The sequence below is a fragment of the Gymnogyps californianus genome, chromosome 3 (assembly GCF_018139145.2).
Source record: "Gymnogyps californianus isolate 813 chromosome 3, ASM1813914v2, whole genome shotgun sequence".
Lineage (NCBI taxonomy): Eukaryota > Metazoa > Chordata > Aves > Accipitriformes > Cathartidae > Gymnogyps > Gymnogyps californianus.
In genome coordinates, this window is record NC_059473.1 from 62,833,538 (window position 1) to 62,941,396 (window position 107,859).

Consider the following 107,859-nt stretch of genomic DNA (forward strand, 5'->3'; position numbering starts at 1 on the left):
TAGCTGCCTCAGTAGCTTCATCCATCTCCACCCCTGCAAGCCCAAACTCTGGCTAGGAGTAGTGTAGGGCATTTCTTGAAGTGTTTAGATCTCAGCTCCCACCAAAAAAACCCCCGCAGTTCAAAGTGGCTAAATTCCCCAGGTCATCTGTGAAAACTGCAGTTCCTGCTGGTACGTACCAAGTATTTCAGGCCCTTTCTCAGTTCTGCTCCTTTGCTTCATCAGTAACTGTAAAATAACTTTCTTTAGACAAAACCAAAGCATAATTTATTTTGCATTTGCTTCTTTATTCTACAACACAAGCAACATAAATAGTTTATAATTCTTGTTTTAAAATATTTCCATTTCAGAATTCAGTCAGAATAAAATATACACAAAATACAATTTGCAAGCCAGCTGACAGTGACTGCCTGACCACTGGACACCCAAGGACCAAACAAAGCTAGCAGCACAACAGGACGCGGCGGACACGAGGAGGTGTTTTTCTAAAGAAGAGCAGAAAGGTAGAGGGAGGAAACATAGATGAGACTGGGGAATTGCAGCTGGGTATGAACTCAGTAGAAGGTAAATGCAATGTAAGCACTTGCTTGACAAGGTGATTTACAGTCTCTCTTAAAAAGTATTAGTGGCTCCTCCTGAATATACAGCTAGAGAGATGAAGTCCTGGGAATCATGTTTTGTGGTAAAATGCTTCCTATGGCAGCCATCATCATGGAAATAAAATTTGATTTTTTAAATTTTCAAACAGGAAAGGCTTAGATCTTTGGCAAAATGGAGTGTCCACTCCCTTTGGCTTGCTTTCAGTTTTCAGTTCTGGTTGAAGGGCCCATGGAAGTATGTTTGCAGTCTCACAAATAATGACAAAAAGTGGGGGGGAGAAGAGAAAGTGGGGGGAACTGAAAGAAGGTGCTCGCTGCTGTCATTGCATTCTTTTCAATCTCTTGCTCCCATCTGCTCCAGCAAACAGCGTGCAGCACAGGGCTCTGTCGCCACCATGCTCTGCCCTTCCTGGCTGTTCTCCCTTTGGTATCAAATCCTGCTTTCTTCTGCAGAGCAGGGGGCTCAGGAGCCACAGCCTGCTTGTGGAGCTGATATTTGTCCCTTGCTTGAACCTGTGTACCTGTGCCTCTCCACTAGCTCAGCTCTCTCGTTTCAGCTTGCTTCTTGTGGAAGCATGGCACTTCACTGCAGCCCGGATGAACCAAATGCATGGATAGGAAACAGGGCCCTGGTGCTCCACAGTATTTGGATGAAATTTATGGAAGTACATAACTACCTTTTGAAAAGTGGGACGTTGGGGTAAAAGGATTGAAATAGATCCTGTTGCCATGTTTCTTAACAAAAAAATGCCTTCCATAAACTCAGTTCCCTGATTCAATGTGGCAGTGGAGACTATGCAAGCCTCAACTTGCGAATTTGCCAAAAATAAAGAGTATTTGAGGGATCTGGTCCCACAGGCGAGCTCATTATTGCATTAATCCAGGATCACACAGTGTAGCTCCACTGATATCCACAGAATTAGGGCATTTCTTCTTCCCTCTGCTCTTAGTTTTTAGCTTGGAGACCTCTGAGCACTAAGTGAAAAGACTGATGCATACTTATGCCATGTGCTTCTTTACTTTTTCTTTTTAAATAGCCAGCACTCCATGTTTGGCCAAAGCTGTTTGTTTAGTATGATATCATACAGTTAGTGTCACATATAAAGTATACGTTCTGAGGGGGATTAGTGGAAACAACAGAAAGAGGATCTACGACTTCTTCCTTGCAGCTGTACAACTTCCTGGAGTCCCAGGCGCGCTGCTGGTGAGGGCTGCTAAGAGACCCTTAGGTCGTATCCCTATAGAAGCTCTATTCAAAATAGGGAGGTTCAGTGATGAGGGATCTCTAGCTGCCAGATGCTGTTATCTACATTGCATAAAATCCAATATTTGTGCTTCTGCGCTATGGTAACTTGGTCCTTTTATACTAAAAAAGAAGAGAAACTTTTTTTTTTTTTTAAATTGATGGTATTGCATTATTTCTTCAAACAATTGTGGAATGATCAGAAATTGGAAAAAACCCTAACTGTATTGTGTGTCATATGCCATGATTAGCACTGTACATAAATCTTCCCAGAAATGACTATAACTGGAGTAATGAGTAAATAGCTTGCTTAAGCATAATCTTAGCACACCTCCACAAAAGCAAGGGCAAGGAAAGAAAGCACTTCACTTTTTTTTTGTGAATTAAAAACAATTTATCACTGAGTAATGGCATTTCTAGAATGGATTGCTAAAGGTGAAAATAGCCAAATCACATGCTCAGTTTCTGAATAAGCTTCTACACAGATGAGCTAGGTAGAAACAAATTACTTTGGCTTGCTATGGTCAGCCTCCTACATGTTTGAACTGGATCTGTGCAAATGTGATGGTTCTAGTTTTGGGGCACTGGGATGCATGGGAATACGTGCTGGTTCTTGTGGATTTTTCAAGCAGGAGGTGTATAGAGGACAGCAGCACAGAGGGTGACATCAGGAACTGTACAGGACTTCGCCTTTCCTGAGAACTTGTGAATCTGTATGTAGGGACTGAAGGATTCAAGGACCGAGTCCTGAGTATTAAAGATATCCAGGTACGTAACTCGCATTGATTTCAACAGCTCAGGCACTTTGAGTGTGGGCCTAAGCTGTGAAGAGAGGTACAAAGTGCAGGCAGCACATGGAGCTGGACCTCTCTACTTGCTAACTCGTTTGCCACTCAGTTTCATACTGGTGCTGCACCGAGCTCTGCAGTGGAGGTACCAACACTGAGATGCTACTATATCAAGTGCAGATGGAGATTATATATGGTAACACAAGGTATTTAGAGGTGGGGGTTAGATCTTTGGCAGATGAGGATTTGTCAGTGAATTTTACAGTAAGGTTTAGGTTTTAAACAAAACTTGAAGCTCAAATTGAAAGGCAAAGTACCTTACAAGTCACAGGTGTAAACTCTGCTTGGCCTTGACATGAGCCAGCTATAGTTCAGAGGACATGAATTTTTTATCTGTGATGAGGCAAAAGCTGTGTTGCCTGTGCTTGGAGTTTTACAAGGAAAGTTTTGCCCACGTCTATGTAAGTCTTTGCCTAATAATTCTTTCTAGATGCTAAATCTAGTTATGCTCACATGAGTGTTTATCCCTAGGAGAGTATTAAATCTGTATCTTAACATCTTAAAGACATGAAAGCATGTTAACCAAGAGATAGTGGTGGTAATCCTATGGCTGCTGAACGCTCAGAAAAGACTACTGTGGGGAAGTTACCAGAACAACTGCATTAACCGTTCCTGATGTGACACAAAATATTCAGAGACCATGATAAACATACTACTAACGTGGATATCGCTCTGTAAATATGCAGAATGCTCAGAGTATGACAGTGACAGGAGCTACAGGAATCTATACATAAACACGTCAATCATCTCATATCTGCATATATTCACATTACAGAATAAAGTGCAAACATATGCAATAGCCTGAGACCATATCAACTGGGGTCAAACCCTGCTCCTGTTATACAAGAAAAGTAGCACTTTCCTGATGAGTATGCTGCTTTTTATAGCTTTAAATATTTGCACGGTGATGAACTATTCCATGTGCGTAAAGGTAGTTGACACTGGCTGACAGCAACTTGCTCTGTTAGTGGCTGCCTACAAGATTTTAAAATCTGTGATGTCATTGCCTCTGATTGCTGTGGTGGCCCTGAGGAGGGTGGTGTGAACTAGGCAAAGGCAGCAGAGGTGCAGCTCTGGTACCTGAGAAGGACGTCAAACCACCACACCTTTTTTTTTAAGCAGTTCAGTTAAATAAAAATTACGGGCCAGTCATTGTTAAAAATAACTGGCCAGTTCAATAAAAATCCAGCTCCTACAGAAATTTATATGACAAAAAAAGTAAATGCAAGAAAAGAGAAGAATATGGTCATTAACCAAAGCAAAGAGAAAGAGCAACCTCAGGCTATAATACACAGACTCTGGTTTTTCAAGGCTCAAAGGTTCTGATTCAACAGTAAAGCTGGTAATATGCTGCTGTTAGCTCATGCATTATGTTATGGGGCTATAAGTAAGGATTTGAATAGGTTATGCGAGAAAGACAGACACGTGTGGGTACAAGGGCTACTTTGTGCTACTGACTGAGGTGCTTCCCCACTCACAACTGGAAAGCAGAAAAGCCGATGAAGCATGGTACAGCTGGACATGACTGGGGTGTTCAGAGTTGGAGAGTCCCCTTCTGAAGCTTAGGACAGGCTGGTGCCAGTACGCTCTTCCTGGGACTGTTCTCCTCCTTTGGGCTAAAAGCTTGCTTTGTGAGGCCTGAAGGTAGCACGCTGGCAGCCTTAAGCCAACGTATGCATGAAACAGACTGCATAGGTCTATGAAATGGTGACTTCACATGTTTAGTGTTGTACTTCTTTGGGGCTTGCTGATGTCTATGGCTAAACTAGCAAAAAAATAGCTGAGAATCTGATGAACCAACTTCATTTTTTATTTATTTATATTTTGGAGGTGCATCAGAAAGCTTCTGCATCTCAGATTAATGGTTCCTGAAGTGGCCATAGGCTGCTCTCCTCACCTGCTTACCATTTTACATATAAGGAAAAGGAAGAGCAGCACATGCTAAACTTTGCTTATGTAAAGCCTGCTGCTTCAAAGATTCCTTCACCCCCACTCGCATCCTTTTAAATTACATTTCTGGAATTACTCAAGTTACTCATAACCTCATATGGAGGGGTGTTAATGAGCAGAGGCAGTGAGGGTGACAATGGGCACTTAGTGCATCATTTGGAGGGCAAAGTTTAAAATAGGGCAACAGCAATACAGCAAATTTGCTCCTACTCATTTCCAGTATGGTATTTGTAGTGTAAAAAGTTGAAATGAAATGGTATTTTGGGTCAAGATGGTGGCTAATCAAATAACACTAGGCTATGCTGTGTTCATGGGCTTGAGGGGGGTGGTGGTGGTGGTATTGTCACTGCTAGAGCTTTTCTCTCTTTTTTACAGAAGGATTTTGTATTGCAACCACAACACATAACCACAGCGTTTCCTAGATATTAGGCCCTCTTCTGGAGTCCTGAGTGATTCCATTGGTACTGCTATCAATTTTACTTCTCCAACATAATTTAGGGATTTGCTTTAGTTTTAGATTAGTACAGCAAGAATCTGCATCCATTCAATGCATGTATAATGAAAACCAGCAGAGTTGGGTGTTTTGCATACAGTTTATTATTCTGATTTCTGTTGTTGCCTAATTAATGTACTGCTTTAAAAGCAGTTCTGTATAGATGCCCAATAAAAACTTTAACAAAAAATATAACCACCCTTTTACTCTACCTAAAGATGTGTAAGAAAGACATGGCAACAGAAATCAAACCATGCCACTGCTCTCCCATATACCAAGAGCTAATCTCACCTCTCCCCAAGAAAGTATTAAAACTGTTGGGGGAAAATTGACGATTGATCAAATTGTTAAATTACTCATTTATAAAGTCAATGTAGGTGGTAAGAAAGAGTTGTTTTTATGGAATTTTTATGTCCTTGAAACAATTTAGCAAAGAGAAGTTTTGAAAGAAAGGGAAACAGCGTGACCAACACCACAGAAAGTTACGGGACAAGTATTCCCTGCACAAGTCTAGCAGGTAACAAATGGGAAGTGGGCAATGGAGGGAAAAGGCAGGAGGATAGTGGCAGACTCTTCATAAACACATCAGCTTGGGTGATGGCTGTTCAGTGGACCCTCTCGGCTCCCTCTGTTCTTCTAGGTTTAAGATGCTAAAAGCAGTTGTGCAAGATCCAGGCCTGATATAAAGAGATGCCATTTTGAGGATGCTTTGGAGCAGGGACTGAAGCTGTATATTTAGTTGGTGTGCACATTTTAAAAGCCTCGGGAGAAAATCATTAAGGGGTCACCCAAGATTAAAATCAACTTATTTCAACAAATTATTTCAACTTCTAATCAACAAATTATGTAGTATGGGAGTACGAGATCAAATGTCCCAGGGGCTGTGACATAACTTGTGCAGCAAGGTAACCCTTTGCTCTGTCTAGTGTGAAGAGCATCACATATGTATTTGACAACACAATTGTAAATCCTTCCCGTTCTCCTCCCCCTTAATAATATCAGCAAATTGTAGTAGTCCCTATAGGAGTGCTGCACAGAGGGGGATGTACCTCCACGAGGATCTGCCCCCCTTCTATTTACAGCAGCAGACAAGAAATGGGAGAGAAACAGGAAAGATATCTTCCTTTCAGACTATTTTCCATCTTGATTCAGCTCAATGTGGAGCGATGGGCTACCTTTAACAAAGGTGATAAGGGTGTTCCTGGCTACAGCAGCTCTGTATAAGCAAACATATACATTTCCAGTAGAAGCATAAGCTAACTTAGCTGCAGTGTTGCTTAAACTGGAACACTTTACCTCTACTCTGTTTAGTTGAATGCTGGATATTGGCACATGCTGGTATTTGCTCTGTGGTGTGTCTTCCCCCCAGCTTCACAGGAAGCAGCAAAACAAACTTCCCTGTTGCCTTAGGGGGAATTAGACACGTGGAAAAATGATCAGCTGTAGGCATAGCTGAAGAGGCAGCCAGGGTAGTGGTGTAGAGAGGGCAGCTTGACAGTGCCATTGCTCTTCAAGCAATACTCCACAAGAGCAATGAAAGGATGAATAGTCTGTGCTTGGTTCACCAGTTTTAGACCTAGGATAATTTAATAGTCACTTATTAGCTACCCCAGATGTGACCAGACTTCAAAGGCTCTTCTCAGAGCAAAATAAATTTCCACTTTCTCTAGTGAGGCATATAGTTACTACAATAATCTTTATCTGGCTTTCCTCTCTCATGCTAATTTCAGAAGGGAAAAAAGTTACTCTAAACAAATGTCACCTTTTTACTTGTCCTATAGCCCCACCTTTTTCCTGACTTTTATTTACTTTTTTTATTTACTGTTTTTTTTTTTTTTAAAGTTACATAGGCTTACTGGCCTGGTTTGACATCCAAATGACAGTTGTGTTCACAGCTAATTGCAAGTGTGGAAGTTCTGCTGCAGTTTATTGTGGCTCCCACTGTTGCAAATTTGAATTAAAATAAAGGCTACTGAAATGTATCACCCCTTTAGGTACCAGCCTGATTTACTTGCAGTTTCTGGGTTCTGGGGCCACTCCAGACCCCCCTGGACACACGCATGCTTTGCCTCCTTTGCTAGTGTGAGTGAGGGACACACAGTCTCAAGCGGATAGAGGATATACATCAACAAGCTCATTGTTTCTTAATTTATCACCAACAAATAGGCAATTAATGAACCCCAAATACTTCTTTGCTATATACCTTGGATGTCTTCTCCCCTTTGCAACAGAGCACAGCTAGGTTTAAATGATGATATCGTAAACTCGGCCCACTCTTCCCAGCCATTCCCGTACTGCCTGGCGGACACGAATGTCTGTCACGTGGCAAGTCAGCTGGCTGATACAGGGGAACACCGCTGGCTGCAGGGCTGTGAAAGTTAGGTCTGGCAGGGCCTGAATCTGGTTGAGAACTGTCAGCACCATGTTGGTCCATGCCTACAAACAAATTGGACACAAAAAAAAGACTCTTTAGAAGACCTTTCTAAACAGATGAGCCCATCGGTTGAGGCAGAAAATAAGATACCTGGTGGTTGCAGCCTCATGAAGAGGACTGAGTAATGCCAGCATATTCATTTAACGTTCACTGTGTCTTCCTAATTCACATTCAGTCCTGTAAGTCATTGTTTCACTTTGTATTGCAGGTATCATGCTTACCCTTCATCACCTTTTATTTCATCCCACAGTGAACAAAGACTTTCAAGTTTGATGCTTTCACTGATTTGTTCACTTGGACATGCAAGGAGCAAGTTTCTGTTTAGCAACAGAGCCCACTATTTCTGCTGTGGAATTAACAAAAAAACCTTCTTAAGTACAAAAGCATTGTGACAAGCAGCATGACGTTTTCAAAAACCTTATGTGGGCTAGAGCCCTTAGCAGTAAGCAATGAGTTCATTGTAGGTTGTTAGTTCTTAGGACTAAGTGCAGCTTTGGCCCCAGTCACAGAAGCAGTCTTGAAAGCTGTACTAGTATATGCCTGATAACACTTCCCTGAAGACTGATTTTCTTTTGAAAGGCCAGAATCAGGTTTTTATCAGTGCCAGCTGCTGAAATATTCAGTCCTCATCATGATGACTTCTTTATGTAACAAAGACATTTAATGAAGAGATTTTAATCATTATAATAAAGGCAATAGAAAAAAATACTTATAAGTATCTTTTTAATTATTGCTATTATTATTAGCATTCTAGAAGTATGTCCTACCTGTATCTGGGCCTCAGCATCCCTAACAGATATATTCAGGGAGCTGACTGTAGATCCTGAGCGTGGTCTCTTCTCTTGTCTCAGGATCTCTGGACCAGCACTGAATGAATGCCTCATTTGACCTTGATCTATAAGATGTTGTGGCCGCTGGAGTATGGGCGAGTCTGGTCCTCTTGAACCCAGGAGCTCCCCTTTCTTTTCCACTTTGACCTCTTTGGTGAAAGATGTCATGGCCTGTTGCTGCTTTCTTTTCTTGTATTCTGTCATGAGCTTGGAGATAGTTTTGTCAGTAGCTATGGTGTAGATCTTGTTGCCAGCACTCTCCCACCATTCTTTTTTCCTGGTTTGCTCTTTTTTCTCTGGTTTAGGACTTAGGGGTGGAGGTAGCAGCAACATTTCTCCACTCCCTCCTCGGGGTGTCAGGCTGTCTCCCAGTTGGTCCCTGATTTGACTCCGGTCATCTTCCGATGGTGTGTCCTTCCCAGATTGCCCTCCAGTCGATGGGGTGGAGGTTTCTGAGTGAAAGGATGGTAAAATGAAGAAAGGGTCACCTTTGAACGCTGGAGGCTCCTCTACATTATTCTCCAGGTCCAGGTGCATCTGGATATAGTTGTTGCACAGTTCCATACAGAGCTTATGAAGCCGCTTGATTAGCCATCCCCAGTCCGCATTGCTGACAGGCTGTACACTCAGAGATGGTATTCGAGCCCTCCACTGTCTCTTCTCCTTCCCTCGTGGGGGACTGACCTGGGCAGTTTCTTCAAAAATGTCTTCGTCTTCTGAAGAACACTGCTGTGATGAGTCTGTGCTTCTCTCATCATCTTCAAAGAGGATCTTTTTCACTTGCTCTGCAGTGATGTTCTCCTGGTTTGTCAGGATTGCACAAACCAAAGCATGGAAGTAGATGTTGAAGCTCATTGCTGACTGGCGATACAAGTTGGCAGCTCCACTAATGCCAGACACTTTTTTCAGCAAACACTTCAACCCAGGTCTGGTGTCAAACTCTCTGGCTGTTCTATAGGAGTCCAGCAGTAAGTCAAAGATGACAGCCAGGTTTTGCATGGAGATGTACCTGAGAAAACCAACCAACTTGTTTTCTGGTACTTGTATTGTCATTTTCTCCTCCAAGTTAGAAGGGCCTTTCACAAATTCTTCCAGTAAGATGTCATATAAATTTTGGAGCAGTACTTGGTGGGACAGCAAGCTCACTACTATCGTCCTGAAAGGAATACTTGGTAAACCAAGCACGGGAAGGAAAAAAATAAAATAAAATTAAAATGGTGCATTGTGCTTTTACTAGGAGTACAGGAATACTTTGTATTTTAGAATCTAACATGAAAGATGCAAATGAAAGGCCAAATTTTCACTGCCTTGTTACAAAAAAGTGGAGGAAGATAAAATTGTCTAGAATGGTCTTTCAGCTACTCTTTCAAATACTTTTCTAGAAGGGAAGACACTTACATTGGTTAAGAAAAATAACTGTCCACAGCAAGCACACTAATGGCACTTGTGCAGAGGTGGTATTAAAACAAAGCTCTATTATAATTTTTGTCCTTTTCTCCAGAGGTGTCTAACACTGAGGGATTAAATATCCGGTGTTTCAATTTCATGGCAGCTGCAAGTACTCTCAATATTTCAGCCTGCTATAACTGAGGAATTTGTTAACACACAAATTATGCAGCACTTCTGCCATCGGTCTCTGACTATATTTTCTATTGTTGTTGCTGAACTTTGGCTAAGTTGAAATATCCTTAAAATTCCTCCACTGGCATTTCAGCCAACCTTTACTTTGCCATGACAAATTCAGGCCAAAACTAGTTTACTACTCAGTTTCCATTTCCACTAATGCCAGGAGTACTTCTTAAAAATAAACCACAAAGAGCCAACCAACCAACCAATAAAAAAAACATCTCAGAAACATCAGCAGTGCAATGGAGCATGCAAAGAAGCTTAAGTCTTGCTGAAGGCACATTTCACTGTTTGCTCTTAAGACTTCAACTTGAACACTGAGAGCCTAGCATGGAAATACCTATTCCTAACCCTGTTTCTCACATGTAACACTGGGTGATTCTTAGCTGTGCTCCTGTTAGAGAGATGCTGTGAATTGTTCTACATATCACCGATTTTTGATTTGCACAGGGAACCCAGGAATGGCAAATTCCTCCAACCAAAGTTTTCAGGTCATTCACCAGTAAATAATATTGAGAGGCTTACAGGCAAGGGAAGCTAGGAAGAAAAGGTGGACAGGGTTGTTGTATGGTATCTCATGGATTTAAAATTATAAACTGTGAAACCTATCTTAAGGCATTTTAAAAAAAGTCTTTTCATAAGATGACAGCGGCGATGTTTTAAATGGAGCTGATGCGCTGGTACACACAGTAATACTTGTTTTGATTTAGGGAACTATGATGGGTCGCATTTTAATTACCACTGCTATCAAGTGAGGAAAAGATTTTTCAGTTTGCTTGCAATACTGAAATTTTAGGTCTAAGTCAAAGTAAATCTTCAGGTAACATGAGATGTTCAGTTGTAGACCTTTAATTTTCTTGTTGCAAAAATTATTCTACTTTAATTAAACAACTTTCAAAAGTGTTTTCAAAATACCAAAACAAAAAGTCTGATTTTTTTTTGAGAAATCATATCAAAACTCACTTTTGAGAATACAACATTGGGAAAAAAAAAGTCAGACAAAACTGTGCTTCTCGGGTTAATTTACCTATGTCAGTTCGCTTACCATGACACAGCTGTCAGTGCTGATATATCAGTAAAATTTAGTGGTCTTATTATCTGACAGTGCTAAAATCTTGATGATCAATACATACATTGGAGCTCTTTATGGGGAAGTAGTTTTCTGCTGTAAAAATCATTAGAGGCTCTGACTCAGAAAAGCTCTTAAGAGCATGTATAAAGTTAAATGAGTGCTTGCATTGATTTCAAGAGACTAATCCTGTTCCAAAAGCAGGATCAGAATGAAGGAGATCTGCTTTCCTTGTAATAGCCAAAAAGGCAATTTACAAGGACAATTTAAAGTACTGCTCAATTCCAAAAGAAACTAGTACAGAACTATAGGTGAAAACACACAGTGCCAAAGCTGGTTAAGGATAGTATTTTCTTATTCTGCCCAAAGTTTCAAACTGAAATATATTATTACTTTTAGAAAGAAGAAAAGCTCCCTTACCCCAGCTTCCTGTGAAACGATGCAGCATTAAGGAAACAAAAGCAAAAAGGGAGAAGAGAAACCCCACCAAGGTTAAAGTAAAATTTTTGAAAGGCCACAGTTACTAGCATGCAAGACCGGCATATTACTGCACTGCTGTAGCAAATAATATGAAAAACAGTGGCAGAGTCAACTTTTGAGCCCTGTTTTGGTGAAAAACGAGCACTGCTGGGTAACATTTGCCTATTGGCACACACACTTTTTGCAGTTGTTTAGACAAAGCGCAGTGTGAGAGCATTCAGAGTTTGTATTAATTGCAAGCTTTATTTATTTATTTGTTTAAAGATAAGACCAGCTAGACCAGCAAGACCCACGCTACCTTTACGAATGCAGCCTGTTAGATTGCATGGCCTTATGTGCCATGAGAGGGGAGTACTCCAGTCTTCTGCTTTGCATTCATTACAACAAGAAGAATGATCTGCAAACGTTTGGATAAAGCAGATTTTTCCCACCATGAAGGAAGGGTTTAGAGTGTGATCTCAACCTTTCTTCATCTCTGCGCAGGGCCCTGTTCTCTGAAGGGTAACAGAGCACCTGCTCTTGGGGAAAACTTCTGTACAGTTGTGTAAGAATAGAGACATCTTGCATGGTCTTTCTTCCTGTACATCCAAAGAAGGACCATCACATTCTGGCTCCTTATTGCAAGCAATAGTTTAGTTTTGAATGAGAACGCCTGACGTGGTACAGAAGCAGGTTTGGTATCTAGTAAAACACAATTTCATGCCATGTATTACATACCTTGCAATACGAACACAAACCCTGAATGCAGAATTCTAATTCTTGGCCCTGTTGATGTTCAGCAGTTGTTTAAACAACCGAGTGCAAGCAAAAAGAAATATTCTTTGACAGGATCACATTGTCATGCAAATGCATGAGTTTCTGAGGTGGTAACATATAGAAAGATTTCCACAAAAATAAAGTGCCAAGCAAAAACAACGTTCCCTAGATCAATATGTTGACAGTTTCACAGCTTTGGATGTGGTCTCTTCAATTTATACTTCTCCCGTTTATCCACTAACTTTTTCTACCTTCTTAATCCAGTAATACTGAACTTAAAAGACCATTAGTGAAGCAGACATTATTTCATTTTCTAGGAATCATTACAAAGGTAACAGTACTTCCGAAGCTTTCTTCAAACCGATATTTTTAACTCTACTTAAAGAAAAGAATCTCAATATTGGAAAGATTTTCCTAGTATTTCCTGTGAGAATCCTTTTCTTAATTTAATCTGCATTTCCTCGACTTGAAGGCTTTGTGTGACCTTATGTATCCTTCAGGTATTTGTAACCTACCAATTTTTCCTATCTATTAGAAGCGTTTTCCTTATTTAGCTTTCTAAGGGCCACATTAGAGATGCTGACACAGGTTTGTCTATAACTGTAACAGCTCTTGCACGTGCCTGCTCACCAGTGTATGATCATGGGAACATTTGGAGAGCAGATAGTAGCTACCTATTGTCTCCTGTGTCACAAAACCTAATTTTTATTTGATTGGTGTATTTCAGTTTTTTGATGAGGCCTATGGAGAGGCATGGTTTGCCAGGCTCGGTTCACATCTCTGCCAGCTTGACAATATTTTTATCTTGCTTTTAATGACTCGGTATTTTCCTGAGAAGATATTTTACCTTCTCTGGGTATGCCCATTTGGTTTCTTATCTGGTGGCAGGTCAATGATGAGCACGCACGACTGGGCATGTTCAAACCCTTCCTTGTTGCTAGGGGTCTTTGGGGAGCACTGAGTCTCCAGCATGAAGACCTAGAAAACAACAAGTTATACAAAACAAGCAGTTTAGCACTTGCACTGGGTCCCTGGGGGGCCTGAGAATAGGATTTCCTGCATTGTGAAAGATCTGTTATGATGACTTATTTTACAGTGATGGAGCAAATGCAAGGTATCCCCCCAGGCAGGCCTCCCCTGGAGCATGCTGCTTTGGTAAAACAGCCTCAGAGCCATGGGCTAACTCCAGACACCCAGCAGAGCACAGGGCAAAAGACAGACATCTTTTTCTTCGAACTTGTATAAGGGATAATACCAAACACCAAAACAAGCTTTCTGCTGTCTGTATACTACTATCAGGAAATATCATGTATAGTGGAGACAAGGACCTGTTTGCATAGTTAGCCTGTTGTACCTAGAAAGGTTGGTTGTTGGAAGGATTATTTTCAGTCATGAAGATACAACAGACACCCAACTTTCAATTCTTTGGGTGGGAAATCGGGAAACAACTCTCAGTTGCTGTAGCTTTGTTTTGTAGCTTAGTAGTTGTGTCAAATCCCCACTGAGGAGGACTCAGGGAGTGCCACTGATAGTGTCTCCAAGAAAAGTATAAATGCCACATTCCCTGCTTTCTTGAGTTCTGCGTCTTTAAAATTCAATTTAAAACATTTTTTCTATTCAAACAAAGTCTGCCACTGCCACGTTATTTGTGATCACAAATCCTGGTCTGTGTGTCTCAGATTTTCAAGCAGCATCAGGGTATGATTAATCAAGTCAGAAATTGACACCAAACATGTGTTGGCTCTTTTAATCCAGCTGCTTTCCCATGCTGAAACTGTCATACAGTATTTACAGTTTTATGGTACCCTGCAGGTCATTAAGTTCAGTCTGCTGTATTTCAAGGAACTTGTTTCATATCACCACTTTCATAAAATGAACAACCTCCATTGTAGTAAAACGGACCCCGAGAAGGTTGTCTCCAAGCTTGCTCTGCTGATTAGGAGTTAGTGGTCAGTTTTAAATCATTTGTTAAATATCAGCATTATACTCTAGCTCTCAGTAACTCTTTTTCTTCTCTGCAATCTACATCCAGGTATTTATAGAGAAAAAAATCTGCATTCCTCTTCAAACTCTGCTTTGATAGGTTGAACAAACCTTGTTTTTCTAGTTTCATATCACTGTCTCTGTTCTAGCGCATTTTTTGTCCTTTCAATTTATCATTCTTTAACAGAGGAATCAGAAGTGTATATGACATTCTAGATGAGGATTCATAGTGACACTACTATTTCCCTTTCTCTGTCAGAAACATTTCCACTGATGTATGCTACGGTTGCCGTTTTTAAAGCTACATTACACAATGGGCTCATCGTCAGTCCTCCTCAGGTACCTATGCATCTTTCCCCACCCTAGGTATTCCTAATTCCTACTTACAGGGGGACAGTTTTAAGGGTTTTTTTTCTAGTTTTTATTACTTTTTCTCAATACTACTGCTAGACAAATAAATGTTAGTCTGGTGATGAGGAAGTCTTTGCCCGTAGGTTTTGTCAGGAAGGTGGTGGTAAAGATGTACTTTCATAAAGAAAAGCCACAAATTTAAAAGGTTCTCTGACTTCCCCTGAAGTGTCAGTCAGTACCTGTTGTGCCATGGCTCTGATTCTCCAGTATTCAGCTTCAGCACTTGGCGAGAGGCAAGGGGCTGCAACCTTCACTTCACAGGCATCTCCACTAAAGCTTTCAGAACCACTGTGGAAATAGCCCAACAGGTTCTACAGAGAGACACAACATCAGACTTTCACTGTGTGTTAAATGAAGTCAGTGACTGTAGCATTGTCCAGCCTGTTTGTATGTAATACAAGATTCAGAGTGATCTGTCCCATTACCATCAGCCAGTCACCTGCTAGCCAGCATTTGTTGTATCTGATGCAAAGGCATTACAACTTCTTACGTACTCTGGCCTGTGATGACTTAACAGGATTTTTTGTTACAAGAAAGACAGTGAGTTGAGAAATAATCTATATGGAGCATGCAGCTAGAGGATCAAGTAAGCAACTTTGTCTTCCGTCTAGTTTTAGCCAATCCAGAGGAAGAAATGGATCAAAAGGTAAGTTTTCACCTACTTAACTTTTCTGATTTCATGCTGGCAGGGCAATTTAAAATAAGTCTGGACTGTTAGCAACTAGTGTTGTCTGTACATGTTTAGAAAAACTGATTTCAATCTCCATTGTTGATCCAACACTTTTCATTGTGAATTGACAACATAACAAAAGCTACCACATAATCCTTACGCTTCTTTTCCTGACTCTGTCCCCAAAAACTTTTCTGAAAAAGAAAAAGCAACCTGTCAAAAGTTAGTGAGTCTATAACTAGTGTCATTACATTTTGACTGTCAGCAAAAAGGCAGTTTACCTTTACTGGCTCCAGAGTGGCAGAGAATGCATCCTGCAAGGCACAACATGCAAGCCTCCACATCTCTTCAGTAAAAACAGGCCCTGCAGTCACTAAAACATACCTGGAAGGACACAGGAAAATGTTACCATGTTCAAGAAGGAACTACATAATTCTTACTTGTAATGGGAGAAGGTTGAAAACAGAACAAAAGGCCTACTCAGTAGCTAGCTAATGATATCCAATCTCCTCAGTTGTTACCCTGACCTATTTTTGTAATTACACTGTAGTTTTGACTTTTTTTTTTTCTCTTTGCTTTTCCACTTTAAGTAGTCATCTTGCCAGGACAAGAACCACATGTTGTGTAACTATATAATGCAGTGCTTATTTTGATTATGACTGTAATAACCTGAAGACTGTGAAAGGTATTAATTACCTCTAAAGACCTGTGAATTCCAACAGAAAGACCCTTGATTATTTTTCCTAAGGATTAATTATTGACTAACTGCATATAAGTAATGTACAAGTGCTTTTTATGGGAATCATACACATAGTAATGCCTAAAATCACAGGTTCTGAAGCAGACTGAAAACAGCAAGAAAAGGTTAGTAAGTCTAAAATTCATTATTCAAATAACAAGAGATAAATATATTGTAGACTTCTTTTGAGATGTTAGCCGACTTAATCAGTCCACAAGTTCTTCAAAGATATAAAGACATCTTTTTTTGAATATGCTAACAGAGTGAACGGACTGTGTTACCTGATACATGAGCAGCCAACTCTGGAAATAATTTCTGTTGGTTCTGCTACACAGGCTACGAGCAACTTGAAAAGATCTTTCAGCATAGTATTGATCATATTTTCATAACCAATATCTATAAGGAAAAGACATAGACTAGTTTTAACATCATTGCCTTTTCATTATAATTAGATATAAACAGTCTTGCTACACTTACTGCTATTCAGAGACTTTGCAAAACCAAATCCTTTTTAATCAGCTATCACTAGAGCTCAATTTTGAAACATGCATCACATCACACTGAAATAAGAACAATCCTTTTGATGTTAACAATATAAAATGTCTGGACTGAAGTGGTACTGGAGAAATTCTGTTAGATCCTGTTTCTGATATTCTAGTTCTTTATGATCAAAGTCTTAGTATCTTCTTTTGGAAAGTATAATATAGACTGTGCTGCTTTAATTTTGAAGATAGCCCTGCTCTGAGCAGGAGGCTGGACTAAATAACTTCCATAGGTCCCTTACAAGTTAATTTTTTCCATAATTCTAAACCCTATAAAGAAAGAAAAAAACCCCAAACAAACAGAAATTGTTAACCCTCCTCCTCTTATTTTATGCTTGAGCAACCAAAAAGCAATGACACCATCTCCCCAAGTAGCTATTCAGTAACATGCCACTGATGACTGTCAGTAGATGTGACAGTACAATGACATACCTGAGTGTATGAAATTTTGAATGTGCTCCACTACGAGTTCACAGGAAAGGCCAATGGCATGCTTGAAATTAGCAGATGCCACATCCCAGTAAGAATGGTCACCATGGCTGCGATGGAGCCAAAGAGACATCGTGGGAAGAAGAAGATGTACAACTGCATAAATGCCAAATCCTGGTCCTTAAAATAAACACAATGATGGTTGTATATTTTTGCTTACAAAGCCTACATGCACAGTAAATTTGCTAAGTTGCTCCAAGCTCGAGGCCAGGGGTGATGCTAAAGAAAGCAGGTTCTGAAACTTTTTTTGTGGGATGAGAGAGATAATCAGCTTTGGATCTAGTTGTGAGGTAGTATATGAACATTTAGCCAACTGTTTACCTGCTGTCTTTCCCAGCAGGTCTACAGGACTATACAATTTTCTTTTTCCATTTCCTGGACACCAGGCAAACAAATGTTTTGTGTGGCTAGGACATAGAGTACTGCACCTCTTTATTTGCGCAATAAATGTAAGAGTATGTTCAACATACTCTTACAAGATGCGTTTTGTCAACATAGAACAATGCACTAACTGGAACAACAGATCACGCTCTAAGAAAATCCCTTTCTACTTGAGAATATCTCTGTGCAGCTCTAGCATGAGTAACACACTTTACAGAAGTGGTTTAGGATTCTAAGAAGCTGGAGTCAGGGCTCTACTAGTTCACATTTTATCAAGCCCTTTCATTACCAGGTGTCTTGGCAACATCCCTCAGCAATTCAAAGAGCAGATCCAAAGTAGGAGGCTGGTGCTGACGGGGACAGTTGGATATGGCAGTTGTTAATTCTTCCAGCAGAATAATCCAGACATTGATAAGACCTACAAGTAAGGAAACAAAGATTAAAAACCATGAGTGAGATACTGCATTGACCACAGGTGGAACTTGCCCTCAGAAAGTGATGGAGGCTAAGAAATTAACTAACTTAAAGATCATGGGTTCTTGCATGTTCACTGTTGCTGTGTAATAGTTGTGGGCAATAGCAATTTTTTAAATGATGGTCTCCTTTTCCTTCCCTTTTCATTAAGTTTGTGTTTTGTCCCATCCTTCCTCCTCCACATACACCTTGTTCTGGTCTTCTTTCTTACTTTACTACTCCCACTAGTCCAGTCTCTTTAATCTTGGGGTGTTTTTTTATTTTTTAATGGGACATTTTACACATCTCACTACCATTGCAAATGCTGCCCAGAATGGATGTACTCATTTAGGTTATGCTTTTAGGTAAGGATCCTAAGGTGACTACCCATAATTTAACTGGCTCTATTTGGTACCCAGAACTGACCAGTAATAATGCCTCATGAAGTATCATCAGGCTGCCTCACGTGTCATCTTTAGATGTTAAGAGGTCACAGACAGAAGAGTATTAAATGTGGATATGGCAGAGCTGGACAACTACCAGAACAGCAGTTAGGATACAGGTAGTACTGTGAGTTCATATCTACATGAGCAAACATGTATCCCTAAAAGATTATGGGATACAACTAGTTTTCAATACAGTTTTGAAGATGGTTAGGAATTGCTACCCTTAAATTTTTCACAGATCACTTAAGTACTTGCTAGTTCCCCATGGTATTATGAATGACTAGAAGGATCTTGCATATTACACTCATAATGCTCCTGCAATGTATAGTGTTATTCTTGGGCTAAGCCTCCTTAAAAGGCTATGGGTTCATTAGGCTAAAATGGATTTTACTTTGGTTCACTAATAAGCCCATCTTCTCTGCCACTGGTAGCCATGCGGATGTAGTCTGTGTCTACATGATGCTTGCTGGCTAATTATGTTCCAAAAGCAATAAAAAAAGCTGCAAGGGAACTTTAAGATGCACTGAGTTTGCTGACTGCAACAGTCTTCCTGAGAATCAAGGAAAAAACAGTGAAATCATTACTTAGTAACTGGGTTGATCATTTATTTATTCACACCACTTCCACAGGGCAGTACGTACGGTGACATTGTTTGGAGTCACATAGACTTCAATGATGTTTCTAGATAAGGAAACAGCACAAATCACTCAGCACGAAATCTGGGCATCTTCAAATCTGGAAGAACTGACTATCTTTTAGAAACACCCTCTTGAAGAGTTTGGCATGGAATCAAACACACTATGAAAATACACTGCACCACCACATGGCAAAGTAGGCTAAAACACTTTGCCCCATCTTGGTACTGACTTTCAGCACTAGAGTGCCAAGTGAAGCACTGCCTTCTGTCTTTGTAAAGCCAGTTTGCCTAGCAATGTTCTAATACCATTACCAGCTAAATAAAAAGCGGCTGAAAGTTTCAGCGCTTAGCTCTGACAAGAACCAAATCAGAAGGTTTCTTTGCTGCAAGGTGGCATTTCTATTCACAGCAAGCAAGACATTGATAGGCAGAGCCACTTCAGAACAGTAGGCAAGTGGTGCTCACCTGAGGTGGGGAGACCCTAGGTCAAGTCCCAAGCCTGACTCAAAGCAGAGACTTCAGTGACTTGGGTCTCCCACATCCCAGGTGAACATCCTAAAATTTCCAGAGAGAAAAAAAAAGAAGCACAGAAAGAAGAAAGTAAAATTTTTTTGTTTTTTTTTTAAAAACCTAGGACTTGTGGTATGCTTTTTTCGGAGAGCAGCTTTTCTCTCCTTTATCCAGGGTAGCAGTGGAACAGGACAATCCATGTGACGGAAGAGCCTCGATAAAAGTAGGTACCAAGAGTCATTCTGGTGAGGCATGTGAATGAAATGCATTGGAGTCAGCCTGCTTTCTGCCTGGTTGGAGCTGGCTCTTCACAGAGGCAGCCAGGTCGGAACAGCTCAGTAGTTAAGATATTCAAAAGTGACTGCACTGCTTCAAAGGGCCATCATGCGTCCAGAAGCAGTAAGGCTGTATTCCTCTACCGCTTGGCTATACACAGATCTAGTTCATCAAACACCTGATTAATCCACAACCCATATAAGCCACACAAATAATCAGGAGACAAATGCTGCCTGTTTTTTCTGGAGGTCACAGCACTTTTTATGGACTTTAGAAATACACCACTTAGTTCAACAGACAACAGGACATAAGTTTGGAAACATATTTAAACAAGTATTCTTTACCTTTCTAAACTCTAACTCAACAATGGTATTTTTTCTGTTAAAGGCAGGCCTGCCAATACCAACCTTAAAAGGTTTTCACTCCTTTACTTCAGCTGTGGTCTAGAAAGTATTTTTGTGGTTTTTGTGTTAGCTCTCAGAAATACATACTGGTTGTATTATGAATATCAGGATAATTAAAATATTATTAATTAAAATATTGTTATCTCGTCCCAAGAGAGGGGTTGTATTTTCTCATATATGACCTGTATCTTTTAACATAAAGAAGGTGACGTGACCTGAAATTCCAAGCTCTGTGTGCGCACATGTGTGTGTGTAGACAACAGGGAGACAACTACGAAGTTTTTCCCCTCCTTTTTGCTTTCAGCAGCTGGCAAAATTTACAGTGACATGTGGAAGAAGCAACTGATTAATTCCGCATTTACTGCTTTCAATGCACTTACCAGTGTCGTCATCAAAGTCAGAAAGGATGCACTCGATACCATCCTCACTGCTGGCTGACTGTTCCTGCACTCTTCGGGGCAAGTTAACCAGCCGGCCACTGAGGAAGATGGGTTTCAAGGGCATTTTATAGATTTTGGCTAACAACTTGGGAGGGGGGGGTGGGAGAGAGACAGAAGAAAAGAGAAGACGAGATAAATATATATGGGAAAGTTTGTAAAAGCTATCACATACAACACAGGTATGTGAAATAAAATAAAAGCTATGAAAGCGTCATAATGTCAGCATCTGTTCTGTTCATCCAGCAATTGTGTAAATGAAAAACACAACTAGAGGCCAGAAGTCTTCTGTTCATTGACAAGTAAGGGGTCAGGGGGAGAAAGAGAAGGAGAAAAGCAATTTAAATAACACTTTTTTGGGAAGGGAGTGTGCTCCCTCCTCATTTGTGAAAGACAAAGGTTACTACTTACTGATTGCACCTATGAGCTAAGAAGCTCCATTAGCTGTACACAGAATATTTTGGAGCTCTGAAGACTAAGTAAATACTGATAAAAGCACCTGCACAGGTTTACTTCAGAGCTTCATTGCCTGGGTTGTCCATTACACAACAAATATAAACTCTGCAGACTTGTACTATAGCTGGGATGCTGCCAGTATTTTACCAGGCTTTTCTAAATAAACCATGTATTTGCAATATACAGACAGGATTTCTTTTTAGTCATTCCTGTTCTTCTTCTATTGGCAAGTTAAAAGGTATAACAAGATAAAAATGGCTGCGTCTTTTAAAGAGGAGAAAATATTTCTGCCTCACTGTGGACTGGGGTTTGTAAGGATGAGGAAGAATGATGTGATGCACATAGTGTATAGACAGAACATACATTAGATATACATGTAGATATTCACTACATTTTTTTAGGTGAACAAGATAGCAAGTACAGTTTGATATGTCTGCTGTTTATTATTCTGAGCTGCCTTATTCTTTCCTTCTCCTCTCAGTCTGTGTACTTAATCCACCCATTATCTCTGAATTTAGATATTAAGTCCTTTCAGCTATGGTAATATCCTTTGTTATGCATTTGTATTGTACCCAGAAAAAACATGGCCTGGGTCCAACAAAAAGACCTGCAGGTACTACAGAAATACAAACAACATTATAAAATCAGACAAAAAACGTCCTAATAACCCTGGATAATAATCTGTGCTGTGTGCAAGGAGATTACAGGAAATACGCCAGCATTCTAATTGTTAGAGATTTGCCCTGAGCTTCAGATATATTTTCATGGTACAGATAAGCTGCTGCTGCATTTTAGAGGGTGTAACCTGTTGCTCTTCTTAAGGTCTGAGAATTCTCAGGGTTGGGTTTTTTTTTTTCCGTACGTTCCCAACACTGTTTACAGTAACTGTTTAAATAAGAATGAATGTAGCTTTGAATATGTTACTACTAGGTTTTGAACATTCACATTTTCCCACATGCTCCTTGGGTCTGAGCGTTTCTATCTCCTCAGTTTTCCCACCGTTAGCTGGCCTAGAAGGTATGAGATTCCTTCAGATCGCCACTCTCCATCTGGCAGTGCAGGTTATTACCATTAGGCTTACCACAGATTCTCTTGTGTTCATGCAAACCATCTAACCATTGATGCAAAGCCTGGAGGTTAGAACTGTTTCCTAGGCCAGGTTAGTACCTGTATGAGATAGTTCATCATACCTGAGAACATCTCCTGAGGTAATCAAGCGCGGGAAGGCACAAGTCTGTAGATGCAGATCCTGATCCTGGCACACAGTCACCCATCTCCTTACAATCTATTTCCCCTGGGGATAGGAAAGGCAGGATTGGGAATGACAGAGGAAGAGAAACAAACATAGCATTAGTTTTCCTTTTTCATTCAGTTGTGCCCTAATGTCTGCATAGAATCCAGAAAACATCTGTATTGGGTTTGCGTGACAAGGTTTTGGTAGTGGGGGGTGGCTATAGAGGTTGCTTCTGTGAGAAGCTGTTAGAAGCTTTCCCTTTGTCTGATAAAGTTAATGCCAGCAGGTTCCAGGACGGACCCGCCGCTGGCCGAGGCTGAGCCCATCAGCAACAGTGGTAGCGCCTCTGTGATAACATATTTAAGAAAGGGAAAAGAAGTTACAGGGGAGTAGCAGTTGCAGCCAGAGAGAGGAGTGAGAAGATGTGAGAGGAACAACTCTGCAGACACCAAGGTCAGTGAAGAAGGAGGGGGAGGAGGTGCTCCAGGTGCCAGAGCAGAGATTCCCCTGCAGCCCATGGTGAAGACCATGGTGAGGCAGGCTGTCCCCCTGCAGCCCATGGAGGTTAATGGTGGAGCAGATATCCACCTGCAGCCCGTGGAGGACCCCACACCGGAGCAGGCGGATGCCCGAAGGATGCTGTGACCCCGTGGGAAGGCCGCGCTGGAGCAGGCTCCTGGCAGGACCAGCGGACCCGTGGCCCGTGGAGAGAGGAGCCCACGCTGGAGCAGGTTTGCTGGCAGGACTTGTGACCCCATGGGGGACCCACACTGGAGCAGTCTGTTCCTGAAGGACTGCACCCTGTGGAAGGGACCCACGCTGGAGCAGTTTGTGAAGAACTGCAGCCCGTGGGAAGGACTCACATTGGAGAAGTTTATGGAGGACTGTCTCCCGTGGGAGGGACCCCACGCTGGAGCCGGGGAGGAGTATGAGGAGTCCTCCCCCCGAGGAGGAAGGAGCGGCAGAGACAACATGTGATGAACTGACTGCAACCCCCATTCCCCGTCCCTCTGTGCCGCTCGGGGGAGAGAATTCGGGAGTAAAGTTAAGCCCAGGAAGAAGGGAGGGGTGGGGGGAAGGTGTTTTTAAGATTTGGTTTTATTTCTCATTACTCTATTCTGATTTGACTAGTAATAAATTAAATTAATTTTTTCCCCAAGTCAAGTCTGTTTTGCCCGTGACGGTAATTGGTGAGTGATCTCCCTGTCCTTATCTTGACCCATGAGCCTTTCGTTGTATTTTCTCTTCCCTGTCCAGTTGAGGAGGGGAGTGATAGAGCGGCTTTGGTGGGCACCTGGCATCCAGCCAGGGTCAACCCACCACAACATCCTTTGTTTGATCTTATTAGATGACAATCAGATGAGTCTCATACAAACAATACAGTAATATTGGTCACAGTTTATACATAGACTTTTATATGAATAAACGCTTTAATAAATACATGCCTATTTAATAACTCTTTAGTAGAGCCTTTGGGAGTTCTTATAATCATACCTTATAGTCATCTGTCATATTGACTCTACTCCACTTTTTTCCATGGGTGTATGAATTACTTGCTCATTCACCCTTTGCTCAATTAATATACTCTTTTTTTTCTATTCATTTGCACCCCAGTGCCCTGGAAAATTCTTCTACCACAAGTTCTTCCTTTTAGTTTATTTACTCCTTAAATACACCATTTTATATTTTGTGCTACAATATTTCCTTCTGCTGTTTAATTCAGATGTCAAGGTCTCACAGTTTCAACTGTATGATATCCTCAGGCTCTAGTGTCTCAATATCACAGGTATTACTAACTCTGTGGCATCAGCAGACTCCTACTTTTAGGTCAGCTTCACTAGGTGCATTAAATAAGCAGATCAGTTCCAAGGCATCCTGTTGCAGAGCTCCTCCCTGGATAACTCCATCCACTCCAGCATGTTCCCTGTCTGCCCAGTCTGTTTTCCCCCTCTCAGCCAATGTTCTGCCCACCCTAGAATACTTGGCTCATAACCATTTTTCCAGTTTAGCCAAATACTTCTCATTCAGTGCCAAACCTGAAGCTTTACTAAATGCCTATATACATTAACATTTTATTGCCTTAAAAGCTATTCCTCTCATAAAACCCACAAGATAAATATCAAATCCTTTTACTAAATCCTACTTTATTCTCCTTTCGCTACATTTATTTGCTTTTTCTATGCCCTTATCTATTCCCTCCATAATGTATTTTAAAGTCTTGTCTACTACTGAGATCAGCCAAGTCAGCCAGTAAAGTTTGAATCCTTTCATTTTCTGCTAAAAAGCACATAAATGGTAGTACATTTGCTATTGCTCAGTACTGAAGTATCCCATAGTCCTAATACTTTTAATGCAAAAAAAGATCTTGCTTTTTGACATGTAACCATAAAGGGGACAAACTTATCTCATGAAAGTAAGAAATCTAAAGAAGTATAAGACAGACTTCTAAGTTCTCCAGAAGGAACATGAGATCCCTCTACTAGTATTGGACATGCAAGTTTGTTTCTCTTTTGTAGTAATAATTACAATTCTGGTCTGTCATCACAAGCTGAATGCTGCCCCCATTGAAATCGATGGTGAAATAGCTTAATAAGACGAGAGTAACATTAAAGACTAGATCTGCTGCAGTTAGGTGCTTCACTGAAATCAAAGGGAGTTGCTTACAGACCTAGATACCTCTGCGAATTAATATACATATAAAAAAAAAAAGCCCATTTTACCACTCATTAGAAGTTTTGCAATTTACATAAGGAAAAAAAAAAAAATCATCTGCCACAGTTCAAGGAAAAGTGTCAAATTCTAATGATCAAGGCAAGCCAGGGACCACAAACACGGGGGCTGAATGACCCAACACCATTTGCCTTTGTTCTGAAGGTGAAGGACCACAATTACTCTGCAGGGTCACCTTGACTTGCCATGCCTGGTCTCCACCGCCCTCAGTAACACAACAAAAAATACTAATCATGGGGACAGAGCATTGTTCATTGCAATGCTCATGATCTCACTGAAGGTTCAGCAGGTTTTCAGCATTGCATATGCCAAAGTACTGCTGCTGAGGCGGGCAAGGGTAGAAAGGAGCCACGTGGCCTTGACTGATGAATGTAAAACATACCCTGTTCTGTTGCAGACAATCCATGCTGTCACTGCACAATGCCAGACCATTTCTGCAATATTCTGGTTTTTGGTTTGGGTTTTTTTAATTATTATTTAAATGAATATAAGCAAGTCCAGATGCAAATTAAGATCAAATGAAGCAGACATTTAATAGTGAGATGCATCTTTGCTGCTATAACAACTTGAAGAATTGATAGCATTAAAAATGTTTCTGAAATAATCCCTTGGTCTTGATTTTATTTCATTTTTTTAAAGCATTCTGGACTCAATTTCTTCACTGCCTCTCTCTTCCCTACCATACTATGCATTACATAACTGAATTCTCCTCTTCTGCAGGATCAAGTTTGACATATCATGACTTGATAGGATAAAAAGAAAATAAAAATATTTACCCAGTCCTTTGACAAACTTCATAAGGCACATAATATAACTGGTGGCAGCATTGGCAAAGACCTGGATGCTGTCTGTGTTTAGAAACGCTTCAAAGACATCAAACACCGGAGCCTGGCGTTTCCCTGTGGAAACAACAAGATAAGAACTCTTCCCCATCCCCCATAAAGGTGATTTTCCAACAGTTTTTCAACAATTTAACTGAATCTGTAGAATCTCTTCTGTTCTGGGCAGAGACAGAAATGATCTTAGAAGTAAAACCTTCTCTTGCTCCTGAGGCAACTCGTGTAGCCCTTCATAGGAAGTAATACAGACTCCATCCTTTGCCTTATCTATGAAAAATATCAGCTTATGCCTGCACAAATGGTAAGAGCAGGTTTGAGCTCTTGAACTCAGCTCAGTAGCTAACACTTCTGTTTGGTGAAGGTTTCTGATTTAGTTCTTGATAACTGCCAAGATGACAGCAGTCACACGGAAAACTATTCAGACTATACTGTAACAAAATAGCCTTGCTTTTCCTAAGTAGATTATCAGTCTTCAAAAGCTGTATACACTTCCATTTTGCCATTGATCATAACAGATCTGAAAGACAAAATTTAGGAGGAAAACCACATCCCTTACATGTGACTTGTAACATTTAAAAATACCTTCTAATGGGGCAAAAGAACAGATTAAAGTGATTTTCCCATATTACCCAGTTTCCATACAAGCAAAGATCTCTGGGGCGATGCAGAATCATTCTTACAGCAAACATGGTTTGTAATATGGCTAGCAATTTAAAGCCTTGTGATTAAGTGCCTGTACAAGCACTTGCCTAGATTATCGCACTAAGTTACCCTGATGTATGAGAGCAATAGGTTTCACATAGTAAGAAAGACAGTCCACATGAGACATGGTGGTTGTATACAGTATGCTTTCCTTTCTCCAGCAGGACAGTGACAAGGGCCCAGCCAAGCTCAGTACTCCTGCACTACTGTTTTGCTCAAAAATATTCAAGTAGGTTTGAAGCACTTCTTTCTCATTCTACTCATCTGCCAGAATCTAGAGGATAAAAGTCAGAACAATACCTCTGCTTTCCCTCCCACCCCAGCTAATAAACCAGATACTTCAGTACAGTCCTGGAGTATTGCAGTGCCACTGCTAAGTGCCACTGTTCAGGTAGGGCATTTAAATATATTGAGTTAGTTATTGTGTCCCCAAGGAATAAGACAGGGAAACAAAAGCACAAATGAAACAGTCAGTGCAGTAAGTCCTTACCCATAGAGTATTCTCCTACAAGGTACTCTTTAACCTCTGACTTGCTGCTGCTGTGCACTGTTTCCAGGGCACTGAACAGGGGTCTCCATCCTGACTGGATCTGGGTAGAACACATTTCCACCAACTCTCCTATAGAGGTGACCACCTGCAGACAGTGTAGGAGAGGTTAAAAGAATAAAACCAAAATCCAGAACTGATACATAGATGGACCTTCAGAAGGAATGAGGATGGCTTTAAACACATTCCTAGATTTCACTATGTCAGTCTAGTCTAATTTATTATTGGGGTTTTTTTTAGATAATAGAAAAGTTTATTTAATTGCTTTAAGCAGTGTACTGTCTCTGTGCTCTACCACAATGCTGGCTTAGGTAGGCAGAGCCCTCCTGATTCCTTGAAGATGATTAAGGGGCACCATTTGAAGGGAATTTGGGAAACTCTCAAGTGGACCAAGTGCACTCTGGAGACCATTCTTCTTACAGGCATAGTAGGCCAGATACAGACACCCTGATCAGGGCTGACTTGCCTGGTCTTGGACATCCTCATCACACAGCTCTAGCTGCATGATACGCTCAAAGGGGCGGAAAAGCGCCTCATTAAAATGAAAATGAGAAGGCTCATTCCAGTCCGTCAGCACTTCAGTGAGGATGTCATGGATGAAGGAGACAGCCTTCCGAGACACGTGTCTCTCCTTATGACAGGCAGCCTGCAGGGAAAGGAGGAGTATTAGAGTTTGTCCAAGAAAAAGATTTGCTTTCAGTGAGACACTTTTAAGGGAGGTAAGCACGTCATGTCGCTGAACCCTAAAAATGGCTTCACCACTAATGTGACTAGGGACCCCACTGCAATGAAAATGGGAGAGTACTGCCATGGAAACAGATGACTGAGACTCTGAGCTGCTTGGAGTCCCACAGATGCATGAAGGTTTGCTGACAATTCAAAAAGCACAGAGCTAGAAATAAATAAATTAAATAATAAAACCCACAGAACAGAACTTGTGTGAAATGTTGTCTTTTGTTTCTACCATGTGACCATTTTTCCCTTCAAAAAGGTAGTTTCTGCATCTGTTCACCATACCTATCTATGCATGACCAAATGTCACTTTTTATTTGGCTATTTATGGAACTTAAAGTAAGAAGGTTCTTATTACTTTTGGAAGAGCTATTAAAAAATTAAACACCAGTGAATCTGGATATAAAGTTACTGTTTTGATCAACTATGCAGGTTATGCTAAATTCTGTCCTTTCCCTGATGTTGCTCCTTCCCAGTAATGCCCTCATCTGCACTGAAGTCAACCAAAAAGACTGACCAGCCCTGCATTCTGAAAACATGGAAGGTACTTGAGTTTAAACTGGCTTGGGATCTTAAAAGACTTAAAAGTGTTCAAAACATGAAAAGTTTTTAAAGTGGTCTCAGGCTGGCATCCAAAGGCAAGTGAGACACTAGTTTTCAAGATAAAGGGCTGTTAAAGCATACAACAAAACTATTCTCTGCTATTTCTACTTCACTTAGAGGGATTCCACTGAGATTCCCCAATGTCTGAACTCTTGCTGTAAGACAGTCCACACATTTTCTTGAGTCAATGAAATTAAGCGCTATGGTAATTTACTGAACAGCTCATCTTAAAACTCCAGAAAGCGTGCTCCCAATAGACCTGGGCAGATGACACCACATACCCCATCAACAGAAAGAAAGGAAGTACTGCACCTTTATTCATACCAATGATACAAATCAAAAAGCTCTGAGAAGTCAAGACACCAGCATTTCACCAGGTAAGACTGAAAGTTTGGCTGAGGAAAGGTAATTTATTATGACTGAAATTCATTATGTGGCTGCTACTGACGTGCCACTGACCAGGGTTCACAAGGAAGAAGAAGGAAAGGGAAAAATGTCACCATCTTCCCAGCTGAGCTGGCTTTATGTGGGAAAAGAAAGCCTGCATCCTTTTATGGGAAGACTTGCAAGGATGCAGACCTTGACTGGTAAAACAGGTAGATGACAGAGTTACTTCTAACCTCTTAGGGTGGTTTCAGTTTTTTCACCACAGACACACAGGAAGTATCATACTGCAAAAATCCAACACACTGTCCCTGGATCTGTCCATTTCAGTTATTTAAAAGTGCGCTCCTCAGTGGCAGTATCACAATATATGACACAATATATACAATACTCCAACAGGAACGTAACCAGATTTGACAATATTGAGGGTTGATACACATTTTAAGAGCTATCAAGCCTTCTTCAGCTTTTTCAGCTTTGCCATCTCTTGCACACATTCCCATTTTCTCCCAAACTCCTACCTCTACAAGGTGAGGTGCCACCAGGCTCCAGCAGCGCATGAGGTGGAGCAACGGGCGAGATTTACTCCTTACAATTCTGAGCATGGCATCACCAAGTCGGAACAAGTGAAGTGCACTTCTCCTGTCCTGGGTAGATTTTACTTCACCTACAAGAAAGTATAAGAAAATAAATGGAAGCTAAGCAACAGCAGCTCCTCCATCTCTAGATGTCTACATTAGAATTTAAATCAGGTTAGAAATTACTAGTATTAAGTCAGGGAGTGTGGGGGAGTGGGGCAGGGAGGGTGGTGGAGAAAAAAAAAGAAAAAAAAGAAAAAAAAAATCAGTGTAAAACACAGCCTATGCCTGTGTAGGTAAAAGAACAGGAGATGGACCCAAGTTTTAAGAACAACTTATTAAACGCACTTTATTTTGATTTAAGTGATCATTTTTTTCGCAAACGTTTTAAAGACAAAGGCTTAGAACGGTAGTGCAGAAAAGTTAAGCAAGGAGTTAAATAGTTGATACGAAGACCCAAAATAGTAGTTGCAAAAACCTTTGGTGACATCTACAGGAAAGAATATAAACTGCAATTTATTTAGTTTTGGTTAGTCCTTTTGTATTTCTTATCAAGCAAAGGACATGAAGCAGAGAATGTGAGAAAATACTTTTCTGTTTCCCAGCCAGTAATATTCGTTATTTCCTATTGAAAGGGATTAATCTTCCGTTGGTCTTACAACATTTGGAAAGACACTTCATTCTCTCATTTAAAATATGCTGGTGCTTTTATCTCTAATGAAAGACCTAATCAGGGGGCACACCACTTTTAATATATTAAAAAAATGCAATTGCTCTATCCTAATTTTAATTTCATTATTACTAACTACTGTTGATTGACTACCACATACATGATAAGAGGATCACTATTCATTAAAAATAAAGTGATGTTGAGGCCTGGAGACAAGCAAGAGCAAAAAACTAACAACTTGAAGTGTCACATTGAGAAAATGACAACTAGTACTTCAGGGAGAGGGGAAACTGATTAAATTGGAGACATATACCAGATAAAATCCACGTCTGCCACAGGACAGAACAAACCCCATATGACTAATCTAACTTCTAAAGGCACAGTACAAATTTAAGTGAAGTATCTTCCTTTGGGTCCAATCTTTCTGTTCTATTTGAGAAAGTGACGGAAACGGCAATTTACAGGCTTTGTACTGTAAGGTATATGCTCCACTCTGCTGGGGAAGAGCAAGCAGGACAAATCCCATTGCTTTATTTAACATTCTTCAGTTGTGTGCTTTGTTTGCTATCACCCATTTTATGAACACTTCTGAGGTTATCCCACTGTCAAATGTCTAACCTAAATCCACTGTCCTAGGTCTGTGTTCAGCTGAGTTTCCTTGCTGGATCGGGCTCCAAAATGGAGCCGTGATTAACTATGTGTGGATAATTAACACCCCCAAAGTCCAAGAACCAAATGAATGTCCTCTAAAGTGTTTCATAGCAGGTGTGGATGTGGTCCCTGTCCAAAAAAAGCACTCAACTTTTTCTAAAGACTTTGAATTGCTCCTACAGAAAGATCTTATTAGATTAAATACTGTGTTTTATTTACACCTTGAAATTTCAATTGGAAAAATTAAAACTGTAAGAATACAAAGCAAGTCCTGTAAGCAGTCCAGTTGTATATGAAACACAGAACTCTGTGAGGCATCTTCAGGCAATTTACCTGGCATTGCTAGGGAGTAATCAACTGTATCTGTGACTGAATGGAAAAGCTGGGCCTGAGAAGCCTTCTTGAGCTGGTAAAGGAAGCCTGCCAATGCCATCAAGTTTAACTTGTCAGCAGCATCTTCAAAGAGCCTGTTAGTAAAAGAACAGAATCTAATTGAAAAATTCATGAGATGCAGACTTAAATGTGTATGTAAGAGGAAAACCCTTATCTGTACATGGCTGCTATGTGTTGCCTTTGGTGACACATTGGCTTATTGACGCCTTTTTCATTTATACAGTGCTACAGAAAGACTTTGATCCAGAAGCTTTATTAATTGGAGGGTGGAAAGTAGGGTGCTGCAGGACCAACCAGAACCCTTCCAAGATTCAACTGCGGTACTAAAACAAAAAGTCACTTTTTCAAGGAGTTGATGCTTCCCCATTACTCTATCTTAATGCTATAAGCAGTTCATGAACCAGTAATCAAAAAAACCAGCGAGAACATGCCCAGTCCTCACAACATAGATCATCATAGCTTCACTGACCTTAGAGTCACACCAGTTTGCTCCATCTGAAGTTACAGCCCCTTACATGAAAAACAAATTCAAGTCTTAGACCTAAAGTTGCTGTACTTGAATTGCTATTTTGGAGTATAGACAAGAGTTGCTATTTTCAGCTGCAATGAGCTCTTAAGATTTAAGAGTTAAAATCTGTACCCTTAAACCAGTTAACATGCTTACATAGGACGTGGGTTCCACAGAGATTACAGTGAAATTTCCCATGGTGCAGCCACAAGTTGACACAAATATGATTTTCTGACATTGCTTTTCATGAAAAACTTTCTATAGTCCTAGGAAACTGGAGATTGAGTCCTAATAACGTCCGCACTGAAGTAAAAGTGCAGAAATCAAATGTGCACTGTTAAAATTACAGTACTGCTATTCTCTAATCCTCAGAACCAAGATGTATTGTGAGCTTCCTAAATAAAAGGTACTTTCCATGCACAGAGTCAAACTCCTACAAGCAGTGTCAGCATGCATTACTTTTTCCTCTGAATTTACAACTAACACCCTCCTATGGGCAGAGATCAAGAATGTAAAAAGTCAGCTGGAGAAAAAAGGGTTATTAGAAGCATGCAAACCCAGGAAATTTCCAACTCTAGCCTGCGCTTCCAAAAGAATAGCAGAAATAGCAAAAAAGTCTGCGACATATCAGTCTGCAGACCGTATTGTAGGGACATTCTAGTCATTCTGTGACCATGCTTGGTGGCCTCCTCCAGACACGCTGGGGCAGGCTGACAAGCTGTCCACACAGTCCTGACAGAAGCAGCTGCTTTCTGACACTGGCCTTGTCACTCAGTCCCTTCCTGTCAGGACACCCACTTATTTTGTCTGCTTTAATGAACACAACAGATTAATTTACATGCAAGCAATAAATCCACCACTCTCAGGATGCATTTGATTTACTTGGCATATTCACTGTTGTGCACAGACATACTCAGCCCAGTACCTGCAGGGCAGGTACTGCAGAGATGCAGAAAACCAGGTCTTTTAGGAACTGCTGGTTGTGATGCACACGCAGCTCTCTTGTGAAACAGCTGAAGCAAGTGGCTGCAATGGACAAAGATCAGGCCCCACTGCACCATGTAAAGGTCCATTTTGGTCCTGTTTTGGGAACAAGGATTCTGGCTCCTGAAAGTGCTGCTTTTACCTGTCAGCTTGCGTGGAGAGCGTGAGAACAGCCTTGGCAGCGCTGGTCCCACACAGCAGGCTGCCTCCACGGAAGTCAAAAGCTCTGCCCTTACTGCTCTCCTTGATGAGTTCCTGGATAGAAACCGGCTGAATGACAGGATTGCTGCTGAGGGTGGTCTCCTGCTCAGGGGTCAGTGCCTGGGGAGAGTCCCCAGGCTCAGAGTCTGGGTGCAGCCCTCCAGGTGCCTGCTGTGACTGGGTGATGGTAAGGGAGGGCTGGGAAGCACCATCACTGAAGTGGGTGTGCTCCAGCGTGCTGATGTACTCACACACCCTGAAAACAAACAGGAGAAGCAAAAGATGAATAAAACCCCCAAAACAACAACTCCTCCCCCCACTAATCACCAGGCTCACTGAAGAAATGCTTGGGTCTGTACTCCAGAGGTGAGTCAGAAGGATAGTGCAAGTACAGCTCTTGGCTGCATCACAGCCCCATCACTGTGAGAAGCCACCTTACATTGAAACCCGTTGCCAATTCGCAGGCACTGATTTCTACATCTGAACCAGACATGATGCACAGGACATTTTCCTCAAACCATAAACAGACTATCTCTAACTCTCAGACTACACATAGATAACCTGTCTTCTTACAACCTGTGGCCTCCCGGGTACCTAGATAGCAAATAGTTTAGTGGAGGTGCCTGAAAAGCCCATTTAGGTTCCTGGGTCTGCCACAGTCTTCTGGTAACTTTGAAGTTTCTAAGCATTGATTTTGTCTCTGAATAGTGGTGGAAAACAGCACCGTCTTTTCTCTTACAGATACTGGCAGTTAATTCACTCTGACACTGTTTATACAGAACACTCCCAGAACATGTAAAGTCCTTTTTCTCAGTCCGTTAATTTCAGGCAACATGGTATAAACTCTGTTTCTTTTGGGAAAGCTGGTGAGTACCTGAACACATGAGGCCAACAGTCCTGATTGTGGCTTCCCATCTCCAGGCCCACATTAAGGACTGCATCCATACACAAAACATGAGCAGTGTGCAGGCAGACTCCCTGCACTTTCCCCATCTGCTCCAGTTTCTGCTCCACTTTCTGTTTCACTGCAGCATGATAAATAGAAAAAAAATTAGCTTCTCCAGCTTTTAAACAAACACTGGTTTGTATATAGGGTGACAGCAAAGGTATACAGTCTGAAAGCAATAAAAGAATGTGGATTTTAGACAAAAAACAAATCAGAGAAACTCATTTCTTCCTAAGAAACATAAGACAGTTTTAAAATTAAAATCCCTTTTGACTGATCTTATATGCATGAAAAAAATCAGTGCCAGATTGACACCCTCCACCCCCAAATTCACATCTTGTTGCCCACAGAACAGATGCAGATTGCCAGTGATATTACATGTTTGTCTTCGGAGCTGGCTGGCTGGATTTTTATTTATTTTTACCAAAATCTCCTTTGCTACAGAAAAAACGAAGAGTTTGTGGATTTCACATCTATTTCCATACAAAAGTTTCACTAAAGAGCTTTTGTTAATGGGTACCCATGTCAAAGCAAAACTAATCCTGATCTGAACTACAAGCATTTGGACCTCATTCTTTTTCCTGAGAATCTCTGAAAAGCTTAGTTTTCATGCTGCATTTGAATGGAAACAAATTTTGAAGCTTTGCAAGCTTTCAGAGCATAGATCTGTTGGCCTCTGACCACCGCTACTGCCTCCTCTTTGCTTCAGCGTGGCCTGGCCAACTCGCTTCAGTCATATCTAGCAGAGTGGTCAAAAGCTAGTTTGTGCTCAGGCCTATTCAGTTTTGTTTTCTCTACCGAGACACCAAATTTAAGTGCCAAGCATGGTCATTTGTGCAACACTGTGTTTTGTTACAGGCTTCTTGCCATTAGAAAGCAGATGTCATCAGACACGTTTTATGTGCTTCTCCAAACAGCCAATGGAGACAACAATTGACTTTACTGGCTTCCACTGGGTTTGAAGTAGTGGTATAGAGATGCAGAACTTTTTGCATGTTATAAATATATCATTTTTTAATTCCAGCTTCATTTAACATGATTCAGAAACAGTTTTAAATATCTGATGATGACAAAAGACAACCAAGGATGTATACACAAGACAGGGAGAGGGACGCAATCTCAGCTTACATTACCACTCAACACATTAAAAAACCCCTATTGTTTCTCTGAAGCCCTCTGGTTGTACTAGTATCACAAAGCTTAAAAAGTGCACTTTTCAAAAATGCTATTGGCTTATCTGTTGTTCCACTGATTTCAGTTCCATATAAAATATAATTAGTGTGACATAATGTTAAGAACCTAGGACAGCAGGACATGTACTGAAGCCTCTAGACGTACATCCCATATGCCTACAAGTGAGTGGTGCACAGTAGTGGCATTCCCCTCTGTCCTTCTATGTGTAGCAAAGTACTTTCCAGTTGCATCTTTGCAGGCAATATAAGGTAGGTAATTTAATCACATAGTTACCTTGAGCTATAGTATCACTGGGTTCTTGGATTTCTTTTTCCTCTTTCTCTTCTTGGACGCAGGAGGCAGCAGCCATTTGGGCAAGAGCAGATGCACAGTTAGCAGCAACTCCTGTAAAGCAACAACACAATTACTGTTTAACCAGCATTTCCTCACCGATCCCATGCAATCACAACAACAGGTTGTGTCAAGGAAAGTTGGCTGGATATGTCTATGCTGTAGGGCAGGTGTGCTCTATGGGGAGTTCTACAGTCCAGGTTTCTATCCAAGACTGGTATAGGGTGCTGCTTTTCTCTCTCCCAAATTCCTTCAAGGAAAGCTACCATCCTATTTTATGAGTCTGCCATGGCATCCCACATGCAGCAGTACCTAGAGCACAGCTCAGCCGGGCTGCCCTCCTCAGTCCATCCAGGCTCACGCAGATGGAGTCCTTCTCCTTTTGGTTCTGCTCCTTGGCTCCTTCTGCTCCCAAGATGAAGGCCAGCCCCTTGGAGCTGCCTGCCATGCGGCCAGTCAGTGGTGTGGACAAAGTGTCAATCAAGTTCTTCCAACAGCCAATTAAAAGGTATCGGGCAAAAGCAACTCCTGGAGTGAGAAATGCATTACTACTACTACTGGAAAATGACACAACAGCAGCTTTATCATCAGTGGTAAAAACCCAAGTCATATTTGTCCTCTGCAGGCTAGACTACCAATTCATGTGTAGGATGTACTGACATACTTCCCTCAACCCTTAAATTGTTGTTCTAAAACACAATTTATCTGAATATGTTTATGGTATATAACAACCCACTGCGGGTAGATACACTTGAGCTTATAATACAGTATTAATACCTGCAACAACAGAATCATCTGTCTTCCGGTTTTGGGAAAGAGGAGATTGAGCTGAAGCAGATGCCATCAATTGGCCACCAATTGCACTGCTTCCCAAGCCATCGATGTCTGCCAGAACATTAAAAACCAACAGATTACTATTCGACACACAGATGGTATAAGGAAAGCATCTCCTACTGGCTCTTTGTTCAAATAAGTACTAGCGCTCCTGACTTCTTAGGTATGCTTTTTAGTTGCTTTTTTCTGCAGCCTTCTGAGGCCTTGGCATAAACATGAGCTGCGGCATCATATCCTTTGCCCAGTATAACCAACGTTTTCTTGAAGAGGGGAAATATCCCACTCTCAAAAGCCACCCCCCCTGAAGTTACACAGTCAACAGAACTCTCAGCAAAGATTTCATGGTATTTCTTACAGTTCAGAACTTCCCACACCCTTAAATCTCCACATTTCTTAGTATAACCTTTCAAATCTCGCTAAATCCTGTATCTAGATATTCCCAGACCTCAGTCTGGGTCCTCAAGATGCACTGGGATCCTATGTCCTAAATGCGATTTTTAGTAGACCTATATAGGTTCAATCTCAACAAAATAAATACAACCCTTTCTCCAACACAACAAAAGACCAGCTTCTCACAGAGAGTTTAATGTTAGGGATGTCAGGTTGATTTCCTTTCTCGCAGCCCCTGTCCATCTGTCTCTTCTCCACATACTTCATGGCTATTGTTTTTCCAAAGTGTTTCTTTCAGCTTCCCAGCTCAACAGCTAAAAGCAACACTGAGCTCAATACAATCAGCAAAAAACTTTCAGAGCAGTGCCCTTTGATTACCAGTTAATGGCTCAGGTGAAGCCAGTGTTCTCCCTGCATACATTGTTTTAATTACCTCTTTCTAATAATACAGTATACACATTCAAGCAGACAGTGCATTTTATATCAATACAATATCATAGACATCCTGCTGCCTTTCAGCTGATACAAGTTGATTTTTTCCCTCAAATGAAGCTAAGGATTGTTTTTAAGCATTTGTTAGAGGTGCTCCAGGTTTTCAGCTTCTCTCTAGCGCCATTTGGCATATCCCTGGCATAGCACAAATCTGAACCACGGGGAGCCCAATCTGTGGAAGGCTTCCAGGATCAGACACCACTATTTATATTTGTACTGCACCACAGGCACACTGAAATGGCTTTGCTATGACATCAAGAAAACAGCAGCCTTACCGCTTATCATTAACAGGTACCAAGTCTACCAGAACTGAAGCTGACAGAATTAAGAGATGTTTTGGTTCAGTGAACAAACCTACTCTCCCTGTCTCCCAGGGACAGTCTGTTTTTAAATCCATGCTTCAAAAGCTTTCCATCTGATCCAAACCAAACACTTAAGTACCTTCCACAGTTAAGTCCGATTCCTTCTTTATTGGTAATTTCGTGAAACACCGCGTGTTGCATGATGACATGCTGTTCTGTATGTAATGTAACGAAGCAGCATGTTATTGTAGCTTGTTTTAGATGCATGTTTGGAAGTTAGCCTTGCCACCATAACATAGTACTGACCAGTCAGCATGGTGATAAGTGGAAGGCTGTGCTCTTCAGGGCTTCCCCAGTATCCAGCTTCCCCCAGCATATTCCTTTCTAGTACCTGGTGGTACAGTTCTTCAACCCAGGCTTGGGAATATACCATCAACACTCCACTGGACTGGACCTGCTTCATGAATTCCTTCTGTAGAGAACCATAAAAGCCAGATGTAAGACAACAATAAGCCCTACAGCATGAGCCTCAGCCCCTAGATCTACTCCTGAGCGTAAGGGAATGCAGGAGTAGAAATGGACATATGCAAAAATAAGAATTAACCAAGGATCGCAATGCGTCTTCATAGAGGAGAATGACATGAACAAGGAGCTTTCCCTTCTGTTATTGCAGTTCATGCAAGACACAAGTCATAATGACAGTTCTTGCACAGTGACAATGGGACATGCTGATCTCCCACTGTTTCTACAAGGTAGGGGTAGGATCTCAATTCCAATAAAAAGTTGTGGCACCTAATGCTGTCTGTCCAGCAATCAGGCCCTTCTGCATTGAACAGTCACCACAGATGAACTGGGGTCCAATTAAATATCTGAACTATTTTCAACAATACTTCGGTCATGCTCCGGCCTGTTGTGCACAGTGCTGCCCCTAGAGAAGGTTCTGAGTCACAGATTTGCTCTTGCAGCTGCTGAAGAACATACCAGAACTGATGACGCTGTTAAAACCCACTTGTTTTTGAGGTCTTCTAGAATATAAGTTCTCTTACATGGGAAGCTCAGCAATAATGGTACATTTTGACAGAATTTTCTTGCTTTCCATTTTTTTGTTCTATGTGTCACTGATTTTTTTATTTTTAGGAAAACTCTGTAATTACTTCTCTTGGGCAACTTAGTTGAAAAACACAGATTTGTGTTTTATAACTCCTGCAGCCTTCAAAACAACTTTTAAAAAGCCCAAGAAGCTAAGGAATCCCAGGTGCCACAAAAATAATCAGTTCATATTACTAAAACCTCATTATTTTTCACTCTAACTTCTCATGTCTTCATCTGCGTAAATGCAAATCAAGTATTAAGCAAGAAATTTGTCATTATGCTCAAAAGTAGTTGCAAGATGAAGGTATGTCCCTTGATAACGTGCACAAACAATACTTGCTGTATCACATGATGCTAATGAAGATCTGTTCTAAGATAGAGTATCATCAAAATGACTGCTACTCTAATGATAATCAGTAAGCAGCATTCATTCCCCCCCAAATTACAGAGAAGCTGTGTAATTCAGATGCATGACATTTATCATGCAAGATTCATAAGCAGCTTGGAGAACACTTCATTTGCAATTATTATTTCTCCACTTAGCAAGCAGCCTGGAGGCTTTAGGTGTGGGCTGCTTTATGTGAAAGGAAGCAAAACAAACTTTCTTTTTTTAACAGTTTTCCCATATTCCCCAACTCACCAGCAACACAGGGGCTTGGGCAGGCTTCTTCCTGTAGTAATCTGAGTTGGCCAATTTTAGGTTGAGCAGCAGAGTGTAATGTGAGACCATGTAGAGACTGTCTGCATTCATCAGAGTCTGGAAGCTGAAATGTAGGTTTCCCTCAAATCCTGGTGAGTGCATCATACCTAACAAAAACACCATGTGAGCTCTCACATTTTACACAGATTTTGCCTGAAAAAAAAAAAAATCAGAAACTAACCCTAGCATTTCAGCAGCAACAGATTGCTAGAATAGTTAATGAATCATCAGTAGAAATTACTCTACTAAATGTACTAGAATAGGGAATAGAAAAATAAGTAGTCCATCTAGAACACAGTGCTGCAAGGCAAACTGAACACTCCAGTCACAGTCCAGCAAAGCAACACGCTAAATTCAAAACACACAAGGAGCACCAGCATTCATTGGGATGACTGCCAGGTACAAAGCAAAGGGCAGGATACATCTGCAATGCTAACTGGAAAGGTGAGGTGGGAAGGTGCAGAGGGAAAGCCTGTGTACTTAACTGAGCATACATTGCACCAAATGGTGCTAATGAGGGTGACAGCCCTTTTAGCCCCTCAGTAAATCTGTCCTGGCTAAATGAGTTGTTGGATGGGGACTGGAGTGCTCGGCACCTTGAAGGATCAGGCTGTAATCATCATTCTCTCCATGGCCTAGAGGTATGTGGACAAATATTTGGGGCCAAGCCGGCTGGAACTCATTACAACTCCAAGCCCTGTTTAGTTCATCCAAGACCTGCTTTCTAGATAGCTGAGCACTTGTAGCTCTGTCAGACCCATAAGCCACCTGTAAGCGCTCAGTACTCCTGAAAACACTATTTGTATGAAACGACAGCCTACAACCATGCCCAGTGGCACAATCCCTTCTTCCCAGGTAGGATGGATGGCACATACGTTTCTCTCTGAGTTAGCTGACCTACTGGTAGAAAAACATAAATCAAGTATGAGCAATACCTAATTGAATCCCCATGATCTGTAGTTTGAGCCATGAAAAAAACCAGAAATATTAGACCCCCCCCACATGACCCACAATATTTCATGGTTTTCACATCAACTGTGAAATCCATTCATATAATCTCAATTAGGGAAGATTAAGGAGTAAGTTTTATCCTAGAGGAACGTTTGAAATGAAACAAAAAAACAGCTTTCAAGGTTAGTTACATGATGAAGCAAAGCTGTGTCATTTGTTAACTTCTGCAGTGGTTTACTGTGAATATACTCCTCCCACCATAAAGCTCATACCTCTTCTTAGACAAAATACAACAAACCATTAACATTTAAAAAAAAAAAAATCCACACACAGAAAAGAAGCAAATGTTTTTCTTGCCTCGTGAGGGTTTGAAAGCTCTGTGCTGCTGCCTTCTCGGACTTTCCACTGTCGTCACTTTGGGGGCGTGGATAAGGTGAGTAACTGTTTGAGGGCGGATTTAGAAAGAGAATAACTGTTCCAGGGTGGGTCTAAAAAATGAATAGCTGTTCAAGGGAGCAACCTTTGTGGAAGAGGGGTGATAGGGCTGGCCACAAACCATACCCACATGGGTTGGTGTGTGCTTGGGGTAGATTTCTCATGGTGAATATTAACAGAGAATCTTTACCTAGTACCAAAACTGCAACCACGTGCTTGAAAGTAGCCTGTGAGTAGCTCCAGTGACTCCTTCATCATTGAAGGCAAAGATGCATCTTAACACTTAGTTGGATGGAGGATCATGATATTGATGTAGCTAGAATATATTGATTTGATGCCTTACCTCTCTTGAACATGTACCTTGGGGACTAGAATCTGCTAGAGTAATAAAAACCTCAAGGCAGAGAGGGATGTAAAAGAAAAAAAACCCTCACTTTATTTTGCATTAAAATATTTTAAAAATTGTGCAACCTCCTATACAAGACTACAATTAAAAAGGAAGGTGTATAACTGCACATAAAAGCGGCTACTACATAGTGGGTACGTATTTGAGCACCCAAAAGTGTTTGGGAAAAATATGGTCCCTAATTTCCTCTAAAATATGGGAAAATAAACAACTGCATTTGAGAGATGCTGAGATCTCAAAAACAGATTAGCTGATGTGTAAATTTGCGATGATGCTTACCAACATAAAAACCTTGCCGCTAAAAGCTATGGAATCAAAACTGAAAAGAAGCGCTAAAAACGTTTGCAATGATTATTCACACAATGGCACACAATTTTTAGAATTAATACCTTGACACTGCAGTTCATGAGAATAGTTATGTCCGAATTAAGAGAATACTGATCATCAACTTTAATTATAAAAATCTGCCAGCTATAATAAACAACGAGGTTAGCACACTGTCTTAATAGAGCCAACAGTTCATTTAAATTGGCCAGGTAAAAGGAGGTCCTGAAAAAATGCAAACAATGTTTTGTGCAAGTCAAGATAATGTTGAGAATTTTTAGATAATTTGGTATTTTTTAAAATAGACATCACACTCCAGTGTCACTAAGGAATTTTTTGGCATTGGTTTTATCTAGCAACAAGGAGGAACTTTCTGAGGAAAGATGAAAACTGTAGATTAGGAAGGCTTTTAGCCAACTGACTTCCAAATATTAATTTCACTATAACTCTGCCTAGCTGACTTCACTTTTTCCATGCTTATACTCCCATGCCAGTGCCTCAAATTCCTACCTCCTTGCATTGCTTTTCAATCCTATGAAAACATAATAATATTACAATAGTATTTAAGGACCTACCGTGTAGGAAAGACTACTAAACTGTAGCTAATTTTTTCCCTCAAAGTGTAAGAAAAACTGAAAAATGAAACAAAGCAGTTAAATAAGGTCTCTCAGAAACACAAAAATACTGCTTCTGTACTGGCTGGTCTCAGAACTGCACCTGTCTCTTTTCTCAACTCAAATCTTAACCAATACTCAATTTTCCTAATGTATTCTTCAGAAATTATACATGAATAGATGTTGTACATACAATGAATAGGACCAGTTCCTCTAACTTCATCACCTAATTTGTGCCTTGAATTGTTGGTGCTAATGAAGGAGTCCTGAAGTAAGGACTCAAATGTTGCCTATAGAAGCAGATCAGACTGGTATCTCGGAAGCTCTCCAGGGGGAGTTCCTACTCCCAGATATATGTTTCAACTTCAGTAAGTCTCTCTCTCTCCAGGTCTTCAAACTCACACCTCTCACCTACACAAGTCCTCTCCTCAGGAGGACTGACAGACTTTTGCTTAAGACCTGAGGTACAAGTTAAGGGACTGTTTCAGCTGGACTGAGTCTCATTCCAGGTGTCCAACTGAAACATGAACGGCACAGATCTTGTGAGAGCATAATTACAACTCTGTAACAGCCACAGCTCTATGAAAACACCAGGCTACCTCTTCCAAGCTATTTTAAAACAGTATCTTGCTACTATATTTTTCCATGATTCCCTACTGAGTGGCATCTTCTAAGATTACTTCACCAAATCAGACTGGAAACATGGTGTACATTTTTAAGTGCAGATTTAGACATCAAGGTGGCTTTCTTACGAAAGTGAAAGGTCTTTCTCAACTGAACAGTCTAAGTCCTCGACTAGGTCCTCTTTTTAAGAGAGCTGTACAAACCAGAAATTATGGACTTAATGCAGAAATTGAGTGATATTGTTCCATCCTTCTCACTGTATTAGTCATGCTGAATGACAACAAAAGCTGCATTTAGCCTTAAAATCTAGAAGTCTGCTAGGTCTACCTCTTCCAAGACTTTAAAATGTTCTAAAGGGATCTGACAGACAAAAAGAGAAAAGAAGCAGTATGCTCATTCATGCACGAGGGAACAGGTGCACAAAAGTTTGAGCTAGAGTTCTAGTCCTGGTCTTTTGGCATAACCTCAAGAACACTCTTTTTCAGGAAAAAGAAATCCCTTGTGACAGAAAGGATGCTTTGGAGCACCTCAATTAGGAATGTAATTAATATTAATGTCCCCTTTAAGATATCTGCTTTCTGTGATATAACATGGCCAACATTTCTAAGAATGTCAGCTACCATCTTCCTGAGTTAGGGCTTATTTGGGCAGCATTTAAACAGGACATCACGAATATCAGCTTATTCACCCAGCTTCATATCTAAATTATGCTGTATGATGATGGGAGGCATCCCTTCTGACTCTGTGTGAGTTTAATGTGTGTGAGAGAGCACAAATGAATGAAGCAATGATTAGGAGAGGAGCAATAGGAAAGGCAATTGTGGTGAATTAAGTTAAAGAAACAGATAAATATATTTTAACAAATATTTCCACTTTGGCCACTGTCAGGAAAAAGAAACCTTTCTAAAAAATATACATATTTATACACATTTTAAATGTACTATCAACAGGACAAACTAGCCTTTGCATGGTGGTTTTTTGTTTGATTGACCAAGTCAAGAAGGTTCTAACCATGAAAGAATTGCAGGTATTTAATCTCTTAAAAGGTAAGATCTTTAACTACTTTTCACTTGGTCTGGGCTTTGAGCTGTGCATTTCCTGTCATGACAGACAGTAGTATTACGAAAAACAAAAGAGTGAAGAAGAAGAGAGTCGCTCCTCTTTTCTTATCCTTTCAAGAGCTTACTTCTGTGGAATTTTTATCACCTTCTTTGCAAGGCTGGCATTACTAATAGTAATGCAGTGATGTAGTAAGCTACTTAAATCTCTTCCAAAACAGGTGATGGTCCTCCCCACACCCCTTTCATGCTAAGGGGCAACCCCAGCCTCTCTTTAATGACAGCATGTGCAAATCTTCTCAACAGATCTTCACAAACCTGTGAAGAGGTATCTTACTACAGAAAATTTGATTTCTCTGTTGACTGAGGATGTAATCCAGAGCCTGTTAAGAGTCAATGGATTGACCTCCCTTTGAATCAGTGCCTGCATATTCAATTTGCTTTGCTCTAAACGAAGTGTGCTGCTGTGGAGGAATACGCTTTGTAAAGCACAAACCTCCTTATTCTGGATATGTTCTCTGAAGATGAAATCCTACAAGAGAATCTGTGTACAGTGCTATCACAGTGTACATGCTGGTTAGACAGTAAATATTTGCTTGCAAACCTGAGCAGAATGTTGAAGAGAAGCTCTGCAGTGCTCCATCCACCTCCTCTATGCTGGGAAGAGCTATAAGCCGAGGAAGAAGAGCTTCAAGGGACTGGATAAACAGCCGTGCACTGTGCTGGTCCGCTTCTTGGTTTTTCAGCAATTTCAGAGAGAGAGCAGCAGTACGTAAGGACTTGTGACCTGGACAATCCCGTGGTGTCTGCTCCTCGTCAGCCAGGGAGCAATTGTCAGAGCCTATGTCTGAGACATCTGATCTGCCCGAGTCCTTCTCTGCTGCCATGGAATACTGATCGCATGAATCAAACTCAGTCCTAGAAATGTCCTGGTCATCTACACTGAAGTTACTTTCACTGTATCTGGATCCATAGGACCGGGTCTTGCAATCAACTGATAAGAAGTTAGTTATATCTGGATAGACTATGGTGTGGCTTCTCTGAACAACATCTGGCTGGTCGATGGTTTCTGACTCTGGTTCTCTATAATGAATCTCTTTGCTTTCATGTGCAGCTGGAGATGGTAGTGAGTTTTTTTGACTTTCTGGATTATCCTCTGGAGTTGTCTGTCCCATATCCCCTTCCAAAGTGGTCTGACCAGTGTCTGTGGTAACACTAATGCTAATATCAGGACTCTTCTCATTTCCCGATTCCCAGGCAGGATTTTCTGAGGACAGGATGCGCCTCTGCCACCTAAAGTCGGCATCATTGATCTCCATGGAGTCCCTGCTCGTCTCGGTCCCATCCTTCAATTCTTCTAAGCGCCGAAGCAGCAGCTGGACCTGCTCTTCACTAAGACCCCTGCCTTGGCTCAGCTCATCTAGTGCTCCAAGCAGGGCAAAGACGCAGGACACTGAAGCGTAACATGCTTCAATACCACCTTTGATGCATGCTTCTGTCATCCCGTCCATGATACTACAATTAAAACAGAGTTTATTTAAGTGATACAACACATACAGTGAACACGTCACTATCATCCAACACCATCCCTCCACAACCAGGAAAAAAAGAAGTGCAATTATCCTGTAAGACTACTCCTGAGAAAGACAACTAGTATTAGAACAAATTATTAGGTCTCCCATGTGGCCATGGCCATTCTGTAAAGGGAGTACCAACCAGGGAAACGGTTACCGTGCATTTGTACCAGCGTGCATTTGTACCAGCATGCACAGCTTGTTTTCCCTTACAGACAAGCACTTACACTGAAAAAAAAACCTCAACACCCAACTGAAGCTAAGTTTAAAGCCATCTGTGTCCTGAAAATGATCTTATCTAGAAGATATGATCTTTATAAGAACTGAGAATCCTTCTTGCTCAATCTGACAATGTTTAGATTTTCAATTACCTCCTTTGACTTCATCTTGGAAATGTACCTCTAAATAAGCACACAGTTATTTCATTGCAAGGTTAGGGACCCAAACCCAAGAATTTCCAGCTGCAAACCAACATATCTGGGTATTTTGGCAAACTCCACAATGTAGTTATTTATGCCTTTACAAACAGGCCAGACTGACGACGAACCAGTAAGCGCTTTTACCCTTCTTCCATTTTCACAGCTTATTTAACCAGGGAGATACTCTGGTTCATAGTTGGGTATGCTTCTGAAGGTACAACTGTTTAAGTGTCCTGTGTGCACAGGTTTAAGAGAGAAGAGGCTAAAGGAGGAAACAAAACGTACAGCTTGAGAAGATCCAGGTGGGACTTCCTTTTAGAAATAGACCTCTTCCTGGATTCTGACTCAGTAGAGCAGGGCCCTGCCAAATCACAAAGCTGCCGAGGACTGCCAAGTATCTGAGAGGAAAGGAAACAGAAGTTACTAGAGGATTATCTAAGCATTATTTAAATACAATAAATGAGTCATAGTTCTATCAAGCCCTGGAACCCAAGGTAGCAGTATTGTAATTACTCACAGCAAAGGAAAACAGTACTGAAGTTATACTTACTAAAGCTACCTTTCCCCTTTTTAAAGGCAGAAAAGCAGATAGGGAAGAGCAGAATATTCAACAAGAATCACATATAGAATGTTCTCCAGTGCTTTACATTTTTGACTGAGGACGTTTCAACTGATACTGCACACAAGATAATCTTTATGCCTAAATATAGAGCAAGTATCTTGCATTACATTACATACCAAAGGGAGCCTTTCTCTTCAGTCACCCAGTTACAAAATGATAGAGTCATGCAAAGATAGGCAAAGTGATTCCTTCTGACTCAACCTGCTGGGTGGCGTCCTGTTAATGTCCACCAGGAAATACAAGGAGAAGGCTTTACAAACTGTCCCGGTTTTGGCTAGGAGAGAGTTAATTTTCTTCCTAGTAGCTGGTATAGTGCTGTGTTTTGGATTTAGTAGGAAAATAATGTTGATAACACACTGATGTTTTTAGTTGTTGCTAAGTAGTGTTTATACTAAGGCAAGGATTTTTCAGCTTCTCATGCCCAGCCAGCAAGAAGGCTGGAAGGGCACAAGAAGCTGGGAGGGGACACAGCCAGGACAGCTGACCCAAACTGGCCAAAGGGATATTCCATACCATATGACACCACGCCCAGTATATAAACCAGGGGGAGTTGGCTGGGAGGGGCGGATCGTTGCTCGGAAACTAACTGGGCATCGGTCGACAAGTGGTGAGCAATTGCATTGTGCATCACTTGTTTTGTATAGTCCAATTCTTTTAGTATTATTATTATCATTATTTTTTTTTTCTTCCTTTCTGTCCTAGTAAACTGTCTTCATCTCAACCCATGAGGGTTTTTTTTTTTTTCAGTTCTCTCCCCCATCCCACTGGGTGGGGGGAGTGAGCGAGTGGCTGTGTGATGCTTAGTTGCCGGCTGGGGTTAAACCACAACACAAACAAGCCCATATTAATAAGCAGAAAGAGGCAACAGATATGTCCTGCAGGAAACAATATTAGACTGAGCTTTTCCTAAAACTTCAATTGTCATCTTGCTATTGTTTAAAATTAGAGGAAGACAAGTGCCAGGGTGACCACCAGTTCAGACAACAACCCAGTGGGTGGCTGTGTGGTGTTAGGAGAGATCTTCAGACACAGAACAGCCTAGGTATGTACAAGCTAGAACAAAAATCCTCTAAGAGAGACCACTGTTCCTAAAAATTACTAAGTTGCCTTGTGTTTCACAACATGAGAAGCTGCACATGTGAAATGGAAGAGCCCATGCTCAAAGAAGTCTCACAATGCACCAGTTCTAGTGCTGTCAGAGGCACTAGGCAAGAGGCCAGAACGGACTGGTCTTGACATGGCCACTTAAGACATTGGCAGCTTCCTTGTGGCTATTCTAATAAAGCTCAAGGAAACTGTATTTCAAAAACCTGGCATGTAATCAAAGAATATATTCACCTTAATGCCTGGAATACTACACTGTGAGGACGAATGTCTCCTTCTAGCAAGAGCAGAGAGTGAGGAAAGATGCCAAAGAAGTTGAGAACTGGATCACTATAGTGTATCTCACCCAAAAGAGCAGTCATGACTCAGTGATTAAGATCTGCTCCATGCAGTACCACAGCACGAACACTGATGGAGATGCCATAGCAGCTTGCGTTATGGAGACAAATACAGCTATTACGACTTTGTAAAACTAAAAATATTTGTCAGAGTGGCTTTGATATAACAGCTGTGCTCAGAAAGGGCGATTTCAACATCCCTAGTGCTAAGGTATGGAATGGACTGGTATGCACGTATCAGCAACATTTACTGTTAAATAAACATTTTGCTTTACATGCCTGGATTTGCACATGTGATTATCCTACCTCTTTCATAATTTTGATGGCTTCTACTCGGTGCTGAGGTGGTGGGTAAAGCAATATCCGGTGATAGAGAGACTGCAGCACAGGCTTCATGGATTCCACTGACCCCACCAGTCGAACCAGTTCTGCTGCAATATAATATATGGTCCGTGCAACAGGCCCACTAAGGGCAGGTGCTGTGGAGGAACAACCTGAACCCCGGCCATGATCAGAGATGCCTGAGGAAGGTGAATCAGCCTCAAGGCAGATGTTACTGTGGGCAGAGGTGATAGTTTTGTCATGGATTGGATTTCCCAGGATTACTACTAGGGCTGGACACAGTTGCTTCCTGAGAAAGAGAAAAGCAGCAGATGGTAACTGGAAAAAAAATAATCTCACAGGAATGGATTGAAAATAGCCCATGGATAAATGAGATACACACTCTTGTTTTAATAATCAGTCAACAGCAGTGGTTAGATAGAATAAGAAATTACACCAGGCTTTTTTCATCTGCTAAGCATCAGCATGCTAGTACATATGGAAATACTTTTGGGTGCTTTATAAGCATGGTACTGATTTTGCAAGTTCATGTTGCTGCACAGTGCTGTCCTTTACAGGATAGCATGCCTGCCTCTTTCATTGGCTGCAACCTATCCCAAGGTAGAAATTCTAGGTTTCTACTGCTAAGTGTTTCTTCTTCAGTCCAACTTGGGAGCTTTAAAAAAACCTGACCAAACAAAAACCAATCTATGGTAACTAGAAGGCCTGATGTTCCACCACTGAACTGCACATGCATGTATTTTAGTAAGCACCCTTAGTTGTGAGCCCCTATTTTGCTGGCTTTTGAGAACATAATTAAAGCCCTCTACAGTAACTCAAAGTGTGCATTGTAACTTCTCATATGCCACTATACGCTAAAAACACCATCCTTCCTTCAACTGCCTTTCTGCATGCACACTCAAGTTGAGTGATGCCACACCAGCAGATCACTCTTCTGTGGAACCAGAGCCAAAACCAACTCAGCACTTTGCTCCATTAGCTGTTATTTCAGCTTTGCACTCACGCACTTGACGTTTCACTTCAGTCTGCAAGACCCTAATTTAAAAAGCCAAGTGCTGCATGAGAATGCAGTCCCAAACCTGATTTTCACCCACATGCCTCAGAGGTTCAATCTGGCACCTAGAGCAAGCACCCAATGACAAGTAATGATTCAGCATAAAAAGTAACACATCCTCATAGGCAAGTACATTTTATTTTTCTCAAGATTTTTATGCAGTCCAGAACTTTCATTGCTTCTCTTAACATGCTTGCTAAAACAGCTCGGCTTCCTGAAGTCACAGAAAGAAAAACAGCTTTTAATCAGACATCAGATAATGACTTTGAGTCTGCTTATTCTATTTCTTTCTTCAATCAGGTACACTTCAAAACATATCAATTCACTGCTTAAGAAACATGCCTGCCTTGAGGCAGGTGTAATCACAGGTTGCAACAGCAACATATTCCCCACACATCTTAGTCCCATCAAAGTGCTTCTGTATCAAACTATGGAGAACACTGGCAGAAGTACACAGAGCTAAATCTTCTCTGTCTGCTCCCTTCTTTATCTTCTGTTGAAAACTGACTACGAAGTGCCAGCCATAGAGAAAGTTGTGTGGATGTAGGCAACAGCTCCTTAAAGAACAAAGACAGCTATCAGTTTGGTTCACATCTTCACTAGACAGCTAATAGATTAGTGTGTACTTATACTGCTATATGTTCAAAATTATGTTTGCAGTTTAAACTGTTTCATGTCTTCCTAGTGTGGCGGGCTTTTTTTTCCCACTTCATCTTAAGCATGTAGCTGGAGGATGCATATTCCTTGGCAGCAATGCAGGTTAAGAAGTTCTGCCCCTGATGGCTTGCCCTCATAATTTACAGTTACAAACACCTGTAGATTTGCAGTGTAAACTGGATCATCAAAATGATGTAAATTTAAAATAAAACAGGAAGTGTTTTCTTTTAATCGAGATCATTTTAGTGACCTTGCTTATAGGATGGCCCCACAGTCAGTCACATAAACATAAACAAAGGGTTGGGTGAAATTCAAGGGCAGAAACTTCTGAAATGGGTTTGCCATGAAAGAGAGAATTCTGTTCTTACATTAGAGCTCCCAGAGGCCTCAGCATAGGGTCCCTGTGCAACACTGCCAAGTGTTATCAACCTGAAGACCTCACAGTCTAGCAGCCACTGATTTTCCTGGGACAGCAAGGGAAGTTATGGATGCCTCTACATGTTGCATCCTTAGAATTGGGCCCAAGTCAAACACTCCCATTTCAAAAATTACAGGCTAAAAGCACAAGAAACATATTTACCGTTAACAGTCACGTATATCTTTTCTTAACACTATCACCTGCCAACGTCACAGGATGGGCATGGACTGCAAGGAACTGCATATTAGTTACCTTCTTGCTTTATTACTATGACTCAATTATCCATATGCTATAAAAAAAGGTACTATCGCAAACAAAAAGAGGGAAAAGGATTATTTCAGGTGCTCCGAGGTGATGGTATCAAACAATTTAGAGGTAGATGTGAACACTAAAGCTGTCAAGCCTTTCTGGTGAAGTGTATTAAAAAGAGGATTTCTTGATAAAGTGGAAGCACCACGAAGACCATTTAGCCTCAGCCCTTATACAATGCAGGTCATAAGCATTTCTGGTCACCAGCAAACCATCTGACATTAATTTTGTGTATCTTCCTGTATTACTGCATCAGATCTCTACAGCACCCTCCTACGGTAAGTAGAGTATTTCTGTGTTTAATGCCACACACGAATCTGAACTATTGCAGAAAGCATAAGAGATTTTCTGTTCTGGCTAAATACATTAGACTTCATTACAGTGATAATTCACTACAGGGATTTAATGTGCTAGCTGAGCATGAGGTCCTAACCAATCTTCTATGAGGCACAGAAGGAACTGATAGTAGGTTAACAGCAAGCTCTGCTCGCATCTGGAGATTTATTACAGGTTTGTTTGCATGGCTGGGAGGAGAAGGTCCTTTTATACTTACAAACTGAGTATTTGCATTAGTCTTCAGATGTACTCACCATATTAGATCAGTGAATCCTTTGTGCTGGTGCATGCTGGGAGAGGAGCTGTTTAACATGGAAAGGATGCACTCCAAGTAAAGAAGCTGAAGTTGTCGATTGTCACTGGCAAAGAGAAAAGATGCCATTCATGTCACATCAAAACAAAGATTATTTAATTTTCTAAAATAACTACATTAGTTCACTTGAAAATTATGCTGCAATTTACAGCACTGATTTATTTTGCTTCTTCCTATGGATTTACAATGGTGTGATCACCTTTATCATCCCATTTATTTTGTAGTGATCACATGCAGTGATCTGCTACTTTAAAAAAAAAAAAAATCTATGTGAAAAAAAAGGAAGAAGAAAACAGAAATAATTATCCAAATTCAATCTAAAAACTTGAGGAGGGAGGAACCCTTAAGCGGAGGAAAAGGAGACAACTAGAAGATTTTGGACTACTGGATAGTTTCTTCAGGCAATCTGAAGGGCATCTAGGCTGCTCTCTTCTGGTTATTTTTTCTCTTTTCTTGCTGACAACCACAATGGTCAAAAGTCAATGTCTACAGGCAGAAAGTCGCATGATGACATCGCTACCTTTCAGGGCCTTGCCAGTTACTCTGTCAAAACCATAAACACAAAGTGAGCTTCATGAGAAAGAAGGTGAAAGATCCTGTCGACACCTGGAATTGATACGCTTGAAACATACAATGTGCTTGTACCTACTCCCAGAATTAGCTGCAGGATTCAGGAGACAAGCAAGGCTGAGGTCTACCTTACGAAAGGAGCTCTCCATGCCAATTGCACCCACATTCTGGTTTTCACTCCTAAGACGACTAGGATTTAATCATTCTTTTTTGGTCTGAGATGAGAGCTGGAGGAATGTATTTTCTGATGTATGATGGTAGGTAAAGGAAGCTGTAAAGAATGGATTTATCTTAACTGAAATTAAGGAATGAGAAACGTCTGCTCTTCTGTCACTGCCTGAATTCCTTTTGTTCACATAGATGAATTTTCACCCAAGTAGAACAGTACCTGTTTCACATGCCATGCAGAAAATAGTGAATCCCAAGGCTCAAAGCTCCATTTCTAACTCTATGCTATGGAGGGTTTAAAACTGCTGGCAGGTTATATATTTTAGAAGTGATAGCCTTTTCCTCACAACAGTCCAAACCTATCTGGAAAGATGCACACATTCCAGGTACAATTGCCTTCTTGCCCGACAGCTTTTCTTACAATGTGTCTTAATGCAGATCATCAACAACTTGCAGTTGACACTTGCATGGGCATGCACAGGGCATCCCTGCACTCTTGATTGCTCTGATGCCTCTTACTACGAAATTGTTTTCCTGCAGGTAAGAAATTAATATTGCATTCCTGCACACCTCAGCATAGCTGGTGTTCATATCACTGCTGCCACAAATTCCAGAGTCACCAAAGTCACCAGTGGTCCTGAGAAAAAAATTCACCTCCCTGAACTCTTCCTCATCATTCATAGCTGTGCCTCCCTCAAAACCAAATTCTAATAAGCTTGAAATCTAGACGGAGGAATTAAAATGATCTTCAGACTAAGAAATTAGAACAGGCAGTATGGCATACTAAAACCTCACTTCACTGACCTGGAGGTTAGAAAGTTAAGTTGCTACCAACAAAGTGTTGTGAAGGAGATACCAAAATTGGCCTTGAAAGAAATAAAGGTTTTTCATTCATGGAGTTAGTTCTTTAACAAGCCATCCGAATTGAATTTATGTTCCTCAGATTCAATCAGAATCCTTTACTATGCTTTGTTCATAAGTAGCGATCCTAACAGTGTAGGTACATAATTACAAGCATGAAGTAAATCATGGCTCAGTGAGTATTTTTAAGTCCTCTGAATTTCTTATTGTACTTTATCTACAGCATGCCTCAATCTGTTCTAATTCAGTGCAGTTTTATGGGGAGCTGGGATTGCAGTTAATTTTTTAAAAGACTTTCAGTGATTTCAAGAGATCCTGTCAGGTAGTTTAGTTTTGATATTTCATAACCAGTAATTCAAAGTGATTATCATTTGGTGGACAATACTTATCAGATGATAGCTGTTTATATAGCTTCACATGTGGGCAAAATTTGATACAAAGAATTAATCTTTCAGCTGGTTTTGCCACTTGCTATCGTTAGATATGCACTTTTAAAGATCTCTTCTTATTGTCTTGTAACTATGCACATAACCAAAAAAAAAAAGTTCCTTTAGAAGATTCAGAAACATGCTTTTGTTTTCCCAAATGCTGACACTCATTAAATAATGCTAAGTAAGGCACTCTTCCCTTTCAAATCTTGCTGTAATTAGAGAAACTCATGGGAGGAAAGTCTATAGAACTGCACACAAAGATGTCTGTGCTGTCTTCGGCTCTGGTAGTTCCTAAGCCATAGGTTTCCTGAAAATGGTAGAGCATATAAAAGGAAGTACCAATGCATGCTTGTTCTGTGTATCTCCCATTTCCCAGAGTTCATCACAGGTTACTTTCAGAGACATACAGGCCAACCAAAGAGACAATGTTATGCTACATTTAAAATAGTTTCAGATTGGCTCTTTCACTACCACTCAGGTGATTTGCAACTGGCAGTAGTAGCAAGTTAAATCTTATTTTACTGGTATAGAAACAATGTTGTCAAGTGAGCACTTGTTTTTCCCTTAAAACTTTCGAATTATTTCTAGCTTGCTACATTTCTATTTTTTAAATAACTGCTGTATAATGTTTGCATTGATTTTGGTTGGTTTGTCACCTCTTTAACACTTACGGCTTTTTTTGGCTCATTTCTTAATAGACCATTAGTCGAGCTATGCTAGAATGCCACAGAAAGTAATTTTTAACTCATGAGTACGTATTTATTCTTACAATACCGGACAACAAGAGACTCTAGTATTTTAATGCAGTGTAACATCCTATTACTGCCCATAATAACTGCATTTTAAAAGTTAGGCTCATGCATTTCCAAGTAGGTAGAGTGTATGATATTCCTAAATTTAAGGAATGCTTTGGTAATGCAAATTATTTCAATTGGATAAATGCTGCCTTTCTAAGAAGGACACATTAATTCCTTCTGCATTTGTTTCTGTTAGGTTTTTCCATGTCTCTCATAATTGTTGTTCCCTCTACAATGGTTGCTTTCAAGTCAGAAAATAAAACTTCTCCTTTGACAAGTATTTTGCTGCTGTACGGAAGTTGCTTACAGATTAGATTTACTGGAAGCTCTTTAAAGATGAACAGTGCACAAAGGCAGCAAATTAGCTTCTCATCTCAAGTGAGGATTAAATTAATGCATCATGAACAATATTTCCTCTAATAAACACTTCATTTAAGCACAGTTTTGCTCCATAATTCCAGAACTACAACAGTACAATCACATGTATCAGTGAAACTCTCAATCTCCAGGTAATAAATTCAAATTGCAAACTGAAATAACTCACTTTATGACAGCCTGGAGCTTCTCACAGAGCACGGTGAGGACTGATACAACATCATCGCAAAGAGACTCAGCTGAAGTACCTCCAAAAAGGACAAAGATCAGAGGCATTACATACGTGCAGCTGGATTACAACCTCAATTCACTGCATGGACTTTCAGAGCTGGTCAGAGCTTCTAAACAATGAGCAGGGCTGCCAAAATTCATCGAGAAGATGCAGTTGGAAAAGTCCTAGATTGGAAAGTGACCTCCACACAATGAAAATGCAGTAGTATTAAATCTGGAGTGAGCATTAATTGCTTACATGCATTTACAGAAGGTTAGCTGAAATCCAATTCACATAATAAAATAAGTACACAAATAAATAATAAAAAAGGACCGGCTCCAGTACTTCTACATGGCAGCTAAAATTTCTGTATCTCTCCTCGCAGTTTATCTCTGCTACACAGCTTCTGATGTCTGATCAGGTTTTGATCTTAAAAGAGGATGCCTGTGCACTTCAAAGATTTTAGCCTCCAACCACACAAGTTCTCCTACAGAAATCCAGTCAGAAGGTCAAAAGCAGGGATTATTTTTACCTATCAGGGAAGATGTTGGAAGTTAAGCCAGAAGGGAGCAGAAAAAAATTCTCTTGTAAAATAACCATTTGGCAAGTGCGAACAGACCTTCGCTAGTGATGCGCTTTCAAAAGCTGCCATTATATAAACCACGTCTCTGGCCTGAAATACAATAACTCAATCATTTCCAGATTCCATGTCCTACTCCATGAATCTGCTTCAATTTAGGAAGTAAAGCCACTTACTAAAACTTTCGCCGGAGCACTGAAACTCCTTAATGACAGAAGTTAGCACCTTGAAACAATCATTTATTACTATGTTGAGTGCAATGCTGTTACCATGGTCCAAATGAAGACATGACTGAAAATATCAGGAGCTAACAGGGCTGTCTCAGTTCTCACCACAGGTAACACAGAGAGCATCAAGCTATGGAGAAGGTAAGAAATCCTGAAGATGCAATTCCTGTGACATCAAACAGTACTGTACTGACGAAAGGAAAGTGAAGAATAAAAAAGCCGGATTGGAAGGAGTCACTAAAAAAGTGTTACAAATACCTTGACTCTTGAATTTCTGCAAGGCGTCATGGTTTTCAATTGTCTGTTGAGGAAAGACAAAGGTGGTGTAATTCGTGCAAGGGGCAGAAAACCACTGTAGAAGCAATACTTTAACAGTAGAGCTTTCCTAACAAATCCATGTTCTTTATCTGTTTTGGGTTTTTTGTTTGTTAGTTTTTTAAGTGAAGCCTTTGCAAAACATTTTCAAAAATTCCTTAAGATCTGTTTTAACAGTCATTTAGATTTAAGGAACTCATATCTCATTGAGCTGAACTAGGATTTGTAAATCCTTAAGGGATTTCCTACAACTAAAACAACTCAGTAATAACTAGGCATGTAAGTCGCATTGAAAATAACTGAGAGGAAAGCATAGTCTAGATTTCACAAAGTACTTAGAAACCAAAATCCGTTGAGTATTAGAGGGTTTATCACATTGTCATCGTTAATGTTACAGTGCAAACACAATCAATGGCAGTCAGGAAATGGAAACGACCTCTTACATCACTTGGTTCATCTGCAGTATAGGATTCTTCCTATCAGTGCACAAAGGGGTCAAGCCAAATTCTTCTCTCAAGCATCAACAACAAACTGCCAGGAACTAAATGCAACTCTCATACGCTTTCACCTACTCCTCAGCTAAGAACAGAACTAACAAAATTCAGCTTTCAGACCCAAACTGAAATTTCAAAATACTGGGGGTTTTGCGGGTTTTTTTTGGTTTGTTGTTTTGGTTTTGCTTTGTTTTTTGTTACTGTTTTGGCTAGTAAAATGAACCTACTTAGCACAGACAGAAGATAAGTTTAAGTAAACCGATTAATTCTGTTCTGCATTTGCTCATTAGGATAAAAGTAATCTAGTCTACTATTCCAAAATAGAAGTGACCATCTTAATCCAAAACAGATGTAAGGAAAATAATCTGTACAACTACAGTCCTTAAAATTTCCTAATAAATAGAAATTTACTTTTACAAATAGTACTTTTTTGATAAGATGATAATATACAAAGCAGCACAAACGAATGTAAGAAGCCAATGTAATTTCACATGTGCCCAGAACATTTACAGTTTTGCTGACAATGTGCTGGGATTTCATTCAAACAGCTCTCATGGATTTTAAGAATGCAATAAATAGAATTTATTTTTTTGCTAACAACCAAGCAAAGAATTTCATGAGATTAAATTATCTTCTATAAAAAAGTAAAACAAAAACTGCAATTACACTTCCCTTAGTTGAGAAATTTTTTTTGTTTATGTAAATATTTGTCATGCAAAAACTTTTGGCAAAAGGATTTCAATGAACCTTAGGAAAACAAGCAAACAAAATAAAGAATGGAAAAGGAAAAGGCCAAGGCAGCCTGACATCAGAACAAAGCCTCTTTTGTTTAATGGAAGGAGAAAAAAAAACCAAAACAGCCAAGTAGAGCTGACAATGTGAGAGCTGTGTTTCCGATAGACTGCTCTGAGGCAGGCGCAGAGTCAGAGCCCAAAAAAAGCTTTTAAACAGGATTAATTGTGGAAGTGTCAAATAAAAGCCATAAGGCACAACAAGCCAGTACAATACACTGCATTCAGAGAAACAAAAAGGTACGCAGCCATGGACATGGAACCATTTGTTGATGCCAGAAGGCTCACCATGTTTTCTTGCTTTTGTCGTAACTGTAAAGTCAAGTCACTCAACATTTGGCTGAGGGTTGCCCGCACAGCGGTGTTAATGCTCCGCTGGTGACAGCTAGATACATAAGTCTCAATGCAAACCTGATGAGGAAACAAGATAGCAGCACATAGATATGAACTGTAACTTACCAGTAACACATTTTAGGAGGATACCAAGGTCTCTCGCATGCAGATAGTCAGCCTTCATTACTATTTCATATTGCTCTATTAGTACATTAGAAGTTTTCAGCAATATGGAAAACTGAGTAAGTAGCATCTAGAAGCAGCATGCAATTAATCAGTCCCACAGCTGCAGGAATGGTAGGGCAAAATTGGCGAAGTCTCCTGTCAAACCCAAGTGATTTTGGCACTTGCCTTGCTCTGTAGATAATTCACTAAATGCTGCTTTGATTGTTCGTTTGTAGATACTTATTTGTAAGTATCACTCTGCAAGTCTGTATCTGCAATGTAAATACCCTCCAATTCTTTAAGGTTGTTGCTTCTGCTGCACAGGTATTTGCCATTTTTCTACAATTAATTATTACATACTGCAGCATATCTGAAAGCCTTTGAAGGCCTTTCCTAATACAGAAAATACAATAGCGCTTTACCATAAATAACACAAATGATTGCCTTTTAATAACTGGCAATCAAGCCAAGGGCTCCTCGGCTCAGAGATCCCACGGGAGCCAAGGCAGCAATGGAAGAACACTGATGGATCATCCAGTTCCCAGCTCCATGCCCAGCTGCTGGCAGTTTTTTCACACTGTGCTGTGACCAGAATTATGTGTGACTTTTGTCCCAGATGATGTCACACAAATAGTTGCCAAAGCATAACAAAGCTAGGATCCTGGGGACAGCACACTGCAAAATGCAGTTTGTATCCTTGATCAGATTTTCTGTGGGAGGTGTTGGTCTCTGTAAGAGCTCCTGTAACTGTAGTAACCACTGTAACTACTGCACAGTAACTACTAAGTGGATAACAGTCTTGATGGAGCTGAGTGGGTTTGCGACAGAACTGTACAATACAGCCTTCTCAGACTGTGATCCAAAGGAGCAGTTTTGGTCCTTTGGCCTACACTGAGCTTTATCATTAACAATGACCGTAAAAAAAAAAAAAAAAAAAAAAAAAGAAAAAAAAAGAAAAAAGGTAAATGACTGTTCACATACTTTTCAGTCTTTGTGTTTTTATACTGCCATCGTTCGGATATATAGCTAGTGAGAAGAACCATGAATATAGATTAAACTAGCTGTGAAAAAAAAAAATTAAAAATATAAAGATATAGTATAAATGGTATGCATGAGGAGTATACATAAATGCATCTGGTGTATGTTCTTGAATGAGGAGGATATTATATGACATAAAGCCATTTTTATAGTTCCCTAACGAGGATGAGTTTTTAAGAGGGAAAAATTAAAGTGATCTGATTCCATAGGCTAATCAGCATTGACATGGGCACACAGACAAGACTCTTGATTGTTTCTAACTCCTACTGAAATGAAACCAAGCTATTCCACTGACTAAGAAAGAAAGGCTGTGGGCTCGAGGCTATAAAGTTTAAGATGAACACGTTGCTGGCACACTTCTGCTTCTGTTAGAGTGGAGTGGAAAACAATATAGGTATCTTCCTAAAACCCTCTTGACGTCCTCACTTTGGGCTACCTCACATCTCAACATTTCAATAAAGCCACAAGCACAAGAAAACATGACTGACTTTCTTGGATACAAACTATATCTTAAGTAGGTGATCTAAGACATCACACATGGAAGCTATTTAATTATGGCTCTTGCTGTATTTTCCCTTATTTCCCAACTACATTGAAAGATAGCATTCCAGAGCTTTTCAAGTGTATGTCTATCGCTCATTGTCTCATGCTAGAAACACTATGCAAATGACAAACTGACTATCTCCTTTGACAATACACTAGAACAGGTGACAGTTGTATGAACTTGCAGGATATAAGGGACTGAATTGACAGCATATCGCATTCTTGTTGCCCTTTTTCAAGATTCCAAGATCCCCCCCAAATAAATAAGGGATTTTATTTAGCGTGAGATCAATCAGTCAGTGATGAAGATGGTCTTGTAAGTTAAAAGAAGGCTTGGACCAACTCTGCCCATCATTCAGCTATCACCTGAACTCCAGTGGACAAAAAACCCTAAAGCCTGTTAACCATGTACAGCCCTTTGCAGAGGCCAAACCATTCCAGTGCTGCTGAGATCATTCTCTTGAGCTGCAAGTCTTTTTCTAAAGTACCTGAATTAATTGATGAAATACCGTTTTCAGAGGTAGGCTGACTTTCTGGAAAGAGCACGGTTGATATCTCCTTCTTCTCTCCCCTCCCCATGCCAGCTAATGAGCAACAGTACTGTCCACTTGAGCTCCGATCTTACGGAAGGCCTGTGTTCTAAAATGACTGGGCAAGGTACCTTTTGAAAAGCCATTGATGAAGAAGCACCAGTAAAAATGCGAGAGCTCAGGGCCCCAAGGAGGTGTGCAATGGACATTTTGATCATTTCATGCATTCGGGGACTTCCAGCTCTATAGCATGCAAAACACAACTAAGAGCAAAACACAGAAGGGTTACCCAATGAAACACAACAGAGTCAAACAAAACAAACTTCCAAAAGGTAGACGGGAGTAACAAATACACACATAAAACCAAGCAACAACATGAACTAAATTTTCTTGCAGGGGTCTAGGCATGCATGGGAAGGTGCACAGAGCAAGATTTAGTCTGTTTTCAATACTGTTAATACTTAAGCCACAAAATATAGTACTCTTCATGTTGGATGCTTCCTTAATTTGAAGCTGACAAGATTTGGGGTGCCATTATTTTGTACACAAGAATTGAGAACAATCAGGCAGTGCAAAATGGCCAGACTGTAGCCTTGTTTGTCAGAGAGGGTCCTCAGAGAGTTCCACCAGTAATGCAGGCAGCACCTTTCCCATTCTGCAGTGGCTCCACTTTGCTACAGAGGGCAGGCTAGGAAAACTAAGGGACTGACTTGGAAAGAAATGTCAAATAGCAGGGGCACTGGAGCAGAAAGCTCTTCTCTGCCACCCTTCCCTTGCTAAGTCAGAACAATAAATGCTGAGGCTAAGCAAATGCTGAGCTCAGAAATAATTTTCCGTTTCCTACTGCTTATAAATTGCAGAATTCAGATACAAAGGTACATTGATTCCAGCTGTTAAAGCCTTTGCCTTACCTAAAACCTGGCCAGGAGGAACCTGAGGAAGCATGTATGTATCTGGTGGGACTTGCTAATTAGAAAGACATAGGAATTCCCTGAGGCAATATTTTGTCAAGGAGTGTGGGGAAAATAGCTGTACCTCCAAACACTCCAAATAGAAACATGCGTGCTCTGTATTACAGCTTGTTCCAATTCCCTGAAGGAAATGAAAGCTTTGTTTGCTTTGCTGGCACATCTCATCAGCCTGCATCAGAGCTCCTGTTCACTTTAACAGAAGAATGACAAACTATCATTGTGCTAATTTGTACCGCTATACTAGCAAAGGTTTTTAAGAGCCAGGCTAGTCTTTTGGGAATGAAAGTGAAGTGTAACTACCAAGAACAGTAGAGTTTAACTCCAATCTATGAAAGAAAATTGTCATTTTTCAGGATGCTTTAAATTAATAACAGCCCTGTTGTTATCCAAATTCACATAGAGAACAGAAAATATGATTTCTGATACAGCTTATAGCACACAGAGCATGACTGATTGACCATTTTCCCCCAGTCATAGGCAGTGCTCTTAAAGACTGAAATCTGAAGGGTTTAGAGCCATTAAATACTTTTCCCAGCAAGTATTTTGTCTAAGCTAGAGCTCTTTACCTACAGCAAAGAGATGCACTAAGCTGAATTCATCAGCTTTTGCCTTGCACATTAGAAAGTCTGCTGAGAAAAACTGCAGCAGGGGAAACTGTATTTTCTTCAGTTTGGGACACTGATGTAAAGACGGTTTAGTAAAACTTAAAAACTTGTGGCTTGCTCTAAACACCAATTCAGTTCATCCTTGCTGCAGCCTCTACAGGTGGGGCTTACAAAGACCTCAAAAAATAGCCATACCTTATGGTCTCACAAAGCACAAAAGAAACCAAAGTCTAAGCTGCACAGGACATCTGGAATGATTACTACTTTTTTTTAGCCTGTATGTGTTATATACACAAACTGTTTATGTTGTATCCCTCCCTTTTAAAGCCCATTTGCTACAAACTGGCAGCTGTTTTCTTTGGTTCCCTGTTATCCCTACAACCCCATTCTCAGCTTCCAATAGGACAAGGCAAGTTCAATTTTATTCCTAAACTTAGAAAATTCTGTAACTTCCAGGTAAAGGGAGCTATTTTCACATGGGATTATTCTTTTTTACAAAAATCCCACCCAAAATACCAAACCCTGAGAAGGAACACTTCTCTAAACGTCTACTTACACTTGGAGTGTAGGACATGTATATAACCTTTACATTGCTCCATGGACATTAGCTCTCCCCGTACCACATTAACAATATAATTTTATAATACATTCTGCACACAACAGCATGTGATGTGCAAGAGGATTAAGTGTTCCTGTGCATCTTCTCTAACCTGAACAAACAACCCCGTGGCTTGCTACACACTGTACTAAAAATATCACCGACCTACAAAGGCTCACTTAATAGACCTGCAGGTATGTTTTTCTACAGCCAAAGCTCCTTTACAATTTAATCCAGACTAAAATCTAATGGAATAAAGGGAGAAGAGTGACTATTAGCACCAGGATAAGACCATATATCTAGAGGTGTAATAAATCTTTTACTTGGATGTATTAGGAAAAAGATACACACAAGGCTAACAAGGCACATTGTGGCACTTGTGCCAACATGGCACATTGCAGCCTACACACCTCTCTTGAGGAAACTTCACTAGCTTTATAGACTTGCACCAGGTAAGAAACCAGCACAGTGCTGTTTTATAAAGAATTCAAGGAAATTTTTCTATTGCAAAAGGCAAAGTAAAGTAAATATGAGGAGTAGTAAATGTGCAACGCTGTAATATACAATTGTCAATTTCCAAAAGTGCCTTCCCATGCAAGCCCATCAACCCTGCCCAACTTGCAACTATTTCTTCACACTAGACATAAGGTAATACCAGTCCTTGAGATGGTAATTGTGATTTAGACTAGTTCAGTTTCAGGGTATGTATGGAAGACACACTCTAGGTAGCGGGGGAACGTTAAGTGACACAAGCAATGGTGCGACAGAGGCACTTACCTCAGCAATCTTCAACACTGAACTCCCATTCAGCTCAAACGTGGAGGTATATGTTATACAGAGCAAGACCTTGAACCAAAAGAGAGGGAGGAAGGAAAAAAATTAAGTTTCATTTGTTACTGTCTCCCTTCCCCACCCATGTGCTTTTAGCCACAGATCCTGCCATTTTTAGAGCAAACATCAGAAGCTTCTTAGCACCACGTGTTACTGGGATAAAGGAGGTGGCTCACTCAAGTTGCTTCCTCCTGAGAAGCTGTAACTGTAGGCCCCAGAGGTACAGCCCAATGGATTATTTATCACCGTCTCCTATGTCTGACCACAGAAGGGAAGACAACCCAGTGATCAACTCTGGCCTTGGACTCGATAGCCAGAATCCATTCACATTTTAACGACAAGCTTTGCATGATTTATAATGAGTCCTTCCATTCATTTCTATCAGTATAACAAAGAAGGAAGGAAAAAAATGCATACAATACAAGTTATTACTTAGGTGACACAGATACACATGTATTATGTGAAAGAAGTCATTAATTACTGCTTGACATGAGGATTTCCCAGCCTAGGATATTTCCAGTAAGTGTATTATAGTCATTTGATAATAAGCAGCTAAAAAACAATTCATAAGCCCCAATTCATGAGGGAAGGCTTGGCCTGTCTTGAACTCAGCAGGATGAATAAGAACTAAAAGCCCCATCCAACACCTTACTTTGAAGAGAAGGGGAGTGGGAATGTGATGTGATCTACTAGGGGTAGTGTGGTGGGTGAGCGGGGCAACGTGGTGGGAGGTCCTTTAGTGTCTGGAGATGTCCTCCCTCCCTCCCCGTCTTCATTTCCAATCCCTCCCACCCCACAGAAGACTGAGAGAGTCTGACCTACTGACCTCTCTCCTTCAAAGCATAAAATTCCCCCAGTGCCAGAATTTATGTTTTGCTTGGTCTGAAATAGCATGAATTTCTTGCGATAAGTGTACCAGCAAAAATCAATCACATTAACACTAATGTATTGGTCCCTACAACTTCTCAGCCCCTAAGAACTACTGTTCTCTGCTTCACAAGGAAATTCAGGGCATCAGATAAGTTAGCATTACTGGCTGTTAACCATTTCTCTTATTTATTACATGCTTTTCAGTAGTACTAGGGGTTTTTTTTATGGGTAGGTTCTGTGACAGCTACTAATGCATAACACCCTTGTGTAATCTCCTCAGCCTAGAATGCAAAACAAACAACTTTGCCACAGTGTGTCTGATCAGAGCTTGCAAGTTAAACAAAAAAAGGAGGCAAAGGGATGCATGTTTGGAAAGATTATTGCCCTTTGGTTCCTGTAAAGCATCTTTTTTCTGACCTTTTATTGTGTCACACAGTTTCCACATTATGGTGGAACAGCAAAAAATTATAGTGTAACAACTTGAAGCAGGAAACTAGATCACCTCTCAGGTGCAAGCTGTATCTTCTCTCTAGGTAGTGATGATCTCTAGCAACACCTCAGAGCCTTCATAAAGACCAAAAAAAAAATGCTGATCTGTGGGTTAAGAGAAGCAGACAACTCTAATAGAGCATCACTTAACATGCTGGAGCCACTGAACATCCATCATTACTACTGAATCTCTGCTTGGTAGAATACTCCTCTTTGCAGTTATTTTGCACCAGGGAGGGGGAAAAAATCCATTACTGGAAAGCAGGCATTTAATAACTGTAGAGGAATTTGAATTCTCTGTACAAGAGCAGCTTTCAGCATTAGCTACTTGCTCTTACAGGTACAGACAGAAGAGCCTGTCCACAGATGAGTGTGCCATTTTTCTGGAGAAGGACATAAATAACATTCTTTACATTTTGAGAGTCAGACTGAAGAGTTTCTATGCACTGAAATGCACTGCACCTTTACAAATATTTTTCTCAGCAGAAAAACTGTATTTCACTACAGGATGTCACACCTTACTCCAAGGTTGGGTTTTTTTTGTTTGCTTCTTTGTTTTCTAAATAAAATACCAGTCAGGAGCTCGATCCTATTCTTACAGAAGATGGTTTTACTATAAATAGTGTTCCAAGAAAACCATCATGTAATGGCAATTTTACATTTGTCTATATATGTTATCTTGCCTTGACTCTCATTCAGTCCTTCATAAATAGAACCTGAGTCATGTGGATAAATACTAGATGTAATGAGAACAGAAAAGGACATGCTACTCTTCTGAAGTACAACAGTCCTGGACTATAATCTCTTTTTCAGATATTTAGCATTTACCTTTAGAGCAAAGCAAAGTTTCTGAGCCAAGTTTCTTCTTCATAGTTTCCCTTTTCTGTGAAATGGGCAAAATGGATTTTCTCACCTTAAAAGTGTTACACAGCCTACCTCAGTATTACGAGGAGAGATACAAGCTATAGAGCACTTGAACTTGCTGGAGAAGGAAATCTAATTCTAATTACAAACAATTAAGACTGCTGTACTTTGTATTTCTTGATATGAACTCTGCAAATTTCTCCGCAATCTGCTGCATTTGCTGGCACATGGAGAAATGCCAGTGACAAGGAACAGTGATACTTTTTTTCCTGTCCACAGAGCAGAACCTACGGAATAGCTGAAAAGTAAATGGTCAATTACAAAACCCCTCAATAATCTCATTTGTTTCATAAGTACATAAGCTATAAGGGCTATTATTTCCATCTGCTGCTCAGTCCATACCTGCAAAATTTAAAACTTCAAAACTGAACAATTTTGTTTGGCACTATGTGAATTCTAAACTAGCAGCCAGCCTCGCAGCCAGCTGTTGGGCCTCACTTTCTCAGCTGTTAACTATGCTGAAATTTTATTGACATTTCTAATAGTTGTAAGAGCTCAGCAGCTGGCTAAAAAATATATGCAGTATTTAAGGAAAAATTGTGATTTGTACTCTCCATACACTGCTGTGTAAAACACAGGAGTAGCGCACAGTTCATAAACCCAGAGACAGACAACTGTCACCTCCCACTGACAAATCTCTTCTTATCATACTAACAGCCAAGATGGACAGCCAGGCCCATGACTGATCTTATTCAGCAGTTTGTGTGTTCTGATTTTCCCTACTTGTGAAACCTCATTTGCTTCATGTGATTTTCTGCTCTCTTGTACCATCTTGGCTTTGTACAGTTTGCTAATACCTAATGCTTTCCACAGATCAAAACCTGGAAGCCATATAGTGCAATACATGGAAGTACACACCAGTTTAGGCATTCTTATAAGCCCTTGCTCTTCAAAATCTCTTCTCTCCCTCCCTTCCTTTTTTTTTTTTTTTTAATTTCCTACCTTTATAGAGCTGAACTGTGAAAAGTTAGCTCATATATGCCTAATCCTTTCTGTCACAAGTGCCAATAACCTGCTTGTAACAGGTGAATGATAGAAAAGTCAGATACCAAGCGCAGTAAGGAAGTGATGATCAAAACCTTGCTACGAAGCAATAGGGAATTTCAGCAAAAAGACTGCTAAGTTTTGACTGTTACTCTTTGTAAAACAAGATCTGGGAACCTACTAGCTAGAGAAAGGGCATATGATCTGATGTGATCAGATGACAGAAGCATAACAAGTTATCAGCCAGATTATTCTTGGCTTACTCCACTTGCTACCGTCTTCCCTCACAAATCATTTGTGAGATCTGAAAGACGGTCTCTGATCAATGCACAAGACTGCTCTCAGCTATGATTTCCATCAGCGCCACTGCAGGGCTCATTTACAGTCTTGGCGATGCTCCAGACACTCAACTCACGTGTCTTCCCATTTATGTGGAACAAACAGGAAGACAGCAGGCTTCTCTTTTAGATTACTGGATGAAAAATGGGCTTAAAAACAAACAAACAAACAAAACCAAACTTAATCATTCAGATCCACTAAAAACACTGAGTCTCCAGACAGCATATCCCATAGGCTGCTTAACTACTCATGCAGTCCGTATTTAAAAAAATTAAAGAAAAGAAAGACAGGTTTTCTTGGGCAACAACATTGTGTTTTTGCAACCACTGGTAGTTGAAGCAGAAATAAAACTACAAAGCAATTCCCAGTAACATCTTCAGTACAAAACAAAATTGAAAATCAGCTTGTACTGTGTGTTACTGTGATGAGATCTTAATTGGTATGGACTCTAAAGCACACTTCCCCCCCCCCCCCTTTTTTTTTTTTTTTAAAGAAGGAACTTACACAACTGTAGAGAAAGTTTCAAAGTCCCACAACCTCCAGGATGTTTTAATTGGTTTGCATTATTTTGCAAATACCTGGATGAGATCACATTTCCATGAATGGCTTATCCATAATGAAAGTATTCATTTTAATTACTGTTGAAGCTCTGACTGTCATGGAACAAGAAATACAATTCGTACTCCTTGGAGTCCCAGGGTACCAACTATAGTATAAGAGTGCACGCACGAATAGTTTTCACAATAAGTAGAAACAATAACAACAAAAAAAGGTGCTTCTGATGATATAATGCAGGTCAATTGACACAAAATGTACAGGATTTGAACTGCAATGTAATTAAACTGACATTACAATGTCCATCCCATATTTTAAGAGAGGTCTCTTGAAGAGGGAAAAAGAGGGAACATTTTTAGATTGTAAGACTGCTAAGTGTTGCTAGCCAAGTTCCTCAAGTGCTTCGCACATATTTGCAGTAAAAGGCAATTCTGACATTGAAGAGCTTATGGTGCAGTCACATCAAATAAATAAGGTATGTAAGAAAGCAAGCAGTATCCCCAAGATGGAGAAAGAGGGAAAAGGTACAAAACTTTAAAGCAACTGTAAGCTGTCATCATCTGAGGATGCTTCAGTACTTCACTGCATTTAAGTGCCAAGTCCAATATCCATACACTACTGCTATCCTTTTTCTATTCCAGCACTCAAAGTCCCATTGGCAAAATCCTCTGAACATTCATGTTTCTCCTAGTTGGGATGCATGTAGACACTTTAGTCCTTAGAGTGCTGAATTTTGCACCCACCTCTAATCCCTTTGTGGGATTCATAAAGGAAGCCTTTCCTGACTTACTTTACTTGCAGGCTTGTAAACTTGGATGCAATGTACGCTCAGATGATTCTCAAATCTGCCCCCCAGGAGGAAAAATCCAGTCAGAAGACAAGGCAGGACAACATTTTATCTCATTCAGTAATTTGACATTTAAAGCAGTTATCCAGTATTTCTGCAAAATAGTTTGGACAGGAGGTGTCCTCCTATTTGGCAGGATAACTAGTAACCTGCTCATGTTGCATTCTTTGGCCTTGAAGGAAAACAAGGGCAAGAGAAAGAAAGTGCATTAATGAACTCACGTACATTGTGTCACCACGTATCACTGTACAAAACAGCACATTTTAATTATGGAGGGAAAGGAGACAGTGTCTCCCACGACTCAGTAAACCCATAAAACGCCTTGCTATCACAGCAGCAACTGGTGCTTAGCATTATGGATGCACCAGGGCTTCAAACAAAAGGACCGTATCCGGTACAGAAGAACCTCACATATTATCAGTGGTGACACGCTGAATGGTCCCAGAAGACGATGCCCATTAGTTCACTAGACTAAAATAGAACTACTGCTGAACACTATTTATGGTGGTATGAAACCAACTGAAACTTCTGCTTATGTAGCACAGTTGTAGAAGGGAAAGAAATCATTTAAAGCAATTGCTTAATAGATATTTAACAGGTTTTCTTAACGGCTCTGACAGGGGCTTTTATCTTTAGAATTATAACACTTAAAGGCAGGGAAGATCAAAAAAAAGGCTGACTAGCACTGCTGGGATGGCATTTCCACCTTCACAAGTTACAGCCTATTTAGGTATACTGCATTACTTTATGAATTAGAAGATATATATCTGAATAAAACAAAACTGAAAAAGGACAAAAACCAAACTGAAAAATACCAACAAAAAGTTTAAAGAGTTCTCAAATAAAAATGAAGTTACATGCATCCACTACCAGAATGATCAGAAACGATGTCAACACATGGGTGTAAGTAAACACAGAGCTGTCAAGGAAAAAAGAACCAGTATATCCCCTGGACAGAAAATTCTGACATTTATTCTTGACAATGAGGGAATTTTTTGGACAGGGGAGAGGGAACACAACTCCCTTACCCTCAGATACATGCAAGGTTCTACCGAAACTACATCAGGGGAACTTTCTGTGTGGCAATGTACTTTACAACAGCTAATTTAAAAATCACTGTTTCAAGTCATTAGATTAATTGGCAAGAAGATAGCCTGAAGACAACCTAAGAAGTGGCGTCACACAGGCTGTCTGGCCTGCCAGAGGATTTCACGCTATCCCAGACCATCTCCTGACCTGCATCCAGAAAAGAGATACTAAAAAGCCAGATAAGCTGGTTTGGTGGTTGCAACATCAACCACTATGCCATATGTAGCTTCCATATCTTCTTCTTCTCTCACAAGAGATACACATGAGGAGCTCTAGGGAAGAGGATCCCCAGGAGCTGGCTGGCAGTGTCAGAACAGCTTGTTGGGACACAAGTTCTCTCCTCCGCTGCCCCCAGGACTAAACAGTGTCAACACCTATGGTGGCAGCAGCCCTCATCATGGGAAGCTCGTAAGCAGAGAAGATCTAAGCTGGGTGCATATCATCTGTGGCACATCTGGAGTGTGTGCATAATTGCATGTAAAAGCTATAGCAAGTGACCCTTCCATGCCACTGTTACATGGCCAACTTGGCTGGCAGAACTTGGCACTGTCACCTCCAGTAAGCACTAATGTCTGCCAGCAGGGAAAAGATTAAATGGCAATATACAAAAGTTAAAGGGTTTCTATATTTGGTTTTGTAGTCATACAATGTCTTTCCAAATCACTTTCTTAATCGTTGAGCAATCTCCAGGTTCTTGGTATGTGTCTAAGACTAAAGAAAGTCTGTAAGAACTTGTACTTCCACACTGGACAGGTGTTAAATTACACTTTCTGGAGCTAGGGACTTGCTACTTGCCACATTGGCACTAGAAAACCTGCAGGTATGACGCAATGACTCATTGCTTGCATATGCTGCACAGCACAGAACAGCTCAGCGATAAAACTCCAGCACTGCTTACATTTCTTCATTTCTGCAAAATCTGCACTGTTGCAAAAAAGAATGCCAGTCACAGGCACTCCAAAATAACAAAACCCCGTACATAAACAGCAAAATCTGTGCACTATTAACTCTACTCCTGAGCATATATACTGTAATACAGTATTTGATCACAGGATTATCACAGGTAATTTTTTTTTTGTCCTCCTCACAGACCAGTCATTCATCAGGAAACCCAGAAAGAAACCCACTGCTGAGTTAACCTGGAGTAAGGAACCCTTCTGCCACTCATCCATGCATCCATGATTGCAGGAGGAATGACCAGAGGACAGAAGACAGGAATCCTGCCCCCTTACCCTTCCCATGATTGCCTCAGCCCCAGGGTAGAGCATTCCTTTAATTACTGCTTTTTGTGCCTGACCTCAATGATTTTGATTATGCCACACCAAGTGGGACAGTTCCAACATGACAGAATGAGCACGTTCTCTGTCCGAAAATACCTTCATAACCTCACAGCTGAGGGAGCACTGAGAAAGGTAACATTTTTGCATTAGAATTTCTCCAGGCAAGAAGCTAAGCCTACTTTTCTATCCTGCAGACCTGTTAAGAGACAGGACCAACCCCCTGCTCAGATTTTTAAAACCACACAGCTGCCCAGACCCACAGAGGTTGTTCAGGGCTATGAATTCAAGCACAGAAAGGTACTGAGGAACAGCCACAGATCCTGGAAAGAGGCTGGATTTTTGAGACAGTGCATTCACTACTGACTGGTTTAGGCGGCTCCCATCCAGTATCCATTTGGCCATATTCAGGCCATTACCATTCTCATTCTTTTGTATCCATTAAGGAGAAAGCTCAGGTGTTTAATTCAAGACTGATTTCTGCTACAACGGCCAGGCACCTAAGAACCAGGGGAGTTCTTTAATCACAATCTTAATTATGAGTGCTAGGCATTTACCATAGTTCTAATTAACTTGGGAAAGGATGAGCTTATCTTGAAACACGCAAGCTAGGTCACTCAATCCATTGGAATTAACCTGGTTACTTATAACTAAGCACATGAATAAAATGACTTAAAAAAGTAACCACCCAAAAAAAAAAAAAAAGTAAACCCAAGAGAGTCTGGATTTGTAGTTGGCCTACATTACAACAATTTAACTTATGAAAATGCTAAGCAGAGGAAGCACTAAGAACTCTAGCTAGCATTCCTGGGCAGGACTGATCTTAGAAAAGAATCTTATCTGCATGACATTGTGCAAGTCTTTACAGACTCCCCTCTTTAACAGTGCAGACTGCTAACACATCTCTGAACTATGAACTGGACAAAAATCAGTTATTGCTTATGAAAGCTCATATCAGGCACCAGTGTTACAAGAACTAATGAACACATTCATGTGAAACTTTCTTCTACAAATTTTCAGCATCTTATTATTTTTTTTCTTATTAATATAAATTTTGAACCAGTTCTGGATTAAAGCATGCAAATGAAGTTGAATAATGGTTTTTATTTTTTACTTTATTTGAAACATAGTCCTTCTCTGCTCAGAAAGAGACTGGACTGCAATTTATATTGCAAGTGATGTTAAAAAATGTTTGCAATAATGCAGTGCATAAAATATATTGAGGGGAAAAAAATGATCTTTTATTCCAAAATTATATATTAACTAAAATATGTAGATTAACAGCAAGTATCAGCAATTGAGTTGCTGATTCTCATTCTGATAATGACAGCCTCTCTTCTCCATCTCCATTTACCAGTTACATTTTTACTGCTGCAGCAATGAATTCTTATTTTTAATGGGCAGTGAAATCGCTCTTTTTACTCCTATATAAAACTATTATACACGCCTTGCCTCAAAGAGGCAGCACAGGGAATAACATAGTTTACATATACCTTGAAATCCAAGTTGTTTCAGTCCAGCTTCCTCCTCCATTTAATTTTACAGCTCAAGACAAAGCAGAACTGTTGCAAATGATATTCTATTACGCATAACCAAACTGTATGTGGAAAGATACATTTCATAAACATTAACCTTAAAACAATGAGAAGATACATATATTTGTGAGTTTATTACAGTGATCAGCTCATTTACCAGTATTGAAGAAAAAGATGCAGAATATAATCATCCACGGAGGCTGTGATTTTACAGTTGTGTTTTGTCAACATTTTGGATCAAACAGTTCAGAACTACTTTTCAAATACATAATATAATTTGTTCTCTGTCATAGAGGGCCAAAGAAAAAAATTAACTAGCCTCCCATCAAACCCTTCACATATTGGAAAAAGAAAAAAGTTAGGCTTCCTGTTCTATGGTGATGAAGATCCTGCCAAGTTTTCTGAAAAAGTTAACAATAAGTTTTGCTCGGTTGCTCAAGCACAATCCAGCTTAATCCAATATTTGTATTAGATCAGGACTATCTCCCTGAACCTGTAACAATGTGGTTGTGCAGAACCTAAAACAGGTCAACTATGATTGTTAAAAAACTAAGAACAAACAAAAAATTGTCCCCAAACTTTCTGCTAATCCTTGTAGATCTTCAATAGTGACCTTCTCAAGTGACTAATTTGACACTGTAACTGGGGCCCTACCAATTAAATTAGTTATTACAGAAAAAAATTAATAAAGACTAGGAGATGGCTCTTAGTACTCTAAGAATCACTTTGCATCTTTAAAGCATTACGGTAGCAATCTTGAAAAGAACAATTACAAATACCCAACCTAAAGACAGCGTTTCAGAGGCAGAGCTATTTGCTCCATTCTGCCTGTCCTTACACAAGCCAAGTTTTACCACAGAACTCTAACGCAGAGTTCGGTTCTGAATATATCCAAAATGAAAACTGAAATCACAAAGAGAGCTGTCTCGTATTATTACTGGAGAGTTCCCAAATGCTGTATTAATGGATCACCGAAGCGACAAAAGAGAAAAGATTGCCCTCGCATAGCAGATTTAGCAAGGGTTCATTAAACCTCATTCACAGATTAAAAAGACTTCTGGCTGACTCCTCACTGAAAGCCTACAGAAGAAAATCATAAAAATTTTGCCCATCAGCAATCAGTACACCTAATGCACTAACAAACGCAAGTTGGACTCACTGGGAATAAACTAACCTTTCCTAAATGAAGTAGCTGTTCACCATGGACAATAGGTAAATAACGGGAATTAGAACAGTCTTCTCTCTCTCAAGCCACTTTGGAAGAATATTTTTTGGTTCCAGAAAATCCTCAAGTCTATTTCAAAAAAACCCAGAGTAGAGTAGCCACAAATACTGTGTGAAGTCTTCTCAGAGGTAATAAGAAACAAAGCTTGGAAGCTCCACTGACAGAAACATAATATATATTCGTAACATCCAGCATATCATAACACCGTTAATTAGAATAGTGAAATAAAGACCAAATATTTTAAAAGACATCAAATCACAACACTGAGTTTCCTTTATAAAAGGTAATTATTCTTATTCTGGCTTGACAATTTCTGTCTTGCTAGCTGTAAATTTCTTGGGAAATCTGTGCACAGACTGAACTGACATGCACTGGATTACATGACACAGCTTCACCTGTGACTAAAGAAAACAAAAGGAGGCAGTAGAAAGGGAAATTTTAAATGATTAATCATGCCTTTCTTTTTAAAAACAACTTGTTTACTGTTAGTACCCATTACATTACAGTGTATCCGGTTTATCTGGAGAGCTTATTTCTGGGTGAGGACTCATCTACTAATTTGCAATTATTAATTAAATTCTTTTTTTTTGTTGTTATTTGAGAATAATGTTATCACAGTTAGATAGAGAGAGGGAGGTACTGCAATATTAAGAAGGTTGTCAACTTAGAAATGAAAGTCACCGTAACATTAGTGAAAAGAAGGGGGGGGGGGGGGGGGGGGGGGGGGGGGCGGGGGGAAGTCCTTGCTGGTTTGGATTCTTTCCACTCTACCCGCTTCCTTCATACTTGGTTTCATCTGCTTCAACGCCACAGTTAAGTTCAAAGCTGAATTCCAGTTCTTCCAGGAGCCTTTCCTGGAGGAACTGGATTTTAGGGTCAGGGTTACAGATGAAAAATTACCAAAAAATCAAAGAGAGAAAGTAAAAATCACAGAATCATTGAGGCTGGAAGGGACCTCAATCCAGAGGCTCAGCTATAGATTAGTTTCCTTTTCCACTGCTGATCTGACCATATCTGATAGTGCTTTTGTCAATACTATATGTGTTCCTGCAAGCAAAGGTCTAATTGCATGAAGCAGAAGTACTTCAGCCATTTTAAAAACATCTGAAGCCAGAATCTAAAAGCATCAAACCAGGAAAAATATCAGGATCCCCCTACTCCGCAACCAAACCCAAACCCATGATATTCATCTTCAATTCAGAACAAGCCCCCTTTCTGCTGCAGACTATCTATTTGCTTGTTAGTCTAGTGCTTAAGGTCAACAAAATGTCCCTACTCCTCAACATGAGATACACCCTTGCATTTCACTCAGTTATAACATGGACCCATGTCACACAACAAAATTCTTCCCACTTCTGGGCCAGCCATATTGCATAACTGTGTTCATCTAAGGTAAGTGCTGAATTACTGCCCCTCCTATTTTTTCTATACATCTGCAACTGTATAAATAGAGCAGTGAGTCACTTCGGTGCCTCACTGATAAAACACCAAATTTGATCAGTGATCAATATATCTCCTCCTTCCCAACTCACATGAATATTGTAAAGAAAATATACAAGTAAAAATATATAGATTATTCCATTTGAAATGGCAATTAAGCTATTGATGTATTTACAAGAAGATCGACAACAAGGCACTGTATGATTGTGTGGTTTTCCATTCCCTTGATACAGCCAGCTGAGCATAGTAAAAACACAAACTGATAATACATATATTAGAGGCCTTTTCAGTGTGATAGCAAAGTATCATGGCAACAGCAAAGGTGAATGCTAAAGTGGCCTTGTGTCAGATACACTGCTCCCTCTGGTCACACCTTCTGGATTACCTGGTTTCTCAGTATCTTTTAATATGATTTAAAGCACCTAAATAACCTCAGTTCAGTCCCCAGTGTGAAAACAGTAATAAATCTCTGTCATAAAATGTATCCGAGGTACAGAGAATACACAGACAGTGCAGTCATTGAGATATTCTGAAGAAATACTAAGCTCAGCAGCTAAATAACATGCAAGTCTGAATGCAAAATTTATACACCCCATATAGCTTGCTTTACTATATGGGAAATCAAATGCAGTTAGTACACCTGTGTTTGTTATAGGTGCCCATTCACGTCACAGAGAAACCATACTCTTTTCTCCTTCCTCACAGAAAAGACCACTGCCGCCTTCTGGGCACAAAACTGCTGTTGACATAAGAATTACCCAGTGCTTAGTAATAATAAGGGTGTCCTGCAAAAAGATAAACAAGGACTTCAGAGTATCACTTCTACTCTGGAAATTCAAGGGGGCAATTTCCTCACATAATCACTCTACGTGAAACATCTAAGAGAAATGCGCAGTCCACAACTGGTATTCAGAACTAGAGATACTGGCAGCAATCCCTAACCTGGAGTTCGGTTTAATATTTGCTTATTACAAAAAGTAAAATTCCACTTTAAATCAAAGTTTATAAAAAGGATAAGAGGTACCTCACCTAGCACAGAGGAGAGAGGTATTGTGAGAAAGGAAGGCTTTGAGTTCATCTTGACAGCTGCCTTTGGGCAGTATAAATCTTCCCTGGCTGCCCAGGATGCACTCCAGCACAGTCCCCAGTAAGTCTGAACACTGTCAGCATGCTGGTTTTGTGATCCTCCAATCTGGGAATCTGCAGAGCATGCCATGACACTCACCCTTAAAGATAAGGAGGATTTGGTACCTAGCCATAAATTAGTGAGTGCCATTCCACTTTTACAACAGTGGCCCCAACCGCTTGGTTTTTTCACTGCCAGAAGAGGTCCAGCTAGCACTCCTCTCCATTTATTTACAGCAACCATTACAGTTACTCTATTCCATTCCTGTCTAATGCTGCCCTTTTACAACAATATTTGACAGGTTCCAAAAGCGTATCAAGCAAGGCAACTAACTGCACTTATGCCTCTCTCCTGTGTTCTTCCTTTCACTGCCAGTTCCAACTTGCAGTCACCTGAATGTAAAAAGCTTACACAATGCTCTCCTCAGCTAATCAAATCCCTTCACACTTGCATCTGCAATACAGGTGGATGACAACACACCATTAAAATAAATATTTAAAACATTTGTTTTGGATAATATGTGAAGTGTGAATTTCTGGTGTACACTTATTGGGAACAACATAAGATATTTTGGACAGGATTTAAAAAAAAAACAAAACACATTTAAGTGATTTAGGAGCTTACATGCCAGCAACGTACAGTGGAGTCTGTACTCCTGCACCTCAATTTTCACACCTATTTTGCATGACTAAAAGTTTTTGTGTAATCTTTGATGGTTGCATTCTAATTACCTGCGAGACTGGTGCAACTGTGCAGCAAGTCACAAAGAACCAGGCCAGTATCACTGCTGACCCAGTTTCACGCAAACCTGCTCACACTCAGGAGCATCTAATATCTGCACTGGATAAAGATGTATTTAATCTCCTCCGGAATAACACAGTCTAATGTACAATCATATGCTGCCTTGAGGACACATTTTAGCAGATCCAGGGATATAAACACATTGCTGAGACCAGCTGCTTGAAAAACCTGTGAAGGCTTTAGCCATTCAGGCAGGCCTGGGTTAGCTGCAACATTTTCAAGTGTTGCAATGGCATCTGTAACCTTCAGGTTACAATGTAAAAAGTTCTCTACTTAATTTGACTTATAGGCAAGGCTCAGATTTAATGCCTCTTGAGTTTTAACTGCCCCGATTACAGTATGTTTTGGCCCTCTGGTCTCTTGAAATATTTAAATCAAAATACAAGTTTTGCTTTGTTCTCAGGATGTAAAGATGTAGCCTGATTTTTACCATACATGCATTCTGCTGTGCTTTTAGCCAGAAAAGGATTTGTACATCAAGATTTCACTCAGTGGAATGACAACGATGTTCCCCTTTGTCTTTTGTGCTTAAACTGGAACTGAACATGTTTTTGGTTTTATTTTGTTATTTTAAAAAAGAAGTGTACATAAATAAAATCTTAGGCTCTGGTTTAGGTTTTATGTGGTTTGGTGTTTTGGGGTTCCTTTTTGGCTTGCTTCTCACATATCAAGACAACTTGAGAAGATAGTCACACATAACTAGTAAAATACAGTGCTCACATTCGTCTCAGTGTGGGAGCAATGCGTCACAGATGCATGTCATGGCTTTCAAAGAAACAGTGCGCATGCAGATTCTGAATCTGCAACACTCAAGAAGGTAAAAAAGCAACTTGCAAAAAATTACTGCGTACCAAGAGAGTCCTGCTGGTTCAGTAGTGCTACTTCTTAACTCTTACCTTTACCCACTGTAGAGACAAAAGAGTCAGGAAAGAGACATGCTGGGTTAGGAATGCAGATCTGGGTGTCACCAGTTAAGCCTGTATGTGGGCAGAAGCCTGCTCCCATAAAACAGGTAACACTCCTGTCCTGGTGTCGGCTGGGACACTCTTCTTAGTAGCTGGTACAGTGCTGTGTTTTGGATTTAGTGTGAGAATAATGTTGATAACATGCTGATGGTTTAGTTATTACTAAGTAGCGCTTATCTTAAGCCAAGTTAAGCCAAGGACTTTTCAGTTTCCCATGCTCTGCCAGCAAGCAGGTGTGCAAGAAGCTGGGAGGGAGCACAGCCAGGGCAGCTGACCTGGACTAGCCAAAGGGGTATTCCATACCATGGAACGTCATGCCCAGTATATAAAAACAGGGGGGGTTGGCCGGGAGGGGGTGATTGCGGCTCGGGCATTGGTCAGCGGGTGGTGAGCAATTGCATTGTGCATCACTTGTCTTTTCTTGGGTGTTATTTCTTTTTTTTGTTGTATTCCTTTTCATTACAATTATTATTATTCTTAGTTAGTAGCGTATTTTATTTTTACTTTAGTTATTAAACTGTTCTTAACCCACGAGTTTTACTTTTTTTTTTTCCCTTTCCTCCTCCTCACCCCACTGGGAGGGGGAAGGGGGAAGTGCCTGCGTGGTGCTTAGCTGCTGGCTGGGATTAAACAACGACAACTCCACACAAATACTCCTCCCTTTCTTCTGCTGCTAGGCTCACCTTTCTGTATGTGCTGACACTGACTGCATATTGCACCCAGGTAGTCATCTTCAGTGGCAAAGAGTACAGCTAGTACAGAGCAGTTTCAGAGTGGATATATATTCATTAGAACAAGGATGTCACATGTAAGAAATAAAATACCTAATCTATGCACTTAGAAGTAAAGGACAGTCAAGTAGTAGACCCAAATATATCAATCAATACTAGGTATAGTGAACATGCAAAAAGGACCACCAGGTTTGTTCCAAAACTGTTTTGACCAATGATCAGCTATAGCACAACAAACCCTGTAGTACAAAGTTTACACCGAAACATCTGAGAACTATCCACCACCGTATTGCTTCACACAAATAATACAGGTATCGGAAGTCACTTTTTTATAGCAGTACTGGTAAGTCATACAACCAACCCAATGACAGGGCAAGGAAACTTGACAGCACTTCCCCTCCAAAACAGTACATCCTGGCAGCTGAGCTTCCTAACACACACAGGAGAACGCTAAAGCATTTCTAGAAATGGAAGTTTTCACTGAGTATACAAACCAATAATTTCCCTTATGCACTAGTCCAGGGACATTTGGTGCCTAAACAAATCATACTCCATCATTAGCATTTTACAAAGAGAATATATAGCTAACAAACTAGAAAGCACCTACGCACACACAATCCAAAATTACAAACCTGCACAGCCCACCTCATGAGCACTAAAGCTAAATACCAAACACAAACTTCCAAATCTACAAGTCATTTTTCTGTGAACTCCCATGGAGTGAATTCGTTGTCCTGTTTCAGTTTGCTAAAACTGAGACCACCAGCGTGCTGACTCTTAATATAAACTATCTCCTATTTAACCCAGGGAACCACAAACCAAGTAGAAATGAAAACAACCGACATCTGCCAGCAGGAAGGAGGGAATCAAATACTGTCTTAAGGTGAAGATTTCCAAGGCAACACCTAATTTCTTTGCTAATACCAGCATTCAGTCATGCAGCCTCTGTTGCAAGCACTGACGTCTGTGAAACACTAACCTTCATCACTTCAACCTGCAGGTCTTCGTTGAGTGAAGGAGTCACTTTGACGGCATTCAGCATCTGATTAAGCAACTGTTTCTCATCTGAGTCTGTTTCCACGGATACAAACCTCTCATCAGACAGCAGCTTCTGCAGAGAGAAAATGGCAATGTACAGGTTGAGACAAAACTGCCTCTGCCCAATTTTGCTGTAAACTACTAAACCTAAACCTATTAGTGTTTAGTACTACTGTGGCTAGGTTTTCTACGTACAAATTTCAAATTGCTCCAATAATATGAAAGTACACCAAAACTGGAAGATCTGTGCCACAATGAGGGGACAGTTAACATCTTTTTAATCAGCTGTCATTCTGGTATCATCTTTCCCCATCCCACTTCCCCAGTGTCCAGAAGAAGGCAGACATCAGTAATTGACACTAGAGACCATAAACCACTCCAAGTAATGCCCTCAGTGAAACCTCTCAACATTTTAGAAGCGGGGAAAGGGTGGAACCCTCGTTCCCTCCCAAACCCAAAAAACAACAACAAAAAACCCCCCACTCAGGCTAGTACCCTGGCCTCAAACTAGTGCTATAAGATACCCTGCCCAGCAGGAGACAAAGAGTCAGCTATCATCCCACTCACTCTGACAGGGCACAGAGCACAAGCACTGTGGAGGTGGCACTTCTCATCACTGACAAGATGCGTTTTGTGTCATTCAGAAGTTGACTAATAATGATTGCAATCAAGTCCTCAGGAGGAAGAGTACTGTTAGCAAGTGGCTGGCAAGAGGACCACAAACATACATAGGAGTGCGTTCAATACAGATTGACTGAATATTTTAGACTGAATATTTTAGACTGATCAGATTTCCTTTGCCTGGAAAAAGACAGTATCCAAGCCAGTATCTCCCAACACGGCCAGTGGCACTATTTCCTCAGAGTTCTACTAGAAATGCCTCTTCCATTTAGTCTATAACCACCTTCATGGGTGCCTCTTATTAGTGGCAGGCATCCTACAATAGATGTACCCACTCAAGTCTTTTCCCAGCTCCAATCTTCTCAGAACCTCCCACAACAGAGCAAAACTACCTTGTCTTAGTTCCTAGGAACACAACCTTGCTCTGTCCCAGTGCAGACTTTGAGCAGCCCACTTCACCCTGTATGTTCTGCATTACTTTTGTACTGATGCTCCTTCCCAGCTTCAGCTCTGTAGCACATTTCACTGGTTCATTCCTACTTATCTTCTACGCTTGTACTGGTTTTGGCTGGGGTAGAGTTAGTTTTCTTCATAGGAGCTCATACTGTGCTCTGTTGTGGATTTGTGTCCAAAAGAGCATTGATAACACACCCATGTTTTGGCTATTGCTGAGCAGAGCTTACACAGCGTCAAGGCCTTCTGTTTCTCACACCGGCCCCCCAGCAAGTAGGCTTTTATTCTTTTATATTCCTTTGCTTGCGCACGCAGCTTTGCTTTCCCTATTAAACTTTGCCTTACCCCATGAGTTTTCTCACTTTTAACTTTCTGATTCTCTCCCCCATCCCACTGAGAGGGAGGGAGTGAGTGGCTGGGTAGGGCTGAGCTGCCGGCCAGGGGTAATCCACAACAACGTTTTAAAGAATTTCCCACATAGCACTATACCAAGTGTTTTAGCACTGTACAGCCTGATCAGATTTAACTCAATTTACAAGGAAAATAATATGTTTTTCTATATAAAGGAGAAAGTTTAGTTTGGTACGAGAGATATGGAGCTACCGGAGAGAGTCCAGGGAAGGGCCACTAAGATGATGAAGGGAGTGGAGCATCTCTCTTATGAGGAAAGGCTGAGAGAGCTGGGACTGTTTAGCCTGGAGAAGTGAAGGCTCAGGGGGGATCTCATCAATGTATATAAATACCTGAAGGGAGGGTGCAAAGAGAACAGAGCCAGACTCTTTTCAGTGGTTCCCAGTGACAGGACAAGAAGCAATGGGCACAAGCTAAAACACAGGAGGTTCCCTCTGAACATCAGGAAACACTTTACTGTGAGGGTGACCGAGCGCTGGCACAGGTTGCCCAGGGAAGTTGTGGAGTCTTCATCCCTGGAGATATTCAAAAGCCATCTGGACATGGTCCTGTGCAACCTGCTCTAGGTGACCATACTTGAGCAGGGGCGTTGGACCAAATGACTTCCAGAGGTCCCTGCTAACCTCCACCATCATGTGATCCTGTGACCTACTTCTGGTAAAGTCAAGTTGTACCTCATCTCATTTTTGTGTTTTAGACTATTTTTTAACCTATCTCCATAGCATCAGTTGTGTGGTTTGCTTTTTTGTCCTTCATAAAACTTCACATATCATAAATGCAGATGAAAGACTGTATTGTTGCCCGGATTACCTTTTTAGGCTTCCAGATAGAAGTAACACTCTTTATTTAAGGTACCATGCTGCAAATCCACAACTTCGCAATTCCAGTTCTTACAGAACTCAAGTGTATGTGCAGCAAGTTAGAAGAGTAAAAAGATAAAATTTATCTTCACTGAGGGTTCCCAACGAAGTTATACTACAGTGGACAGTGGGTCACTCATAATTCCTCCACTATTCTTGGTTGATCATCACTCTACAATGTTCTTCTAACAGGCATACCTGCACCGGTACAAGAGCAGACATATGTTCAAGTCCCGCTAGTCTACTGTTGCTTTCACTTTAAAAGCAACCCCTGCACCCAGCTTCTCATATATCTGAAACACAGGGCACAGGATCTCAGAGTGGGACCAGAGTACTACGCTGCAAGGAGGTGATTCATGTCTTCTGGCAGAGCCCAATAGTTACAGGAACCCTTCAGAAAGTACCTTTTTTCCTTAGCCAGAGCCTCCTACAACCATGTTGTGCCCCAATATGGGGCACTCTCTAACCAAATGCCTGACATCTCGTATGCTGAATCAAGTGAATTTGAATGATCCACTTACATCCTTATACTCCTAAAACAACTTCATGCTTGCCCTTCGAGGGAGAAATTTCTTTTTGGAAAATGGTGGCATGTATTTACACCCCAGCAGTGTACCAGCCTTTTCCACAACTAGCATCCCCCTAGTGATAAGTATTTACTGATACGTACTCATTTGTCCAATTAAAGGAAAGGTAAACTGCTTTAGTTTTTATACTGTCAAACCCAAGAGAGTCTTTTTGTTGCTTGCGCTGCACTGCTGTCTTCTTTTGCAATTTCATAAACTTCCAAATCAGATGCTACGCCTACTGTTCTCAGTGTACAAAAAACCCTGGAAAGTGCCCACACTTAGAGAATGCAGCTCCCAGATCCTTTACTAACCTCTCTGTCTTTCAAGCACTGCAGTCATCTCTTCTAATCAAAGAAAACAGCAAGACTTGACTCACTTTAGTTTCTAAGACATTTAGTAGTGGCAAGGCTTACTGAGAGTAGCACAGGGCCACACAAGAAAGAGTACATCTCCATTTCAACATTGAAAGCCAGGAATTCCCACCTATCTGCAGAACATTTTTAGCTTCTACAGAATCACCAGCCTTTACCCGCATCCTAACTTCTGAACACCGTGACAGAAACACAAACATTATTGTTGGGTCCACCCAAGGACAGATGCTTTTTCTGTAGTATTTTTCAAAAGAAAAGCCTAGATTTCCTTGACACCCACTGCCTACTAACACAACCCCACTCTAAAGCCTTACCTGCATCCCTGCTAGAGCTTGTTGGGCCAGCTTCATGCTCTTCGATTCCAGAGCCAGTTGGAGAGGAAGGAGACACTTCTCCCTGAGGAAAATTTAAAAAATAAAAGTGAGAGGGAACAATGGAACTAAAATTGGTATTCAAAGGAGTAACGTTCCAGAAGGGCTGTAACACTTCCAGTAAGATAACACTTGCATACAGTAATCAAGGAGAATTTCACAACTCTGTGAAGCACTTTTACCCTCTAAAGAAAGCTGGCATATTGCTTCACATACTGTTAAGAATGGCTTTTTAATTGAAATTTCACAAAATACTTCCCAACTGTTAGCCCTCTGTGTGCATGCATGAATGTGCAAAGCATAAAGAAGGGATTCACAGATCACTAGTGGTCCTTCAACTCAGCATGATAAGCATTACACCTCAGTCACTTATCTTCTGTTTAATATTCAAGTTTCCAGAAAAGTGGTTTCATAATCCACTTTCTATTAGCCAAGTTTTGGTCTATGGCCTCCTCCACAGTACAATGTGCCCTGTCATGTTAGCTCCCTCCAGCCATAAATGGTGTAGACAAAAGCAAATGTACACTAACGAGTTTGGTTTACACCTGAATTAGCATGTGCTAGAACTATGACTAAGCTGTACTTTGATTACAGAATAACACTATTTTTTGAATATTAAAATAAATCACTAATTAGGACAGTATTTTAGATGCTTTTGGCTCAGTGCTTGGATACTGAAATTTTTTTATTTGGTGACCAAACCAAACAGTGCCTGGAGCTGTGACTTCTCTCTTTACTCCTTGCTCCTTATCAGAGAAGGGCTGCAGCATCTGATGAACACCTAGTAACCACAAGCCCTTTAAGCAAATCCTGCTAGTTGGCAGGAAACTCAGCCCATGTCCAGCTGCAGGCTCCCTGAAGGTTTGCAACACTTCATTAGGTCACATATCATAAGAGGCACTTATCTGTATGTACAGAGTCTATGTTTGCATTTGTATAGACATACTTGCTTATGGCAAACCATTCTGTGCCAGCCCTTAAGAGTCTTAGTTCTCCAACTGTCTGCACTGCACTTCAAGGAGCCCTTTTGGAATCACATTAAGTCCCTCCCCATGGAGACAAATGTGTGCAAGGTAAGAAGGAACACAAAACAACTAGTTGAGTCTTTTCTTACCCAATTGGAAACTAAAAAGCCCTGACTTGTTCCATTTGCAGTGGTGTTCTTTGTCAAGTCTCAATGCATTCAAACACATACCCAAAACCCCTGTCTTTTCAAAGCAGAGTCAAAGATGTTTAATTTCTAAAAATACCAAAATGAAGAGTTTTCCCTCTTTTGCTCCTGTGAGCTGCCTTTGACCTAAATTCACTTACTTTCAGTTGACCCAATGATAAATAGTTTATTTGCCCAAAAGTATACAAAAATAAAAGTATTGACTAACTCTCCTACCACTCTAAAGGTTCAAGTTCTGACACGAATGAAACACATGCAGTAGACTAGCATGCATATTCTGCTCCTCTCGCAAATCCTCCCTTCATAACTAGCTAAGGAGAAGCACTAGGTTAGAGCAATAGTGATTACTGGAGTTTCAGACATACTGTCAAAGCTACCTAAAGTGATGCTTTGCCACAGTCTGCCCATAACCTACCAACCTCCCTCCAAAACTGGCAGTCTACAACCTGAACTTGCTTTTTAAAAAACTTAAATGGAGATTACCGAACACTGGCCGTCTCAGCTTTGGGGAACCTAGCTTGTAACTCCTTCAGTGGATCCTGCTTGCAGAGGGGCCTGAATGTCCACTCTGAAAAGCCAACTCTATTTTGGATGTGTTCAGTTGGTATTCCTTTCTCTCCACCTTTCCCAAAAAAGCACAAATCACAAGCTACCCCAAGGGGCACAAATCTGCTATCTACTCTTTGAAATGCAACCCCTTCCTTTAATGATAAATTAAAGACTTGAGAGTCACAAGCATGGCTCACATAAGCAATCTAGCAAGCTTCTGTACTTGGTAAAGACCTCTTGAGAATCTGCAGGTCTTTTGATATTTGTACATTCTTCCCAGGTCATGGGAACTTGTAAAAGGTCATTTGGCATAAGACCACAAGAAGCTTTTTAAAAGAAACATGAATTACGCAGATTTCTAAAGAACTTGAAGCAGACTACATGTGTATCTTAAAATAGGTTTCTAACTAAAAGCTAACCATTTGGTTCATTTAGGATATTCTGAGAAACAGGCAGGCACAAAGCCCAATTTTCTCAGAAGCTCCTTTCTGAATGTTTCTGGAATCAATTTAACTAGAAGGACTCTCAAAACCTGTGAGTTTAGCACCCAAAACAGCTTGAACTACAGAATATCTAGGAAACATTTCCTGATAGAGTGTCATATCATCCAGATCTACAGAAACTGCCAAAACATCTACTCCAGGATTCAGACAGTAATCCTCTAGCCAGTACAGAGCTGGCTACCACCTATGTATCTACTGCCAGCTTTGCCTGGACCTGGGAACATATGTAGCATGCAGGTAAATTGTGATAGGACTTTCTAGTTTAGAGAGGTGCCATAGCAATACATCGTTAACCCACAAAAAACCTTTAAGTGCTAACTTTTACATTGTGACTTCAACATACTCTCTCTTTTGAAAGAAGTTGTCACTATCACCCTCTGGGGAAGAACTTACATTTGAAATTAGTAGATCAACAAGGTACCTGTGCATTAACTGGTACTCAATGAGCCAGACACACATAGGAAAAAAAAAAAGGGCGGGGGGGGGGGGGGAATCACAATAGTGTACAGTACTAGCTGCAGGGATGCTAAAAACCAATAATTATTTAGACCTGCACCTCTTCAGGGCAGAACACCACATTTCTTTTAGACTTTCTACAGTTCACTGCAACAGCATATAAACGTTTGGGGCATTATTAATACACAACAAACTTATTCTCACATTAAAGTGGATGGAGACTGGTAGGAGAGGGGAAAGGGAAGGCAGTCGTACATCACTTGAGTGGATCCAGTTCAGTTTCATTATAATGAAGACAGGTGGGAGCTCCTATGGCTTATGTGTAGCTACCCTGCACATCAGCATGTTGCCTACCATCTGTCATCACATACTGCAATGAGCAGAGAACAATGAGAGCAGTTTCTTGAGATATCTCCCAAAATGAAGAACAAAAAATGACAAACAGGAGGATGGAAATTAGAACAGATTCAATTAGCTGAACTTCCCATCCTTGCTAAAAATGTTTAACTGAAAATCTAATTAAGGTTGCTGCAGCCTGTGTTCCCACTGTATTCTCAGAGAAAATGAACTGCCATTGTGTCATTTCCTGTTCTTATTACACACTCAGTCAATTAAATCTTTAGCATTTCCATGCTACAGCTATAAAACACCTGCAGAGATACCTCACAATGTTTGATTAGCTTGAGCATCTTCCACACTTCAGTTCGACCTGCCATTTAAATGCATCATCTGCTAGTATGAGAACACAGAAGGACACGGCAGATAATCCTCAGGCAGAATGGGAGAGGATGATGTAAATTAACACAGTCGGTCCCTACTAAGGTCTACCACTTAAGAACTGGGTTCAATAAGGCTGCACAAGAGATAATGCAGACCAGAATTTGGTCTCAGAGTGCAATGAAGAAAGGGATTGATGTTTCTTCTTATACCTTACAGCCCTTTTATAATTCCACCCTGTTCTGAGTGGTCCCACACCACGGGATCTCATTGCTTACTCCACTGTCTATAGGTCTGTACTGTCAGGTTACAATTCATTCAGGTTTTGTAGTGCTACACATGTAAGACATTTTACATGTGTGAAGTTCTCAGAATAAGCTGGTGCACATTAATATACTTCAAAACACGTTTAAAAATGTTTTCCATTTATGTTACTGTACAGAAACTAGTTTAACACTGGAACTCCTAAGTTTCCATACTGATGCATGCAGGTGTGGACATATATACACATACAGTTTTAGGCACAAATACCAACCTAACCCTGAATGAGACGAGTCAAGTACAACACAGAGGGGGCGTGAAAGGAAGGGAGCACCTTTGACTTGGAGGAGGGGAAGCTACCAAAAGCTTCAGGATAAAGTATCCTGGGCATTGATAGATGAAACAAAGCAATGAAAACAGAAGCTAGAGGGAAGAAAGAAGTTGAGATGGTGTAAAGAAAGAACGATAGTGAAGAAAAAGGACATGCTCAGATATAAGTGTTGTACTATGCAGAAATCCACACTAATTGCATTGTTTGCATATGTCCACACAGCAGTGCTCTCAAAAGACAGCTCAGTTTAAAAAAAAAAACCAAACCAAAACAAATAAACACAAAGAAGTTCCCCCCAAAACAAAAAGAAGAAAGGGGGAAATTAAAAAAAAAAACCCAAACATAAGAGAGGCAGCAATAACAGATCCTGGCTGTAGTGTTCTTTCCCTGACAGCAGAAGAGAAGACAGGGATCACTCTTTACCTACTGCTGTTGTCTAAGGTCACCTGTGCAAAGGATATGGTGAGAGCCACTGCAGAACAAGGGTCTGGAAGAATGATTTTACAGCACAGAAAGTAATTGCAGAGACATGAAACAGCTTTCCTAATCACAGTGTTTCTATTCAAATCTGGTATAACACATAAATACTGAATAAATGAGTATAACATGATGGCAGCCCCCTCCCTTCAAAACAGAGTGCCAACCACCCTCCTGTCCTGACCCAGAAGACCAATTAAAAAAAAAAAGATATATATATATAAAATATATATTCTAAGGTCACTAGAAACAAGTAGTCATTTGCATTAATGGGCACTCCATTAGAGAAAACAGCATTTGTATGGACCTTGTTATGTGCAAAACAGAGGAAGCAGAGAGTGCCAAGGACAAAGAGTCAGTCCTGTTCCTACTGAGGCTACCTGGAGTTTTGTCACTAGACCTCCATGGTATCTGGACTGAATCCCAAGTGACCTGCCCAGGGTCAAGCAGAAAGGTCAGAGACAGAACCAAGTGCATAATCCAGGACCAGTATCTCCAGGGGCACAGGCTGTCCTTCCTGAGCTACCCCACTCCACGATTGTCAGCTCTGTAAACTGCAGAATGAGTCATGGGAAGGTAAACAGCCTTTATATTCAGCATGCTGGGTTACAACGACCTTTCTAGTCGTCTGAGTTTGCCGTGGCTCATCAACCTACCTCTTTCCCTGCAGGTCTGTCACAAGGGATGCTATGACAGGTCAGTCAAAACAGACTGCCAAGAAGGTCAGAGCAAGACAGATTACTATTGTAAGTAGAGAGATCATAAAAATCTTTCTGTCCTCATTGTAGTGGAAAAAGCCTTTAGTGAGAAGAGAATAACGACTCATTAATTCACTCTCATGATGAAAATCATAATGAAGATAGGAAATGGCCCAATCTTCACACCTTCTTGTTAGTGCCTGGAACACAGTCTCATGGCCACCTTCAGCTCCACCATACTGACTTAGGGAAGGGGGCACTATAAATGAAGTATTTGTCGCCACTGTTAAGAGTTATTTCCCTTCATGCAAATGGTGATAACCATATTAATTTTCAGAAACAGGATTAAAAATAAAGATTAAAAATAAGACATCTCTCTGCATTATATTCCCCCAGAAAATTACATAGGAGAAGAAAAATTCAGAACCTCAGGGCCTTATCAGCACGTAATTTGCATTCCATAGCATAATTCACAGCCCAGTCAAAGAACAGATAAGAATTTGATTCACGGCTGTTGCCATTTTCTGATACGCTGTTTGTTAGGCAAGATAACAGCCAGAGTCAGAGCCCGACATTTTTCAGAGTAACACTGACAGTTGAGAAGAGCTTCTCAGTCTTGGCTGCTTAAAATGAACAAAGTATCACAGCGTGTAACTCCATTAGCCTCACTTAAGCAGAAAAGTTGGCCCACCATGAGAAAATAAATGGTAAAGATGAATTCTCAAAATTCTGGAGATACTCCCAGCTTTACCCTTAAATAAACCAAACAGAAGCAAATACTGTCCCTACACAAAAGGGGATGATTTAATTTGTGTAAAACAAATTCCAGTGGTGTATATATGAACACATGTATATCTAAAAGTAGAAATATCCATAACTCTTCTTTTCCTGTGCTAGCTTAGAGAACGTTGATAAAAGACTCCACCAGCTTTATGGTTCATAATGGAAGTACTTAAAACCTGGAGGAGGAACAGGAAATAAATACATCCTTTTTCAAGCAACAGCTCTTCAACAAGAAAGATTTTAAGTCCTTGCTCACATTCTAGAGAAATTATTGATTTTATCTACAGCAGAAATATGACCGTCCCACTTACAAAGAGTATTACAGTCGAGCTCAGACAGAAGTTTGGAATTTGCAGTGTATAGGGCAAGTTCTCATGCCTCCACAATGCAGGAAGTCAGACCAGATGACTACAACAGACCTCTCCAGCACTAAAATTTGTATCTCTATGCAAATCTAAGTTTGTTGATAGTACTTAGAGACCTCTTAGAGTAATAGGATAAAAGACAAAATCTGAAGTCTTCCAGTTAGTACCCTCCTTTTCAAGAAAAAAGAAAACAACAATAAATTATCTTTATGATGCTGTACCACTACAAGATGATCATGCACTGTTAGACAACTTTGGTGTAACAGTGCTACAGAAGAACGAACAAGCAGTTGGTGTTGCAGTTTACAGGTCCTGAAAAAAAACAGTTGAGAGACTGCTGTCATACTATGTTGATACAAATTCTGCCTTGCTTCAGCAGGGCTAGGATTTTACTCCAGTTACTCACAAGTACAGAGACACTTGTGTGCATGTTTCCCATGTCAAGAGATTTGCCTCTCACATAACCAGGTGAGGTTCCACCTCTACTAATAACTTTGTAATTTCTGGCTGAAAGCATTTTCATTTATCTTCCTCACCACTTGCAGCTTCTTTTTTTAAAAAAATCTCATTCTTTTTCTCCCCACACAATACAAAACTCTTCACCTGTATCCAGTTACAGTGGAAACGCTTCTTTTCATCTGACTTGAGGTTTAACTCTCCTTTTCTTTCCGTATCCGATTCTCTCTCACCTCAGCTGCTGACATTAGCTCTCTCTTGGAGTTCCCTCTGGGTCTCTCCTCCAGCTCAGTATTTCATTTTTCCTTCCTTTTTGCTTCATGTATTCCCTCTTCCCTTCAATCCTTTTGCTTTTCAAACCAAGACACAAAGTAATCACTCCACCCAACACTTAAATGAATCTGCCTCTGGAGGGAAACATATGAGTTGCTTATCAGAGGACGCTTAATGACACAGGGAAAAGGAAGTGAGGAATAATGCCTAAATGTAACTTCATACAGTTTGTTAGCTAGAACTTTAACAATGTTTGAACCTGGAATGTTGAATGAGATTGCAGTTTAACACTGCTTGGTATTAAAAAAAGTGACACAGTAGCATTTCTAATTTTTGTTATTTACATACTTTCCAAGAGAAATGGATTTGCCATAACAGCAGAAGTACAGCTTTACTCATGGGAAAGGCAAATGTGAACAATTTAATCTTCCATCCAGCCTAATGCGGCCGAGACCACAGAATTCATACAATTATAATTAAATAGCTCAGCACAGTCACTCAGCTGGAGAGCGCTTCTAAGGTCATTTGCTTCCTTGCTGTACTCACTAATAACATCTTGATTTCAACACAAACACAAAGTTCCTAGATAGGAGCCTGACGCTGTTGTCAAGATGAAACCGAAACAGAACAAAAAACATAAGCACACTATGTACCTTTGCTTGAGAGGAGAGGAATAGAGACAACAAAAGATTCTACACAATATTAAAGTGGACAAGGCCAAAATAATAATCAGGATGCTTCCAGTCTCCAAAGCTGTAGTGTAATCTCTCTGTGATACGTTATCATCACTCTCCCTAGAACATCCACCCCAGTAGATTTTCACCCTTTGTGCACAAGGTACGACAGTCACTTACTAATTCTGCTCTTAAGGAATTTGATGACACACATAAACCTCACAAGGTCTTCATTATAAAGCAATTTGTATCCTTTAGGTGATTTTATTGATTATCATTTGAAGTACAGCATAAAGATGAGGTGAGGAGCAGAGTATCCATCCTTAGTGTACACTTCCTGGCCTTAGGTAGAGCACACACTGGACTTGCTCAGCCTACAATTTCGAAAGCTTATCAAGCTATTCCATGAAACCTCTCTTCTCTATAGTTGCTAAGCCTGGAAGGGAAGCTAAGGATTTTTCCAGTGAAAACATTTTTGTTTCAAAATTTCAGTACACTGAAAACAACAAATAAAGTACCTTATGAGAATTAAACTTCCATCAGGAGAAGTTTTACAATGCTGGGACTGGGTAGGACTGAGGGGACAGAAAAGAGACACATAGGTACTACAGCGTAGACATCTTGCAGATGACCTTATTTTCTCCATTACAGTTGGATGGCCTAGAGTTAGTTACAAAAGTTTGATGAAGAAATGGGAGGATGAGGTATATTTCTGGTCATTACTAGTTACATTTTGAAGGTTAATGCTGCAATCTGCAATTCCATTCAACTTTCACAGCAGTGCAATGCTAAATCTTGACAGACCTAAGGGATGGTTGTTAAAAATATCCCCACATTTGCAATGCATTATGTAATTTTATACTCACTGCACCTTAGTATATTCAGTTTCTTAAGCAAACAAACATTCAAGGAAACCAAAGGTAGTGTATTTCCTGCAGCTTTGTTACTTTTCACGGAATGTAAATAAAAGAACTGCAAGAAAAGACTTTTACTATTCCTTCATTTTCAAAACAAAGAAAAGTCATGACTTGCACAGCATCACACAAAGACCACAGCAGAGTCAAGCCTCATTTAGTAGGAAAACAGTCCTCTCAGTTTCAGTGCCACTTCTCTTCTTTCATCCCCTGGTTCTCCCCCTCCCTCTCAACCATATTTCATTCTTTAAGGCAATTATCAACAGCCTCTCAATGTTCTCACTTTCTTCTCCTTTGCAAGCACTAAAAGTGATCAGATGTTTAAAACACACACACTGCTATCCCATTATCATCCTTAGACCCTTAGGGCGATATTTCAGCTGCATTTGTTGTTAGAAGTTAGACAAACACTCAAAACTATGGCTGCTCTCATCTTTTATTGGTGCTATTCCTGTACTGAATGAATTATGTACACCCCACAGTAACTGAATGTTGGGGGTTAACCCCAATAGGCAGCTCAGCCCCACTCAGCTGCTCCGCACTCCCACCCTACCAGCTCCTATGAAGAAAATCAACTCTAGCCCAGCCAAAACCAGTACACTGTGAGCATTCACAAATCTAGAATGAACTTTCAGAAGAATCAATACAAGGAACAAAGACCCAAAGCAGTGGTGAATATTAAGGTTCACTACTACAGAGAACATCAGGAAGGGCAGAAAGTTAGTTTCAGAAACAGCAAGCACTGCCCTTTTTAAAAAAAATAACTAACACAAACGCACAAATAAGAGCCACAGAAATAATCTTTCAGAAACCATGCATCTTTTCCCATGACACTACCAAACCTTCTTTGATACCTTCAAGAGCCATAACCCCGGCTGACAGGTTTTTAGGGACTCCTAGATCTACAGGCCTTCCAACACTTTTGGAATCTTGCCTTCACAGCAAGAGTTCAGACTTACATGATGGAAACTGACCCTATACATCCCTTTCCTCTCCAACACTGCTGTCTTTTGGGGTCCCAGAACAGATGCGAAGTTCTGCTGAGATAAAAATACCTGCCCATCAGACAAGAAATAAGGCCAGTTACATATCCCAGATTAAACATGCAGATTGATCCAAATACTATATCAGACAGTGCCACACTGCCTTTCTAAACACTAATCTCCTCCCCTCACCCACCCCCCAACATTAAAACTAGGAATGCACCATTTTAAATCAAGACCAGAGCATATACACCATTCAAAACACCAAATGGGCTACATAAATGCCCCCAAAAGTCTGGATCCAGCCTGTAAACTGCCAACACAGGAGATGCAGCTCAGCAATCCACACTGCCACTAGAATCTCTTCTTGGCCAGATGCCTGCCAGGGAACTCATCATCCACTTGCTGAATGCCAGATAGCGACTGTGTAATGGTTGAGCAGCATGAGTCACATATCCAGCAGTCATGTTCAGGAGGAAAGCACAGGAGCACTTAATGCCAGGTGGCTGTGGCAGCAAGAGCAGGAAGCAAAGTGTTTTAAAAATGAGAAAGAGTAAAATAGAGAGGTATGCTAAAAACACCCCACTCAGAGACAGTCATTCCTCCCTCCCCACTCCTTTCCTCTGGTCAGGGGATCTGCTATATATATCAGCTTCCCTATCCACTCTCTCCCAGTAGAAAGAAACTAACAGAAATGATGAACAAAATAAAGTAGATGGGAGAAGAACGAAATGATGAAATCACAAATATTTCTTCACAATGGAGAAGCCAAAATGCATCCCAAGCCTCAAGATTCTTTAAATGGATGAATTATCTGCAAAGCTAAGTGGATTGCAGGTCTCTATGGCATTGGATGTTTGGTAATGATCACACCACATTTACTGCTTTTATTATTTGTTGAGCACATGTAAGCTAAAATGAGTGAGAATGTTGTTTTATTTAAGAGTTTGTAAACTGCAGCTACTTCTCAAGAAGTATGTCAGGTGCAAAGCTAGAGACGCAAAAATAAATGGCAGAGTAGAACTACCAAATTCATCCCCAAATTCCCATGACTATAGGAAAAAAAAATGCAAAGAGGATAAATATTTCAGAGTTCAGCTAAGTTTAAGGCTTACTTCTGTTCCTGACTGCGCTTCGTTGCACTGGCTTCCCGAAGTTCACAGATTGCCCTCGAAAACTAGCACCAAAATGAATAGGACTGGGACACAAACAGGAGAGACAGAACTGGACATAAGCTGGTTATTATAGAGGACCCTGCTCACCACTGACTTCTGACTTTCCAGCTGTAATCTCCAGAAATACTGGCTATTTTTGAAAGGCCAGTGTGAAATACCAGAGCTTTTGCAGTAATGAACATAGGAACTGCTACCAACACAAACAGGACTTGGAAACGCTCAGCACCTCTGAAATCCAGAACTCTTATCTCTCCGATTAGGCACCCAGAACTGGTGCCCTGAAGGCTTGAGCCTGTACCTCCATTCAATTTCAATTACTTTCTGCAACTTTTAGGTACAGAGACGCACAGTATACAGATACGCTGAAGAGATAAGTAAGCATTTGGAAAGCCTTTCTGTTTCTTCTTTGAAGGAATGCAAACTACATCGGTTACTATGCCAGAACGCCTCACTCATCAACATGTCTCATGGCCATTACTTTAAAGTCCACAGGGGAAACTTTAAACTACCATGAACAGCAATTTATACTATTGAGAGTCTTGCCTATGCATCTTCTTCTGCACTCAGCCACATTCCTCTGGGAGTAAAGAGAAAACAGCCACACAAGCTCCACAGAACAGCTCAAACTCAAGTCTGCAGTGATGCTTCTGCTACACTGACAAAAGGGCAAAAAAGTATATTTTGCCATTGTTCTGGTCAGAAGAAAAGTAATGACAGGGTAGCAGTAAGACCTGGAAATTATAGGAAATGTCTCAGAACTATGAGAAAAATCTCTTCAGGATAATAAAAAAAAATTCCTAATGAAGAATGGCAGGGATGTGGTAAGAAATTCTGTATATAAGACTCCAGCAACACCAAAACACAACAGCTAAACTACCCACCAAGCCACAGCCTCCCTCAGAACTCCCAACCAACCTCCTCTTTGCAGCACCAAGTCCATGCTGATAGAAAGCCACCCAGTTTTACAGAGCCTCTAAGGCATGACTTAATTACATAAAGCATTCCAAGAAACTCTGGTAAACCCAAGTTTTTTCAAAGTGGTATGTGACCAGCAAGCACTGTCTAGCCTCTTATTTTATTCTCTGGTAGGTAGATAATCCTTATGAGTATTAAACTGCTCTGATCAAACATTCTTTTTCAAGGCTTATTTTCTTGTGTCTGTTCAGTTGCCTTTTATGGATCATATTTCAGCCTCTAAAATCACAATGGAGAAACTGGCCAGGAATTAGCTAAGGAGAGAGACTTCTTCAGTGTAGGTTGTTGGCCTTAGGGCAGAATTTGTCATCTTGAAAATACTGAAGTGAATGTGGCCCAACTTAGTAGCAAACAATTGTTTGCCGGCAGACAACGTTAAGGTCTCTTAAGCTATTTTCCATGTGATCAATTCACCAATTAAAACACCAGCACATCAATTCCTTTTATCTAATTCATTATTTGTAAGTTATCCATCCAGCCTCGTTAAGCACTTAGTATATATCCAATCTTCACAACACCTGTTCAGAGACAAACATCATCGTACTAGACAGGCAACAACAGACCAGTTACCAATGGGTTATGTGACTCTCTCTTCTCAAGAATTCACAGGACATCTATGGCAAAGCCTTGAACTGACTTAAGGTCATTTCCATCCTGGTCCACTTTAATATTCTTTGCTATTTCATACCCTTGCTCAATACACTGATCACAAGTTAAAGTACTGAAAAAGCACACACATATTCCTATGTCAAGGCAGTGCTGACACGACTCTGTGGGAAATTCCATATATGTTCGAGATTTGTATTTCTTTAGGAAGTGAGACATTTAAATAATGCCCCTCACTAGAATTAATATGCCAGGTCATTAACTGCGATTTGGATTCATAAGTCCAATTAACATCAAAGGAAGCTGAACAGCAAAATAGTCTCATTTAGCTCCCTGAAGACATACCCAACAGATCTCTATCAAACTAATTTAAGAATGACATTCCAGGTTGAATGTCCAGTCACTGCACTCCCTTGGGGCAAAAGTACCCCAGGTGCTCCCAAACACAGCAGGCACATGCTATCTAAACTGCTACCAGACAAGTGCTGGAAACAGCTCCCATACAAATGCTACAGCTGAACCCCCTAACTAATTGCACAGACTTCAGGGAACTATAATGTGGCCTGCCCGGTGTTCAGTAACAGAGGCCCAACACAAGAGAGGAAGCTATGGATAGGTCAGGAGCAAGCCAGAACATAGAATTAATCTACCCCAACAGTTTTGTGGAGATAAGTATGTAGCTGATATAACACATGTAAAAAAACCTTGAGCTCAACTAGTCACAGTCTGAGGAAATGCAAAGAGATATCTTGTCCTCCCCATTCTCACGCTAGGATCATGGTCTTAACAGAAAACATTATGAAGAACCTCTACTCATCTAGAACTGTGGAGTCAAAAGCAGCAAATGGCCTTTTATAAGTAAAAAAAAAAAAAAAAAAAAAAAAAAAAAGAGTATACAATTTACACGTTCTCATTCTCATGAGCAGACTTCATTCTTCAGTTCCAGAAGGAAAAGAACTTAAGTGAGGGCATGGCAAACCTGTTAAATGGCAATAACACCAGTTGTGGACTAGGGTTACTTGGTGGAAAGATTATACGTATCTTCACTCTAACTCTAGTATCATGGAATATTCCAGAACATACCCCCAGGCGTTATATGGCAGATTCAAAGCGGATGAGCAGCCAGGGGCTGATCTGTGTTAAAGCAGGTGATACAATCTGCATCTGATAAAGATGAAATGGTCATGATGTCTCCATCCTGCACCTATCTTGGCTGTATTTCTGGTCATTGCCATTGCTCTATTTTCAAGGCTATTAGTTTACAGTGTTAGGAACAAGCCATCACGGTGCTGTTCTTTAACAAATACCAAGCAAAGATGAACTTTTATCTAATTTGCACATCTTGCAGGTGAACTCCAGCCCAAGATGTGGCCCAGTGTGCTGATCTGGAGTCTGGCAGTAGCTTGTTAGCAGAGAATGAAGAGTAAGCTCAGAGTACTGGTGACAGCAACATGTCCCACACTGTCTGAGGTTTCGTAGCAGAACCATACCAATGACTGCACAACCAAAGCTTTTATTCAAATTCTCAAGTGCACCCTTAATTTTGTAAAACATCCAGTAATATCGAGTGCATTGTTACTGACAAGTCTAACATTAAGAGCTTACTTCATTATAGCTACACCTGTGAAAGTATTAGCTTTATTTAAAAAGATTAGGATTTAGTGGAAAAAAAAACCCAACTAAACAAATACAACGTTAAGAACATTGGAGGAAGAAGAGAAAAAGGTAGGCTTATCTGTAAAGAGGCAGTAGGCAAGTGAAAAAGGAAGAAATGTGGTAACAGCTAACTAACTAATTCATAGGGAATGAGAATAGTACTTAAAAACAGAGAGACCATATACTGTATTAAAGATGAAGGGTGATAAATGGGAAGATAAAGAGCCAAGTTTTCTGCAACCACAGTGCCAAGTAAACATAATCTAATTCTAATGGAGCTACTGGGAATTACTCATCCAGCTGTTCTCAGCTGCCCAACCTGTGTTGGAAATGCATGTGTCTGGCGCTGGTCATGTCAGACCTGTGCTACATCCATTCCTCATTGACTTGAGGCCCCTTGTGGACTGCAGCTGACAGGATTTTAGAGCAGCAAAAGAACTGCTCTTATTCCTTTCCTATTTGGTGACTGCTATGGAATAACTAGCTCTTCAATCCCTAATTTTCCTTGCACAAAGCTGCACCAAGCATATCTGAAAGGAGCAGTAGGGAGTAATGAGGTGATAAAAATACTCCCAGGAGAGTAATATTGTGGTAAAAAAGTGTCACCTCTGTCAGCTGCTAATGGCAGATATCTAGGGGGACTACAGGACAGGCCAAATTTATAGCAACACTCCTACATACTCTTATAAACTCGGTCATCTCTGATTAAAGTACTTCTGAATACAAAGGGGTACCTTTGCATCTGATAGACTTCAATCAATTTCTTCCATGGATTTGTTGAGGTGCTTTTTGAACCCATGCAAAATTTTAGCATCCATTGCATTCTCTAATAAGGCAAGCCTAAGCGTTTCACATCTTAACTATAAGCTGTGTGAAACAGTGTCCTCCTGTTTTGAACAGTACAATTGCTAGTTTCTTTTGATGCTTCCTAATGGTTCTGTCAGAAGGGACAGTGAATAATTTTGCCTATTTATTTTCTCCATAGCAATCAGAATTTCCAAAATGAGATCTTAAATAGCTCTACAAACAAGGGCAGTGCCACCTCCCCCATTTTATAGGTGTACAAATGGAGGCAGGAAGAAGGGAGAAGGCTTACTCAAGATAATCTAGCAGGCTAAAGGAAGAAGTATTATAGAATAGAAGTTCCTACCCAGTGTCCTAGCTATATAATACAACGTTTCAGTTTCTAGAATATTTATTTTCAGTAAACAAAAACTGATCTAGATTTAAAAGAAAACAAACACACTGAGAAGACCGAGAAGCATCATCACTTATACTGAAGACTGTAATTTAGAAAGAAAACTCTTTAGACCCTAAGACAGCCCTCCTTTCTAACCAAGTGTCACCATTATAAATACTCATGCCCATTTTAACACGTTTCCTTACATTTCATTCATGGCTAGAGGCCAAGGGCTCATAAGCAAATTATCCACGACTACCAGCCTAGATATGTATATCTACAAACTAAAGAAATCACATAGATTCAGCCCCCTCCTCTGTCTACCTCACTTTGAATTCAAATTTTTACTTCAATTTTACAAATACCCACAGCTCCACAGGATTCGACATTAAATGTTCTTACCTTAGCTGATATGGAGGTATCTTGACAGCAGCATCAGGAGAATCCAAGGTTTCTGTATAACCAAAGGAAACAACAGGGCTTTTAAAAGAAACTTTTGAGTTCAACCATATTAAGACATCTGGCTACAATTTCTGAACTAACAATCCTAAAGTTTATACCTACTGCAGCTGACAGAACAACAATCACTGCTGCTCCAAGTTACCAAAGCTTTGCATGCATCTGTCAGGACACAGGGTGCCCAATGAGAAGGCATCAAGTACCATCTTTTCCTCAGTGAACTCCCTTTCACATATCAGCACTTTGGCAGCACATATACTAAAACTGGAACAGTACAGAGGACATTAGCATGGCTGCTGTGCAAGGATAACACATAACTAATGAAGCAACTCACGGAACATCAAGCTGAAAGGCCAGTAATAAGACAGCAACAGGTATGAACTACCACAGATTGCTGTAACTATGTACGGATGAAAAATAAAAATTGCTTTAAATTTTAAGTATCACATTTATGCTGATGTAAGTTAAGGGTCTTGCTGACTAGTGCTCCAGGTAGTTAGCGTTAAAAGCACTTGAAGTCACAGCTAGTCTCTGAAAATGGATGGATGCTGAAATGTACGTAAGCTCATATTCCCTTAAAAGAAGAACTCATTTTATTGAACATTATTTCCATTATACAGCAAGGATAAAAGAGCTCATGGAATCCAGTCAAAAAAAATCCAGCTTTTAAAAATAGGTGCCCGAACGTAAGCCAGCAGGGAAAACTGCACTGGAGATTTTTTTACGATGATTTAGGAAGGGAGGGGGAGCTTTTAGAGAAGAGACACACACACAGCCCCCAACACACACAGAAACTGATAGCTACTGATACCCGTATCTGCCTCGCAAGACCCACGAAGCAGACCCAGGAGGTGAGGGTGGCGAGAGACACGGATGCTCTCCGGGACCGCCAGCAGGTGCCACAGCCCCTTCCAGCAGCACGGAGCTCCCGGGCATTTTGAACCGCCTGAGGCACTCCGGTCCCTCCCCACCCGCCGGAGGCTCACTGGCCAGCGCGGAACAAGTTTGTTGAGGTCTCCCTGCCCCCGCCGTTACAAAACCTCTCCATCGGAAGCTCCTGCCCCGCACCGCTACGGGCAGGGCCGGGCCATGCCCCGCTCCGCTCCCCCGCGGGCAGCCCGGCCGCAGCGAGGTCAGCCCGGCGCCGCTGCCCGCGCCCCCCGCCCCTTACCGATGGCCCAGGTGCAGCTCTCCTTGATGGCCCTGTGCTTGCTCCCCGACGCCTCCTTCTGCAGCTTTCGCAGGATTTCTTCCATCTTGCCTCCCCCGGGATCCTCGCGTAGCCGCGGGGGCAGAGAGGCAGGCGGCGAGGAGGAGGAGGAGGAGGAGGAGGAGGAGGAGCAGGGCGGTCCGGGCGGCAGAGCGGTGCCGGGGCTGCCCCCGCCGCGGCCGTGCCTACGCGGGGACGGTGCGCGGCACCCCGCTGCCGACCCGCCGCCGCTGATGAATCACGCCGAGTTCCATGGCGGGGACACGTCAGTTGTTGCCGCTGCGGAGTCCCTCCTCCTCCTCCTCCTCCTCTCCCACCCCGGGCAGGCCCCGGTGGCGCAGCCGGGCTGGGGCCAGGCCTGGCCCTGCCTGCCGCGGGCACAGCCCGGCGGCTGCGGCCTCCCCCCGCCCCGGGAGGGCGGGGAGCCCCTTCCCGGCGCCGGGGGGAGAAGCGGCAGCGACTGCCGCCGGCCGTGGAAGGCCCGGGGAGCGGAGCCGGGGACGGCGCCGCCGGACCTGGACCCTGCGGCGGCAGCCGCCCCCGCGGGAGGAACACGGCGCGGGCAGGCGGCGGGCGGGCTGCGGCCTGGCCGGTTGCCATGGCGACCGGCGGCCCCGCCGGCGGGCGGGGGCCGCCGGCAGCCCCTGCCTGCCTGCCCCCAGAAAGCGGGAGGGGTGGGCTTGGCGTCTGCCTGCGGTTTAGGCTCAGCGGTTCCAGCCGGTGGACTCGCGGGGTCGGGCGGCATGCCCGCGTCCGGGGTTGGGAGACGCTTTCTGGGCTTTGCGGGGCTGAGGCGGGGGCCTGTTCTTGGGCCTGTCCGGCCGCCCCACCGCCCCGCTGCTGAGCGCGGCCTGGGCCTGCAGGGCTGGGGTCCTGTTCCCCAGCCCCGCCAGCCCGGCGCTCCTCTCCCTGCAGCCCTGCCACAGGGCTGCCCCTCTCTCCCGCAGCGTCCTGCGGAGCCACACGGGGAGGGACGCAGGCAGTCAGGGCTGCACACCAACGTGTGTGCAGGCACTGGTCATCCTCTGAAATCAGTGGGATCAAATGAATGGCTATGAGCCCTGCAGGATCTATGCCTCTCTCCCCAGCTGGCAGGTGCAGAAGATCATGACTCAACTGACTCGCCTGTGCCTTGAGAAGAACACACACCCCTGTGTCCCTGCAACAAGCCAGCCCTCCGGAGAGAGAAGAGCCATTCTGCTAGCTCAGACCTTCCTCCTCACGCCCCAGTTGCTTTCTGTCCAGCAAAACTTCTGCCTTCTTCAGTTTGTTGTTTCCTTGCCTTATCTCTAGGATATGCTACTTGCCCTTTTTGTGACTGCATCAGTTAGTGTTAATTGAGTGTTTTAATGCTGTTGTCTTGTTGCAGAATCTCTCTCAAAAGATACAAGAGCACCAGCAGGCTAGGAAGAGAAGACAACAACAGATAAGAAAGACAGTCCAGGTAGCAGCTGGCAGTATTAGCAGTTATGTCTCCTACTGCTAATTGGAAGAGTACCAATTGCGAATTACCAGACAGAATATTGGCACCTGGTGAATCAGTCATAGCATTTCCCATAGGATATTGGGCTTTCAAAGGCTGTCCCTTATCCAAATACTTACAAGGGCTGATCCTGCTTGTGTTCGGAAGTATAATGAATGCATAATCATAGTTGCATTTTAAGGCCAGAGTGTAAAACTTGTGTCTGAAGAAAAGGATTTAGAATGATACCAGAAAGGTCTGGAGATGGATAGGGAATGCCTAGAGCTACAATACTAGGATTAAAAAAAAAAATAACAAATTCTAACAGAAAGACCATTAAGCTTCAGATTCCAGGGTGTAAACCAGCCTCTAATAAACTGGAAGTAGTTTCCCAAAGTTTCTTGTCTCTGACCATGCTCCGCCACCTTCCTTGGAATGAAAAACTGGTAATAGCTAGTGGCCAGGGTTGTCAGTGAACCATGATGCTGTAAGTCAAGGCTCAAGTTGAAGTGATGATGAATTGTTCCCCACCTATGTGCTTCCTCTTTATTCTGTGAGGTGCTTAGTGGAAATGACCATGGGGGTCATTTTCTGTCTTTTCAAGTCTTTGATTTTTTTTTTTTTTTCTGGGGGGAAAACAACAAAAAGGAGTGTGATGGTGTTTGAGGTATTTTTAATGTAGAAACGATGTACCAGAGATCATTTGGACCTGTGAAACGCTAAAAGATAAATACGTATCTATTCATAGTAAATAATTAATTGCTTATTTTCAGGAAGCCACTGATGAAACTGAATTAATTTTTAATTTTAGATTATTTTCTAGCTATATGCATCATCAACTCACTAGTTAATTTCTCTGTGGTCTCTACAGGAAGCCCTTTGCAGCTGAAATCTTTACCAGAGCTACAGTGTTTTCATACGTGCTGATGTCACTGAATCAAGATGTGCATTTATTTGTGTTTCACTCACTGTCCAATGGCTTCAAGCAAAATGGATTCTGTGCTGCTAAACACTTTTTCCCAGTAGTTATGTCAACAGAGTGAGAGAAACAAAGGTCATGTTCAGGCTCTCTAGAGCATCTTAAGGTCTGCCTAAAAGATTATGCAGATGGAAAAACAAGTAAGCCATGATGAATCTTCCTGAGCAAATGTATGTCAGAGCACCATGAGTCAGCTTGCTGACACTTTTCATGTGAGGCCCTCCATCTCCAAATGAACAGGAGTCCATCAATCCTTGTCTCTGTTGTCTATAGTAAGCACATAAATACACAGTAACCATGTCCTGCTGGAAGTTGGTCTCTGCACTTTGTGCAGGGAGGAGGTCACATTTAATCATGCGCTTTGGGCTCCCCTTCAAGGCAAGTGGCCTAGAATGTTACAAGATCTGGAAGTCCGGGTACAGAGTAGGGATGATGGTGAAGAAACCTCCTATATTCTGCCATGAAGAGACAACTAAACTTGCTACAGTCATGCTTACAGCTCTTAAGTCCTCCTTGCCATGTCCTGGCTGTTGAAAGCCAGCAGCCTTCTGCAGTGGTAGAGGCTACCTAGGACTCAGCTCTGATGATCCCCTGCACAGCTCAAGCCGTGTCCAACTGGAAGTCAGAAGGATCCTATGCAGATCTGGTATCTGCAGGATGCAGGGGTTACGGATCACTAAGATGCAGTTGCAGATACGCAGAGTGCTTTTGTGACTCTCACCTGGCAGTGCTACTTATCTTTTGCATTATGTGAATGCAGATTATATCCCAGGATATATCCACAGCTCTGAACACAGCCAAGAAGTGTGTAAGCAAAGCCAAGGTACTCAAGATACCCAGAGTAATGGAGTTGTATTAGTACAATTCTCTGTCTAGGCTAGTAAGCAGAGTTAAGGAGCAGCATATGCTTGCCTTCAGAGATCTCCATGCTACTATGGCTCTGCTTCTTCCAGTAGCCAAGGAAGGCAATATGTGGTGCTAGTTTAAATCTCTTCCCATAGCGTATAGCCATATTGCCCATGCACACCCCTGTCCTGTCACTCTAGTGCTTTGAGATCCTAAAAAAGAACCAAATGTACAGTGGAAAAGTATGAGACAAAGGCATGTTAGACTGTGAGATAATCATATATATTTGCTATTAGTCATTATCACCCAAGTATTACCTGTGCTTTGGCCATTTTAACAATATGCTTGGTCAAGATCTCATTGTACACTGCAGATGCTGGACAGTGTGGACGAAAGAGATGGGCTGTGTCTCTGAGAAGAAGATCTGGAAGTTTAGTTATAAAATACTAAGAAATGCCCTCTAATGACAGGAAAAACACCTGGTTCCATGGTTCAAAAATGGTGCTTAGCCAGATTTTTCAGAATTACTCTTTTCCCAGAAGCACCCCCATGACTGGACTGACCAGACTTGCAAAAGAAGCTTGGGCTCGGTTTGCCTCAGGAAGCTCTGTACGTGTGACTCCCCTTATGTAGGACAAATTGCTCAAAAAACTTGAAGTGAAGGGGGCTGTAGCTGGAACATGGGCTCACCAGCACCTTCGTGACACCTGGTACCAGAGTAAGGGACCCTTCCTTCCCTCTCCCAGAGGGCAGCAAGACACGGACAAGCAAGACCCTTGTCGGGGTTTGTTTTCAGTTTTGGTTGTCTGGACTGTAACCACATCATTGATGATAGGGTGGCATCTGTCATTGTTTGCCTGATTACACAGTGAGTTACCGGAGGCTAGCAGAGTGCTCAGTGAAGTCGTTCCTGAGCAGGTGCTGCTTTCTGCACCCTCCACAGCATGACCTTGCTGAACAAAGGCAAAGCACTGCAAAGCACAATGACGACGGGTGCTGCTGAACGCAGGGATTACAGAGTTAGGGAGAAAAACCCTCTGGAGTGGGAGCTGTGAATGAAGCTAGCATATATTCAGCACTGTCTGTTCAACATAACCTTACATCATTTATTCTGTAAAGAACAGTTGAAGCAAAAGTAAAGTCTTGAGATCCATGCCAGGATAGAAATAAGAGACAAGACTCTCTGGCCTTGCTGAGACGTACTTTCTGCAAAGACAGATGAAAAGCAAAAATCCCCTTAACTGCCTTCAGTCTACCATAATCTTCTCATTTCCCTGCAGAATTGCAAAGGCAATTGAAGAGGGTATCAGGAACGCAGAACAGCTATTCTGGGTCAGATCAAGGTCCTTTTTACCCAGTAGCTTATTTCTGACAGAAGTTAGTTGGGGGTTCTTAAAGAAAGGGTAGAAAGAGTATAGTGCCCCTTCCTCTGGAATCTCTCACAGTTTCTATTAATTTGCAGACTAGGTATTTCCTGAGACGGTGGTTTTACCTTTATGTATTCAGTAACACCTGACAGATTTTTCTTCTGTGAATGTATTTCATTCCTTTTGAAGCTTTTTATGCTTTTGACCTTCACAACCATCCTGTGGCAGCAAGTTCCACAGCTGAGTTGCACACAAACAAAAGAAAATACTTCTTCATACAGTTTTAGCTTCTTTTTGCTTATGTTTTTGATGCTACCTACCTTTTGTACTGTGAGAAACACTGCATAAGCATTCCCTATTTTCTCCCCACAATTCATGATTCCTTATGCATTGAGCATGTCCTCTCTCAGCTGTTTTTATTTCAGTCTACAGTGGACTATTCTATTTAATCTTTCTCCCTATATGACCTTTGGTCATACTGATTGCCCTTCTCTGTACCAATTCCATTTCTGCTCTACCCTGAAATACAAGCGTTTGGGAAGAAGAGTGAATACATGGGAAAAGGCAGCATGAAGATTTGAACTAGAAAAGCTCTCTTTCTTCTATCAGACTCTACTGAAAAAGCTTCAAGGGGAAAGGAAATTACAAGTAACTGTGGAGTTAAGCTTAATATCACAAGAGTTCCAAGTTGGCCAGAAAGCTAAACTTCAGAGCACTCCTTGTGTCCCACTTTTCTCCCTGTAATCCAGGGGATTCCCATAGTCTTAATCTATGGAAAGAGAGCTTAAAAGTGTAACAGCAGTACATTCAAGGGCTGAATACAAAAGTCAGGATTGTACCATCTGACCATCATATATTTGGAATATGCAAAATGGGCAAAACCAAACTCTCTGAAGCTGTGTCTAGAAAGAGACTGAACTGATTACTTGTCATATAGCTGTATGAAACGTAGGTCACTCAAAGTTACAAATGCATTATACATATTTGGGTCCATAAACTGCTTTGAAATCTGTTGTGGCCTTTGACTGAGAAAAAGATGTCTCTCATTATGAGGAAACAAGGACATCATGGCATCTACAGCTGTCAGATGCTTGTGATGCAAAGTCAAGAAAGGTCGGCGAGACCTAACTAAATACATCTCTGCTGGCCAGGAAATGGATTGTGATTTGCATACCCTGTTTGGTGTTAAGCATATAAATAAATGGGTTGAAGTACTAGAAATACTCCTAGAAAAGCTGAAATTGTGTAAGTTTTCAACCTAATATGCTCTTTTAAAAATAGATAAATAAGTTTTCATGCCACTATTTCAAATTTTAATGTATGACTCCTCTGTGGCAGATCCCTGAATTTGTTAAGTATAGTGCAAAGTAAAGAGAAGCACAAACAGACAGGTTAAATAGAAGTTTATTTAATAGCGTTGATTTGCAGATTCTGTTCTGCCACAGATAGATCAATCTGAAGTGAATTCCCTGGTTTCAGGGGAATGTTGTCAGTTCTACAATGCAATAGTGGCAAAATTCAAGTCAGAGCCTTCTTTTTATGCATTCATATAATATTCACATATAAAGACTAAATATGAGAAAACTTCTCCCTTTTCTTCTCCATGCTGCCCCCAAGCTCTCTGAGATGTGGTTTGACTCTGTTAGTCAATGGTGCTTATTTTGCCAACTTTAAAGACCAACTTAGAAGATTTAAAAGATAAAATGTTCTGAATTAAGAGAGCAAGTTAGCTCCAGAACATAGTTTGGTTCTTACTCAGTATGCTTTTTTCTTCACAATAATAAGTGGGAACTTATTTCAAGGAAGGTAAGCCGTGGACTCCAAAAGCTCTTCCAAAGGGTGTGAGGATCTATTACTCCCCATATGCTCTTGTCCCTGCAGACACTACTTCTCATCGTCTCAAAGGTAGAACATGTTCAGTACTTCCAACATGAATTAGGGGACTATCAATTACTTATACATCTCTCTGCCATCTGACTAGGTACAGGACTGAGTTCCTGAATTTGACACTTAAATTGCAAATTAACAGTAAAGTCGACCTGTAAGGAGACCTGTGGTATAGTCACATGCTTGGAGGCTTTCTTGGAATGTTATTCAAGAGAGCAGTTTGCTATAAACTGACCAATGAACTTGCATATTGAGTGATGAGCTTTTATATTTCACTACTAGTATTAATCAATGTGAAATCAATGCTCAGATTGTTATTGGCATATACTTTCTGGAGATATAATCAGAGAGAATATAGCATTCAGCTCCCAACTTGCTAAGACCAGACAGTAATTGCCTCTAAGTCATGATCTGAAAATCCAGTGCTAAGTGGATATTGAACCACAAAAAAGCTCTTACTACAGCAATAGTCACACAAGCACATGGCCTTGTAGGCTTCAGGGAGAGCACCGTTATCCAAATGTATCTTTTTTAAGGCTTTTGGAAATTGCTCTTACATTAAATGGAAAATCTAGCAGAAAGACATAGTGTTTCCCAGCATGTATTTTGAAAAGGGATTTCAAAGAATGGCATTGCAGAGTTCTGTGTTTGGATTTCAGTAGCTTCCAGATCAAATATGCTCAGTGTATAAATGAAAAACCTTAGGGAAAAAGGGATCTAATAACCAAGGCTACAGATTCATCTGGTTTCTAGTAGTCAAACTGGATTCCTTGCTATCTACTGTATACTATAGGGTAAGCAGAAAGAAAAAAAGATGAAAATGTTTGGGAGATTATTAAAATGATGGTCCTTTAAAGAACAATAACTATTTATAGGGATAGAGTGTGAATATATTTTGTTGGCTTGATCTTAAACATACCTAGCAGCAGTCTTGCTTTCAGTACTACTGTAAGCCTCACTGATTTCAGCGGTACATGATTGGACCTATGCAACTGTTTTCCCTCATGTTTTATTGCCACAATTGCAAGCAGCAGAACTGTCTGATTTCAGGTCTCACTGATATGGAAAGAAAGGGGCTTTTCTACCATAGCCCTTTACTTTTGCAATGTGCTCTCTTTCTCCTTTGATCTATAAGAGCTTAGGTTGCTGCACAGTAGCTGCACTGGCTTGCCCACTTTTTTTTTTTTCTGGGCCTGTAAAGGATAGGGAGATAGGAATAGTAGGAAGCCAGACCACTGGACTGAAGAGGGTTGTTCTTCTATCAGAGGATAAGGTATCTTTTTGCCTTTTCAGGTACTTAATTTCTCAGAATAATTTTGTGTATGTGGCATATTTTACAAAAAGACATTAGATGTTAACACATAAGTTCTTCTGTGTAAAATTTAAACACCAATGAATGTTCAGATGTGTACAATAACATTTGATGTTTAGCTTGCATTAAAGATGCTCTGAATTAGTATTGCTATGATTTCCTGACAGCTAGTTTACAAGAGGTGATGACTCTGGCCTCTTTTCTTTTTCATCTGTCTTTGCTATCCTGTCTCATATATTCTCGTATTTAGTTAGAATGTACACACAAAAGCACAGATATTAAAAGACCATGGAGGTGCAGCCTGTGCATTGTGATGAAGTCTAGGTGCTCATCCAGCTTCATGCCTCCTCACAGTCCCAGCCTCCTTGTTCACGCTGCCCAGTTCTGCCCTAGCTCCTCTGTGCTTCATCACATCTCTCTTTTCTGCAGGTGCTTTCAGCTATTCTCACTGCCTTCCTGTCCCATACTTCTTGCCAGGCCAGTTCGCCTTGTACGAGCATCAGCCTGCCTTGCCTCTTGCCGATGTCTGACCTCAGTCAGCCCTTCTGTCTATGGTTTTTTTCTTTAAAAAAAAATGAAATCTAACCCTTCGTAGATCTTTAGAGTTAGATGACATACTCCTGTATGTTGGACAGTTCTAGTCTGAATTAAGTTAGAGTAACTTGGATTGAGCTATGTGTTACTGCAGTACTCTCTGTTTAGGACATGAGTAA

The 107,859-nt window shown here is 41.0% G+C and overlaps 1 protein-coding gene and 1 non-coding gene across 2 annotated transcripts; one reads left to right on the forward strand and one right to left on the reverse strand.

Annotated features, from left to right (window-relative positions):
- Nucleotides 1–269: 269 nt before the first annotated feature.
- Nucleotides 270–99,339, reverse strand: ARFGEF3 (ARFGEF family member 3). Its single transcript, XM_050893480.1, has 34 exons — nucleotides 99,255–99,339; nucleotides 98,027–98,078; nucleotides 82,365–82,446; nucleotides 78,707–78,838; nucleotides 62,477–62,545; nucleotides 57,205–57,327; nucleotides 55,575–55,617; nucleotides 54,468–54,546; nucleotides 51,038–51,142; nucleotides 47,974–48,298; nucleotides 45,889–46,001; nucleotides 44,215–45,125; nucleotides 39,139–39,305; nucleotides 37,713–37,878; nucleotides 36,166–36,273; nucleotides 35,701–35,916; nucleotides 35,332–35,442; nucleotides 33,793–33,943; nucleotides 32,860–33,174; nucleotides 31,166–31,299; nucleotides 29,455–29,600; nucleotides 27,681–27,860; nucleotides 27,158–27,302; nucleotides 25,903–26,025; nucleotides 22,353–22,456; nucleotides 20,650–20,794; nucleotides 17,833–17,961; nucleotides 17,106–17,282; nucleotides 16,413–16,527; nucleotides 15,674–15,776; nucleotides 14,902–15,033; nucleotides 13,176–13,306; nucleotides 8,335–9,565; nucleotides 270–7,569 (listed from the first exon to the last, which is right to left on the reverse strand). The coding sequence occupies exons 1-34, from the start codon at nucleotides 99,337–99,339 to the stop codon at nucleotides 7,378–7,380; spliced, it is 6,540 nt and encodes a 2,179-aa protein (XP_050749437.1). The 3' UTR covers nucleotides 270–7,377.
- LOC127015351 (U6 spliceosomal RNA) lies at nucleotides 98,322–98,424 on the forward strand. Its single transcript, XR_007766329.1, has one exon. It is a non-coding gene; the product is annotated as a U6 spliceosomal RNA (small nuclear RNA).
- Nucleotides 99,340–107,859: the final 8,520 nt, after the last annotated feature.

Bases quoted from the DNA above. Each gene is read 5' to 3' on its own strand.
- ARFGEF3 (XM_050893480.1), bottom strand. From the start codon at position 99,339: ATGGAAGAAATCCTGCGAAAGCTGCAGAAGGAGGCGTCGGGGAGCAAG. The intron at 45,126-45,888 runs GTACGTTTTGTT...TTTTAATTGTAG, and splicing joins CACCTGGATCTTCTCAAGCT to TATCATGGACGGGATGACAG. The intron at 17,962-20,649 runs GTAAGTGCATTG...CCTTACTTGTAG, and splicing joins TGACTTTGATGACGACACTG to GTCTTATCAATGTCTGGATT.